The sequence below is a fragment of the Malania oleifera genome, chromosome 11 (assembly GCF_029873635.1).
Source record: "Malania oleifera isolate guangnan ecotype guangnan chromosome 11, ASM2987363v1, whole genome shotgun sequence".
Taxonomy (NCBI): Eukaryota; Viridiplantae; Streptophyta; class Magnoliopsida; order Santalales; family Ximeniaceae; genus Malania; species Malania oleifera.
This window is the reverse complement of record NC_080427.1, coordinates 49,245,740-49,382,489: the sequence shown is the minus strand read 5'-3', so window position 1 is coordinate 49,382,489 and position 136,750 is coordinate 49,245,740. Positions and strand designations below refer to the sequence as shown.

At 35.8% G+C, this 136,750-nt stretch overlaps 4 protein-coding genes across 13 annotated transcripts in view; 3 read left to right on the top strand and 1 right to left on the bottom strand.

Annotated features, from left to right (window-relative positions):
* Positions 1–48,767: 48,767 nt before the first annotated feature.
* Positions 48,768–68,701, bottom strand: LOC131167833 (AUGMIN subunit 6). Of its 3 annotated transcripts, XR_009140163.1 has the most exons (14): positions 68,341–68,695; positions 68,202–68,258; positions 68,000–68,094; positions 66,476–66,626; positions 64,487–64,612; positions 64,217–64,364; positions 62,852–62,912; positions 62,492–62,771; positions 61,587–61,706; positions 50,659–50,820; positions 50,301–50,553; positions 49,694–50,149; positions 48,956–49,049; positions 48,768–48,811 (listed from the first exon to the last, which is right to left on the bottom strand). XR_009140163.1 is itself a non-coding variant. In XM_058126815.1 (13 exons), the coding sequence occupies exons 1-13, from the start codon at positions 68,554–68,556 to the stop codon at positions 49,009–49,011; spliced, it is 2,166 nt and encodes a 721-aa protein (XP_057982798.1). In that variant the 5' UTR covers positions 68,557–68,701; the 3' UTR covers positions 48,768–49,008. The 3 variants fall into 3 exon arrangements, 2 of the variants coding, with proteins under 2 accessions (XP_057982798.1, XP_057982797.1); XM_058126815.1 differs by having other exon boundaries at positions 48,768–49,049; positions 68,341–68,701; XM_058126814.1 differs by having other exon boundaries at positions 48,768–50,149; positions 68,341–68,701.
* Positions 68,702–89,187: 20,486 nt separating this feature from the next.
* On the top strand, positions 89,188–96,147 carry LOC131167832 (plant UBX domain-containing protein 1). The gene is made up of 8 exons (XM_058126813.1): positions 89,188–89,316; positions 90,337–90,433; positions 90,586–90,654; positions 91,205–91,272; positions 91,434–91,563; positions 91,665–91,769; positions 95,516–95,723; positions 95,851–96,147. The coding sequence occupies exons 1-7, from the start codon at positions 89,230–89,232 to the stop codon at positions 95,716–95,718; spliced, it is 759 nt and encodes a 252-aa protein (XP_057982796.1). The 5' UTR covers positions 89,188–89,229; the 3' UTR covers positions 95,719–95,723; positions 95,851–96,147.
* A 9,073-nt stretch (positions 96,148–105,220) lies between these two features.
* On the top strand, positions 105,221–126,682 carry LOC131167831 (glucose-6-phosphate 1-dehydrogenase, cytoplasmic isoform-like). 8 transcript variants are annotated; one of them, XM_058126806.1, is made up of 17 exons: positions 105,250–105,408; positions 106,043–106,291; positions 106,619–106,704; positions 106,856–106,922; positions 107,017–107,203; positions 108,565–108,722; positions 108,826–108,894; positions 109,213–109,271; positions 109,604–109,640; positions 110,478–110,549; positions 110,956–111,103; positions 111,305–111,400; positions 115,202–115,272; positions 116,364–116,479; positions 116,735–116,780; positions 116,856–117,019; positions 126,330–126,682. In XM_058126806.1, the coding sequence occupies exons 2-17, from the start codon at positions 106,121–106,123 to the stop codon at positions 126,337–126,339; spliced, it is 1,557 nt and encodes a 518-aa protein (XP_057982789.1). In that variant the 5' UTR covers positions 105,250–105,408; positions 106,043–106,120; the 3' UTR covers positions 126,340–126,682. The 8 variants fall into 8 exon arrangements, with proteins under 8 accessions (XP_057982794.1, XP_057982789.1, XP_057982787.1 ...); XM_058126804.1 differs by having other exon boundaries at positions 105,272–105,442; XM_058126807.1 differs by lacking the exon at positions 105,250–105,408 and adding an exon at positions 105,447–105,691.
* Positions 126,683–136,066: 9,384 nt separating this feature from the next.
* Positions 136,067–136,750, top strand: part of LOC131167830 (F-box protein SKIP14) — a 4,098-nt gene continuing 3,414 nt past the window's right edge. Inside the window, exon 1 of the mRNA XM_058126803.1 lies at positions 136,067–136,750. This exon is cut by the window's right edge and continues 1,083 nt beyond it. Coding sequence (XP_057982786.1) covers positions 136,691–136,750 — 60 coding nt within the window. The 5' untranslated portion in view covers positions 136,067–136,690.

Sequence of the window (136,750 nt, the reverse complement as noted above, 5' to 3'; positions counted from 1 at the left end):
TATATATTTTTACGTTTCCCGTTGCTTAGGTGACAATGTTGTATTTCAGGTATATCCCTGGTACTCATGGGTCCAAGTTGATTATGATTTGTCAGGGTTATTATATTGATTATTATTATGTAAAAAAATGGTAAAAGAGGCAGGTCGTTACAGTTTAATATCAGAGCCTAGGTTGCTAGGTTCTGTAGACTTTAAAGGAAGCAGAAACGATACCAGAATATAGGAAAAGGATTTGAGGTTTTTTTTCTACAGGTTAGAGACAGGACTTCTGTAGTAACCGGAAAATAATAATAATAATAATAATAATAATAATAATAAAATAATAAAATAAAATTAATTAATTAAATTAATAAGTAAAATGAACAGTATGATAAGGAACAAATATATATATATATATATAAATATAAATATTAAAGCATGTATATATATATATATGTGTGTGTGTGTGTGTGTGTGTGTATATATATATATATATATATATATATATATATAAGTAAGTTATTTTGATATGTATTTAACATAAAGGTTAAAGGTGTATATATATATATATATATATATATATATATATATATATATATAAAGTGGGAAGCTTCTTCAAGAAGCTAAATTGGATATTTGTGGAAGTGCTCTCTCTCTCTCTCTCTCTCTTCGATTCCGGGCTAGTTTTACGCCAGATCGACAAACCGAAGCCACCACGACGCTCCTGGTAAAGTTCTCTACAAGTCTGTCGGAACGGATCGTCAGGGAAACGAAGTTGGATTTCATCCCAAATCCAAGGTAAGGCTTTATATTCAATATTTGGATTTTTGACAGTTGAAGAAAGTGATATACGCATAAAAATATTGAACTTTAATACTGGAAATTTTCAGTTCCAGGGTATTGATTGGGAACGTTGGGAATTATCCCTAAGTTGAGGTAAGACTTTTTAAATCGAATTTGACTTAGTGGTAGTTATAGAAAATGTTGTACGTACGAAAATACTAAACTTTAATTCTACGAATTTTCATTTTCAGAATGTTGAGTTGAGAACCTTATGGGTACAGGGAAGATTTTCTTAGGGGCTTTTCAATTATCAGGTAAGGGGATAAACTAAGCTAGTTTTGTTTTGAGAAAATATATGTATATATATATAGCATCTGGTTTCAGGAAAAATAAATATATTTATATATATGATTTATATTTGGAAAATACTGTTTAAATGATGATATGTTGAATACGTAGAAAATTTGTTTAGTGTGGCATGAGTATAAAAATGTTGTGAAATACTGTTTTTTTTGGAATGGGGACGATATGGATTTCTATGATGGAAAACCGGCGTACGGGCCGAGATATTTTTATATGTATATGTGATTTGCCGGCGTATGGGCCGTGCTATGTGGATGAGATTTGCCGGCGTACGAGCCGTGCTATGTGATTTACCAGCGTACGGGCTGTGCTATGTGATTTGCCAGCATACGGGTTGTGCTATGTGATTTGCCGGCGTACGGGCCGTGCTATGTGGTTTGCCAGCGTACGGGCTGTGCTATGTGATTTGTCGGCGTATGGGCCGTGCTATGTTAAAATGTGTAATACCGGCGTACGGGCCGATGATTTTCATGATACACGTATATATGTAAAATGATATGATTGATGTGAAAATAAATGATATGAGATATTTATGTATCACGGTTTTAGTATATGTATATGATATCAGAACCTGGTTGGCTTGGTCTAGGCTAGCACTTGCACAGTACCGTTGCTATGTGTCCATGGTCTTCGTGATCATGATATCTGTGTTAGCGCCGCTGTACGGAGTGGTGTGAGATTGGATGGTCGATGTGGTTATTTTCAAGAAGTGTGCTGTTATCGCCCCTGGTGTACGGACCAGTCTGGGTAGACCCATCGGACCTACAGACTACTGTTTGACTTGGCAATGGTCGGCCAACCATTGTCAGGTCCCGCCTTCGAGCCACACAACCCAGTCATGTGGGGGTAATACATGACAACAGCCAACTAACCTACCAGGATTGTTTTATATTATTATTAGTGTATGAGATGAGATATGTTTATGAAAATGCAGTATATTCTGCTATGTGTTGATATGCATATGTTTTCTCATATTTGATAAACAGTATTGAATATGTTATGTATGGTATATGTAGAACACAGAATACTCATGTTGCCACACACTGGTATTAGTTTATTTCCCTTACTGAGAGGTGTCTCACCCCTAAATCTTATACATTTTTCAGGAGCCCCTGATAGGAGAGCGGGAAAAGCCCCGCTGATCTAGATCAGTTGTTTGCCCTCTTTGGAAGGGTAAGTTTTTTGTAGGGACAGTTAGGTTTTGTGGGGATTGTCCCTAGATTTCATTTTTGAGATGTATATACTGTGAGATAGTAATTGTAGTGACTCTGGTATGTGTTATGCACTTTATGATGAGATGTATATGATTTTATACTTTCTGCTGCGTAGGCTTCTGCTGTATGTTTTGTTATATCCCTGGTGCCCACTGGCCCAGGTGGATTGTGACCTGCTGAGCTGGGATGTATGATGTGATGATAATTTATTTATATATAAAAAAAAATATATGTGAAAAAGGAGCAGGTCGTTACAACTTCCATAGTGGTTTTTGTATTTTTCTTGGGGTGACGATTTCAGGAAAACCATAGTAAACTATTGTCAGGTTGTGTTTCTATAGTGTAGGACTGAATCTTGAAATAAGATAAGGATGTCAAGATAGGGGATTTTTGTTAGATGTGTAAGTTATAAGGATAGGGTCTCTAAGTCATGTTTATTGTCTTTTCAGGATGGACCCTGGAGGAGGTAGTGCCCATGCGAGCGGTAGTGATGGTGCAGGGCCCTCAAGTGCTGGTGGGGCTGATTCTGATGCGGTACTTAGCAGCGTGGCTTAGCAGGTTATAACTAAGATCGCTAGGAGCTCCAGAAAACAAGGAGGCCCTTCTGCAGGCCATGGGTGCACGATAGAGAAATTTACCAAGATGAATCCTTAGGCATTTTTAAGAGGAGTTGATCCTGCAGCCGCTGAGAATTGGATGCAGGATATCGAGAAAGTTTTGGCAGTATTGCAGTGTACAGAGGAGCAAAGGGTCCTCTTCGCCACCTATAAACTGACAGGGGATGCTGAGAGGTGGTGTACTGCTGTGAGATTTCTGGAGCAGTAGAGGATGATGTCGATAGCTATGACATGAGACCGATTTAAAGAATTATTCTTTGACAGATATTTCCCAGTCACTGTTAGGGAAGTTAAAATGGAAGAGTTCCTGAATTTGAAGCAGGGACAGTAATCGGTCCAAGCAGGTGGTAGTGTTGAAGATATAGGGTTTTGATGAGTTAGTTGACAGAGCAGCTTTGGCCGAGGCTAGTGAGCACATGGATACAGAGGAGCAAGGATAGAAGAAGAGATCTATGCCTTCAGAATTCCAGCAGGGATCTAGGCAAGGAAAGTGGAGGAGAGGAAACTGTGGCAGAGGACAGAGGTAGGAGATTAGAGATTGTGAGCTGCAGGCAGTGCAGAATTTTATTGTCTGTCAAACTTGTGGAAAGAGACATTTGGGTGAGTGTTGAGCGAGGAGAGTTGTCTGCTATCGCTGCGGTAGGCAGGGACATCTGGTGCGAGATTGCCCTCCACCACCTGATACCACACCTGCTCCTAGACCGTACTGAGGAGGCTATTAGGCACCTTGTGGAGGCCAGCAGAGGAATGTAGCTCCAACGAGGGTCTAAACTTTGACGCCTAGAGATGTTGAGATAGTCGGCGATGTGGTGACAGGTATGATTAACATGCTTTCATTTAAAGTTATTGTATTGTTTGATTTAGGGGCCACACACTCATTCGTGTCTATGAAGTGTATTAGATTATGTGGGGCAGAAACACAATTGTTAGACACCTAATTGTTAGTTACTACACCGACAAGGTCAGTAGTAAGGTGTAGTAGAGTGCTCCGAGGCTGTCTAGTTGATATTCAAGAGAAAGTCTTGCCAGTTGACTTGATAGTATTGGACATGCATGGGTTCGATGTAATTTTTGGTATGGACTGGTTGGTAGCCAATTACGCCAGTATAGACTGTCATTTGAAAGAAGTGATATTCAGACCTCCAGGAAGATCAGAATTCAGGTTCATAGGGTCGCATGTGCAATCCCTGCCTCAGTTAGTATCAGCCATACAGGTGGGGAGATTACCCCTAGATGGTTGTTAGGGGTTTATGACTTTTGTAAAGGAGGTGTCAGAAAATGAATTGAAGCTGGACAATACCCCGGTGGTTAAGGAATTTTCAGACGTTTTTTCATAAAATCTACCTGGGTTACCTCCCGACCGCGAGGTAGATTTCGCTATTGATATACTTCCCAGGATGACATTGATCTCTAAAGCTCCTTACAGAATGGCTCCAGCAGAGTTGGGAGAGCTAAAGGATCAGTTGCAAGACTTGTTAAGTAAAGGATTTATTCACCTCAGTGTATCACCGTGGGAGCTCCAGTGTTGTTTGTAAAGAAGAAGGATGGGTATATGCGGATGTGTATAAACTACAGGGAAATTAATAAAGTGACAATCAAGAACAAATATCCTCTACCCCATATAGATGATTTATTTGACCAGCTTCAAGGTATGCAGGTCTATTCTAAGATTGACCTCAGATCCGGCTACCATCAGGTGAAAGCAGAAGACGTCTCGAAGACAGCCTTTAGGACTAGATATGAGCATTATGAATTCCTTGTTATGCCTTTTGGTTTGATGAATGCTCCTACAATATTCATGGTTTTGATTAATAGAATCTTTTATCAATATCTAGACCAGTTTGTTGTGGTTTTCATTGATGATATACTGGTCTACTCGAGGAGTTTTGAGGAGCATGAGATGCTTTACGGCCGGTACTTCATATGTTTAGGGAAAAGAAGTTGGATGCCAAGTTTAGTAAATGTGAATTTTGGCTAGAGAAAATGTCATTTCCGGGGCATGTCATTTCAGGTGATGGAATTTCAGTGGATCCTAATAAGATTGAGACAGTGTTGAATTGGGAAAGGCCAAAGAACGTTCAGAAAATCAGGAGTTTCTTGGGACTGGTGGGTTATTATCGTCAATTTGTTGAGGGGTTTTCAGCTTTATCAAGACCTCTCATGCGGCTAACTAGGAAGAATGTCAGGTTTGAATGGGATAAGGATTGCGAGCAGAGCTTCCAGGAACTGAAATAGAGGCTTGTCACTACACTAGTGTTGATCATTTCGTCAGGGGGTGATGATTATGTTATTTACAGTGACGCGTCTTTAAAAAGGCTCAACTGTGTTTTGATGCAGCATAGTAAGGTTGTTGCTTATGCCTCCTGACAGTTGAAAGAGTATGAAAAGGACTACCCTACTCATGATCTAGAATTGGCTGCAGTGGTGCACATGTTAAAGATTTGGAGGCATTATTTGTATGGTGAAAGATGCGAGATATTCTTCGATCACAAAAGTTTGAAGTACTTCTTCACTCAAAAGGAGCTGAATATGAGACAGAGACGGTGATTGGAACTTATTAAAGATTATGACTGCACTATCAATTGCCATCCAGGGAAGGCAAACGTGGTAGCTGATGCTTTGAGCAAGAAATCAGTGGGACCAGCACTGGCAACTATGGAGGTTCAGCATCCAATTTAGATGGATCTGGAGAGACTCGGTGTAGAGTTGGTAGAGAGTGATCCTCAAAAATTTATTGCCAGTCTGGTACTGCAGCCTACTCTACATGAAAGGATTAAGACAACTCAGAGAGATGACGGGGAATTAGCGGAGGTGATAGTTAAGGTGCAGGATGGATAGGGAGATGGATTCAGTATTTCTGATGACGGGTGAAATTTAGAATAGCTACCAAGAGGGGGGTGAATTGGAAGTTTTTATATTTCAACTAAGATTTTATAAAATTCTTACTTGTTTTAATTCAAACCTATAAGGACAAAATAATCAACCAAATTACACCACAAAACTTAACCAATCATTCAACCAATCATTCAAGAATAATATTTCCCTTTAATAGGAATTCTGTAGCTGATTTGCAATGCCTGTTTTGAATGAACTTTTTATAACTTTATCTCTTAACCAAGATTTCTGAAAATTAATCAATGTACTTCCTTGTGGGTTTCCGCAAACGGTTAATTAAAACGTACTTTCTTAAATCAAGAGTCTTCCTTAAATATAATGTATAAGCCCTGCAACCTACAATTGATATACACAATATATAATATGGAAAGTAAAGAGAGTAAGGGAGAAATGAACACCGAGATTTACGAGGTTCAGCTTATTCCCAGCCTATGTCCTCGCCTTAGGTCAATTCCACCAAAGGATTCCACTAAGTATGCTCTTTTACTGGGCAAAGCAAGCCTTTACAAAATTCCCTCCTTTTAGGTAGAGATGCCTCTCCAAGTGAACAATCCTCACTTGGTACAACGATCCAAACAATCCTTGAATCGTCAATATTACAAAGAAATTGCTATAATGATCTGTGTACAAAAGAAACTCTCAAAATAGAGCAGGGTTGTACAAGTTAGAGCACAATCAATACTTCAATCAAATAATCAATAAAGAAACTATGAAGCTCAAGTGTTTAGAGATCACCAAGAGTTTGTTTTGAATAATCAAACTCAGAATAAAAATCTTGGCTTTTGTATTTCAGCAAAGTTTCAGAACTTTTCTCCCAGATGGAGTTTAAACAATAGAAAACTTTAAGAGATTGAATGCTTTAATTATTAAGAGAGCTGAGTAATATCTTGGATAATAGAATTCTTGAGTTTAAAAGAGTATTTATAGGCATTCTTGGCTTAGTTTCCTTGTTCCCCAAGTATCTTTAAGTGGTCTCCAAGTTTTTACAATGTTCATATTTTGAAAAACCAATTTTTGAAATCTTCCTGTTGGAGTTTAAAATACAAAACCTATGGAGTCAGTCAGCTGGATAGGCGACTGCGTAGTTCAAAAATTACAGGGTCAGTCGGCTGGGCAGTCGACTGGCACAATTCTGTCTCCCAGAATTTAGTTCAAGAAATTGTCAGTCGACTGGCAAAACATAGTTCATTTTGAGTCAGTTGGTTGGGTAATTTTTGCCTTGGTTAAGTCAGTCGACTAAGCAGAAAAAAAACTGGTTTTCTTTTTTATTTTTCATTTTAGCTTTACACTTATAATTTGATTTTTCATAAAATATTTTTAAAGATTTAAAAATGAGTTTCCTAAGTTCATAATGGTCCTTTAAAGAGCTTCATATTTTCTAAATTGTCACTTGATATAAAGTACTTACATCAAGTATTTCTTAAACATGATACTTCAAGTCTTTTGATAAGCCTCTTGACTTCAAGTCTCTTTTTATCTTTGAGCTTTTAAGTACTGAGGCTTCAAGTCTTCTTCTTTACTACTTAAAAAGATTTGTTGAAGCTTTCTCTTGATATTCATAACTTGTTCTTTAAAAATGCGCAGCTTGATCTCTTGACAATACTTTAATTCATAGCTTCTTTTTCTTGTATTGAGATATATATTCCTAAAACAAAAAACACTCAACAAGCAAGTTATACCAGTTTCATTTGTTATCATCAAAATAAGATTTGAAAAAACCTCGTTTGGCCAACAACGGGACCTTGAGGTTCCGTTCCAGGTTGGGCATGCCTGCAGATGCTGATATTAGAAAAACGATTTTAGAAGAGGCTCACAGGTCCTTATACACAGTTCATCCTGATAGTACAAAAATGTATAGGGATCTGTGAGAGTCTTACTAATGGAGCGACATGAAGAGGGAAATTGTTGAGTTCATACAGCAGTGTTTGACGTGCTAGTAGGTAAAAGCTGACTACTAGAGGCCGACGAGCCAGTTACAGCCACTTTACATCCTAGAGTGGAAATGGAATCATGTATCTATGGAATTTGTGATGAGTTTGCCACCGGCACCGCATGGTCAGAACACTATTTGGGTGTTTGTTGACAGATTAATGAAGACCGCTCACTTCATCCCTATTAAAGTCAATTACTCTATGGACAGACTGATAGAGATTTATGTTCAAGAGATAGTCTGTTCTCATAGTGTGCCGTGTCTATAGTATCAGACCGAGACTCACGTTTCATGTCACGATTTTGGAGGAGCTTGTAGGAGGCTCTAGGGTCTCAGTTATCTTTTAGCACAGTGTTTCATCCTCAGACGAACGGCCAGACTGAGAGAGTGATTCAGATATTGGAAGATATGTTGCGGGCGTGCGTGTTGGATTTTGGGGGTAGTTGGACTTAGTTTATATCACTGGTGGAGTTTGCACACAATAACAGCTATTAGGCCAGTATCGGCATGACACCTTATGAAGCGCTTTATGGTAGGAGATGTTGTTCTCCTCTATACTAGGATGATTTAGGGGAGCGGCGAGTTGTGGTGCCAGAGTTAGTGCAACAGGCATATGATAAAGTTTGACTCATCAGAGAAAGAATCAATGCAGCTCAAAGCCGGTAGAAGAGTTACGCCGATACTTGCCGCAAAAAACTGGAGTTTGATGTTGGAGATCACATGTTTTTGAAAATAGCTCCATTAAAGGGAATTATAAGATTTGGAAGGAAGGGTAAGCTTAGCCTTAGGTTTATTGGTCTATTTGAGATTCTTGAGAGAGTGGGGTCAGCTGACTACCGGCTAGCCTTACCACTCGTTTTTTCCAGAATACACAACATATTTCATGTCTCCACGTTGAGGAAATACGTCCCAGATTCCTTTCATGTGATCAGTTATGGTGAAATAGAACTCGGGGATACTCTAGCATATGAGGAGGTACCAGTGCAGATTCTGGACAGGAAAGAACAGAAATTGCGCAATAAGAAGATTCCTTTAGTAAAATTCTTGTGAAGAAATCATGCGATGGATGAAGCTTCATGGGAACTTGAGGAGCAAATACGACAGAAGTACCCGCATCTCTTCAGCGGAGATCAATAGTAATCAGGGAAAGTTACAGATGAATATATAAAATTTCTTTTGTGCTGGTTAGTTAGATGTAATAATTTCTGGTAGTAGATAGTATTTTGGTTGTGGGAGAATTTTTATTTTATGTGCATTGTAATCTCCCAGAATCCTGAATGTAACCACGGTATTCCTTCGCCATAAGTGAGGGCAAGTAATAAAATAAGTAACCCATTTTTCTTCAAGAGATGGTAAATCACTCAGATGGTAAATTTCAAGGACGAAATTTTTATAAGGACGGGAGAATGTAGAGACCCGAAGAATTTTGGTATTTAAAATAAAATAGGGAAAAAAAGAAAATTATAAAGGGGGTCATAGCAAGTCCTTGTCGACGAAGTGAATTATTGGGATCGTCGACGGGGACACGTGTCTCGTCGATGAGGAGTTACCGAAAGGGCTATTTCAAGGCCTGAAATTTGTTGATGAAGGTTATAAGTTTGTCGACGAACTCCCTTCTTGACCTCGTCGATGAGGTGACGTGTCTCGTCGACGAAGGTCAATGTATAAGTATGTCAAATTCGTATTTCAGCGTAGAAATTTCACATGCAGCCCTTTCTCTCTTTAGATTTTCATCCCCTCTACCTTCTCTCTAAGTTTCTGGCTCATGTTTTCGCCGATTTGACGATCTGAAGTCACCATGCTACTCCTAGGAAACCGCCACCCTACTCCTGGCATAATTAGCAACTAACTAGTCCATTCCTAAGATCATATCAAATCCATGCATATCCAGCACTACTAAGTCAACTGGTAATACTCTCCTCTGAATATCTACTGGATAGCCTCTGATTACCTTTCGACACCTCACTATTGACCTTGTCGGTGTAGCTACTACTAATTCGGTGTCTAATATCCGTGTTTCTACCCTATATAACTTAATATATCCCATAGACACAAAATAATGTGTAATCTTTGAATCAAATAAAGCAATACCTTTAATTGAAAGCATATTAATAGTACCTGTCACCACATTGCCAACTGCCTCAACATCTCCTAGTGTCAGCGCATAGACCCGCGCATGCTCGGTATTTCTTTGCTAGCCTCCTCGGGGCGCCTAGATGTTTCCCCGGAATGGTTTGGGAGTGCGAGCATTACTTCACGGTGCATGATAGTCTCGTGCCAAGTGACCCGGTCTACCACACTAGTAACAGACATTTCTCCCTGCTCGACACTCTCCCATGTGTCTCTTACTGCAACTAGGACAAACGGAATAAGTCTGCTCGCCCTACATCTCACGGCTCCCCGTATCCTGCCTCTATACCCCGCGATATCCACCTCTCCTCCATGGGTCTCGGCTAGAACTCGCCTGAGATCTAGGAGGTGTGGGTCTCTTCCTCTAGCCCTACACCTCAACACCCCTCTATCTACTCACCTCTGCCACGGCGGCTCCATCTACCAGCTCGGCGAAATCCTGCACCTTCAAAACTGCTACCTGTTCATAGATTTCTTGCCTCAGACCTCTCTTAAATTTCCTTGCCTTTTTTGCCTCATCTGGGACTATATACGGGGCAAAACGGGATAATACAATAAATTTTGCTGCATATTGTTGAACTGTCAGATGCCCCTGAGTCAAATTCAGGAATTCCTCCACTTTAGCTTCTTTAGTGGTGGCAGGGAAATATCGATCAAAGAATACCTCTTTAAACCGGCTCCAGGTCAGAGTCATGGGTATCGATCTCTGCTCCTCTAGAAGTCTCACAGTCGACCACCAATGCTTAGCCTCCCCTATTAGTCTGAAGGTGGCATATAATACTCTCTGTTCATCGGTGCAGCGCAGTACATTCTGTATCTTTTCTATTTCTTGCACCTAGTTCTCTACCACAATTGGGTCTTTACTCCCTGAAAAATCCGGAGGATTCATTTTGGTGAACTACTCTATAGTGTAGCCCTAGCCTGCTGATGGGTCTTCCTGCTCCCTAGAGCTCCGTGCAATCTCAGCCATAACCTCCTGAGTTACACTATGCAGAACTGCGTCAGAATCACTGCCGCCCATACTAGAGGGCCTTGCACCATCATTACCACTGGCATGAGCACTGCTACCCCCATGGTCCATCCTAAAAAGAAAATAAACATAATTTGAGGACACTATCACCTAGGCTCTGATACCAAACTGTAACGTCCCCAAAATTCTGCTATATATATATATATATTCACAGAATAATAATAATAATAATAATAATAATAATAATAATAATAATAATAATAATAATAATAGCTCTGATACCATAAAACATATACAAACTTAATCCGGACCTCAGGGATACACCTGTTTATAAATACATGTCAACTATGCAGCGAAAACCATAATATACTTAACCTTATATACAATACCATAGTTTTACTGTAACAAAAAATTACACATATACATCCCAAAAAGGAACATAAGTATCCTAGGGTCAGACCCAAAAAATCCATCCCGATCTCAAACTAACTACTTGTAATAACCCGAAAAAAAAATTAATAATTAAAATTATTAATCAATTAATTAGTTAAACATTTTAAATTAATGTATTAAATAAACAAGTAAAAAGAAATAGTATTAAAAAAAACAATGAAAAAAAAATTAAGACTAATTATTAATTAATTAATTATTATTGAAATAATTAATTAAATAAACAAATAAAATGAATAGTGTGGAAAAAAAATTAAAATAAAGATATGTATATTAAATTATATATGTACACACACACACACACACATATATATATAAAGGTTATAAGTTAAAGTATTATATATATATATAAAATATAAAATAATGTAAAGATAGAATTAAATGAATTGGATTTCAATTTGAAATCCAATTCAATTACAAACCTGTTCACGCCTCAGGATTTCAGACGTCTCTTTCTCTCTCAATCTCTCTTTGCAACTCAGTTGTTCTCCGTCGTCTCTCCGTCTCCGCCTCTCTCTCTCCCCTCATTTCTCGACGAATACTCAATCGATCGAGAAACGGAAGGTGCTGTTGGATTCCTAAGTCCACCACCGACATTTCTACTGGAGCGGATTTGTCATGGGAAATGCTTAGGTACTGCTCCTAGGGAAAGGTAATTTTTCCCCAATTTCTCAATTTCTGGTTAAATCTGCTGTTGAATCGACGATCAAACATCACCATGGGGTCCTAATAGTCGTTGTCGTCATTTTGACGTAGGTAATTTTTCAATTGGGATTTTTTAGGCCCTACTCCAAAGCGAGAATGGGATTTGAGAAATTTGGCAATTTGGCTAAATTTAAGGGTATATTTATTTATTTAGGAATTATAGCCCTAGGAAATATTTAAATAATATTTTATTCATGAATAATTTATTAGAGTTAGGAATTTTTTATTCAGGGTTCGGGTGAGCGCCGTAGGTATTTTTCGGAGTCCCTGTTGGCGTAATTCAAGAAACCATGTAAGAGAAAATATATATATTAAATCAGAATTTTTATGAATTTAATGAAAAAATAAACTGTGTTATATGTACATGTATATGTTTCAATATGGGTAAAATGTCAACTGTTTAAATTATATTTTTTTTCAGTTTAGGGCTGTTTATTAGATATGTATGTGTGAAAATGAACTGATGAAAGTGGAAAAATATTTTCAGAATATTTATGTAAGACATGAAAGGTATTTTTAATATATAAACATTAAATATTGGTTGGCTTATTTTACAGGTAATGTATGAATTTTACTATTAAATTGTGTGGCATGAGAAAAATAAAATTTTGTGTGAAATTATGTTATATATACGAGATGCAAGATATACAGAAAATGAACTGAGTATGAAAATTATATATGAATTATCCTGCATGTGAGTGTTAATGCAATTATGGAACCAATCACGGCTGAAAAGATGCCGACCACAGCTGAAAGGATGCCGAAGCTAACGAATCACGACTGAAAAGATGTTGACCACGGCTAAAAGGATGCCGAAACTAACCAACCACAGCTGGAAAGATGCCGAGTATTTATGAATTAAAATAAAAATGATTATGAAATGAAAATGAAATGAAAAGGGAAATGAATGGAATGGAAATGAAATGTGAAATGTGAACAATGTAAAATGGGAAAGAGTCACTTAAAGTGAAATGTAATGCAATGTTAAGCCATGAATATGAACAGATGTGTATGATTGCACTAGTAGTTTCAGATGTGGCAGTAGCTACATAACGCATTAGGGTAGAGGGAACCTACTTGTATGGGCGGGTAGAATTCCCAATCCTTATGGCCTTTGCCGGTAAACTATTGTTGAACGCGTGAGTACGAGATTAGTTTAACACTTGAGGGCTTACTGAGTAAGGTGAGTGCTCTAGTATGCTTAAATTGTGACCTTCATGTTGCTAAATGTATCAGAGCAGAGGGGTGCTACTTGTATGGGCGGGTAATCACCCCTATCCTCAGGTAATCTCGTGGGTTAAATATTTGCATGTGATTGTTTAGGTTCAGAAAACAATTTCAATGTTATATGATGATTTGCAAATGAAATAAAATGATATCTATTTAACTCATATTGGCCACACACTGTTTTAATATATTGTTTCTTCCCTTACTGAGATGTGTCTCACCCGAATATGAATTCATCTTTTTCTGGATTTCTCAGGATCGAGCTTTGAGAGCTCGAGATTTTATAACATTTTTTTGGAAGATATAAGAAAAAAGGGTATATTTTTATGTTAATTTTGATATGTATATTTTATGTTTTATAATTTATGTTTTAAGTTTTATAAGATATGGATGGTTGTGAAACATACTGGTATTAGTGGATAATGTTTTGGAGACATGTATATATTTGAATACTGGTGGATGATTAATTTATTATGGTTGGTAGTTAGAATTAGTAAACTCTGGTATTATGTTATATGGAGATTATGGTTATATTTCCACTGCATATATTATGGATTATGGATTATCAGGGATTTTATCAAGTACAACGCACCGGACCCGGGTTTAAAGGTTCGGGGCGTTACACTACTTACCCTTCAGTTAGGGTAGCACTAACCGCCTCCTTTATCTCGGAGCTCACTCCGCTCGTCCATCTGCTGGGGTAAGACACCTCTCGGTAAGGGAGATAGACTAATATCAGTGTGTGGCAACATGAGTATTATTGTATTATAACATATATCGTACTTGTTAAACTATAATTGATAAGTAAGGAAAATTTGTACATAATTTAACTGCATTTAATAAATCAGGTAAAACTATTCTATATAAATCTGAATAAATCATATTTCCATATAACATATTGTGTCATACTAGATTTCTATATACATATAAATCATCTGCTATATTTTTATAATACTGAAATCATAACATAGATGAATAGTTAGCTAATGTCATGTATTAACCCCATATGACTGGGTTGTGCGGCCCGTAGGCGGGACCTAGCAATGGTTGGCCTACCACGCTAAGCCAAAACTGTTAAGTTTATAACTACGATTGGCCTGCCCAGCCTGGTCCGGATTGCCAGGGGGCACACTACTCTACTCTGGGCTCAATCGACTATACATCTCCTATACTCTATTTGAGACATATGATAGTACTACCTGATCTGATAGCAACGGTATCGTGCTGTGAATCTAAACAAAGGCGTACGAATTCTGCTATCATATAATATATTTCATAATACTGTTATATAACTGTTTCATATTTTTGTATAACATCTGTAATGATAATATTTCCTGAGTAACTGTTATAACATGTCTAGTCACGGCATCTAGGCTAGTTGAAATATCACGACATCTACGTTGACTGAATATCACAGCATCTGTGCCGACTGAATATCACGGCATCTGCGCTGGCTAAATATCACAATATACTAAAAATATGGTTTCTGTTTTGTTTATAGTTTTTCTTAAAATTGTCGTCGAATCATGTTTGTTATGTGAAATCATACATATTCTGACATATCATTATGTGCAGTAAAATTTATACTACTGTCACACATAAGTAGGTACTACACTATGATATATTAACTGGCCGAGAAAACATATTTTACTAACAAAATAATATAAAATATGTTTTCAAGGTTTCCTCAGTTCAATATCAGTATTCCCAAAAACTATACTAAACCATATATAAATTTCTGAATCAAATATTGTATATTCAACAATTAATTTTCTGAAAATACCTAACTTAATCTATCCCCTTACCTATTTCTTGAGAAGCCTGTTGAAAAACCCTAAACCATGCCCGCAGCATTCGGATTTCCAAATCCTGAAATCGCATTATCCTTGGTTCAATCAACTCAACCCCAAAATATTTATCATCTAACACATTCCCTGGGTCCACATATCCCAAATAATCATTTAAACCCTAAAATTACTCACTTACCTTCATCTTGGAGTGGTGTCTAAGGACTTCAAATCAACAATCGACTTCGGACAACTTGCAAAGAATCATCCCTAGATCCTCGTGGTAACTTTTGATCATCAAAACATCCTAATATGGAGCCAGAAATGAAGTGAGAAGGTGGAGGATTGGAAATTTAGAGGGAGAGAGAGAGAGAGAGAGAGAGAGAAGGAAACCTGTTTTCTCTTGCAAAAATATGATTTTTGGCCATATATAGACTTCTAGTTTAGAGACCCGGTGAATTATATTAATTAACTAATAAGAAGAGGAGAGAAAAGGAAATTGTAAATTTGGAATTCAACAAGGTCTCGTGCGTTCGTCGATGAACATGCTTGAAGTCGACGAGAAGTTATTAAGGGGATATTTTCAGTTCTGAATTTCATCGAAGAGAAATGAACGTTCGTCGACAAACTCCCTTCATGACCTTGTCGACAAGGTGACGTGTCTCGTCGATGAGTGCAAGTGTATAAATAGCCTGAACTCGGTTTTCACCGCAAAATTCACGCAAAGAACTTCTCTTTCTCTCTCCTCTTTGGTTCTCTTTCCTTCTCTCTAAGATTTTGGATCCGTTCTTTGCCAGATCAATGATCTAAAGCCGCCACACTACTCCTGGGGAAGTTTTCTTGAAGTCTACTGCAGTAAATCGTTGGTGGGGCTAACTTGGACTTCATCCTAGGTTCAGGTTAAGGCTTTTTATTGAGTATTTGGCATTCCCACTGTAACGACCTCTGTAGCAACCTGCTTAATTTTCACATTTTTTTTAATAATAAAATATCAATATCACATATTTCATATTCCAGCTCAGCAGATCATAAACCACCTAGACCCGTAGGTACCAGGGATACATAAGAACAACCAACGGAAGTCTAGGCAGTAGGAAAGATACAATCATATACATCTCAATACCATGTATCACAATATACCAGAGTCACTACAATCCCTGTATTTCAATATATACATCCCAAAAATCAGATCTAGGGACATTCCCCACAAAATCTAAATGTCCTTACAAAAACTTACCCTTCAGAATGGGCAGATAACAGTACTATATTAGCTGGGCTTTTCCCGCTCTCCTATCTGGGGCTCTTAAAAAGTTAATAAGATTTAGGGGTGAGACACCTCTCAGTAAGGGAAATAAACTAATACCAGTGTGTGGCAATATGAGTATTCCGTGTTCTACATATACCATACATACCATAGTCAGTGACCGTTTTATCAAATCTGGAAAAACATATATATATATATATATATATATATATATATATCATCACAACATGGCAGAACATACTGCATTTTTATAAACATATTTCATCTCATACAGTAATACTAACAAAAACATCCCTGGTAGGTTAGCTGGTTGTTGTCATGTATTACCCCCACATGACTGGGTTGTGTGGTCCGAAAGCGAGACTTGACAATGGTTGGCCGACCACTACCAAGTCAAACATATAGTCTATAAGTCCGATGGGTCTACAAGACCTGGTCCGTACACTAGGGGCGATAACAACACACTTTTTAAAATAACCACATCGACCATCCAATCTCACACCACTCCATACAGCGGCGTTAACACAGATATCACGATCACGAAGGTCATGGACACATAACAACGGTACCGTGCAAGTGCTAGCCTAAACCAAGCCAACCAAGTTCTGATATCATATACATATACTGAAACTGTGATACAGGGATATTTCATATCATTCATTTTCAAATCAATCATATCATTTTACATATATACGTGTATCATAAAATCATCAGCCCGTACGCTGGTATTACATATTTTCATAGCTCATCCTGTACGCCGGCAACACATCATAGCACAGCCCGTACGCTAGCAAATCACAACCATAGCTCGGCACATATACCAGCAAACATATCATAGCACAGCCCGTATACTGGCATACATACCATAGCACAGCCCGTACGCTGGCAATCACAACCATAACTCGGCCCGTACATCGGCAAACATACCATAGCACAGCCCGTACGCTGGCAACACATCAAAATCACGGCCCATACACCGGTTTTCCATATCATAATCACATTTTCAGAATACAGTGTTTCACAACATTTTATACTCATGCCACACTAAATAAGTTTTCATATATTCAACATACCATCATTTTCCACAGTATTTTCCTAAATATAAATCATATATGTAATCATATTTATTTTCCTGAAAACATTGATATAAATATATACATACCACTTTCAAAAAGAACTAGCTTAGTTTATCCCCTTACCTGACTACTGAGAAAGCTCCTAAAATATTTTAGCCTGACCCCCGTAGGATTTCCTGATCAATGCCCTGAAACTTGAAACTCTCAGTATTAAACTTCAGTATTTTCATGCGTACATCATTTCTTATAACTACCACAAGATCAAATTTGACTTAAAAAGTCTTACCTCAACTTAGGGATGATTTCCAACTTCGTTTTCCCAACGATCCGCTCCGACAAACTCATAGAGAACTTCGCTAGGAGCGTCGTGGTAGCCTCAAATCTTTGATCCGGTAACTGGCGGGGCCAAAATAGAAGAGAGAAGTGAGAGAGAGAGAGAGAGAGAGAGATGAGTGTTAAAAGTGAATAAAAATCGGATTTTTAGCTATTTATAGGGCCAGATTCGTCGATGAGATACGTCACCTCATCGACGAGTCCTTCATTAAATTCGTCGACGAGACCTGTATTCATTGACAAAATTAAGAGTACCCCAAACCATATCTTGGTATTTTCTCGTCGACGAAACCTTGTGTTCGTCGACGAAATCCTAAAGACCTTCGTCGATGAAATCTTGTGTTCGTTGATGAAACTTGGCAACTTTCCTAAAATTATTATTATCCCCAAAATGCAATGTCGTTAACGAATGCGTTCCATTTCTCTCCCTTTGTATTATTGAATTACCATTATTCTTCGGGTCGTTACAACCTCAAATTCCTTAACATAAAATGTAACATAATAAATAAGATGGTCAACCCAAACCCATGGGTAACGGGGACACTTATCAATCATAACGGAAACCTAGGCAGCAGTAAGCATAAAATCTCAATCATCCAACCATAAAACATAATATCAGAATTTACTACAATATCTTATAACTATATTTATATACATCCTCACAAACATCAAAATAACTCTAGGATCAAACACAAAATAATTCTGACCCTAGTACAAAATCTTACCCTCCTAACGGGGTAATATCACTAACTCAACGGTGGCCACGACCTGTCAGTCACTCAGGAACTCCTAAAAAATTAATTAATGTTGGGGTGAGACACATCTCAGTAAGGGAAAATAAACTAAATACAGCTGTGTGGCAACATGAATATTTAATGATAATATAGATATACAGTACATTTCATATATATATGTGAACATTCATCATAATATACTGAATCATCATATACTTTCATATATTTGCTAATAAATCATATCGTTCATAAAACATATGTTATAACTGATAATACTAAAAACATACCCAGGATGAATAGCTAGCTAATGTCATGTATTACCCCCCATGACGGGTTATGCAGCCTGAAGGTGGGACCCGACAATGGTTGACTGACCACTGCTGAATCAAATATGTCTGTAAGTATGATGGGCCCGCCATACCCCGGTCCAAAATGCTAGGTGGACATCTACAACTCTATACTGAAAGCTACACCAACTATCCATCTCCCACCCCCTCGTGGGATGGTTAGCACAAGTCTGAACATAGATATCTGATCTATATAGCTACGGTACTGAACTCTTGAACTTAACTAAACTAAACTAACATCCGGGTTCTGGTAACATATAGTATATGATAATATAACATCTTTCATAATTACGACCTTGTGCCGAACGTTTCATAATACGGCCTTGCACTAAACATTTCATTAATTTATGGCCTCGTGCCGAACATATCATAATTACGGTCTTGTGCCTAACATATCATAATTACGGTCTCGTGCTGAACATATCGTACATATCATTCTGAAATTAATCAATTACCATGCATTTTGTAATCATCATAATATACTATACTCTTTCATAATTTCACAAAACATATTTCATTCGCATCATCGTCGTATCATGATATTCTTCCATGGAAAATAATATTCATGCCACACATTTGCTGTATAAAACCATACACTATATTTTAAAAATCATAATTTTTGGCATCTCATACATATATATACATTTCATCACATTAGCAGTATTTTTTCTCAAACGTAAATTTATTCCATAATATTAAAATATAGTAAATATTTTCAAGAAATCAAGTTACTTATAAATAACAATAATTTACGTGAAAAATAACTGCTTTAGTTTATTCCCTTACCTGGCTACTGAGAAAGCCCCTAAAATATCCTGGTCTAACCCCCGTAGGATTTCTTGATCAATACCCTGAAACTGAAAACTCCCAGTATTAAACTTCAGTATTCTCACGCGTACATCATTTCCTCTAACTGTCATAATATCAAATTTGGCTTAAAAAGTCTTACCTCAACTTAGGGATGATTTCCAACTTGCTTTCACCAACGATCCGCTCAGACAGATTTGGAGAGAACTTCCCCTAAAGCATCGTGGTGACTTCAAATCATCGAACCGACGTAAATTTGGCCCAAAAACGAAGAGAGAGAGGAAGAGAGCGAACCGAAGGGGAGAGAGAGAGAGAGAGAGAGCGAGTGTTGCTTAAGTGTGAAGTTAAAATCCAGATTTTTAGTATTTATAGGACTGGATTCGTCGATGAGCCACGTCATCTCGTCGATGAGTCCTTCAATAATTTCGTCAACGAAATCCACTCCTCGTCGATGAAATTCAAATTGCTCAAAAACCTCTCTCGGTATTTTCTCATCGTTGAATTCTGTCTTCATCAACGAATCCTCTTATGCCCTCGTCGATGAATCCCCTATGTTCATCGACGAGGCCCTGATAACTTTTCCGTAGTTTTTCCTTCCAAAATGCAATGTCGTCGATGAACGTGAAGCGTTCGTCGACGAAGTCGACTTCCTCCTTCTATTACTGTTTCCATTTCCCTTCCTCTTTATTATTTAAATACAATTATTATTCGGGTCGTCACACCTACAGTTGTAGAAAAGATAGCATTTGGAGAAATACTGAAGTTTTGTTTTGGGCAATGTTGTTTTCAGGGTGTTGAGCGGGGAACCCTAGCCTAAGTATTGATGGAAGACTTTGTTCATCAAGTCATTAAATAGCGTAGGAGCATTTATCAAACCAAACGGCATAACAAGAAACTCGTAATGCCCATACCTGGTCCTAAAGGCCATCTTTGACACATCCTCTGCTTTCACTTTCACCTAATAATAGCTTGATCTGAGGTCAATTTTAGAATATACTTGTGTACCCTAGAGTTGGTCAAACAAATCATCTATACAAGGTAGAGGATACTTGTTCTTGATTGTCACTTTATTAATCTCCCTATAATCTATGCACATCCTCATAGACCCATCCTTTTTCTTCACAAATAATACTGAAGCTCCCTATGGAGATACACAAGGTCGTATGAAGCCCTTATCGAGCAGATCTTGCAACTTATTCTTCAATTCTGCCAACTCTGCTGGCGTCGTTCGGTAAGGTACTTAAGAAATCGGCGTTGTACTTGGAAGCAGATCAATAGAAAAATCTACCTCACGATCAGGTGGCAAGCTTGGTAATTCATCTGGAAACACATCTATAAACTCCTTTACTATTGGCATACTAGCGAGCTTCAATTCATTCCCTGATATTTCCTTTACAATTTCCACAAATCCCTAGCAACCACTCAGCAGTAGTCTCCTCACCTGAATAACTGAAACTAACTGAGGCGGAGATTGTACTCGCGATCCTACAAATCTGAATTTTGCTTTTCCTAGAGGTCTAAATATCACTTCTCATGCATAGTAATCTATGCTGGCAAAATTAGCTGCTAGCCAATCCATACCAAATATTACATCGAACACATGCATATCTAGCACTATTAAATCAACAGACAAGATTTCCCCTTGAATATCAACTGAAAAGCCCCAGAACACCCTACTACACCTCACTGCTGACCCAGTCGATATAGATACCAACAGTTCAGTGTCTAGCAACTGTGTTTCTGCCCCACATAGTCTAGTGCACTCTAGAGACACAATGAGTGTGTGGTTCCTAAATCAAATAATGCAATAACTTTAAAAGAAAGCATACTAACCATACCTGTCACCACGTCCTCGGTTGTCTCAGCATCACTTTACGTCAAAGTAAAAACTCTGGCTTGAGCCATATTCCTTTGCTGGCCTCCACGTGGTGCCTAATAACCTCCCTGGTACGGTCTGGGAGCTGGAGCAGCATCTGGTGGTGTAGGGCAATCTCGCACCAGATGTCTTTGTCTACCGCAGCGATAGCAGACCCTCTCCCTACTCGACACTCTCCCCAGTGTCTCCTCCCACAAGCCTGACAGACAGGAGGACTCTGCACTATTTGAACCTCACGATCCCCATTCTCCTGCCTCCATCCTTTGCTATAATTTCCTCTCCTCCACTGACCCTACCTATGACTCTGCTAGTAGCCAGAAGATGCAGATCTCTTCTTCTGTCCCTGATCCTCTGCATTCATACACTCACCAACCTCTGCCAAGGCTACTCTGTCGACTAACTCAACAAAATCCTGGATCTTTAACACTAACAACTACTTGAATATGCTTCACCTCAAACCTCTTTCAAGCTGTCTTGCCTTTTTCACCTCATCAGAAACAACATACGAAGCGAAGCGAGAGAGCTCTATAAACCATGCCCCATACTGCTGGACCGACAACTGTGCTTGCTTCAAACTCAGGAACTCTTCCACTTTAGCCTCCCTAACAGTAGCTAGAAAATACCTGTCAAAGAATAACTCTTTAAATCGGTCCCATGTCATCGCTATTAGCGTCGTCCTCTGCTGCTCTAGAAGTCTCACAGCAGTCCACCACCTCTCAGCCTCTCCTATTAGTTTATAGATGGTGAAGAGGACCCTCTGTTCCTCCGTACACTGCAATACAACCATGACTTTCTTAATCTCCTGCATCCTATTCTCAGCGGCTGCAAGATCAACTCCCTCTGAGAATTCTGGAGGATTCATCTTAGTAAACTTCTCTATAGTGCTTCCATGGCCTGCAGACGAACCTCCCTTGTAACGACCCAAAAAATAATGGTATTTAAATAATAAAGAGAGAGGGAAATGGAATCAGTAACAGAAGGAGGCAGCCGACTCGACATTGCATTTCGGAGGTAATAATTCCATAAAATTTCTCCATGCCTCGTCGACGAACACAGGGGTTTCGTTGATGAGGGTTCTTCAGGACCTCGTCGACGAGTTCCCATCTTCATTGACGAGAAGATACCGAGAGGGGTTTTTGAGACAAACTGAAATTCGTCGACGAAGGAGGGAGTTCGTCGATGAAATTATTGAAGGACTCGTCAATGAGGTGACGTGGCTCGTCGACGAATCCCCGCAGTATAAATAGTGCTTAAACTCAGTTTTACGCAAAAATTCAACCCCGCTCTCTTCTCTCTCTCTCTCTCTCTCTCTCTCTCTCTCTCTCTCTCTCTCTCTCTTTCTTTCTTTCTCTCTCCTACGGCCTCTCCCTCTTCTCTCTTCGATTCTGGCCCCATCGGTCGCCAGATCGACGATCTGAGGCTACCACGACGTTCCTGGTGGAGTTCTCTTCAAGTTTGCTAGAGCAAATCATTGGTGGAATGAAGTTGGAATTCATCCTAAATCCAGGGTAAGATCTTTTATTCGGAATTTGAGCTTCCAGCAATTGTAAGAAATGTAATAGACGTAGAAATAGTAATGTTTTGTTCTGAAATTTATGGTTTTCAGGGTGTTGAGTGGAGAACCCTGCAGGTGTTGGACCCGTTATAGTAGGGGATTTTTAGCAGGAAACAGGTAAGGGAAATATGCTATGCTAGGTTATTTGAGTATGATTTTAGTATAAAATTATAAATGTTCTACTAAAGTATTATTCACAGTAGAGATTTATATAGTTTATCAAGTATGATTAATATGTTTTAGAATTACTATGTGGCTTGAGAATATAGATATAGTACAGAAATATGTTTTATAGTATTTTCCTGAGTTATGTTTTATAGAATATACAGACAATGAATATATTTTATAACAATTATAGAAATACCATGATTATACAGTTTTACAGTACCATGACATACAGATTTACAGTTAATTATAGAAACATAGTTGATATAGATATAGTTTTCTACAGTGTCATGATTTATACAGTTATTACAAAATCATGGTAAAACAAATAATTGTATATAGAGATGTATTATATAATATCAGACCCTGTTGGACCATACAGTTTACAGAGCACAGTATCGTAGCTACATATAGTATATAGAGTGTAACCACCTATTCAGACAATACGTGGTATAAAGGTCGATCGCATAGAGCCTACGAGTGGATAGGCTCCCCATCATATATGGGTTGAGGAGGGATGATCAGACTATGGAGTATAGTCATTTATTCCTGGTTGGCCAGCCAGGGTAAATCCCGCCTACGGGCCGTACAAACCTGTCATGAGGGGTTAAATCAAGACACACAGTTATCCACATGGAAGTTTACAGTTTTTACTATATTTATACAGGTTTACAGAAATAGAATATATATATATATATATATATATATATATATATTAGTAGTATTTTGAGTAGAAACCTAAAGTACGGAAATGTTAAGCAACAGGTAAGAGATGAAGATTTATATTACTGGTATTTTTTTTTACAGATTCAGTGATACATGACTATATAGTAATAGATTTTCACAGTATTGTAACTCATTTGCCACACACTAGCAATGGCATATTTCGTCTTACTGAGCGTTGGCTCATCTCAATTACTTTAATATTTTTCAGGTGATCCAGGTAGGCGAGCATATCAGACTTGCAGGTAGACGGGCCTCGGTATTGCCCTGACAATAGTGTGAGTATTTTTGGGAGTCTTTTTGTATAGCCCTAGCCAGTTAAGGGTATTCTGGAAAACAGACATATATGTAAACACTTTAGCACTCTGGTATTGTATATAATTACATATGGTTATGTTTATTTGATTTCTGCTTCTCACTGCTTAGGTTGATGATTGGGTTTAATCCATTGTGGTAGCAGAGCATTTTAAATGTTGTAGTATAAAAAAAAACCCAGTTAAATAGCAAGTCGTCACATCCTTGCTCCCTGGAGTTCCTAGCGATCTCAATCATAACCTGTTAAGCCACGTTATGTAGTACTGCAGCAAAATCGGTCCTGCCTGCACTCGAAGGCCCTACTTCATCACTGCCACTTGCATGGGCACTACCTCCTCCTGGATGCATCCTGAAAGATAGTAACGTAACTTAGAAACCCTATACTTATAACTTACACACCAAACATAGTTCCCCATTTTAACTTCCTCAACTCATTCCTAACTTCAGTCCTACATTCTAGGAACACAACCCAACAACAGTTTACTATGGTTTTCCTGAAATTGTCACGCCAAGAAAAACACAGAAACCACCACAGAAGTCCTGCCTCTATACTGTAGAATAAATCCTCAAATTCTTTTCCTATACTCTGGTATCGTTTCCGCTGCACTCTAAAGTCTACAGAACCTAGAAACCTAAGCTCTGATACCAAACTGTGATGACCTGCTTATTTTACCATTTTTTTCCTCTTAATAATAAAAATTGATATAATAAACCTAGCACATCATAATCAACTTGAACACTTGGGTATCAGAGATACATCAGAGATACAAGAGGGAAGCCTAAGCAGTAGGAAACATAAAATTATATACATTCCATAATATCATAACACAATACCAAAGTTACTATAATCATCATATACATCCCAAAATAGTTAAAAACCATTCCTAGGGTCGTCGCCCAAAATCCATCTGACCCTATCAAAACACTTACCCTTCATTAAGGGTAGATCAACTGTAACTACCTCTGCGGAGCCTTATCCGCTCTCCTATCTGGGGCTCCTAAAATTTTTATATAATTCGGGGTGAGACAACTCTCGGTAAAGGAAATAAACTAATACCAGTGTGTAGCAACATGAGTATTTCCGTGTTATGCATAAAAACATACATAGGCATATTTAGTAAAATTGTCTATATCATTTCTAGGAAATCATATATAATCATAGCATAGCAGAACATACTGGCTTTCCATAAGCATAATTCATCTCATATAATAATAATACAAAACCCACCTTGGAAGGTTAGCTGGCTGGTGTCATGTCTTACCCCCACATGACTAGGTTGTGTAGCCCAAAGGCGAGACCTGACAATGGCTGGCCGACCATTGCCAAGTCAAAGTAAATGTCTGTAAGTACGATGGGTTTGCCAGACTTGGTCCGTACACCAGGGGTGCCAACACTTCAATAAACCACATCGACTATCCATCCGCAAGCTGTCCCATATGACAGCGATAACACAATATCATGATGATCATGAACACATAGCTACGGTACCGTGCAAGTGCAAGCCTAAACCAAGCCAACCATATTCTGATAACATATAGCATATTTCAAATTGTGATACATTGCTATTCCATAATAATAATTGTCAGTTCAATATCATCATATCACATTTCATATATAACGTGAAAATCATCAGCCTGTACGTCGGTATTTCATATTTTATCAATCACGGCCCGTACGTCATATCACATATCATTAAGAGGCTCAACCCGTACGCCGGCATATTATATCAATTGCTTGGCCCGTTCATTGAATTATCATGTAACAAGCTCGGCTCGTACACCAGCATATCATATAAGTACATCCTCAGCCCTTACATCGGTATATCATATAAAACTCTCAGCCCATACGCTAGTATATCATATTAAAACTCTCGGCCCGTACGTCGGTTTTCCATATTAAAACTTTGTATCATTTAGAATTTTCCCAAAAAATAGTAATGCATTATAAATTCTACTCATGCCACAAAAAATGGGTATTACATATATTCATAACATATCGTCATTTACAACAGTATTTCCCAACATAATGCATATATATACATATATTTTCCTGAAATCAAATGCTATAAAATTATACATATATTTTCATAAAACAACTAGCTTAGTTTATCCCCTTTAGGAGGGACAAAGTGAGAAGATAGAGGGAGATTCTCGCAAGTTTTTTGGCCAAAAAATGAAGGTTAGGCCTATTTATACACTAGCCTTCATCACCTCGTTGACAAGGGCAAGAAGGCAATTTGTCGATGAACTCTCACCCCTCGTCGACGAAATTCAAAATCACCAAAAAACCCTCTCGGTATCTTGTCATCGACGAGACCCTCTTGTATTCTCGTTGACGAATACAAGACGAACTCCTTGTATTCGTCAACGAGGTTTTGTTAAATTTTTCCTTTTTTCCCCTTCTTTTATTATTTAAGTACTATAATTTCTCTAGGTCACTACATGTGTCCCCGTCACCCACGGGTTCGGGTCAACTTCGTTATATCATTAGTTATTGGTATCAGGGTACTTAATGTGGTTGATTATATAGTAAATTAAGCAGATCGTTATAGTTTGGTATCAGAGCCTAGGTTGCTAGGTTCTGTAGACTCTAGAATGCAGCGGTAACGATAACGAAGTATAGGATAAGGGAATTTGAGGTTTGGATTTGTAGCCTAGATGTAGGACTTCCGTGATGGTTTGTGTGTCTTTCCTATGGTGACGATTTCAGGAAAGCCACAGTAAACTATTGTCGGGTTGGGTATCTAGGTTGCAGGATTGAATCTTGAATTGAGGTCAGGGATGATAAATCAGTTAAGGGTATAAGATACTAGTTAGATGATTTGTGTGGGGTATGTTATGGTAATAGGATCTTAAGCTAAGTTTATTGTCTTTTCAAGATGGACCCTGGAGGTAGTAGTGCCCATGCTAGTGGTAATGAGGGTGTTGGGCCCTCGGGCACTACTGGTGGTGATTCAGATGTAGTACTGCGCAGCGTGGCTCAGCAAGTCATGGCTAAAATTGCTAGAAACCCTAAAGAGCAGGGTGGTCCATCTGCAGGCCATAGTAGTTCGATTAAGAAGTTTATTAAGATGAATCCTTTAGTTTTCTTAGGAGGAACTGATCCTGCAATCGCTGAAAACTGGATGCAGGAGATTGAAAAAGTATTTGCATTGCTACAGTGTACTGAGGAGTAGAGGGTGTTATTTGCTACGTATAAACTGACAGAAGAGACTGAAAGATGGTGGAAGGTAGTGAAAATATTTGAGCAGCAAAGGACAGTGCCTAAGAGATGACATGGAATCGGTTTAAGTATTTTTCAACAAATACTTTCCAGCCTCGTCTAGAGAGGCCAAGATAGGGGAGTTCCTGAATCTGAAGCAGGGACAGTAGACAATGCAGCAGTACGTAGTGAGGTTTATTGAATTATCTTGCTTCGCCCCATACATTATTCCAAATGCGACGAAGAAGGTAAGACAATTTGAAAGAGGTCCGAGGAGATAATTATATAAGCAAGTGTCGATACTGAAATTGCAAGATTTTACCGAGCTGGTAGACAAGGCAGCTATGGCAGAAGCCGGAGAGCGGTTGGAGACTGAGGAGCAGAGATAGAGAAAGAGATCTATGCCTTCTGGTTCCCAGTAAGGGTCCAGTCGAGGTTCGTGGAAGAGAGGTGGTTACTACTGGGATCGAAGGCAAAAGTCAAGGAATCGTGGGTTTTAGGGTATGTAGTCTTTTCCAGCTTGTCTGACTTGTGCGAAGAGACACTCAGGGAGTGCCGTGCTGGGTGAGGTATCTGCTACCAATGTGGGGAGCTATAGCATATGATGAGGGATTGTCAGGTTCATATTGGAGCTACTCCGGCTTTTAGACTTGCTCGAAGAGGCTATCAGGCGCCTAATCAAGTTTGCTAATCCTTACTAATTATGACAAATTAACAGGTACTTATAGGCAAGGAAAATTTTTTGACCATTGGGGACTCAATGGGGATAATTAAATTTGTTTAAAAAGCCATTAAGAAAATTAACCTAGTTTACCCCATTTAAAAATCAGTAAAAAATATTTTAACCCGCGAGGTTCTGGTGCCCGGCCTGAGGTTCGGGTGCCCGAACAAACTCACTCAGAAAATCAATTTTTAATGGTTTGGGTGCTCGAAGAAAGGGTCGGTCGGCTAAACAAAAGTCAGTAGCATTTTGTTCGTTAGTTCAAGTGCCCAGTTTCAAGTTCGGTTAACCGAACTGACCAATTTGGTTGCTCGAGCCCATTTTGAACGTGATCGTTTGGGCGCCCGAGTAGTTGAAAAGGAACCTGACATAGGCTCGGGTGCCCGAGGGAGGTACGCTCAAATCAAGTGCAGGTGCCCGAACACAAAGTCAACATATTGACTTGTTCGATCGCCCGAGCTGTTTTACATGGCTTGGGTTCGGTCGCCCTAACTCACTCAACCTTTTCAATTTAAGTCCATTTTTTCCTAACTTGATTCCCCTGATATAATAAGTGATGTTGGGGAATTTTTGTGCATTTGTTTAGGGACCTAAGGACTTTCTATCCTACTGAAAAAATTCGGCGTCGGTCGACTGATCCCTAAGGTTTTTCTGAGGTCTGTGTAGGTACCTAAAGTCCAACTAGGGTCGATTTGAGCACCTACCTATCATGCATGATGCAAATTATTACATGTCATAGGAGTGTAAAATCCATAATAATATTACAACCCAGAATGAAGAAAGTGAAAAAGAGATACAAATACAGCACAAACTTCTTCATTCATCTGCACGAGCACCGCACACCATCATGATATGTCTTTCAGTTCGAGTACACACGCAAGGTGAACCTGCATGCAAACCTTAGTACAACCATCAATACCAAGAGTATTTGTCATGATCAAAACTGGGTGTGACCTATCAGGTCAACAATCTCCCCCTTTTTAATGATGACAAATACTTTATGCAAAAGTCGGTACACCCAAGAAAGGCTCCCCCTGACTATATGCATAAAGACAATTAAAACTCGATGTACGCAATTTAAATTTATTGTTGTACCCAAATTTTCCCCTTCTCCCCCTTTTGGCAACTACAAAAAGGGCTAAGAAATATAGCATAGAGGTACAATAAGTCATTTAGATACAAAAGATGTTGTGACCCGAAGAATAATAACATTTTAATAATAAGAGGGAGAGAAAATAGATACTGAAACAGAAGGAGGCCGTAGACGAACACAGGGTTTCGTCGACGAAAGTTTAAAGAATTTCATCGACGAACACAGGGCTTCGTCAACGAGAAAATACCGAGAGACGGATTGGGCTTCTCTGAATTTCGTCGACGAATATAGGGCTTCGTCAACGAATTTACTGAAGGATTCGTCGAAGAAGTGACGTGTCTCGTTGACGAACCTGGCCCTATAAATAGTGGAAACCCGGGATATTTTGTCATTTCTAACACCGCTCTCTCCTCTCTCTCTCTCTCTCTCTCTCTCTCTCTCTCTCTCTCTCTCTCTCTCTCTCTCTCTCTCTCTCTCTCTCTACGTCACTCTCTCCCTTCTCTCTTCGTTTCCGGCCCCGCCAGTCACCGGATCGACAATCTGAAGCTGCCACGACGTTCCTGGTGGAGTTCTCTGCAAATCTGCCGGAGCAGATCGTCAGGAAAACAGAGTTGGATTTCATCCCAAATTTAGGGTAAGGCTTTTTAGTCCCTTTTTGGCCTTATGGCAGTTATAGGAAATAATGTGGGCGAAGAAATACTGATAATATGTTCTGGCATATGTTGGTTTCAAGGTGTCTTGTAGAAGGCCCTGCGGGTGTTAGGCTAGAATTCCGTAGCGGCTTTCTAGTAGTCAGGTAAGGGAAATATGCTATTCTAGAAAATTTCTAAATATTATACAATTTTATTTATTCACGAAAATTATGTATTTTAGTAGGGCGTGGCTTGTGAATATGTATATGGTACAGGGATATGTTTTATGAATTTAGTTTCATGATTTTACAAAATTCAGTATTATGGTTATGCGAACTTTAGTACCATGATTTTATGGATTTCAGTACCATGATTTTATGATATTTCAGTACCATGATTTTATGAATCTCAGTACCATGATTACACGAATATCAGTATTATGATTATGCAGATGATAGTGTTATGATTATACAGTTCTCAGTATTTCGTATGAATTGTAGTTACAGTTTATGCAGCATCATGGTTATCTTAGTACTTCAGAATCATGGTAAATTAGATAGACATATACATAGAAATATATTATACGATATCAGACCCTATTGGACTTGCAGCTACAGAGCACGTTACCGTTGCTACAGATATCATATTATGTTATGAGTGCAACCACCTATTCAAATAATAGGTGATATAGGCCGATCACCTAGGCCCTTGACGTGGACAGGCTCCCCATCCAAATATGGGTTGAGGTGGGCAGATTGACTGACGGAGTACAGTGATTTATTCCTGGTTGACCAGTCAGGGTAAATCCAGCATACGGGCCGCACAACCCTGTCATGAGGAGGCAAGTCATGACACACAGTTATCCACAGGGAACAATTTTCAGTTACTATTACGTACGTACAAATTTACAGTAACAGGGTACATACTTTTGTATGATAAAACTATTTTAAATAGCAACTTACAATACTGTTATGTTAAGTAATATGGAAAGGGGATGAATTTTCTTACTTATACTGTACTTAACACATCCAGTTATACATGTTTATATGAAATCAGATTTTGCATGATATAGTAGCTCATTTGCCACACACTAAAGATAGCATATTTTTTTCTTACTGAGCGTTACTCATCCCAATGTTGAAATATTTTTCAGGTGATCCAAGTAGGTGAGCAAACCAGGCTCGCAGATAGAGGGGCTTCTGTAGTGCCCTGCCAGAGAGTGAGTATCATTTTTGGGGAGTGTTTTTGTATAGCCCTCACCAGTTGAGGTTATTTTGGGAACATGGATATGTGTATATTTTGGGAAACATGTAGTACTCCGGTATTATGTGGTATTGTATATAATGATTTATGGTTATGTTTTCATGATTTATGCTTCTTACTGCTTAGGTTAATGTTGTGGTATCAGAGTATGTTAATTGTTACAATGAAAAGAAAAAAATAATAATATGGTAATTAAGTAGGTCGTTACAAAAGATATATTGGGAGGATTTTTGAAAAATTTGGCAACATGCCGTTTGAAAATAGACCATTCCCAATCATAACTTTGTACCTAAGTGACCTGTGTTGAGTTTCAATCAATAGTATGTTAAGACCTAATGCAACCAACTTAGCCATTCATCTTATCTCTAAGCATATGAAGCCCTAATGGATTTGATTTAATGTTTGAGAGCTTCTGAAGTGAGAAAGAGTAAATACTCTTAACAATCAAATTATCATTTAGTTCAGAAGAGTATTTAGAATAAGTGGAAATTTTCTAAAATATTTTCGTGCTTAATAATGATGTCCAGGTATGTGCAAAGAGCGTCTAGGAGAGTATGAATTTTTAAATACAGCTCTTTGTATAGTGGCATGTATCATTTAGATATAATTATTATTATGAAGCAAGGATACAACTGGTGAGTAGAAGGGATGTCTTACGATAAGCACTCAATATATATTAGTCATTTATGATCAATAGTGCTTTAAGCCTAGAGTAATGACTGCTACTTGTTCAAGGCATTTAAGTTCAAGGATGAGTTTAGGATTTAATGATATATAGTATGAGATAGATCCCCTAAACCACAAACTTGAGCGATGGACAATGTATGCTTAACTTAAGATTTTCATATTTGCGTGAGTTAAGCAATAAGAATTGTTTACTAGGCAAAATGCTTTGTCCATTTTGAAAGCGGATCTTATTCAATTTTTGTATTGGCATGGTTATCTTATGATTCTTAGTATGACAATAGTGTATAGTGAATACATATACTAAGAATTTTCATTTTAAGCACCAACTACTTCTTAAGCCTACAGTCATCACAACCCCTAAACTTAGGAACTAAGGAAGATTAAAAATATTTATGTAATGTTAATTTAGGTCCATTTCACTTTAGGTCCTACGGGGTTTGCTTTCATGATAAGTCATATCATTTTCTTATCCAAGTCACAGGCATCTCCAGATGAACAATTATGTTTAGTGTGCCCTTTCTTTTGCAGTGTAAGCAAGTTATGTATGTGCGTGACAGAGTATGCTTTTTGATTTTATGTTTGCACGAAGAAGCATGATTGTGGGATTTATAATATGAACCCTTTTTGAAAAATTTATTTCTTTTGAATCTTAAGGGTTTAGTATGATTATTCTTTCCATATTTTACTTTGGGTGAAGCTCTAGAATAATCACTTACTTCTTTCCTTAAGCAGATAATTTTCAATATCTTTTTAATTTTTCTCTTATCAAGAATAGCATGATAATCTTTTAAATCTCTCAATTGTATGGCTATCCTTTTGTTTTCATTTTTGAAAGATACCTTCTTCTTGTTCACCCTAATTAGAAACTTATTCATTTTCAATAAAGCATTTTCTAGTTTTTTCACACGAAGGCATGCTTTCAATAGTAAATTCAATACATTATTTATCATAAGATATATCATAATTATTACATGAATCATTGCATGCTTTGTCAACAGGATTATCACAAGGAATATCAAATGATTCATCAAATGAATTAACACAATAATTTTCACATGAATCATTGCATGCAACAACAACAGTATTTTCACAAACATTAACAGATGATTTTCCACATGATATTTTGCAACAATCAACATAAAAATCATCAACTGCATAACAAACTGAAACAGGAGGTGAATCATATACCTCCTCGTTGATTACTAGCTCGTGATTCGCCACTACCAGATCATTTGATCTTGGAGCTTCTAAAGTGGCAATCCCCTTTTCCTGGGTCTCTTCATATCTCTTTTTTTGCCCAACCCAAATCTCCTATTCACTACTACATGCCATAATCTTATGAAGAATATTAGTATCTAAAGCACAGTACAGTAGATCCATGGCATATGAATTTGCATGCATAAAATTAATATCATTTTCTACTGGCAAACAAATTCCCTTATAATCACCTGCCAGGCCCTCAAATTCATAGATTTTACAAATATGCTTATTCTAATTTTCTAATGGGTGTAGTTTACACCACAAAACAATGGAGGACTAGAAGGTGACTGTCCCTCACCGAATGGGGATACACCAATGTGAGTACAATTTTTTTTTTCAATAATAAATAAGTATTCACTCGTCACCAACAACATTCATAAATCGGCCACATCAATAACTCTATTACCATTCATATGACCCGACTCGCATTGGGTACCGAGTAAAAAGTTATTTCATTTATACAACCTAATAGTGGAAAATGGTATATACATAACAGTTAGAATACAATACCTAAAGTATCAACATACACACATATATACATCACCATCACATATCCAAAAATAACTCAACTCTAGGGGAATCACACCTCCCTAGTCCCAGAACTCACCCTGTGTGTCAGGGTCCTAGCTCCCTATGGTCTCAAAGCTCTATCACCTGGCCTATCCCTGTTCTCTGAAAAATTCAGATAATTTGGGTGAGACACATCTCAATAAGAAGGAATAAATTATTTATAGTGTGTGGCAATATGAGTTCAGTTTTAACACACTTAAATTTTCAAATCAACATTTCATCTAAGAAAAATACACTGATAAATATATTCTCATAATCATATAGATATACAACACAAGTTTTTATAAGCTTTAAAATCATTTCTCAAATTCAATTATTTCTAACACGTATCTACTAGCGAAGTTCTTGAGAATAGGGAAGATTATCCGTCCATACAGGTAGCTTCCCTCTGCCTAACATGTTATGCAGTCAGGTATGACCACATTTGATACCTATCAGGGCACTCACCTTACTCGGTAAGCCCTTAGGCGGAGAGTTTCACTTCGCCTCAATTATTTATGTTATTAACTCACACGGATCCATTTCCCAATTTTATCATTCTTTGTTGGAATTGGTGTGATCCTAAGAGGGGGTGAATTAGGTTTTAAAATTTTTTTGACTAATTTAAACAATTCGCCGATTCACCGCAGTGTCATATCCTATTCAACATGTATACGTGTATATAAAGCGAGTTTAACAATGAAAACAAGCATACACTTGTGTAGTATCTTATTTAAATCAAATGTGTGCATGAGAATAATTTCGACATTAAATAAACATTCATTGACATGTTGAAATTAAAGTGCACGAGTTTAAATAAGATAGAAAGAGCAACACCAGATTTGTTATCGAGGTTCGGCCAAACCAGCCTATATCCCCGCCTTGGGCTTACCCCTAAGGATTCCACTATACCTGCTCACTTAGTCGGGTGGAGCAAAAGCCTTTTACATCCTCTCCTTATGGGGCGAGGAAAACCTCAACTCAATTACTAGGCTGAGCCAAACTAGTCTCACTTGCGGGGTTGAAACTCCACAGTTCAATTCCGGGCTGAACCGAACCGGTCTCACTTGCGGGGCTGAGACTCCCTAGTTCAATTAATGGGCTGAACCCAACCGTTACATGAAAACCATTTTTGTACATGAAAATGTTTTTGAAATACAAGCAGAGTTGTACACACTAAGCTCATACAAATACAAACTCCAATGATGTGAAATAATGCTCAGGGGAGTAAGGGTGCTTGACTATATTTAAACCCTAATAAAAATTTTTTCTCCAAAAAGGTATTTCAATAATAGTATAGGAGAACCTAGGGTTTTGCTCTTTTAATGATTTTGCACAAATGCAATGTGTATGAAAAATGTGTATTATGTTCTCCTACAAAGATTTATGCAAGTTAGAAATATTTGGTGAATGTAGGAGTTAAGCTCAATAAAATGTTTGTGCAATAAATAACTTCCCCCAAAATATATTTATCAAGGAAACAATCCGGGAGAACACCTAAGCAATATTCTCAGAACTGTTTTTCAAATATTTGATGCCTAGTGAGAATATGTGCAAATGAAATGCCCTAAATAAAATACTCTCCTCAAAGAAGATTTTGAAATAAATACATGAAAGAGAGTTGGAGAGATTTGAATAAAAAATATTTGACCCCAAAAGAGTGATTTAAACAATAAAAAACATTTTGGGGGAACTTTGATTAACCAAGGATTAGAGAGAAATTTAGAATTAATCATAGTTACTAATCTGGAGTAATGAGGGGGTATTTATAGAGTTTGTGAGAAATATGATCGTTAGGGACACGGAGGTCATTTTATAAAAATTTTAATGATGTTTAATTAAATTAACCTCATTTTAAAAAGTTAACCGCGGTAAAAATTTGGACCAACCCGAGAGCACCGATCAATTAGAAGACTTTCGGTCGACCGAAGTTCATATGGCTTTGTCAATCGGGCCAATTTTGAATTTCAAGGTCGATCGACCAGAAAGGGTGATTTTTCCAAATTAACGCGATTCGGTCGACCAGGGTGAAAATGAACTAACGGGTCGGTCGATCGGAAGAGGCGATTTTTCAAAACAGTGAGGTTCGGTCGATTGGGACATTTTGAAATAAAAAGTTCGGTTGACCAGGTTGTTGGAGCATCTCCTGAGGACCCTCGGTCGACTAGAGCGTTAGAGTACATTTTGGGCTCGGTCGACCAGGTGGTCAATATGTTGACTCCAAGGGGGTTTGGTCGACCGGGTGTAAATGAACTGTCAAGTTCAGTCGACCAAGCCATGGTCAAACTATTGACTTGGACCGGGTTCGGTCGACCGAGTGTAAATGAACTGTTTAGTTCGGTCGATCGGGCTGTGGTGAACTTGTTGACGTGAACCGGGTTTGTCAACCGGGGCATTTTATACCTAAAATTTTGGTCAACTGAATGTGCACATTTTGTGCATTTCGGTCATGTTTAAGTCACAGTCACCCTATTTCAAATGACCAAGTATAGGTATGCCTGAGTGAGTCTCCTAAGGTCATTTCTAGGTCCTTTTTTAAGACATTGAAAAAATCCAGTGTCGGTCGACCTTTGTAAACTTCGTTTTAGCCCTGATTTTGACCCTAAAGCTATTCCAAAAACTTTGTATGATTTTGGTTTATTTAGAAAAAAGCTTTTAGTGAGATGTGCTGGTCCCTAGGATCTATCTACGATCGTTCTGAGCATTCAAACACATCATGCAGATGCATGCAATATTACAGACCAAAGATAAAAAATAAATGTTATACAAATTAAAAAAAAATGTCTTCGTCTTTTTGCTCTTCCGACTTCATGGAATGCGCTTGATCGTATAGTCTTTAAGTCCTGCAAGCTTCCATCGTCATTGCCTTATGTGTGTGTTAAATTAATGGACCTGTTCACATACTAAATACACACATAAGAAACATTTGCTTTGTCAGCATCAAAACAGGGATTGGACTCAAAAAGTCAACATTCTCTATTTCTCAATTACCATTATTTCTTTTCATTTCTCATTTTTGCCAATTTTATCATTTTTTCACTTTCCATTTTCATTTCACTATCCAGCTCATGAGTATCATTGGTACCTAGTACTAACATCGCGTCTGTAACTCATGGCTACCCTAAGGATCTTTCTTTTCACGCCATGCTTTCCCCCATGGTCAAGGTTGTGCGGTCCGAAGACTGGATCTAACCACAGTTGGTTGATCCGGTTAGATCAAAATATCATATCACATATCACATCTGTAGTATGACTGACCAACCTATAACCCTGATCCAGACTCAGGGGGCACAACAACTCTACAAATAGCACAGTCAACTGTCACGCCCCACACTCCAAGAGTCTGTGTGGTTGCATTACACCACTAGCAACGGTACCGTGCTCAATATCACAACCATCCATTAGGGTTTACTACCACATACCCACAATTATTATGCGGTATTGGCATTTCATCAATCATATTTCAATTCCATATTGCAGTATTCATATTTCCCATTTTTACATTTCAGTATTTCTATACAAATATACATCATTATTCTCATATCAGTATATCTCAATTCATCTTAATATAAATGTTTTCATTGTTTTATGTGCACATTTCATCATCTCATAATAGTATATATTGTGTTTCACGTATTTCAATATTTCTCAAAATACCCATTCTAGTAATTCGCAAAATCTCATTTTTCATGCAAATCATTTTTACTCACATATAAATATCATATTTCATTATTTTTCATTCATCACATCAACAATTCTCATTTTAATATTTTCTCAGAAATTACTCATCGTTATATTTCACATTTTTCAATATACGTCATATGCCACATAATTTTCATTTAATATTCATAATATATTAATTTTACATTCCAAAATATTACAATTAAATATTACTCAAATACCACACAATTTATCTGATATTTATATCATAATAATTTCCAGACAAAATGTCATATGCTCATTTTCACATATTAATTCAAATATTAGTTCTAAAAAAAATACTGTTATAATTTATTCCCCTTACCTGGTTTACTGAGAGTCTCGTTAGAACCCAAATCCTACGCCCTTGGCGCCCGAAACTCAAATCCAGCAATTTGCATTTTTCCCAAATTAATTAACTCATTTCCCCTAAATAATACTCATCTAACCTTCCCTAGACTCCATATACTTCAAATTAACATTTAAACTAACATTTAACACCCTCACTTAATTTTCTAAACTATGCATGCGGGTCCCAAAATTACACCCGCGGCGCTCACTTGGATCCTAAATTTCGAAAATCCTACTTTAACCGCAAATGCTTTATATTCTAGCATTTCTAAATCAACATTATTTAAATAACAATTAGCCCCTTAATAACCCCCTTATCCCAAATTTGGTGTTATGTCTACGAAGACCCCACGAGAATTTCACTCCGCTAGACTTGTAGAGAATTATCCCTAGATTCTCATGGTGGTATCCGATCGTCGATTGGGCTTATAATTTGCAAGAAATTGTGGTAAAATGGGAGATTTGGCTTATCCCGGGAGATACGCCTACGCCGCTCCTACCACCAATCTGCTCCGGTAGAAATGACGGCGGCGGAGAATGGAGTCCAGCAATATTTTCCAATTTCCAATTAGGCGAGAATCCGTCACGAAACTGAGTAGAGAGGGAGAGAGAACGAGGAGTGAAACTGGAGGGTGGGGGGCTGCTCCTGCGTGGCTCTCTGCTTCTCAAATTAATCCTGAAGCTCTTGTAGCTTCAGGAATGATATATAATAATAATAATAATAATAATAATAATAATATTTAATTAATATTAATAATAATATATTTTATTAATAAAAATAAAAATAACTTTTAATTATTTTTTTTACTTTTTATAAATTTAATTAATTTTATTATTATTATTATTATTATTATTATTTTATTTTATTTTTTGGAATCACCCCACTAATCTTGTATAGTTATTTTTTGGGTTATTACAGCTACGAAGCTCTGATACCAATTGTTAGCTTTCATGCAACCCCAAGAGGGGGAGTGAATTGGGAATTTAAAAATTATCACCTAGGTCAATCGGTTTAACAGCAGTATTACACAACCTAGGGTCAGTCTATGCGATCAATAAATAAACATACACGTGCAATAAAAGTAAAGTGCGGAAAAGTAAACAATACATGCAATATGTTATCAAGGTTCGACTAAATTGCTTACGTCCCCACCTTGGCCACACCAGCATAAGGATTCCACTACTGCTCACTTAATGGGTGGAGCGACACCGATTACAACTAGGTCAATTCAAGGGGTTGATTTCAACTAACACGCTTTACTAGGATGGCGCACCTAACTTTCCTAACCAGATGTAAGGCAGACCGGGACTATTCAACAGGGCTAGTCTCCCTCTTCAGGCCCGCGCCTAGAATACAACAGATATGAAATTTTATGTACACGGAAATGCGCTTCTTCACAAGCAAATATGTACATCAGTATAGCTCAAGCAATATTGCAAGCACGTATGATATGTAAATATGTTCAGTGTTCTAATGTATGCTAAAGACTCAAATAAGTATAGATTATTAGTTTAGATCTAGAGTGTATATCAAAGTAAGATTTGAAACACAATATGTGAATAACACAAGATCAGATCAAGGTTTCAAATATGCTAAGCAAGATGATTCAAACAAACTCAACAAGATATTTTAATATACAAAGCACAATGGAGTGTTTGAAAACTAGCTTTTGAAAAGGATTTTGCACACAAAAATATAGGCTTTGGTATCTTACAATGACAATGCAATACCATAACCCTCAAAGTCTTCCCACACACGATTTATCAAATGAAATCGGTTGAAGAACTTTAATGTTAAACTCTCAAATAAAATCAATCAAGCAATAATAGAAGTGAGAGTTCTAACTAATAAGATTAAGCACAATAACCTTAGAGATACTCACAACACTTAAAAAGATCAAAGAGAGTGGAGTATGTGAGTGTTTGGAAGTAGTATTGGCTAATATATGGTTTTGGGTGTTGAGAGAATTTTGCCCTAATCAAGTTTGCTAATCCTTATTAATTATGACAAATGAACAGGTATTTTTAGGCAAAGAAAAATTTTTGACCTTTGGGGACTCAATGGGGATAATTAAATTTGTTTAAAAAGTCATTAAGAAAATTAACCTAGTGTACCCCATTTAAAAATCAGTAAAAAATATTTTAACTCGCGAGGTTCGGGTGCCCGAACAGACTCACTTAGAAAATCAATTTTTAATGGTTCGGGTGCCTAAAGAAAGGGTCGGTCGGTTAAACAAAAGTCAGTAGCATTTTGTTCGTTAGTTCGAGTGCTCAGTTCCAAGTTCGGTTAACCAAACTGACCAATTCAGTCGCTCGAGCCTATTTTGAACGTGATTATTCGGGCGCTCGAGTAGTTGAAAAGGAACCTGACACAAGTTCGGGTGCCTGAGGGAGATACGCTCAAATCAAGTTCGGGTGCCCGAACACAAAGTCAACATATTGACTTTTTCGGTCGCCCGAGCCGTTTTACACGGCTTGGGTTTGGTCGCCCGAACTCACTCAACCTTTTTAATTTAAGTCCATTTTTCTTGAATTGATTCCCCTGATATAAAAAGCGATGTTGGGAACTTTTTGTACATTTGTTTAGGGACCTAAGGGCTTTCTATCCTACCAAAAAAATCTGGCGTCGGTCGACTGATCCCTAAGGTCTTTCTAAAGTCTATGTAGGTACCTAAAGTCCAACTAGGGTCGATTTGAGCATACCTACCTATCATGCATGATGCAAATTATTACAAGTCATAAAAGTGTACAGTCCATAATAATATTACATCCTAGAATGAAGAAAGTGAAAAAGAGATACAAATACAACATAAACTTCTTCATTCATCGGCACGAACACCGCACACCATCATGATATGTCTTTCAATTTGAGTATGCGCACAAGGTGAACCTGCATGCAAACTTTAGTACAACCATCAGTACCAAGAGTATTTGTCATGATCAAAACTGCGTGTGACCTATTAGGTCAACAGGTATGTCATCTCAAGGGATGGAATTTCTCTGGATCTCAGCAAGATTGATGTAGTGGTGAATATGGCTAGATCGAGGAACATCCATGAAATCAAGAGTTTCTTGGAGCTGGCTGGTTATTACCATCATTTTGTTGAGGGATTCTTAACGTTATCAGGGCCTCTAATGCAACTGACTAGGAAGAACGTCATATTTGAATGGGATGACAGCTGTGAGCAAAGCTTCCAAGAATTGAAGCAAAGGCATGTCATGACACCAATGTTGATCATTCCATCAGGGGATATGGGTTATGTTATCTACAATGATGCCTCCTTTAAAGGACTTGGCTGTGCATTGATGCAACATGGTAGGGTGGTAGTGTATGCTTCCAAGCGGTTGAAAGAGTATGAAAAGAACTATCCTACCCACGATCTTAAATTGGCTGCAGTAGTACATGTATTGAAGATTTGGAGGCATTACATGTATGGCGAGCGATGAAAAATCTTCTTTAACCATAAGAGTTTAAAGTACTTTTTCACTCAGAAGGAACTGAACATGACGTAGAGAAGGTGGTTGGAGCTTATTAAAGATTTTGACTGTACTATGAGTTACCACCCAAGAAAAGCAAACGTGGTAGCTGATGCGCTAAGAAGGAAGTCTATGAGACCAGCGCTAGTAGCTATGGAGATTCAGTATTTGATCATGATGGATCTGGAGAGACTCGACATAGAGTTGGTCAAGAGTGATCCTCAAGCATGTATTACCAGCTTAGTGGTGCAGCCTATTTTGCAGGGAAGGATTAAAGCTTCTCAAAAAGAGGATCCAAAATTAGCAGAGGTAATGGTTAGAGTACAAGATGGTCAGGGAGAGGATTTTTGTATTATAGATTATGAGGTTTTGCGGTTTCGTTCTAGATTATGTGTTCTTGCTGAAGCTGATATCAGAAGGACCATCCTAGAAGAGGCTCATAGATCTTTATACACAGTTCATCCCAACAGCACAAAAATGTATAGGAATCTACGAGAATATTATTGGTGGAGTGGTATGAAGAAGGAGATTGCCGAGTATGTAGCACAGTGTTTGACGTGCCAGCAGGTAGAGGCTGAGCACCAGAGACCGGCAGGCCAATTGCAGCCACTTTTTATTCTAGAGTGGAAATGGGATCACATATCTATGAATTTTATTTGAGGGCTGCCTCGGCATTGCATGGCCAAAATGCAATCTGGGTGATTGTAGATCGTTTAATCAAGACCGCCCATTTCCTTCCCATCAAGATCATCTACTCCATTAACAAACTAGAAAAGATTTATATTCAGGAGATAGTCCGTTCTCACGGTGTGTCAGAGTCTATAGTGTCAGATTGAGACTCGTGTTTCACGTCACGATTTTGGAGGAGCTTGTAGGAGGTTCTAGGGTCTTAGTTATCTTTCAGCACAGCGTTCCATCCTCAATCATACGGGCATACTGAGAGGACGATTCAGATATTAGAAGATATGCTTCGAGCATGCGTGCTGGATTTTGGGGGTAGTTGGACCCAATTTATGCCGCTGGTGGAATTTGCATACAATAATGGTTATCAGGCTAGCACTGGCATGACACCATTTGAGGCGCTCTACGGTAGAATGTGTTGTTCTCCTCTATACTGGAATGAAATGGGAGAACGACGATTTGTGGGACCGAAGTTAGTACAGCAAGCGTATAATAAGGTTCGGCTCATCAGAGATAGAATCAATGCAGCTCAGAGCCGACAAAAGAGTTACGCCGATACCCGCCACAAGAAATTGGAGTTTGATATCGATGATCATGTGTTTGTGAAAATAGCTCCGTTAAAAGGGGTTATGAGATTTGGAAAGAAAGGTAAACTTAACCCTAGGTTCATTGGCCCATTCGAGATTTTAGAGAAAGTGGAGCCGGTTGCCTATAGACTAGCTTTACCACCTGTGTTGTCCAAGATACACGACGTATTCCATGTCTCCATGTTGAGGAAATACGTCCCCGACCCCTCCCACGTAATTAGTTATGGTGAATTAAAGCTTAGTAATTCACTATCTTATGAGGAAATACCATTTTAGATTTTGGATAAGAAAGAACAAGAATTGCACAATAAAAAGATTTCTTTAGTAAAAGTCCTGTGGAGAAACCATGCAATAGAAGAAGCTTCTTGGGAGTTCGAGGAACAGACAAGATAGAAATATCCGCATTTGTTCAATAGGGTTTATTTATAATCAAGAAAGTGTGAGTGGTTATGTAATATTTCTTTTGCAGGTTAGTCAATACGTGTAGTAGTTCATTAGTAGGTAGTATTTTGGTTTTGGGAGAATTTTATTTTATATATGTAATCTTCCAGAACTTTAAATGTAACCACGGTATTCCTCCGCCATAAGTGAGGGTACATTATAAAATAAGTAGATTGTTTTTCTTTAGGGGATGGTGAATCATATGGATAGTAAATTTCGATGATGAAATTTTTATAAGGAGGGGAGAATGTAGAGACCCGGTGAATTATATTAATTAAATAATAAGAAGAGGAAAGAAAAGGAAATTTTAAATTTGGAATTCAACGGGGTCTCGTGCGTTGGTCGACGAACACGCTTTAAGGGATCGTCAACGTGGACACATGTCTCATCGACGAGAAGTTACCGAGGGGCTATTTTCAGTTCTGAATTTTGTCGACGTGGAATGAACATTCGTCGACAAACTCCCTTCGTGGCCTCGTCGACGAGGTGACGTGTCTCATTGACGAGTGCAGGTGTATAAATAGCCTGAACTCAATTTTCGTCGTAGAATTCACGTGAAGAACTTCTCTCTCTCTCTCTCTCTCTCTCTCTCCCTCTCTCTCTCTCTCCCCTCTTCGGTTATATTTCTCCTCTCTAAGATTTTGGGTCCGTTCTTTGCCAGATCGACAATCTAAAGCCACCACACTACTCGTGGGAAAGTTCTTTTCAAGTCTGCTGGAGTAAATCGTTGGTAGGGATAACTTGGACTTCATCCCAAGTTCAGGGTAAGGCTTTTTATTGAGTATTTGACATTCCTAAAGTTATAGAAAATGTAGCATTTGGAGAAATACTGAAATTTTGTTTAGGGCAATGTTGTTTTCAGGGTATTGAGCGGGGAACCCTGCGGGTGTAGGACTAGTCGTTTTAGGGGATTTTCAGTAGTCAGGTAAGGGAGTAAACTAAAGCAGCAATTTTTTATGAAAATTATTATTAATTATTTTCAGAAAGCACGTATTATGTATGAGTATATTTGGGAAAATATATATATTTGAGAAAATACTGTTGTTACTCAAGAATATGTTTTTAGTGTATCATGTCAGAAAATGTAATTCTATAACAGATTTCATGTTTTATTCAGTTTATGTTGCATGAATATTATTTCACGTATATTATATTATGATCAGTCAAATTTATAGAAAAGACATGTTTACAGTTATTTTCAAAAATAACATGGATAATATAGGAAATTATGGTTTCAGAATATATGATAAACAGTGCATATGCTCAATTCAATATTTATGATATGTTCGGCACAAGGCCGTGATTGATAGTCGACACAAGGCCGCAGTTATGTATGTTATCTAGCGCAAGACCGCAGTTACGTATGTTATCTGGCACAAAGCCGTGATTATTTATGTTATGACAGAATTCAGAAAATGCTATCAATATATTTACGTTAAAATAGTATATGATTATGTACTATATGTTATCAGAACCCGAATGATAGTTCAGATCAATTTTTAGGAGCCCGGTACCGTAGCTATACAATTTAGTTCAGTTCAGACTTGTGCTAACCACCCCTGCCAGTAGAGGGGGTGGGAGATGAATAGTCGATGTGGCTTTCAGTTTAGAGTTGTAGACGTCCACCTGGCAGTCTAGACCAGGGTGTGGCGGGCCCATTGTACTTACAAATATTTTTTATTTGGCAGTGGTCGGCCAGCCATTGTCGAGTCCTGCCTTCGGGTTGCACAACCCATGAGGGGTAACACATGACATCAGTTAGTTATTCATTCTGGGTATATTTCAGTACTAATAGTTATAGTAGATGATTTTATGAACATTGAGATATAGTATGATTTAGTATAACTATGAAAATGTACGTTTATTCAGTTATGATGTTATCAGTGTTTTCAGGCATGTAATATGTACTGTATATTTATCTTAGCACGCAAATATTCATGTTGTCACACAACTGTATTCCCTTACCGAGAGGTGTCTCACCCAATCTTAAAAATATTTCAGGGAACCCAGAAAGACAGGCAGACCAAGCTCTGCAACGTTAAGGTAGTTGTTTTACCCTGCTAGAAGGGTGAGTTTTGAACGAGGGTTAGTAGGTTTTTGATGCAAGATTCTAGTTTTATCTTTTGATGTTTTTGGGGATTGTATATATACATCTACAGAACTACGGTGGAATGTAAGTAACTCTGGTATTGTATTTTATGGTTTGGTGGATGAAATTTATATTTACTGCTGCTTAGGTGTCCATTGTGTATGACAGGTGTGTCCCCGTCATCCACGAGTTCGAGTCAACTTCGCAATATCATTAGTTATTGGTATCAGGGTACTTAATGTGATTGATTATATAGTAAATTAAGTAGGTTGTTACAGCTGGCCACGTATCTTCGTAGATAAGACATGTGTACTCGTCGACAAACCACAGAAGGGCATTCGTCGACGAAGATAATGGGTTTGTTGATGAAACCTTAATGGCCTGAAATTCTATACTCTCAGTATCTCCTCATTGACGGGACAGGTGTACTCGTCAATGAAACCAAGAAGAACGTTCATCAACAAAGATAATGAGTTCGATGACAAGTCCCTACTGATGCCCCTTTTAAATTTCTTTCCTTTTATTTTTCCTTTTTTTCCTTTATCATTTTCATTTATTAAATTTTCGGGTCTCTATTGAACAAATCAAAGGTGGGTACATAAAAGGTGATAGAATTAAACATATTTCACCAAATTTTTTTTACACTCATGAACTTCTGAAAAAAGCAGATGTTGACATTTGAAAAATTCGTTCAAGTGACACTCAGCAGATCTATTCACAAAAGTATTGTCAACTTCAATTTTCAAAAAACATGTACATAACATTAGAATACGACAACTTAAGGACATTTCTTAATTGATTGTATTTTTTAGGAGAAGTATGAATATTGTACTCTTTTTCTTTCGTTAAGGCTTTGTCCCACTAGGTTTTCCTTAACGAAGGTTTTAACGAGGCGTATTCATAGTGTATAGTCATCCAAAAAAAAGTGTTATAAAACGTGTATATTATACATATGGATGACTATCTTGAGAATAAGTTATAACTTTTGGTATGCCCACATAATGGTTAATTATAAAATTGACCTTTGGGATGCCAATATAATATTTGCCTATATAAGGACATGTTTTACAAGCAAAATGAAGATAAAAAAATAAAAAAGATGATTAGCAACATTTAGTTCCCGAAGAATTAGACAGTTGAATTTCTATAGTTTCAAATTTCTTTACTTTATTTTTTCTATAATTCTCTCTTTATTTCATTTACAACACTCTTATAATTTTATTTATTTATTTATTTATATACGGGACCATCGTTATTTATTCAACGGTTAAATTTGTGTAAATATATTTAAAAATTCTCTGCTTATCATAAATCCAAACAGCTACATCTTACTCATTTTATAAGTATTTATAATCAATACTTATTTTTTAGCACATCGAAGCAGTATATATGACTTCCAAAGTTTACTCAACATAAAATTTATTATCGATAACAATAACATCATTCAAAAGATATCAAACACCATTATTTAAAAAAAAAAAAAAATAATAATAATAATAATAATAATAATAACATCGTCCCTAAGTTGCTTTCTTTTCACAGTGCCTTTTTATTTTTTCATCTATTTAAAATCAATGGTGAAGAATGCATGCTGGAAATTTACACAAAGGCACACTGAAATAAAAATTTACAAATAACAGTTGTTGGAGAATGATTCTCTTTAAAAAGATGAGTGCAGAAGAGGGTATAATTAATATAGGTCATGGAATTTTGTACTGATCCATCCCAATCACCACTGACTTGCCTTGTACAAGCAGATAGCCCTAATGGTCAATGTCTTTTTCAAAATTATTTTATCCCTTCAATTAGTATTTTTATTATTTGATATAGCTAGTGCTACTTATAAGGCATTAATTGAATTTATCGAATCTCAAATCTTAAATTTGAAGTTGTATGATTTGGATAATTGGATTAGATGTAGTTTATAATTGTATTGAGTTTCATTTATGTTTGTACAAAGTTAAATTCAATGTTCAAAATTTATACTCAATAGAATTTTACCATCAGTAATGTTTAAGTTCTATCATTTATGTTTGGAATTTAATAAAATCATAAAAATTATTTTTAAAAAATAGCAAACGGTAAAAGGAATAGTGCAAAGTATAAATTGGTCTGATAGCATCAAACCCAACCGATTCTTTAGATTTACCAAAATTAATCGATCTTGGCAAAAAATGCAGTAAGTTTTAAGCTTAGATCAGCACCTATTCAGTCAAGAAAAAGGGCAACTTGTGCGTGAAGATCTCACATTTGCGAGTTAGGAGAATGAGCGAACCACAGTGGATATATAGTACCCAACCTTATTTTCTATTTTTACATAAGGTAGCAAACCATAATGGATCTATAGTATCTAACCTTATTTTACAATTTTACAGAAGGTTGTTTTTATGCCTCGAATCAATTATCTATAGGTCATTCGGTGACAACCCTACCATTGTACCAAAACACCTCACGAGTCGAGAGAATTAAATTAATAAACAACATTCAATGCCCAAAATTCCCGCTAAAGAATTTACGAAAAAAACAAGATACACACAACCTTACTTTCACATTTTAAGAAAATGTTTATATGACTTGGGCATACCCTTTACATTTAAAGAGAACGTAATAACTGTAAAGATGGAATAAGACTCCCTTGCAAGAGTTTAAAAAGCAAAACGAGTAATGAAAAAGGACAAGACAGGTCGTTCTTAAGTAAAAACAATAATACAAAAACTCGCTTTCACGACCTTAACTAAACTTGTACTTCATTTTTGAAGTCATTTTTTTCTTCCACCCTAAAACACCTCAAAGAAAATCTAAACAAGGGAACCAATTGAGAACAGATCCGCAGCAAGCGTCGCTGTTAACCAACCACTGAAAAACCAAAACATATTGATTTCTACTTTATTAGAGATCCTTCCATTGATTTTTTCAATAGAATGCTTTTGAAATTGCATTGCTTCGAGTTTAATTTGGCCAACCATTTTCCCTCCAGACCTTGAAGCCATAAAGCCAAACATCTATAAATATCTATTTAAAGACGTTTCGGAAAGAAATTACAGAAAGGATCCACCCGCTAAGAAACTTGGGTAGTCAAAAAAGTTGTTGCGAATTAAAAACCAAAACTCACTAGCCATGTAAATAACACATGAAACCAAATACCCCTTCTGATTAATTTCTCTAATATTGCCAAGAGATGAGGAAATGTACCCTAAATTATTGGCATGATGACTTAAAACTATCGATGCAATGGGTACACAAAGATAGAATCCAACAACTCAAATCCATGAGAAGATAAAGTCTATCTTCAATTTAAAATTTAAGGAAATGGCTCATACGATCCATGAACAGTGGAAATCAAATCAAACCCTTGGCTGCATATAGAGTACCTTGAAAAAAAAAATAGCAATAAAATACATCACAAGAAAAGTATACTCAAAAAATTGGAATAAGAATTTCCAATCCTGATCTATCTGCAACAAACAACAATCACAACCCATGAAATACATGGGTCATGTGCATATAAATTAGCTCAAAACCAATAAATCTCGGCTGTTGACCAAAACCAATGCAGTTTCACCGCCTGACGCATGGGCAAAACGCGAACCATTGCAAGGTTCAGCACATTTTTCGCTTTTAGCAATTGGAGCATAACACTTTTTCATTTTGGATATAGCATTTATCAACACACAGACCTGAAGGTCGGGTACCGGACCGTAATGTTTCCTGGTTGGATATAATTTTCATTGTTTAGGATCAGCTGCGGACTTGGCTATGCTATATGATCATTTCGGGCTTAAGGCAACAGTTGAGCAAATACAGTGATGTTGCCAATTAGTTCATAGTTTCCCTCTGAAAATAGTAATATTATGACCATAGGAGGGAAAAATAAGGAACAGGATGACACAACAATAGAAATCATACAAGCAATTTGTCATACAAAAAATAATGGTGGGGGTAATACCCCATCTGAAGAATGAAAACAAAAACCATTACAGGCATAGTACATCCTGGAGAACATAGCAGCGAGGCTGTGCAGAAGTTGATTATTAATGCTCCAACATTGCAGTTTCGGTTTCCGTGAGTGGAGCTGCAAGAGAGCAAGGTAAAGTATAGTGAACAAGCTCAGCAATGTAAGAGAATGAACAAACTCAGCAGTTAAAAAGCACTCATAGTTGGTAATCCCAGACTACTCAATAAGCACTCGTAGAAAAGTATTTTTCGATAGATGGTTCCAAACGATCCTCAAGTAAAGAGGGTAGGCTGCTTAAAATAAAGGGACTTGGCAATACTGCTTAGATCCGTGACTGTTTGTTTTTTACCCCCTTATTTTTCTTTTCCTCCTGCAGTGCTTAGATCTTCTTATGCACAACCTTCAGCTTAACAGCAACTATGGTATGTGGCCCAGGGCCCCAGCAGGATCTACAAGATGGATGATATTTTACCATCTTACCATACCATAATTTTCTACATTGCAGAAATTGTATTTCTTAAGGAATCTAGGGGCAAGCGCTACAGCAGTAAATGTGCTACAGATACAGGTAAAGGCAATCATTCTTTTCTAAAAATATGTCGAGGAAAACCCAAACATCTTATGCTTTTCAAAGAAGATCCCGAACATTTTATGTTTCTTACAGGAATTAAAGGAGTTTGAAGAGGAACTTATCAAAGGTACAAAGCAAAAAACCACCAAAGAATAAAAAATAGGAATAGCTTGTGACCAGAGCAACTTACCAAGTAAGTCCTCGTATGGATCTGCCAGAAGTGATGAATCTATTAGCAAAGGAGGTGAGAAGGCCTGACCTTCCTCCATGTCATAAAACAACCTCCGAGTATCAGAAGCATTGTAATTTGCACCAGCTTCGGAGAGAAACCCATTTACTCCGTCATACTCATGAAGTGAATTCAAATCATTCAACACATCTGGTAGTTCATCAATAACATCAGGAGCACGATTCTCAAGGAAGGAAGTGTCAGCTTGGGACATAAATGACAGTTTACTCTTTATTGCAACTGCTTTCTTCTCTGGGCTCAAATGAGAAAACCCAGAAGCTGAAAGGGGCACAAAGAAATGCTCAGAACTAACATCAGAGTGACTCTCTCGTGATGATTCCAAATTGCAGGATTGCATTGAAAGAGCGGCTTCTCTAACAGATCTCTTTAAGTTTTGAACATAAGAATTGTCAGTATCTGTGGAAACACAAACTAAGAATTAAAATCTCCACATAAAGCTGTTTAAAGAACAGGTTCGCCTCAACTGAAAAAGATGAAATGCCTTGGCAAATCTAAAATAAGTAGAGGCAAAGAATATAAAAGTGGTTACTAAGTAGAATCTGCATACCTTGTGTAGGATTATCCACATGATTGTTTGACAGACACTGATCCATAGACTTTCGTTCTGACAAAATTTCTACTTGGCTGGTTTGACAAGCTACAGTTTGCCGCTTTTGCATGTTTCCTCCTTTCCCAGAAGAATTTGGCGTCAAACTAAATAAATGCGGTAGTTTCAAAGTAGGAGGACTGGCTGCAGCCTTATCAAGCTGCACAGTTGAAAATTTTGATGTCACCTCAGCAGCTTCATCAGTGCTACTTTCCTGAATGGTATCAAAAGAAAAAACCAAATTACAAAAGCAGTAATTGAAGGCCAAACTACAAAATATCCACATTTTTGTCCCATATAAAATTCACAGAAGGATTACCAATGTCCTTCCACTGCTCTGAGCTTGGATAGGTGAGGTAGATCTCCCATGATGTTTGGTCATCAGAGGGAGACTAGAGGAAACACTATTCACTTCCTCTGTAAGCTCTGCTATCGACTTTTCTATTGATGGAGCAACCACCTTCAGTTGGTTTATAAGCACCTGCAATTCGGAAGATTTTTTTTTTACAAGATTCCTATAAATGGTTATGGGTAAAAAAGCAAATCTTTCAATCTGAAATCAATTTTGCAGGTGCCAGAAAAACAGTGTTTTGCAATCAAACCACAGCTTCAACACAATTTGGATGGAAAAATTAAATGGAAAAGAATCATGGAGAAATGAACTTCAAAGTACTCTGGAGCATCGGTCTCCTAAAAGTGAAAGCTTTTTAGGCAATGATGCAGAGCTAAAGAAATGAAACTTGTGTACAAATATTACAATGAATTTCAGAGTGATTTTTTTTTAGAACTGCCTAGAACAACTTGAAAACAAAAATGCAAATATATATATATATATCAGAATAAAATGCATGTACCCCACCCCCTACCAGGACAACCAGATCACCACACCCCTCTCTTCACCCAAAGAAAATAAAAGGACAAAAAGATAGTATTAACAATGAAAAACATTCATGTAAGAGCTGGGATACTGGGACACCTAAAACCATTCATGTAAGTGCTAAAGTATTGTGTAAGTAGCAAGATCAAATCACAGTGATATATCTCTACCTATATTGATAATATAAACCACATACATAACAATGACCAAAATACCCTAACTAAGCCAACTAATAGAGCAAAAAGACACAGCAACAATGCTAAATAACCAAGCAACACTCCCCCCTCAACCTGGACCATAGATATCATATGCTCCAAGCTTGTAACAAATGGACTTAACACAAGCACCCCTAGGGCTTTAGTGAGTGAATCAGCAAGTTAGAAATCAAACTTCACATGAGTGGTTGCCATGAGCTTCAGCACAAGTTTCTCCTAGACAACTGACAATCAACTTCAATGTATTTGGAGGCAATATGGATAGCAGCTTGACTCTCACACATCAACCCCATGGATGTATTGGTTTCCATCCCAACAGCCAAATCTCATGTAAAAGGTCTATAAAATGCTTCCTCTGCGACAATGGTTCTAATACAAAATCTGGGTATTTCTATACCAAGAAGTATCTCATAGGCAATGTCTTTGATCTAAAATGTAGTCTATAGAAAATGCTTCAGACACCTTGGTCATCACCACCAATAATCAAAATATCATCCACATACACAACAAACAGAATATAGAGTGATCTACTGCACATTGCCGAAGACCGAACTCAAGTATCATAGCTTTGAATCAACCAAATCATGCTTTGAGAGATTGCTTCAGAACATACAAGGATTTCTTGAGCCAACACGCTAATTCTAATTTTCTTGAGCAAAAAACCCATTAGGTTACTCCGTATAGACCTCATTTTGAAGATCATCATGTAGGAAGGCATTCTCCACATCTAACAAATGCAGAAGCCAATAATGGCTAAGGAGATGAATAAGCAAGCCGAGCCAAGTTTGGCAATAGTGGAGAATGTGTTAGAATAATCCAAACCATACATCAAAGTATATCCTTTAGCAACAAGTAGGGCCTCATAACAAGGCACATGGCCATCATGATTGATTTTCACACTATAAGCATGGTTATTAAAATCGCGATCTGGATTGTAGGATCGTATGAGACTAAGATCCAGATTCACCCTAGCGATCCAAGTTGCAACACAAATCAGAATCAAGTAGAATCGTGGTAGAATCATAAAAGAATCGGTAGAATTGTAGAATTGGAATCGTAGAATCGTACAGATCCTGCTCTGTTACCTGGGTTGGGACTTTTTTTCCCTTTTTCGTTTTTATTTGCCCAAAGGCCCCAAAAGGTTTATGTTTGGTCCCAAGTATTCTAAATCTGGGGGAAAATGGCTCCCAGCCTCCCCATCAGTGAACAGATTCAGCAGAATCTGCACCTCACTTCCCTGGAGTTCGACACCTCAATCCTCTACTCTTCAACTCTGCACCTGAATTTCTCTCCAGTTCAACAACCAGAGAGGCCCCCATCTGGTGACTGGTGTTTGAACAGCAGCAGCTAGCAGTCTTGCCATTTGATCAACAGTACTTTGGCATTCAACAACCAGAGTTCCCGGGGTTCAACAAAAACTCAGTCCTCTTCCTTCTTTGGTGTTTAACAAGAGCACATCAGTCCTCTTCAACACAGAGTTCTTGTTTGATCAGCAGCAGCAAAGAAAAGAGCCAACCCAACTGGCCCAGCAGAGCTGCAGAGGTATGCTTCGAAACAAATTTTTTGCTTCTTGAAAAGACTCAATAGCGAGCACTGTTTTTCTCCTTCTTCTTCTCCTTTTCTTGCTCTTCTTCTTTTTCTTTTCTTTTTTATTGTTTAAACTTTTTATTGTATTTTTAACTTCTTATACTTACTAAGTTACTGACCAAGTTTTTAGTCTTAAGACTTGTCATAAAGTTCCACATATATAATTTTTAATATTTGTTTTACATTGAAAGTAGAATCTTCCAATTCTTGATCCAATACTACGATTTGATCCTGCAGACCCCTCCAACGATCCCACCCAGAATCCCGATTCTAACAACCTTGACTATAAGCCCAAGAAAAATCATCCACAAACTTATCAGGAGGAAGAGTTACAAGTTCCCAAGTGTCTTTTCCATGCAATGCACACATCTCTTGATTCTCTCCAACCATTTCAGTCTTCCACCCACAATGGGATAAGGCATTAGAAACAGATTTAGGAAGAGAATCAAAAGATAAAGCACAAACAAAATAGTAATGAGGGTGATGAGAAATCATAGAAAACAAAATTAGATATTGAATGATGGATACAGCTGCATTTACCTTTTCGGACAGCAATAGGATGATCAACATCGAGGGGAATGAGAATTAGAACCTAAAGGAGGCTCTCCTCCAATAGATTCTCAAGGAAGCAGTCCTCCCTTGAGTCGCTGTCATGTATACTTTAACAATTAGGATGACTGAGAAAACAAGGACTCAAACTAGCTGAAGAAGCACAGGTAGATGACTGAGATAACATGCCAGAATCTAGAAGGTTAGGCATAAGAAGGCACACATTGAGGTCAGAAGGCACAAGGAAAAAGAATAGTACAGTTTAGACTCAAAGAGAGTAACATAAAAAACGACACAAGGTAGGACTATATCGCCGATATCACTTTTAAGAGTAAGTTAGAAAAATGAATTTATAATGTGAGGATCCAACTTATACACCAAAGAAGTTAACTGATGAACAAAGGAAACACCCGAATATAGACGAGGTAAAGAGAATAAAGAAGCATAGGGAAGAGAAGTAGATAACAGAGTAGGGTATTTTACCACCAAGAACAGATGATAAAATTTTGTTGATGAGTGCACAGGCAGTGAGCACAACATCACTCCTAAACACTTTATGGGCATTCATCTGATACAGTAGGGTAAGAGTGACTTCAAAGATATGTCTATTTTGCAACTATGCAACAACATTTTGTTGAGTGTGGACACAAAATGATTGATGAGTTCTACTAGACTTAGACATAAAGGTAGCAAATTGTCTATTGAATTACTCTTTAGCATTACATCTATTAAGTATCTAAACCAGCAAACCAATTCGAGTCTTTATTAGAGAACAAAACACACAAAAGACATGAAATAACTACGACCCTTTATTAGATAAAGCCAAGTCATCCTTGAATAGTCATCTACGAAAGTGAAACAATTTTGAAACCCCAACTCTGACACGTCCCAAACATCAAAAAGGCCTGAATATTGCCCATTTATTGACTCGAGAAGCAAATAGAACACTATGGTGCTTTCTGAGACAAGACTCACTCAAAACTAGAGAAAAACTCGAAGTAGGGACCAGTCGTTTTTAACTTGTTCAATGAAGGATGATGAAGGCAACAATGGGTTTGGAGTGGTGAAGCAGCAGCATTGCAGACCATAGAAGGACATAGCAACTCAAGGTAGTAAAGTCCACGAGGCACATGTCCTCTGCCAATTGTCTTCCTCATCTTTAAAATTTAAATCCTAAATGACAACAGGAGGATGAGAAAAGAATGTAACTAGACAATTCATGGAATTTTTAATCTTGCTTACACGAGATTAAAGGAAAACCTAGGAATATATAAAACAGAAGAAAATGAGGCACAAGTGAGATTTACTGTCTTAATTCCCTTAACGGTTGTAGGGGACCCATCAGTAAGGGTAACGGAAGGTAAACTTTCACAATACTAGAGGGTGGAAAAAAAAATTGGTTAAACCCGTCATATGGTCAGTAGCAGCTAAATCTATAACCTTATGACTAGTAAGAGAAATACTAGATGACAAGCAAGCTGTTGCATTACTAAGTAAAAGATGCAGTGGAAACATGAGCTTGATGGGATTCTTGACACTATAGGAACTTTGATACTCTTGTCTCTCAAATAAATATATTTCTTTGTTCCCCACTTGCTGAACCCAAAAAGCAGTGGAATCTATGGTGGCTACATTAGCAATGGGTGGTGGTATAATGTGAAAATCCCAACACTTCTCAATCATATGACCTCCTCATCCACAATAAGTGCACTTGCATGAGGGGCATCTACCATGTCCATTCATTCCACCACAACCATTCAAACCATCTCAGGAACTTCCACAACTACTTGGTTACAAACCAAAATCACCATGCGTAACAAAAGCAGCCATTGGTTGAAACACTGGAATCAAGGGTTGAGGAATGTGTGATAGACGAAGCAAGAAGATATCAGAATTAACGTCAGCGAAGGGTGGCAATTTTGCACTACCAAGAATCTGGGACCAAACTGCTTTGAACTCGGGTTTCACACAAGCTAGGACCCAAAGGACTATCATCTACTCATCTGCTCCCTCTGCTTTTGCAGCTCAACAACAACAACAATAACAAAACTAAGCCTTAAGTCCCACTAGGTGGGGTCGGCTATATGAATTATTTTCCGCCAATTTATGCGATCATGGACCATTTCCATTGACAAATTCAGAGATATTAAAACCTTACTCACTATCTCCTCCCAAATTATTTTAGGTCTACCCCTACAGGCCCTACCCCTTCTACTGCCCATCACAATAACTAACTCACTTTTCCTCACTGGCGCACTATGTAGCCTGCGTTGCAAGTGTCCATACCATCTGAGTCGTCGCTCCCTTTTCTTATCTTCTATAGGAGTTACACCTAACTTACCACGAATATGCTCATTCCTTAATTTATCCTTCAATGTTATATCACTCATCCATCTAAGCATTCTCATCTCAGCAACTTTTACTTTTTGGATATTCTGTTTCTTCGTCGCCCAACATTCTGATCCATATAGCATAGCTGGTCTTATAACTGTCCTATAAAACTTTCCTTTAATTTTAAGGGTATTCTAAGATCACAGAGCACACTTGAAGCACTTCTTCATTTTACCCAACTTGCTTTAATTCTATGCATTACATCATCTTCAATTTCTCCTTCAACTTGCATAACAGATCCAAGGTATCGAAATCTACAAGTGCTATTTATTTCTTCATCATCAAGTTTAACTTCGTCTCCAATATTCCTCCTACCATTACTAAAATTATATTTCATATATTTTGTCTTATTTCTACTTATCCTTAAGCCTCTAGATTCCAAAACTTCTCTCCATAATTCTAGTTCAGCCTCTACTCCATCCTTAGTTTCATCAATTAATACAATATCATCTGCAAACAACATACACCATGGAACCTCCTTTTGAATACTCTTAGTCAGTTGGTCCATCACTTAAGAAAAAAGATAAGGGCTCAAAGCAGATCCTTGATATACACCTATGGTGATTGAAAATTCTCTAGTTTCTCCACTTATAGTCCTTACACTAGTCATTACTCCATCATACATATCCTTAATGACATCAATATACCTACTACATACACCTTTTTTTTCTAAAACCCACCATAGAACTTCCCTAGGTATCCTATCTTATGCTTTTTCTAGGTCAATAAATATCATATGCAAGTCCCTATTCTTTTCCCTAAACTTTTCCAGTAATCTTCTTAAAAGATATATAGCTTCTATGGTAGATCTCCCAAGCATAAAACCAAATCAATTTTCCGAGACCTTTGTTTCTAACCTTAATCTTTGTTCAACTACCCTTTCCCATAGTTTCATCGTATGACTCATAAGTTTAATTCCACAATAGTTATTACAATTTTGAATATCTCCTTTATTTTTGTATATAGGTATTAAAGTGTTTTTCCTCAATTCATCTGGCATTTTATTAGTTTTTATAATTGTATTAAATAAATTAGTTAACCATATCATTCTGTTATCACCTAAGCATTTCCAAACTTCAATGGCAACAAAGAAGGAAACACAATTTGGGATTCATGGACTCCATGCCAACACACAACAGCACCTTCAATAAAAATCAAAAAACACAAAGAACAAGATAGACAACCAGGACAAATCAAAAACTCAGCAGCACAGCTCTGTTTCAGTCCCCAATGGACTCATTTAGCACTCACAAACAGCTTCCAGCGGAACCACACAACCATTACCAAGAGTTCTGCGCATGAACAACTAAAAAGGTGGGATATTTAAACAAAATCCATCACCAATGGATTCAAATAATATAAGAGCAGTTCAGGCCAAATGAATGGGTGAATGGAGCCTCATGCACCGGCAGTGAAATGTACTGCCAGGCCTCGACTAGCTTGTGAGGGCATGTGCAGGAGTCTCCACAGATTGGCAGTGTCTGTGGGTGGCTATGAGGTTGATTTCGCAAAATCAACAGGGATTCTCAGGGTTATAAACCGGAACTTCCAGGATCTTTCCAGCCAATGCCGTGTTTTCCAGAGACTGCTAGAGTTGTTTCAGGTCTTCGGTGGTGTTAACGGCCCCCCTATAGTGGCAGACAAGCATAGGGCTATGACGTTTAGGGTTTAGTTTGGTGGCTGCAGCACTTGGGTTTTGAGTCCAATCATGCTCTGACAATTTGATACCATGCTAAAGTATTGTGCAAATTGGAGGACCTAATCATAATGATAACTCTCTCCCTTTATTTATAATAAACACCAAACATAACAATGACCAACATAGCCTTACTCACGCTTACCAACAATGCTAAATAACGCAATAACTTTTATGATGATGCAAATATCTAACTTTTTTTTTTCCTGCTAAGTGATGCAATTATCTAACTTACTAAGAAGATATAGTGTCTCAGGAAGCCAAAAAGGGCTAGCATAGTTTGGTCAACTTAGATACCAAAAGGAAAAAGAAACAAAAGGAAAGTTCACGCTTCTCTATTTAGTTTATATATATATATATATTCAAAGACTGTATTTTATGACAAAAACATCGTAGTATCTTTTTTATTGCCTTGAGTAACTTTTATTCTAGCATTCTCTTTCTTCAAGATGCCTCAACCTAAAGCAAGTGACTAATAGTCCAGCGAACTTGTCTTTACTAGACACAACCAATTAATCTTAGCTGCTTCAACTTATCCTACCACTACATCTAACTTCTCGTAAATGCACTGACTGTTGCTTCTATCCTTTTATTATCATCCTACTAATCCATCTCAACCTCCTCATTTTTTTGCTACATTTTATGGACAACACATTTCTTGATTGCCAAGTATTCCACGCCATAAAGGCTTGCTGCACTGCAGCAATATTAAGTCGCACTGTAAATTGATAAAAACACAGTATTCTGGAATGGCCACTCCAAGCTTAAGTCAGCTTCCAACATCAGGCCACTTCAGAGAATATTCTTGCCCAATTAGTTAAAGGGGTAATTTCTGAAGTAGCAGAAAAATCCTTTTTGCAAAAATCTCTCAATGGGATCCACATACACTAGAAACTCGCCCTCAAAGAAACAAAGAAAAAGAAATAAAAGAAAAATAAAAAAAGGAAAGGCCCCATATACAACCTCTCTCCACTTCTCTCCAGCCTATCATGAAAACAATACACACAAGAAAAAAGGAAATACTCTAATGATCCAAACAGATCATAACAAGCAGCTTATGAATTTTCTCCAAAATGAAGTATGCATGCTGCTTGCAGTTTATTGCTGAAAAAATTGACAGCAGCTGTGAATTTACGTGGCTTTGCAAATCAATTAAAGGCAGCAACTACTCCAATACTGATGGGTTATACAACAACAAAACCAAGCCTCAAGTCCCACTAGCTGGAATCAGTTACATGAATCCTTTTCTGCAAGTTTACACGATCTTGGATAATCTCCTCCGACAATTTGAGGCCGTTAATTATTCATTATCTCAAATCACATCATTTTAGGTCTACCCCATCCCCTTCTAGCACCACCACCAGTAACTAGGCTCACTCCTTCTGTGCACTATTTCACCTATGTTGCAGACGCCCAAACGATCTGCCGCTTTCTTATCTTATCTTCTACAAATGTAATGCTTATATTACTGCAAATATGTTCATTTCTTAATTCATTTTTTAAAATTATACCACTCATCCACCTTAGCATCTCATTTTTCACTAACTTTTACTTTTTAGACACATTGTTTATTACTAAGCCCAAAATTTTGATCTGTAAATCATAGCTGGGTTATAGCCGTCGTATAAAAATTTCATTTTTATTTTAAGAGTATTCTACAGTCGCACAACAAGCTCAAAGAACTTCTCCATTTTACCTTACCTACTTTAACTCTATGTATTACATCTTCTTTGACTTCTCCTTCAGCTTGCATAATATCAAAATCTACTAGCGACATTGATTTCTTGACCATCAAATTTTATCCTTTCTCCAATATTTCCCCCTACCATGACTAAAATCACATTTCATAAATTCTATATTATTTCTACTTACCGTAAAATCTTTACATTCTAAAACTTCTCTCCATAATTCTAACTTAGATTCTACTCTACCCCTAGTTTCATCAATCAAGACAATATCATCTGCAAACAACATTCACCATGAAACTACATTGTGGATACTCCTAGTAAGTTCATCATCACTAATGTAGAAAGATAGAGATGATCCTTATGTACACCTATTGTGATTGGAATTCCCTAGACTCTCCACCTAAAGTCCTAACACTAGTCATTACTCTCGTACATATCTTTAGTGGCATTGATATACCTACTATACAAACCCCCTTTTTTCCAGAACCCAACAAAGAACTTCCCTAAGTACCCCATGATAGGCTTTCTTCTAGAAAACCGTCATACCAACACAAGACATGGATGTGAGACAACGATGACCAAAAAAACGGGGATACAACACGGCAGGTATACACTAATTAATTAATACAAAAATATAATTTTAGGCATGCTTTTCCTTTTAGATGAAAAATATTGTGGTAATTTTGATTTGCAATGAAATAGGAGTACCATTCATACAAAATTGTCAATCATACAATTTACAAACTACAATTATACAGTCATCGACTACATTCATATTCTAGAATATTGGTCCAACAACAAGAAAACAACTCAAGGACATGGTTGATGGTGGGCAACAGCCATGGCTCATCAAGAAATTTTAGAGAGAGAGAAAGAGAGAGATTAATAGTGAAAATTTGGGGATAATTTTAGAGAGAGGGGGGATTCTGTAAGTTGGAAGGTCCAATGGTGCAATACAAGGCGGGTGCAACGGCACTAGGGCTCCAATATAATGTCAAAGAATCTCTCGACTCTCAATGTCTCGACTTCTCCTAAAAAAGGAATAAGGTTTTGTTACCAGAATTAAAGGAGGCAACAAGACGCCACGTTCCAACGCAAGAAGTGTCCTTTAGGTATCCTCATAATGTCAAGAAGTGTCTCAGTCATGTCCATAAATGAAAATAAATTAATAAATTTCCTATGTATTTCGAGGAGTGTTGGGCAAATATTTGTGTCCAACAACACATGTCAAACACCAACACTTTAGGCTTCCAAAAGTGTCAATGTTTCCTAGGTTTACCAAGTAATAAAAACCAAGCACACTTCCCTCTTCCTTTCCCTAAACTTTTCCATTAATCTTCACAAAAGATATATAGCTTCTATAGTCAATCTCCAAGCTTAAAACCAAACTGATTTTATGAAATTACTAGCCTTCACTTTTTTCAATTATCCTTTCCCATAGTTTCATGAAATGACTCGTAAGTTTAATTCCACGATAATTATTACAATTTTCAATATCTCCTTTATTTTTGTATATAAGTATTAAAGTTCTTTTCCTCGATTTCTAATTCCTATAGCATTTCTTAGTTCTTATAATTATGCTAATTAAGTTAGCTAACCAAATATTTCCATTATCACCAAGGCATTTCAAAACTTCAATTGGGATGTCATCTGATCCTACAGCTTTTCCATTATTTCCAGTCCTATATGTCCAATATAGAAGGATTGTAAATAGAAAATATATATGTTAAATTAATTGAAATATTATCGAGACATTCATCTTCTTCAACCATGGCAATTGGTGCCACTTTGCATTCCAAAATCTCTCTCCACGATTATAAGAAGCTTGCAAAGATCCAAACCAATCAGATGTGCATAAGCCAATCAATGTCATGTTTTTCATGACTAACTTGCACACTTCCAAAACTTCAACTATGTTAAAAGACACAACTAAAATATTGTTGAATAGAAACCAACTAGAGTTAGTTTCTTATTAAACAAGATAGCATGAGGCTAGATGATTAAATTTATATATCACCCAAAAGTCCATAGAAGATCAAATAATTAAAAATTACTATCATTGAGAATACATGCCCACTAATTAAATAAAAGTAGAGAATTTGTGAGTAAATGCCCTAGTTGTGAAGAAAGATTTTATTCCAATGTCAAAAGGGGAACAGAAAAAGGGGGGGAAAATTAGAGTTCAATAAATAGTATCTCTGAAGCGAAAGCTGCATCCATAACATACCAAGATCATTAAATTACCTCTATACTGGTCAGGTGTTGTCGATGCTCAGCAAGAGTAGCAGCTAAAGATTCAGCATGGCCATTTCCATCATGTGAACTACGTAGAAGCTCTGGACCCTCACCATCATTAGCTTTTGCCTACAATATTGCAATATTAGGATATTACGGCTTTGGAGATATAATTGAACTTATTATTGCAAGAAATGAATGTTATCCCATATCAACAATATATTGCATCTTCTGCACAGTTGTTATCTGCTTTCTAAGCAAGAGAATCTCCTTTCCCATCAACCCATAAGACGAAATCCCATTTACTGCAGCTGAGAAAATCTCAATCTTAAAATGAGGGACACTTATCACATTCTAGATTTAAAACCAAGTTCACATGTGACTTGACACATCTTTCAATGAACTGTACATTATGAAGCCACTATCTTCCACCCAATCATGTCTTCCATACCACCAAAATCTCATGCTTCAAATTGAACCGGTTAACTCAGTCTCATTATTAGAAAATAGCTAGAGACTGATATAAGTGGTAAAGCATGTACATTCAATTATAACATTTCAGTTTGAAGATAAGTGACAAAAATAGAGCTGGCAATTTATATAATTCAAGGAAGGCATGACAGTTTTTCAATCTGCATTTTTTGCTCTCATGTTCCAAAAAAAATGTCCTATTATTTCACTTAAAAATAAAATTTTCACTTAACAAGAAAGTTTAGTAGATATAAATCCCACCTTAACTGCCATTACTACCAATAATTATACTTTAATTCTTGCACACACACTGTACATGCTTATTACCATTCATGACTACCAAAAGCCAAGAAGCATATTCATTGTGCATGCCCCTGGCTAGAAAGAGAGTGTGTGTAGTAAATGAAAACAGACAAATAGCATACCCAAAAAAAATAGCATACCAGATGAAGCGACTGTTTATGAATACGTTGTAATGCATGTGTCCAGCGCCTAAGAATTTCTGCAATATCAACAGTGGGGTGGGCTCTTCCACTTCTATCATCCACTCGAGAAAGCATCTCATCATTTACCTGTAGATGAGATGATTCTGAATTGCTTTTCTGCTTTTCTCTATTTAAATTAACAGTCTGTTCTCTGTCATCTAAATGTGCAGAAGCCAGATCACCAGGCTGAGAACTTTGATCCATTGCTGCAAGCAAAGAAGATCCGGAAATGCGGTACCTGAATATGAACATAACCATGTGCATGTAATGAGTAAATGCCATCCACATAACCCAGACTACAATGAGATGTAAGCCTACCTATGCTCACGATGAGCTATCAAGTCCTCAATTGGGCCTGAAGCAAGAACTTCATGTTGACCTGTAGGAACATGTACAATTAAACAAAACATCTGAGAAACAACAATTGTTTAATACCACATATGAAGGAGGCAAGAAGCATTCTCATTATGATAGTTTGTCAGAGAAGTTGACTAAAATCTTGATTCCTTTTTTTGATATACAATTGTTTACTGCTCAATTAGCAACTGAAAACTAGTAAAAATGAAAACTGACGGAACAGGAACAAGGAACCATCTCAGTTTTTGAAGCTCTCAACCCAATGCAAGCAATTGAAACATAAAATTAAGCTGCCCCTTCAAATATCGATATTTGAAATAATCATGGAATATCTTTCAAAAACCATAAGCATAGCTATGAAGAGACAAGATGAAATCAACACCTCAACTCTGCACCATTTATTGGAATCAAAAAAAAATATGGTCATGTTTCCTCCATTCCAATCAATTATTAGGACAAGAAAGCCCATATCAGAAGTCAAAAGCATCAGGCATGCCACACTATGGTTTAGTTTGGCCCCCAATAGCTATTGAAAAGGAACTGTGAAAAAGGAGCTAATTGAGATTGTTGTAAAAATTGTTTGGGCCCCTGCGCGAAAGGTGTTAGAAAGAAAAAGTTAATTCTTAGTGTTTGATAAAAAAGTCGTAAGTTGAACTTAAAATGACTAAAATGAATAGGTATTTTTAGGAAATGTAATAAAGACATTAATAATTTTGTACCACTCGAAAAAATTAAAGAATTAATGGAATATAATAAGTTTCTGTGAAAAATGCCAGCGTTTAGCTTCTAAAAGCTTCAAATCATAGCTTTTAGAAGTTTCTTGAAAAAACTAGTTACCAAATACATTATACTCAGCTTTTACTTTTAAAATTGAAAAGTTGACTCCCCCCCCCCTCCCCAGGTGCAGCAGAGGGGGGGGTAAAGGGCGAACTCATTCCAAAAGATCTAAATGATCAATCTTAGAAATAAATCAATTGCGGAGAATGAAACCATATCACGAGACCCAATTCTGACCTAGGATCAACAGCATGAGCCCCACAAAAGTAGAAGATTTACCATCACTACAGTCTGCGCTTTCAAAAAGTCAAAATAATAATAATAAAGAAGGCTTTTTTGTGTTTGAATTGAACTGCAAATGCACAGAACTCAGAAGAGAATGACTTGATATTTCAGTCTCAGAAATAAAAAACATCATAAACAGCATACAGTTTTGAAAATTAGGGCTTTGATTTTTCTTAAGTCATTCGGAATCCCTGATGTGCCAGTTCCAGCAATCAAGTAATAGAATAACTTAAAGATTTGAAAGAATTATAACTCTGTACTTACTCTTACGAGCCAATAAGGACTCCCACAAGCGAGTAGCCTTCGCAACATTCTGATTAGAACTGGAAATACGGTCATCCAACATTTCACCTTCCAATTTTGCATTGTTCCTCAAGTCATGCAATTTTTCTAGCTCTTGTTGAAGGTAGGCCTGAGTTCCAAGAGTTCCAGAGGAGAACATAAGAATAATAAACATAAAAACCCTACACAGCAAAAGTGAAATCTATACAAACAAGTCCCTCAATGTGTCAGTGAATGGGTTACCACTCCTACCTCTTCAGCACAAAGACCACGAAACTCTGCAGTCATTTCATGAGCCAAATTTGACCACATAGCCTGCCTACGGACTGCTGTCTCCGCATTTTTTAGAAACCTCCTACGTTCAAGAGCAATTCTAGCCTGTTTAGCAAAATAGGCTCAAGTTAGAGCTACTAAAAACCCAACTTTGTTTGAAAAAGTAAATTTTTGAACAAAAATAAAATGAGACTACCACATTCGCTTGAATTATTCAATTATGTAGCTGACCCAAAGAATTAATTTTGATGATAACAAAACCATGTGTTACGTGCTATGTTGAATTATTTCATGTAGATGTTTTGATGATTCCAAAATTATAATTGTGATGATTTATATGTGTACCTGCCCCTAACACATAAGATTGATGTGACTTGAAATTAGTTTGAGACTGGAGCTCTGACTAGTTTTCTGGCATAGCATATACATGAGCGACCATGAGCATGATCTGGCATGTGATACAGAAAAATAAAAACTGCTATGCAATAAAATATTTCTTTATTAACTTGGATAGTCATTTTGTGCTAAACTTGTTATGACTGTCACATATATCATTGCATACAGGGATTTTCATTTGTCCACAATTTTTAAATGATAAAAATGTTGTTTTTATTATATATTGCCTATGGCCAGACTTGGAGCATCAAATATGCTGCTCAACATATGGGATTTAAATCTCAATATTTGTGCCTTACCTTGCGTATTTGCAAGAGGCTATTTCCATGCCTCGAACCCGTGACCTCCAGGTCACATAGCGACAACTTTACCATTGCGCCTAAGCTCCCCTTCCAGTCTCAAAATTTGTTTGTTATCAAAATATATATGTACTACAAATTCGTATATGAACCTTATCTTTTGGGCAACATCTGATCATACTTTCCTGTAACAAAAGGAACACATACTTTATGGGCGTTTCTTGTAGATTCAAGGAAACTATATCTTCTGAGATTTGGAAACTATAAAACGAATGCAATGTTAAGTGGCATGCTAAAACCTAGCCCTTTGTCTATTTATTCTTCTCTATCGTAGCATAAACAGTACGTTCCAAACACAAACATGAGAATTTACAAGACAGACCCAAAATACAGAGCATGTTGTGCATGCCTTCAACGATGAAGCTTCAAGCCCGCCTTCATGTGATTAGTAGCATTAATGTTCTAATATTCTTTTTCCTGAAGTTCATACATACCGTATCTATTGTGGGATTTATTGTCTTCTCTTATTCACTACTTGTGTTGTCATTTTGGATTGAGCATCCATTGGACCATATATCCATGGGAGTTCGGAGTTAGGAGTTTGGACAAGCTGTCATTTGGTAGTATAACCATTTCTATTGGATCGAGGATCTGTGTCAAGTTGGCATGTAGTAATTGATGTTAAGGCCTGTTATGTAATGTTGGACCACAACCTAATAGCTTAAGCTTTTAGGTAAAGTGGTATTCTACCATGGTATCACAACAAGGTTGCCAGGAGGTCTTGGCTTCTAGTCTTGTCACCCACGTTTGTTGTTTGTTTGTTCAAAATCATTTATTCCCCTTAATGGGTGTTATTCATCATTTATGTATCTCTCCGCATGCAATCAAGCTGCAGGTGCAGGGAGTGTTATGGCCTAATATATAGTGTTGGTCCACAACTTAATAGTTTAAGCTTTTAGATAAAGTGGTAATTTAACAGTCGATTTACTAGTTGAATACTCAGGTAAGTTTCTTATTAAATGGACGTAGGTCACATGAGACAAAACCACAAGAAACCTAGTGTGTTTGATTGTGATTGTTATTCAGTTACGCACTTTGAGAAATTGCATCCGCACTTAGTTCTTAAAGTTAGAACTGTCTGTGTTTTTAATCACGCCCAATGCCAACACATGTGTATCATCGTACGCTTATGTTGAAGTCAAAAACATGAAGCAAAACATTTTAAGTTACTTTCCAAATAGTAAAAGCAATGTAAAAAGTACATGAGTACTACCTTTGTTACAGGAAGTAGAGTAGCTGCATGCGAAAAAGCTACATCTGTCAATGAAGCAGGCAGTGGGTTAGAAGCTACATCAGCTGGAAACATTCGTCTATGAACCTCTCGCAAAGCATGCAACGAAAGTTGCCATAAAAGTTCAACAAATCTGCAGTCAACATAAAAGGCTTGTCATCCCACCCAAATATATCTATGTTTACAGTCAATAAAGTACTTACTTGCAGTTACAGTCCCAATAGATTTTAATTATGACATATACATGCAAATATACCCATAAGTTTTGGAAATATAGAAAACTGTGAAAATGCAATGACACATGAAATTCAAAATGTAAACCTTGAGTGCTGATTCTAGTTACAGTAAAGAAAAATATTTGAAAGCAGAAAACTTCTAAAGCCAGTTTTTCCTCAACCATGCCAATAACAATGCGATACCCGATTTTTAAAAGCATCAAGGCCTTTATTAACTGCCTTGCACTTGGACAAGTCTTGAATAGGTTTTTTCAAGACCATGATATAAATTATGCTACAGTGTTGTACAATTTTATGACAGATAGCTAGGCATTTTGACCCCATATAATCAGTTCCATATCTTGTGCATACATCAATCAAGGCAGATGATGCATAACTACAGTAGAACCACGGTGTCTGATAATAAAACAGCTCTGCATGCTCAATATTTTTGCCTACATGTTTCCAAAACAGCAAGGGAAGATGCCATATTACCAAGTCAAGACCCTTGTACATATCTCCTAACCCAAGGATGCAAAGGATAACTGAGATCTAGAAGAGGATGCCACAAACTTAAATTTCAACGAAACATGCAAAGCATGCAAAAAAAACTAATTGAGTAGATGGCATGTCTTTTACTTACTGGGAGTAATTATGGCATCGGTCACTAGAACCACTAATTTAGGAACAAAAATGCATGCTGCAAAATACCATTATCATGAAATATGAAATGAAGCATTCAATTTCCACTGGAAAATTGAACACAAAGCAAGTTCATTTTGGCTTTCAAAGAAACGAAATGTTTAAAGAAGAGCTATTGGCTATGGAGCTATAAAAACAAGCTCATTAATAAACTTCAATGTGCATTTATCTTCTATGCACCTCAGCTCCCAAAGTAATCAATTTACCCTTTCAAACTAGCCTCAATGCTGATGCACACATGGCAGATACAAACCGTTTTCCAATGGATAAAAAAATCTTAAATTAGAGAAAATAATAGAGCACTGCTGCATCATTCGGTTCTTAGAAATGCCACAAAAGAAAACGATTACAACCTGAATTTTACAATTTTCGTTATTTAGGACCCAAGAAAGCCAATTTCCACTGAACAGACCATGATTTAAGTCTCAGCTTAATAGAGTTGAGTTTGATAATTTTTAACACAGAAAACAGTCTCCCAATTTTCCATTTTCATTCTCTTCTCCAATTTCTTATCAACCAATCACAGAGTAGATTAAATATAATCAATTCAAATTTGATATGCAAATCTACCAAATCCACCAAATCCAACCTTGGTCCGCAACAAGTAGCAAGGGACGAAACCCTCGAATTGCTCCTCGGCAGCGCTCCTTGCGATTCTAGCTCACTGATTATACCTTGCACGGCCTGAAAAGTAAAATCAAAAACCACAATTAAAAATATCAGCATAATGTAAAAGCAAAAAAGCACGAATCTGTGAAAACGATCAAACGATAAAATTCAAACACAATTACCTTTCGGAAATCGCGAGATTGCGTGGAATCAAAAATTGGCCAAACCTTGTCGAAATCCTGCAAGATCTCGGCGCTCGTTAACCGAAACAGTAATAGATCAAAAAGAATAAAACAGAAACCGTTGCGAAATCTGGAGTACCTTAGCGGATTGAACAGGACCTCGGAGAGAAGACAGGATGAAGTAGAGAAGCTGCTCGCCCAACTTAGGGTTGGAGTGGCGGAAGAGGCCTACGCGAGGAGCGCCGTTGTTACCTCCGACGCCGATGATGGACGGATCGAGCCCTAACAACAAACAGTTAGTGTACATTGCACTCTCGAGCTCAATTTCCCTCTCCTTCTCTCTGTCCATCGTCATCACCAGTCTCTCTCTCTCCTCTCTTTCTCTAGATTGCTCTGTCTCTCTCTTGATTCCACTGTTTCTCTCCCTAGGAATCTTCGCTTCTGCTCTCGCACTGTTTTGCTCACCATTTCATTTTCGCTTCTCTCTCTCTCTCTCTCTCGTTGGTTTATTCTAATTTAGTTAAAATGTTTTTTAAAATATTGGTCCTCGGATAAGATAATAATTCTGAAAACGGCCCTGGATGGCGAGGCAAATTGGGCAATGCACGAGGAAATGGGGCGAATGTGGAGTTGTTATAACATCTGGGGTCTTTCTGAAATTTTGAATTAGCTTCTACAGTGAGACCTGGAGGCGTAAAGGAGTCACGTTACGGCCGATCGAAGAATTTGAATTGCGGAGAGGGAGGGATGCGGCTAACGTGCGCCGCTGACCCTCTGCGCGAACTTTTGTCGTCGCCAGGGGCCTTGTTTGGTAACAGAAATTCCTACCATTCTCAATTGGCACTTTGCGCAAGTTATTTTTAAATTTTAAGAATGACTTATAGTGTGATACATAAATTTTTGCATTTTAATTTGCCACAATACCTTTTCTTTGTATACAAGCTATCAATGATATTACAAAAACTTATTCATTAGAAATGAATTGATTTTTATAATATTTCCTATTTACCATATAATTTTTTTTTTTATCCTATTTTAATTTCGTTTCACTCAGTATATTAGATGTTGAGTTAGGTCTAACAATCTAACACTTTAATAATAAAAATTTGAGTTTAACTATGTAATTCACTTAAATGATTTTTGACATGCATGTATTAGGCATTAAATTTATATTCATTGCAAGTATTATTTATTTTTATAGCTCGAATAGTCCACCCATCATTGTGCCACTATGATACGGCACTAAATCGGGAGGGTGAAAGTCATCCGCTTATTGATACACCCCTAATGATTCACCGGGATAAACTCTCAAAGGAGGATCAAACTCATGACCTTGGGGTTAACAAAGTCACAAGTCGCTCTTACTACTTGAGTCCACCCGATTATACTTCATTGTAAGTATATTCCTGTATAACAAACATGACCTTGAAGCATAAAAAAAATTGGAAAAAAAAGAAGTGGGGGCAAGAATCATGTTGAGTTTTTTTTTCTATATGTTCTAATTTTTACATTTGTTCAAAAACCCTTTTTAAACATTTTTTTCTAGTTCTTCAAATTCTTTACATAAAGAATAAAAAAAAATGCTTTAAAGATAAAAAATTGAAATAATAAATCCCTATTCACGTGTAAAACAATTTCACTTCTATTTTTAAAAAATTTTAAATAATTACCAAAATTTTTGCCTCGTTTTTAGTTCTCCAAATTTGTATGAGAAAGTATATATCAAGAATTAAATGCTTATATTTTTTTTAAATAATTATAATAATCTCAAAAATAGTTATAAAAGATTAATGGAGTGAGTTCAAAAAATAATTAATTAATTAATTAATTAAAATAATTTATTTTTTATTTTTTTATTTATTATATTATTATTAATTAAGTAATATAATATAATAATATATTGATATAGTATAATATATATATATATATATATATATATATATATATATATATATATATATATATCTATACTAACGTTCCTGAAGCCTCTACTTCAGGAAGGAACTTAATGTTTTTAAAAAGAAGAAGCAGAATCCAGCGCCCCCCCCCCCCCCCCGAAAACAACTCCGTCTCTTTCTTCATCCTCTTTTCCACTCTTCTCAATTTCTCGACTGATATTTAACCGATCAGAAATCAAAAAATACCGTTGGGCTTCATTCTTCACCATCGACATTTCTATCGGAGCGGATTTATCATAGGAGCGACGTAAGTATATCTCTTGAGGTAAGGTAAATTCTCACTCTTACCTCAATTTTTATTAAATCTTAAACTGAATTAACAATCGGACACCACCACGAGAATCTAGGGATGATTTTTTACAAGTCTAGTGGAACGAATTTTTCGTGGGATCGTCATAGGCATAGCCCCAAAATTATGACAAGGGGGTTATTTAAGAATTAACTGTTATTTAATTAATGTAGATATAGAATGTTAAAATATTTGGCATTCTGAGGTTGAAGTAGGGTTTTTGGAATTCAAAACTCGGGTGAGCGCCGCAAGTATAATTTCGGGATCCCTGCAAGCGTAATTCAGGAAATCAAGTAAAGGGATTAAATTATAACAATATTTTTTATATTATTGATTGAATGAATATGTGAAAAATGAAGTTATGATATTTTCCTATGTGAAATTAGTATATTATGAATATTAGATGAAAATTGTGTGGCATGCTGAAAAATGTGAAATATGATGATGAGTATGAAAAAATGATGAAATAAGAACTATCGATATGTTTGCTGGAAATGATGAAAATGATACATAAATACGTGTATAGAAACAATTTTTTATGAAAATAGGAAGGTATGAATACTGATTTGAGTATGTTGAGAAGTATTGAAAAACATGAAATGAGTTGTATAGTAGCATGAGAATGAAATGAATGTGAAATGAGATATATATGTATTATTATGAAATGAATTTTGAAATGTGAATTTTGAAATATGTATATTAGAAAATGAATATGAAAATGGGAATATCGCAATGTAAATTCTGTAATATGAATATTGAAATATGGAAATTGAATTGAAAATGATAATTGTATATACTGGGAAATGTGAACATTGTAAAGTACGAAAGCTGCAATGGGATCATTGAAATATCATTGATGAAATGTCAATACCGCATAATGATTGCGGGTATGTAATAATGATAACCCTGATTGATGGATATAGAAACCTTAATGATGGGTTGTGATATTGAGCACAATATTGTTGCTAGTGGTGATAGTGTAACGATACGGTCTCATGGAGAGTGTGGTGTGGGCAGTCGACTGAGTTGTTTAGTAGAGTTGTTGTGCCTCCTGAGTCCGAATCAGGGCTATCGGTCGGCCAGTCATACTACAAACGCATTGATAGATTTCTATTTTGAACTAACCGGGTAGGCCAACTGTGGTTAGATCCAGTGTTAACTTTGGTGTATTCCCAAGAGGGTGGTGAATTGGGTATTTAAAATTTTGTCCTAGGTTTAGCTAATCAACCAACAGTATTTCACAACCTAAGGTCTTTCTATATACACATAAACTCAAATGCGGAAATTAAATCATGTGCAACATTCATAAAATAATATATACGTGCAGAAAATAAATTACGAAAAAGTAAAGTGCACACACGATATGTTATCGGGGTTCGACCAACTGTGCCTACGTCCCTGCCTCTAACTTGCAAACTCGAGGATTCCACTAATACTTACTTAACGGGTGGAACGGCACCGGTTGCAATTAGGTCAATTCACGAGACTAACCTCAACCTACACCTTATCAGGATGGTATACTTAACTTTCTTAACCAGGTCTAAGCCAATCCGAGACTATTCAACAGGGCTAGTCTCCCTTTTCAGGCCCACGCCTAGAATACAACAAACAATATAATTTTTGCATACAAATAAATGCTTCTTAACTAAGCAGACTATGTACCACAATTCAGTACAGTATAATCAATGCACACTAAACATGTAAGAATGATAAGTTCAGTGGTGTATATGTGCAATCCACACTCAGTACAATGATAATCTCAAGTATGCACAAGAGTGTTCAAAAAAACTAAACTTTGAAAGTAAAGTATATCAAATCTCAATATCATATTAGTGTTTTAAAGATGCTAGCAATAATATTCAAACGAACTCAAAAATATTTTCTCAAATTGTATCAACCACAAGAGTTATTTGAAATCAAGTTTTATAAAATATTTTGCACACAAAAGAAAATACAGGCTAAGGTGTAATGACCCAAAAAATAATAATAATAATAATAATTTTAAAAAATTAATAATAAAAATTATTATTATTAATTAATTATTATTATTAAAAATTTTAATTAAATTAAGAAATTTGAGAATTTTGGATATATATATATATATATATAAGTATATATAAGTAAGTATATATATAAAAGTTCAAAGTATGGATAAAGGAAAGAAAAAAATAAAAATAAAAAAGAAAACTTAAAGGCTAAGTTTCTGAAGAAGCAGAAGAGAAGAAGAAAGAAGAAGAAGAAAAAAGATTCACGTGCAAAACAGCAGGGAAAGAAAGAATGAGGAAAAAAAAAAATCTCTTAGCTCACGTTCTCCACTCTTCTTCTCTTTACAATTTTACAGCGAATTTTCGCCCAATTGAAAATTCAAAAATACCACCGAACTCCATTCTCTGCCACCGACACATCTACCGAAATGAATTTGTCGTAGGAGTAACATGGGCATATCTCCTAGGATAAGCCAAATTATCATTCTTGTCTCAATTTTTCTTAAATTTTAAGTCAAATTGATGATCAGACATCACCACGAGAATCTAAGAATGATTCTCTATAAATCTAGCGGAGCAAATTTCTCGTGGGGTCGTTGTGGAAATAGCCCCAAAACTAGGATAAATTGGTTATTTAGAATTAATTGTTATTTAATTATTGTAAATTAGGAAATGTTAAAATAATAATTTATTGGGATTGATTTGATTGAATCAGGGTTCAGGTAAGCGTCGCGAGTATAATTTTGGGAGCCCTGCAGACGTGATTCAAGGAATCAGGTAAGGGGGAATAAAATTATATCAGTATTTTATTAAGGTGAACCAATTATTTACGAGCATATGAAATTTATTATTTATCTATATGATTTTCAGAATAGTCTGATTACTTGAAAAATGATGATATTTATTTAAGATTTATATTTTGGATAATTGCATATGATATTAAATTCGTGTGACATGGGAGTAATTTTTCCTAATAAATTAAATATGAATTACTGTGGTATTTGGGTTTGCATGTAGGAGTTTTTGGAATGATTATGACATGATGAATGAATTGTTATGTTTGACTCCTGTGTGGAAATATATTGATCTGTTGGGATACTGTGTGGGAAATGAATTGATCTGTTGGATTCCTATGTGGAAATGCATTGATGCGTCTGTGTGAACTAACTGGTTTGGTTATTCGTATGCATCTCAATATAATATTGGCACGAGGAGGTTGTTATGTTGCCTAAATATAAATCATGATATGGCGTTAGCAGGTCGAAGAACTTGTCATATTGTCATTTATATGGGGTAGGACATTGGCAGGTTGAGGAGCTTGTTCTACTGATGTATGACGGGTAGGTAATGGGGATTGGATACTGGTGAATAGTTGTGCCATGTGGGTCACGTGTTGCGGAAACTAGAGTGGTACCTGTGTGGGCCACGTTATATCCTGTGTGGATAATGGCGCCTGTGTAGGCCATGTTATGTACCCTGTATAGGTAGTGGTGCCTGTGTGGGCCACGTTACATCCTGTGTGGATGGTGGTACCAATGCGGGTCATGTTATGTACCTTGTGTGGGTAGTGGTGCCTATGTGGGCCACGTGTAGATAAGAAGTACGTAGGTGTTTATGTGGGCCACGTACTGACATGTACGCAGTTGTTCTGTGTGGGCCACGTACTGAGGACATTGGAAGATGAAGTATGAGATGCATGATTCCTGTGTGGATGTGTTGTGCGATGTGAATTTAATTATAGCATAAAAATAATGGTATAACACATTGTGAATGCATATGTGTGCACGCGGCGAGGTAAAAATACCATCGGGGGCTTGCTAAGAAAGGCGAGTGCTTTGCTAGGTAGTTTCTTGGTATCAGTGCAAAGGGATGCTACTTGTATGGGCGGGTAGACATCCCAATCTTTGGAAACCTTCGCCTTTAAAATAATAAAGTTATGTGTACTGGCGGTGAGGTAATACTTCACCGGAGGGCTTACTGAGTAAGGTGAGTGCTTTAGTAGGTAGTTTTTAGTACCAGAGCAGAGGGAAGCTACTTGTATGGGCGGGTAATCATCCCTATCCTTGGGGACTTTCGCCTGCATAAAAATTATGTACTTGTGCATATTGGATGTCGGGGATGTTATTAATGGTACATTTTCTCAATTGTCATTAATATTATGTGAGAAATAGTTTATTTTGATATGTAGATATTAAAACTCATTTGTTACACACTGTTTTTAGAACCAGCGGGATCTCTCTCTCTCTCTCTCTCTCTCTCTCTTTTCGATTCTTCGTTCTTCGTCGCCTGATTTGACGATCCGACGTTACTACATAGATTAGGGGAGGAATCTCTTCGAGAATAGTGGATCAAAAAGTCATTTCGAGGATTTTTGGGTTTTGACCCAAAATCGAGCTAAGGATTCGATTTCAATTTCATTTTGGAATATATGTAGTAATACGAATTGTAATGAAGTATAGTTCTTGGATGTTTAGGTTTTGGTGTCTCAGTTCATAGTTTTAGAGCCGTAGAGTTCCTATTTTGGTATTCGGGAAAAGGTACGAGGATTATGTTTATATCAACTTATTTTTTAAATCGGGATCGGTAAACCTGTAGTTTACGATCGTATGTATATTTTGGTTACTTATTTAGTGAAATCTATCAGGTGAAAATGTAGGATTTTTGGGTTATAGTTTTCGGGAAAATTTGGGGGTTTCGAGTATCATCTATATTTTTTTGGAGAAATCGTATGTTATATTAAAATTGTAGTTTTGAGATGACCATACCCATATTTGTATTAAACTGTATTCTTGAACTGAAAAACGATATGATTTGTTGTATACTCAAATAAGCGTGGAATGAAATGTTGTATGTAATATGTTCTGGGGTTTTATAAAAACAGCTAGGGGCGGCTAATTACCATACACTGATTAGTATAGGGACATGAATTCCAAAATTGTTCTAGGTTTTGTAAATCAGCTAGGGGTGGCTAATTATCGTATGCTGAATCAGTTAGGGGTGGCTAATTACCATATGCTGATGCCATGTCTCAACTAATTACTATGGGCGAGAGTGTCCGGCTCTATATCCGAGGGTGTAAAATATCGCATGTTCTTTTCGGCTGGTCACCGATGGGTGTGAGCTACACCGTACAGGCAACGATATCGCTATGAGGCTTCGGTTATTGTAGGGTATCGGGTGCTTGAGTGTGACGACACTAACCGTATGTTTGGTATCGTATATACTGGAATTGATTTATGAAAAATATTGAAACTGTATTAAACTGTATCGTATTATACTATATTGTATTGAGTTATGTTTAACGTTGAAATAATACTCGTATGCCACACACTGATATAACCTGGTTTCTTCCTTACTGAGAGGTGCCTCACCCCGAATATTCAAATGTTTTCCAGGTCCTCTGGGTAACCGAAACTAGCATCCTAGTATTCGGAAGCGGGGGTGTCAGTTAGCTGTGTTTAGTACTTGTGTAGGTATGAGTTTTGTAACCGGGTTGTTAGTGTTGGGTTTTGTGGACACTCGGAGCATGTATTGTATTTTGGGATGTATATTTCCAATTATGTATAGACTCTGGTATGATATGATGAATGTATGGAAAGAACATTTTCGTTGCGTATTTGATGAGTATGGATATGTATGTGAATGTGTATAGGGTGTACGTGTACCCCACGAGATCAAACCCTCATTTAGTGTAGACTTGGTTAGGCATAGTTATGTGTACATACTAGAGTATAGGATGTAGGAAATGGGTAGAGTAGGTTGAGGGTTGTTTTGTTGCTAGACGGGGACTCATTGGCGGTGTTCTGTGTTTTTTCTTGAAAATGACGATTTCAGTAAAACCACGCAATGGTTTCGTGTCGGTGTGGTAGGACAGACTTGAACCCGTGAGAGTAGTAGTGTAGTGACCCGAAGAATAAGGATATTTAAATAATAAAGAGGAAGTAAAATAAACAGTAACAGAAGGAGGTAGCCGATTTTGTCGAAGAACGCTTCACGTTCGTCGACGACATTACATTTTGGAGGTGATAATTTCAGGCCTCGTCGACGAACACAGGGGTTCGTCAACGAGAAGATACCGAGAGAGGATTTTTGGGATGTCTGAAATTCGTCGACGAGGGTGTAGGTTCATCGATGAACTTTCTACAGGACTCGTCGATGAGGTGACGTGGCTCGGTGACGAATCCCGTAGTATAAATAGTGCTTAAACTCAGTTTAACGCAGAAATTTCAGCATAAATTCTCTCCTCTCTCCTCTCTCCTCTACGGCCCTTCCCCTTTCTCTCTTTGATTTCGGCCCCATCAGTTGCCGAATCGACGATCTGAGGCCATCACGATGCTTCTGGTGGAATTCTCTTCAAGTCTGTTGGGGCAACTGGGGCGGATCGTCAATGAGATCGAGTCGAATTTCTTCCCTGAATTAGGGTAAGGCCTTTTAGTCAATTTTTGGCCTTCTAGCAGTTGTAGGAAATGATGTAGGCAAAGAAATATTGACATTCTGTTCTTATGAATTTTTTTTTTAAGGTGTTGAGTGAAGAGCCCTGCGGGTGTACGACCTGTCTCAGTAAGGGCATTTTAGCATAAATTAGGTAAGAAAAATATGCTATGCTAGGTAGTTCTAAAATGATTTCCAGTATGAAATGTATATTTTTACCAGGTTATTATTCACGGCAGGATTTTATACAGTTTATTAATTATGAATATTCTATATCAAATTACTGTGTGGCTTGAGCATATAAATGTAGTACAAAAGCATGTTTTATAGTATTTTTAGGGTATGTTTTATAGAATATACAGCTAGTGGATATGTTTTATAGTAATTACATAATACCATGATTATACAGTTTTCAGTACCATGACTTACAGATTACAATTCAATTCAAAAATACGGTTGATGCATTTACAGTTTATTTCAATGTCATGGTTAATATAGTTATTTCAGAATCATGGTAAATCAGATAGTTGTGTATAGAAATATATTATATAGTATCAGACCCTGTTGGACCATATAGTTTACATAGCACGATACCATAGCTACAGATATTCAGTTTCATAGTGCAACCACCTATTCAAATAATACGTGGTAGTAGATCGATCATGCCCAGACGCAGACAAACTCCCCATCAAATATGGGTTGAGGAGTGACCGATCTGACTGAGGGAGTATAGTGATTTATCCTAATAGGCCTAACAGGATAGATCCCGCCAACAAGACACACAACCCTTTCATGAGGGGTTAAATCATGAAATACAGTTATCCACAGGAAAGCTTTCAGTTACTACTATGTTTATACAAATTTATAGAGACAGGAAATATATATATATTAGAAGTATTTTGAGTAGAAACCTAACGTATAGATATGTTAAGCAACAGGGAAGGGATGGTGGTTTATCTTACTTGTATTGTAATTACAAAATTCAATTATACATGATTATATAGCAACGGATTTTCATAACATTGTAACTCATTTGCCACACACTAGCAATAACATATTTTGTCTTACTGAGCGTTGGCTCATCCCGTTACCTTAACATTTTTCAGGTGATCCAGGTAGGCGAGCAAACCAGACTTGCAGATAGAGGAGCCTTAGTACAGCCCTGTTAGTAGAGAGTGAGTATATTTTTTGGAGTATTTTTGTATAGCCCTCACCAGTTGAGGATATTTGGGGGATTAGCCATATATGTATATTTTGGGAAACATGTTAGCACTATGGTATTGTATATAATTATCTACGGTTATGTTTATTTGATTTCTGCTTCTCACTGCTTAGGTTGATGGTTGGATTTAATTCAATTTGGTATCAGAGCATTGTAAATCTTATAGTATAAAAAAAAAACCCAAGATAAATAGCAGGTTGTTACAAGTAGTTGACATGATTAGCTTTCAATGATTGTGTTAATCGTGTAGGATATAGGAATTCTAACTGATTCCTATCTTCCTTTCAAAATGAAGTCCAAGGATAACAACTTGGATAGTGGCTCCAAGGGGACTGCGAGTGACAAGTCTCCTTTTATGCCTCAGGATTTGACGAGGCAGGTTATGCAAGAGATCGGGTGGAGTGTTAGGAGATGTGAGCACTCTCCTACGGATGCGAGTTGTACTATAGAGATGTTCACCCATATGCAACCTCTGACGTTTACAGGAGGACTCGATCTGATAGTGGCAGTGAATTGGGTGTAGAAGCCCGAGAAGATATTGGAAGTTCTGCACTGCACCGACTAGCATAAGGTTCTCTATTCCACCTTTCAGTTGGCAAGAGAAGTAGAAAGATGGTGGACGACTGTAAGTTTGCTTGAGAAGCAGAAAGCTAGTCCATCTGGTATGACTTGGAGCCATTTCAAGGAGGTATTCTTTGAGAGATACTTCCCAGCTTCTAGTTGTGACGCGAAGGCTGATAAGTTCTCAAGCCTGATGCAGGGAACCTTGACGGTGCAAAGATATGCCGCTAGATATATTGAATTATCTTGTTTCACACCATATTTGGTCTCAAATGAGTATAAGAAGGCTTGGAGATTCGAGAAGGGTATGAGGAAGGACATCCGCAGACTTGTGGGGATGCTGCAGATACGAGAGTTTTTTGTTCTGGTGGATAAAGCCACCATAGTCGAGGCTGACTTTCAGGGAGATGAGGTGGTACAGGAACAGAGGAAGAGGCCAGTATCTTCTGGTTCTCAGACTAGTCCTCAACAGGGACAATTGAAGAAGAAGAAGAACTATAGTTCGGGTTATTGCCAGGATACCGAGAGGTAGAGTTCTTAAGAGGATCCATCCTCTGCACTGTGCGCCAAGTGCCGTAAATGGCACAATGCTGAATGCCAGCCGTTTTGTGGTAACTGCTACAACTGTGGCAAACTAGGCCATATGTCTCGAAACTGTCAGGCACAAAGGAGTGATATGCCTGCATAGAGTCGGAACTGTGGGAGTAATTAGATGCCTCGAGAGAACTATCAGGCAAATACGGCTCCAACGAGCATGTAGTCTCTTACTCCAGCAGATGCGAAACACGCTGGGGACGTGGTGACAGGTACCATGTTATTGCTTTCAAATAGATCTGTTGCCTTATTTGATTCGAGAGCAACCCATTCTTTTATATCTGCTAGTTTTATGAAACTGCATGGGGTTAAAGCCCAAGTAATGGATGAGTGGTTGTCCGTGACTACACCTACTAGGGGTATAATGATCTATAGTAAAATGTTAGGAAACTATCCAGTGGTTATTCAGGGAAGGCTGCTACCGGGGAATCTAGTAATGTACAACATGCGTGGATTTTAAATCATATTGGGGATGGATTGATTATTCTCTTGTTATGCAGTGATTGATTATTGTAGGAAGGTAGTAGTGTTTAGACCTTCTGAGGAACAGGAGTATGAGTTCATGGGATCGTGTGTACGATCGACGCCACAGATTATGTTGGCTATGCAGGCAAGAAGGTTACTCTTTGATGGATGTTAGGGGTACCTAGCTTATATGAAGGAACCACCATGAGATGATTTGAACTTTGAAGATATCCGTGTGATCAAAGAATTTTCGGATGTATTCCCGGAGGACTTACCCGGTTTACCTCCTAATCGTGAGGTGGAGTTCGTTATTGAGTTGCTGCCAAGTAAGGCACCGATCTCTTAAGCTCCATACCGAATGACTCTAGCTGAACTTAGAGAGTTGAAGGAGCAGTTGCAGAAACTACTGGATAAGGGCTTTATCTAACCTAGTGTTTCGCCTTAGGGAGCTCCAGTATTGTTCATAAAGAAGAAGGACGGATCAATGTCAATGTGCATTGATTACTATGAGATCAACAAGGTAACAGTAAAGAATCGATACCCATTGCCTCGTATAGATGATCTATTTGACTAGCTGTAGGGAACGCAGGTCTTTTCGAAGATCAATTTACGGTCAGGGTATCATCAGGTGAAAGTTAGAATGGAGGATGTTGCGAAAACTACTTTCTGAACTAGATACGGTTATTACAAGTTTTTGGTCATGCCGTTTGGGTTGATTAATGTTCCGGCGGTATTTATGGACTTGATGAACAGGGTTTTCCATGAATATCTGGATCAGTTTGTAGTGGTGTTCATCGACGATATTCTAGTATATTCTAAGAGTTCGGAAGAGCACAAAAACCATCTAAGGTTTGTACTTCAAGTTCTACGGGAGAAGAAGTTGTGTGCTAAGCTGAAGAAATGTGAGTTATGGCTGAATAAAGTTGCGTTTCTAGGCCATGTTATGTCAAAGGATGGTATCTCAGTTGATCCTGACAAGATAGAAGTAGTGGTTGACTGGGTGAAACAGAAGAGCGTGCAGGATGTTCGGAATTTCTTAGGAATGGCTGGGTACTATGAGTGATTCGTGGACGGATTCTCTAAGTTATCTAGCCCCCTGACATGGTTGACGAGGAAAGGTGTGAGATTTGACTGGATCGACGAGTGTGAGCAGAGTTTCATGGAGTTGAAACACAGACTAGTCACTGCTCTGGTTTTAACCATCCCATCTGGGGACGGTGGTTTTGTGATTTTTAGAGACGCATCGCTGAAGGGATTAGGATGTGTGCTGATGCAACAGGGGAAGCTAATTGCTTATGTTTCTTGGAAACTCAAGGAGTACGAGAAGAATTACCCCACGCACGATCTAGAGTTGGCGGTAGTAGTATATGCGTTGAAGATCTGGAGACACTACTTGTATGGTGTATGGTGTGAGATCTTCATGGACCACAAGAGCCTCAGATACTTTTACACACATAAGGAGTTGAACATGAGGCAGAAGAGGTGGCTTGAACTGATCAAGGACTGCAATTGTACGATTAGCTATCACCTGGGAACAGCTGATGCATTAAGTCGGAAGTTGGAGCATGCATTAGTATCTGCAGTAGTAGGTCAGCATCATATCAGACGGGATCTAAAAAGTCTTGGTGTAGAGTTGGTGGATGGTAATCATCAGGCTTTCATTGCTAGCTTGGTGATCCAGCCGACATTATTTGAGAGGATTAAAGCTGTGCAGGCTAATGATGTGGAGTTAGTCGAGGTTGTAAAAAAAGTGTAGGAAGGGCTGACTGCAGATTTTAACATCACTGAGGGAGGTGTGCTGAGGTTTGGGACCAGGCTCTGATACCAAAACTTGTAACAACTCCAAATCATTACCATTTGTTTTTATCTATATCCTGTAACAAAATGACAGTGTTCTGATACCTATAACAATATCCATTATAACGTCTTGGACCTCAAGTGGTTTCGAGGATACCCATTCACAAAACATGCCACCTATGCAGCGAAAAGCATAAAAATACATTAACTTTATTTACAATACCAGAGCTTCAGTATTTCCCAAAATTTACATATACACCTCCCAAAAAGAAACACAATGCCCTAGGGCATACCCAAAAATACAACTCCCCACTCAAAAACTTACCCTGTAGCTAGGGTAGTACTAAAGCCCCTCTATCTTGGAGCTCGCTCCACATGCCTATCTGGATCACTTGAAATGTTTGGAATTCTGGGGTAAGACACCTCTCAATAAGACAGAATAAATTACATCCAGTATGCAGCAAATGAGTTTTGCTTGAATAACATAATTATTAAATCTACTATATCTGTGATAACATTTCAACATAAATCATGTCATAACTCACGCCTATGTCTTTTAAAATAAACTTTATATTTGAACATACTTTTAACTATAATAAATAGTTCATGTTCTCTATAAAACTATATACATTTATTTATATAACTGTGAAAACTTATCTGGATGGATAACTGTATGCATGAATTAACCCCGCATGCTCGGGTTGTGCGGCCTGTGGACGAGACTTAACTCTAGTTGGCTAACCAGGTTAAGTCAAACTATAAACCTTTATAGTACGATTGACCTCCTCAACCTGGACCTGACTGCCAGGAAGCATGCGTCTCTCCTTTAGGCACAATCGACTGTTCCATTCCACACTCTATCTAAAATGTGTGGTTGTACTCTATATTGTGTTAGCTACGGTATCGTGCTCTGTAATCTGTACTAGTCCATCAGGGATCTGATACTATATAATATTATGTTTGTATATTACTGTTTTATTATAATTCTGTATAAATTGTATTACCATGATTCTGTATAAACTGTATTATCATGATTTTGTATAAATTGTAAATTATTGCTCTGTAATAACTGTGTATCATGGTTCTGTAAAAGCTGTATATAATCATGGTTTTGTCAAAAACTGTATAATCATGGTGTTGGAATTGGTTTATTCCCAAAAGAGGGGGTGAATTGAAAATTTAAACTTTCTTCCTAGGTTAAATCGGATAATAATATAACACAACCTAAGGTATTTCTAATCATATACCAATTGCACAGATAATGATAAGTGGAAATTAAATCATGCACATCATTCACAATATATTAAATATAAAATTCATATGTAGAAAATACATTATGAAAATATAAAGTGCACACACGATATGTTATTAGAGTTCGGCCAATACTGTCTACGTTCCCACCTCAGCTCGCAAGCCAGAGGATTACCATTATTGCTCACTTGACGGGTGGAGCGACATTGTTTACAACCACGTCAAATTTTCAGGGCTGACCTCAACCTTTCCTTTATACTCTCCTTATGGGGTGGAGAAGACCTTATCGATCCTTACGGGCTGGACCAACGCCCCCACAGGCCACTCCTGGAATACAATCAGTAGGCGCAAATTTTGTGTATAAAAAAAGATGTTTCTAATACAAGCAGATTTGTACTAATACGCACAAACAATAATTAATGCACATCAACAATATAAGAACTATAAACTCCGTGCAAATACGTGTGTAATAACACTCAAGTTAATGTCACTAAGCAATAAAGTGCAAGAGTGTATTATCAATCAATCTTTGAAACAAAATATATAAATATATCTCAATCACAAATAGGATTTGAAAGATTTTCAATAGAATGATCAAATATCTCAAAAATGTTTTTCGAAAATATTAAGTATAAGAGATATTTGTAAAAGCAAGCTTGTCAAAAATATTTTTCTTCACAACACAAGACAAGCTTTTGAGCTTTGCAATGAGAGTGCAAAGACTCACAAGCTTAAGAAGGTTTCCCCACAAATGAATTTATGAATTAAATCACTAGGGAAGACCTCTAGGCTTACTCTCACTAAAATAAAAAATCAATACACTTATATAAGAGTATAAACACGTAAGAACTAAATGGAATAACTCAAGATACTCTCACCAAGGTTGATTTTTCAAAGGAATAAAAAGGGTGGAGTATATAGACTTGTATGCTCAAGGAATTTTAGAGAGAAAAACAAATTTAATCTAATCTCTAATCTCTTCTTAATTTTTGCAAATGAGGACCTATATATAAAGATGGGAAAAATTATAGAAGTTGGGGACATGCTAGGTATTTTGAAAAAAGATTAATTGAGTTTAATTAAAAATAACCTAATTTAACCTCGGTAATAATTGAGCAACCAGAGAGGTTCGGTCGACCAGGTTACTCAGTTCGGTCGACTAGGGAGTTTTTTGAACTAAAGTGTTGGTCGACCAAACTTGAGGCGATTTTTGAACCTCCGAGGTTTGGTTAATCAGGTCATTTTACAACTAGGAGTTCTGTTGACCAGGGCATTGAGGTTTCCCATGTGCCAGTTCGGTCGACCAGGGCGTTGATGCTCATTTTAAGGACGGTCGACCAACTGGTCAAACTTTTGACCCTGGGGAGGTTTGGTTGACCAAAGTGCTTAGTATATTTTGGTTCGGTGGATCGACCATATAAAATTTTTGCATTCAAGTACTAAATCCATTTTGAAGTCGCCCCTATTCACATAGTTATTACTTCTAAGACATGGGAGACTTTTTTCATTGCGATATTTTTGGACCTATGGTCAGTCTAAGGTCTTTGAGAGTTAACTCCAAAAATTCGGTGTCAATCGACCGATCCCTAAGGTCCATCTATGGTCTTGAGTTTATAGTTCCTACCATTCATGACATGCATCAATTATTACAGACCATTCCTACTTTACTATTACAGACCTCAATTAAACATAATATAAATTACAATAAATGACTATTCTGGGTCTTTATTCTTCAAGTCACCTCATGCAATCATATGATCTTGCTAATATGAACCTGCACACAAACTCAAGGCATAAGTTAGATACTTTGTATTTGTCATAATCAAAAAGTCAACACATGGTACTGTAAAAGCTGTATAAAATTCGGTATTAAATCTCTGTACTACATTTGATATTTCTCATGCCACACAATTTTAATGAAACTCTTATACTATAATCTGTATGGGAAAAACTGTATTTTTTTGCTATATGAAAATAACACATATCATTTGTAAAACTTCCTTCTAACCCAAATTTCTGAATTTTCACAAATATACCACAACTGTAGAATTCAAATCCCATAAACACATATTATACTTTAACTAATAAAATTTCTGAAATTAACTGACGTAACTTATTCTCCTTACTTGATTATTAAGAAGCCTGCTAAAAATACTATACTTACACCCGCGACATTCGAAATTCTAAAATTCTAAAATCATATAATCCTAGAATAATATCACATTCATATTTTCCTCAGACCCACATACTCCATTTAACTAAAGAAACATCAAATAATTTACTATTTATTACCCTTACCTCATTCCCTAAGGACACGCTCGCGGGAACCCTAAACTCGTGCCTGCGGCGTTCACACCAAAATCCTGTATTCCACAAATACCAATTTATCAATTCACCCTAGAATTATGCTCATATTCACATTCCTAGACCTATATACTCATTAACCTAATTTAAAACACCAATCAACCTTATAAACAACTTCCTCAACTTAGTTTGGGATGGCGCCTAGGATCCTCAGAACAATAATTATGCTCCAGTTAAATTAAAGAGAATCGCCGGTAGGCTGTAGATACGGAGTCTGATCGTCAATTGGGCAAGTCTAGAGTGAGAAAATGAAGAGAGAGAGGTTTGCAGCAGAGAGAGAGAGAGAGGGTTTTAAAATTTTAAAAGAAAAAATGACTTGCAGCTCTTATAAGCATTCTGTCCCTGGCAAAAATGGTCGACGATTTTCTCCTCACCAACCCATTTTCCATCATTTTATTATTTATTCTTAATATTATATTTTCCTCTACACTCTCCCCCTATTTTCTCTTTGAAGCTCTGTGTCTTGCACTGTGCGAGACTCCCTATTTATAGGGAGTCTGAGTAGGGTTTTGGTGCCAAATTGGTTCCCAGCGGGAGAATTTTGTTCCAACAACTTGCCCTATTATTCCTGTGATTTAGTTAGTGGGGAATATGGCAGGGAATATTTTAACAGCTTGCACACATGTGAATTTGCATTTATTTTTGTCTGAATTTCATTTAATAACTGACTTGCTAATTTTTTTCCTTTTTTTTTTGTGCGCAAGACCTTCGAATGCTGCAAGCGAGCTTCTGAAGATTCTGGATTTGATTTTTGTTATGTCCCTGTATTTCTGTAATTTTCTGTATGTATTTTCCTGTGATATTTCCTTGTATTTTTCTTTTTTATCTCGTATTTTTTTTCAGTTGTAATGTATGTGCACATTTTCTTATGTTTTCTTTTTCTGTATGTATCTGCAATGCTTTTTACAACCTCCCTCTTGTACGTCAATACCTTGGGCATGTGCCCCTTTTCTAATGAGATGTATTATTTCAAGTATGTCCAAGTTGGAGAGGGCCTCATTGATAATTAATTTGACAATCTTTACCCTAGTTCATGACTTTGCACCAATGAATGAACGACCCAATCAACTAATTTAATTCAACAATCCCCAACCTTCTTTAAACTTCTAGTGGTATGATTTTAACAATAACTCGGTTAGGTATACTTTGTAAATTCGGTTAGGTAAACCTTTTGCAATCTATCCACTCAAGAACTTAGGAACAATTAATCAATTGGCACAAACCCGACTTTAAAAATTTTGACTTAGGATCTCCGAAATGACTTGGTAAAAATTAGGGTGTCTACAAATATTTTACAAACTTTGTCCTGGTTGGGTTTAAAACCTCAGTTATGCACCTATCAAAATTTCTGAACACCTTTTGGTATTTGGGGCATAACTTTTACTGAAAAAGTCCAAAAAATAAAATCTTGGTGTCTATGGAAAGTTAAGAAAAAATTTCACCACTTTTATGTTGTTGACTTTTTATGATTCGGGGCACTCGTTGACGATTGGGTGCAACTCGTCGATGATTCCAGGCAGAATGTTGACGATTGCTGGCAGAGTGTTACTAGTTGATGAATGGGGGCCACTAGTCAACGATGCACACCGTGAACATCGCACCAATGGCTAGAAAAAGACTAATTTCTTTTGGGGTTTGCTCCTAATAGTCTAGTAACGACTAGCAAGGGTTTTTGGCTATAAATACAAGTCCATAGACTTGTTTAGCATGGTTTTGATTGCTTTTACACAAGTTTAGTCATAAACAGATTTTCAACACAAACCCTAGCACTTTGCATTGTACTTATTAATCCAAAAGTGTTCAATCTTTTTTATTCATTTATCTTGTTTGAATCATTCCTTAAGAGAGTAGTGTGAGATTGGTTTGTAATTGATATTAGCTCATTTTAGGAGCATTGTATTGTATTATCCATCTTTTTGCAAGGTTCTTTGTGAACCATTTGGTAAAGGTTCTTGGTGAACCAAACGTGTAAGGTATCTTGGTGATCCTCGTGGCTTTTGGTGAGCGTGGTAGGGATTTGTTCTCGAGTGTAGGGGTTTATACTCGAGTTGTAAGGTTTTTCTCCATCGGTGAAGGAGATTATAGTGAATTGTGAAATTCTTGACTTAGTGCTAAGGCGTAGATATAGGCATGGTGTCGAACCACGTAAAAATACCGGTATTGATCTTTCTCTACCATTCTCTTTATTGTAATTGTCTTGTGCATGATTTATTATGATATAATTGCTTGAATATTGTCAAGAGTTTTATTTTGTAGAGAAAATTAAAATACGCGAAAATAGTCCATTCACCCCTCTTGATTTATACTCCCAAATGGGACACTTGACATGATATCTTAGCGATAGCATTTGCTAGTCTTCTTTTTGTGAGGAATCTACTATTTTTTAACCTAATTTTCTTCACCATATTTATTTGCTTTGTGATTGTTAATTGTCACTATATTTTTGCCTTCTAAGTTTATCACAACAAAAATCCAAAAATTCATCATTGCCATGAAATCTTATTTAACACCTATTAAACTATTTGAACAAACTCAACTCCTTTTATTTCCTATTTAATATTTTATAACCTAATGTATGAATAATATGTCCTTTGTGCACTAGTTGACCAACTTGACTATGTGACCTATTTTCTAAATGTGGACTAAACTTTGTCTATGTATTTGATTTGTTGTACGATTAAAGGGAGGAAATGAAGGCATTTTGGAAAACGAGATTGTTGTGAAATGGACCGGTGAGAAAATAGACCATTGCTTTTTTTAACATCACTCATGTATACATATTGTTAGATCATATAATTTCCTTACAACTTTGGCAAATTATATTTGTTATTATTGTTAGATTTTTGCTCGTGCAAAATTATTCTTTTTGCATTTCTCATGTCTTAGGCTTAGATTTTCAAATCCGATTAAACAATTTCTTTATTAATACTATAATTTAGTGATGTAGTCTAATGCAAGCTCTCCTATTGTTTTCAAAGTCTAGCAAAGTTATTTGATAGTTTTCTTTTTTGGGATGTAACATGTTTGACGTCTTTTAAACACTTAACTAATTTATCAGAATGAATATTCTTTTATCTTTTTTTTTTTCAATTAAAAAACAATATTTATATCAATTTAAAAGTTTTATCAATAAAAAAAAATCCCGAATTTACACATTTTGATGACACTTTTGAATAAAAGTTTACACTTATTTCATTATTTGATAAATTGTGGTGATATGATGCAAAAAGCGGGCAAAATGGGTCGGAACTCGGCGAGTGACCTGTAATCCGTCCATTTAAATCGGGTTTATGTTTAGTAGAAGGTGACCTATTTATAAACGGGTCAACTCAAACCCGACCTATTTAATAAACAGGTTAGGTGGGTTTAGGTTAGGTACCCACCAGATGACCCGTTTATATATATATATATATATATATATATGTATATTATATTCAAAATACTTATTAATTAAAGAGATGTACTATTTTCTATATTTTATATTTATTTATTAAGATATTAATAAATAAATAAAATAGTGCTATTTTTTTTAAAAAAATATGTCACTTTATATGAAATATTTTAAAAAATTAAAAATAAATAAATTATATTTTTAAACGGCTCTTAACGAGTACCTGTTTATGACTCGTTTATTAAACAGGTGGATTTGGATTTATATATTAGTTCCCCGATAGTAAACGGGCCAACTTGAATCCGAATCCGTTTAACCCCTATCCATTTACAATCCGCCCAAACCCAACCCACAAACATATTTTGACACCCCTAGATGCAAACATACAAATAAATAAATAAAAACTATAAGAGATTACACTTAATTGCATATTTATTTTATTTTATAAAAATTTTCATAAATGCATTATTAATTTCACCAAAAAATATGAATTATATTAAAATTATTAACACAGAATTATAATTATTACTATTTAATAAAGATACCTGCTCTCACAAGCAGAGTTACAAACGATTTAAAAATTTTGAATTCTAAGTTTTTTCAAACTATCTCACGTGCAACGCACGTGACTTCGCACGAGCACGAAGCCTATAATAGGAATCGAAGGAACCCGTAGTCGTCATGATCCAGCGTGTTTGCTTTATAGTTTTTACTTAGCTAATGAGAGTTCATTCTCCACCGCCACCACTTTTCAAGAGAAGGCGATTCTCCGGCGTTCGTCATCCCATGGATGCAGACGCAGCCAAGGTCCTCTTCCTCTTCCTCCTCCTCCTCCTCCTCCTACCCCCGTTCTTCTTCTTCTTCTTTTTCTTCTTCTACTGTTGAACTTCTCTTTCATCTGTTTGAATTTTTGTTTTCTATCCTTCCTTTTTTTTGGTTTGGGAGAGGGGATTTTGGGAGAGGAGAGGTGGGGGGGATGTTGAATATCTAATTGTTTCGATAGAATGATAGATGGGTTGATTTGGGTTTCTGATTATGTTGGGTTTGTTCAATATATTGCTGGTGTTTTTTTTCCGTGCATTAATTGTTGATTGCTCGAATTTTTGTGGGATTTTACCCTGATCGTACTACTGCTGGTTTGGAGAAAGTTAGGACAGTTGCGTTTTGAATTTCATCTATGAATCGTGTTCTTTTCTGCTTTTTTTCGTAGTTTTTTTCAGAATTTTTTAGGGAGATGAAGCGAAGAGCAAATTTAAAGTGAAATTAATGGGGTTTATTGTTTGATCGTTGTTTGGTTATGTGAAATAGAAGAAAGCGTATCTTATACTGGGTGTATTTTGCTTACTTTCCAGAGGTAGAAACCAGAAAGTGGTTGATTTGGATACCCAAACAAACAGATTTCGTGGAATCTGATCTGGTAGTGTAGGCTTGATTATTTGGCTTGTCTCTGATATAGAGCCATGATTGCTTGTTCTGATAAGCTGGAGCTGTTCATCTCAGATTTATGTTGAATTAAATTCAATTTAATGTTATAAGGAAGTTCTACAAAGGCCAATGATCACGATTTAACTCGGTGACATTTATAGAGCATATGCAAAATTCCAATTTTTGCCCTTCTAAAAATGTTTGCTTTCCCCTTTGTCATCTAGCCAATTGTAGTGGATGTATCAATATAGTCCTTTTAAATTGTGGCTGCTTCAATTTTCAATCATTGGACAAGGTGTACTTTCTTCGTTTGTCACCCTGTTGTGATGTAATCTTGATGACACTGTTCCTGGTGTATTTTGGTGTCGTCCTGTTTTGTTGATTTTTCTTGGATGATTTCAGGCCAAGCTTGAAGCTGCAAAACAAAAATTCGGACGAGAAATCCATGTTTTTGAAACATCAACAGCTTCTGTAAAGCCTAAGGAAGAGTCTGGTGGCGGTATGAATTGCTTCATGTGTTTCATTATTGCATTAGGATTACACACAGACACTCATTATTTCACAATCAAAATTACGTTAAATATTGCGATTAAATTTGTGAGTTGTTTAAGATAAATTGTTAAAATTCTTGAATCCTCATTGTCTTAGCAGATGAGACAGATGACTTCTATGAGTTCACTGCAGAGGACTATTATAGAATTTTGGCAACCAGAAAAGAAGGTATACAAATGCTGATATTTGTGATTACTAATAAACATGTCACACAAGGTATAAAGATGCTTTTCTGTTTGTGCTGCATACCTGACACACATGCCCTTGGTTTTTGGGAAGAACTGAGTATCTCAATTGACCATATTAATGCATAAACAGGATCCATTGATGAGAGCTGGGCTTTTGTAATTGATTTTGGATTTTCTTTTGAGGTCTTGTTCTCCAAAGTGCAGTTCTGTATTTCTCTCATTAATGAAGAATGCCAATGCATTGTGGAAAAGTGATTGATCTTGATCAATAGGCCCTCCAAAAATCCAAACCATAAAGTACTTTCTTTTTCTATATAAAATAGAATCCTTTAATGATCTTTTTTACCCATTGATTTGGTTGGTTTTCGGCTTGAGATTGTTGTCCATGGAAATGGAAGCCATAGTTTTTCCTAATTCATATTAGGTTGAAGCCATAGTAGGGTGGGAATTTAATCATGAATATGCTCGTCCAAACATGTTTTTTGACACTGGATAGTTCTTTTAATGATATTATTTGGAATGACTAATAGATAAATACTTAAAGACAAGGAAAATTCGAGAAGCAGAAGAGGCTGCTCGCAGGTCAAGAGTAACAAAGGTACTTGTTAGACTTTCCTCCTACTCGTTTTTTATTCAAAATGCTTTATATTTGATATAACTGGCAAAGATATGCAGGCATATCGAAAATCTTAGACAAGTTTAGTGTGATTTTGTCCAAACATATTAATTTCGTCTGCTTATTTTTTTTTTGTTATGCAGGCTGTCATTAGGGTACGCTTTCCTGATAATTATACATTAGAGGCCACTTTTCATCCGTCAGAGAAAATTCAGAGCTTAGTTGATCTTCTTGTGAGAGTGGTTGCTCGGCCAGAACTACCATTCTATATCTGTATGCAAATTTAAATCTTCTCAGTTAATGAATCAGACCATAGCTCTATAAGGCATTATATTTGTAAAGCCAAGCACTAAAGCTTAACATGTTTGTTTCAGATACAACTCCTCCTAAGAAGCAAATAAGGGACATGACACAAGATTTTTTTTCTGCTGGCTTTGTTCCTGGTGCAATTGTATATTTTTCATATGATTTACCAAAAGGTTTGTACATTTCACTGTGTCATTATTTAATTATGATATTACTAGTTGAACCTCGGATTTTCCACCCCCAATTTTAATTTCATTGAGGCGATTCCTTTGTTCTATTTGAGTACTAGACTCAGGATTGCTTAACATTTGAGTTCCCTTAGCTTCGTTTTGGAAATACTGCCATTTGTTTAGTGTGGCAGTAGTGTAGTACCCTTAACACATTGACCATGCATGGTTTAATACTTTAATATCTGTACGGCTATATGAGGTAGGTGGGGCTGGTGAGTAGTGACTACTCCTCAATTTCTATGCCTGGTGCTTTCTTGTTTTCCATGATTTTTCCTTGTAAATTTCTCAAAATTTGCTGCAACACAATTTATTGTGGCATTTTTTGAGAATTTAACTCTCTTAATTGATTGCTTTTTAATAGGTTTGGATATGCAGCCTGACAATTTTCCAGTTCAAGCTTTATGTTTATGCGTGCGTGTGCGTGCGTTGAGGAGTGGGCATGGGGGAGGTTGATACTACAGTGTTATGATTATATGGCTCACAAACCTAAAAATGCTTCCTTGTTATGATTTGAGGCAAGGCTGAGGACTGAGCACAAGTGAGCATGCTAGTGTTGCAACTGCTATTATATCTCAAGTTCTTAAAAAATCATAAAATGTTTGCTCTCCGCACTAAAAGAAGTTGCATGATGTTCAACTGCCTAAAGGATTTAGAGCTTAATTAAATTATACTTAATCTGAATGATTTGATGGAGTACTAAATTAAGCTAAGGAAAAGAAATATCTGCTGTAAGATCAAAATAAAGTTGAAGCCTGCACAATGCTTACATGCTTCTTGGAGGACATGGATGCTCCACAGTATGACATGGGATCACCCTGGGATGGTGATCCTCTCACTTCTTGTGAAAGTTTGGGAAATTTTTTGTAAACTAACCAAACTCTTTTGGTAAACTAAGGAGGAGTTGGATCCCATAAAATTTGTTATTTGAAATTCTAGAAATACAGCTAGGACCAAGGGATTTGGGGCTGGGCAGAAGAACTCTATTGAATTCATGAATCAAGAACCATGATTGTGGCAGGAAATGCGATGAACTTTTTATTTCTGAATATATTTTATTTGGATCGTGTAGATTGCATTTCGAATGCTCTGAAATCCCCTACTATATTCGTTGGGCTGAGTCAGTAGATCACGAAGTGTAATGAAGAGACAAGTAGAAATGACCCATTAGCTGAACCCCTACTGTATACAAATGGTATGGTGAGTGTTGTATATTTCTGATTTAGCAACTTGCCAAACCTTTGCCTTGATGTTACCGCGGGAAATTATTTCATAGACTGGTCCTTTCATCCTCACAATGTTGTGGCTTCCCACTCCTGTGAGAGAGAGGGGCTATAGGCCTGCCCTATGAATTTTCTTTACCCCTTTTAAGGCGTCCCACTAGAAGTACCTGTCTGCAGTTTTGAAATTCCAACTTCTAGTTGGAAGTGATACTGTGTACAAATTAATCATGAGGAAACCAATTTTTTTATTGTGTGCATTTCATTTTTTCTTTCCTAAGCTTGTATTCCTTGTTGGGGGAGATGCCAGGTTCTCCTTGGGACTTCTAATTGTACAATGATTCAGTTTCTGGTGAATATTTGATTGATGTGTACCGGATACCTATTGAATTTCTGTTGGGTGTTCTAGAAAAGGAAAAAGTAGATAGTATATACCTAGATGTCATTGAGGATTTGTATGATGAGGTAATGACTAGTGTCTGAACCACAAGAAGAGAATCTAGAGAATTTACTAGCACAATTAAGTGTACATCGAATGTTTTCTTTGAATCCGTGCTTTTCTTTTTTCCAATTGGATGTGCTTACTATGCATATCCAAAATGATGTACATTGTTTGCAGATGACATTTTCTTGGCTCTTAATTGACACAGCTAGAGGTGAATAGAATCCAAGTTGGAATTGTGGAGGGTAGCTTAAGAATCTAGAGGCTTCAAGATAAGTAAAAGTGAGACAATAGTTAAAGTGCAATTTTTACTAAGTTTTGGGGGGAAAGAGTGATAGAATATTAAACTTGATGGGCAACAAATTTCTAGCAGCAGTATCTTTCAATACCTTGGATTTATTTTGCAAGTTAAAGACAATGTGACTCATTGAGTTAAATGTAGATTAGGTAAAATGGAGAAATGCTTCAAGCACATTGTGTGATTGTAGAACACTTTTAAGTTAAATGGAAATTTCTATAGGGCGACCATAAAGCCATGATATATGGATTGGAATATTAGAAAACAACATATTCAAAAGGTGAATGCAACATAAATGAGAATGTTAAGATAGATGAACTGTATAATTCTAAAATATAAAGTAAAAAAGAAAATATCTGCAGTAAGTTATTGTAGCACGTGTATAAGAGAAGGGCAGTTCTTTACGATGGTTTGAGCACTTGTAATATAGACCAAATAACATTCCAATGAGAGAAGTTATCTAGTTGATCTCACTGGCTGTAGTATGGGGAGGAGTACATCTAGAATAACTTGGACGGCAAGGAGATGTGAACATCGCCATTTTTCATAGTTTTATAGATTGGATCATGGAGGATGACTGGCTTAGGGATCTGGTGGATCGGACGTAATAAATAATGAGTTGACATCATCCTAATTCTCTGACCTCATTGCCCTTGTTCAAGGTGAATGATAAGTGGCTTGATATGCATTGTTGGCGCACAACCTACCTTAAGCTTTAAGGTAAAGTGGTGTTCTAACATGGTATCAAAACTTGTTACCAGGAGCTCTTGGATTCTAGTCTTGTTGCCCATGTTTATTGTGTTGTGTTTAAAAAAATTATTGTATTCCCTTTAACGAGTGTTATCTATCATGTGTTCATCTCCCTACTTGCTGTCTGGCTGCACGTGCGAGGGAGTGCCAGGGCTTGATATGCATTGTTGGACCACAACCGAATAGCTTAAACTTTTAGGTAAAGTGATATTCTAACAATGAGGAAGAATTTATTAAAGCTGACTCTACTTGGTGGGACTTCAGCTCGCTGCTGTTGATGGTGGTTGTATCTCAGTCTGAATTAGTGCAGCTAGTTTTGCATTCAACTAATTTCTTTTGTTCATTCATTATTTATACTATCATAGCGACTTGTATATTAGTTATAGAAAGGGGATTTTTCCATTCTACAGTTTTGCTGGTACGGTGTTCTGATTTTAGATCTGCCTAACAATTTTTAATTATATGCCTGAAAAAACATTAGTATCCTAGAGCCATTACACTTGGATGCTGGAGTTGCCCCCAACTAGTTGCTAGTAATTTCCTTTTAGTCATAGCTTGTGTTGATTGAGCAGTTGGCGACGATCTGGACCATGTTTGTTCTTATTTCTTAGTGCAAATGTTTTTGCTTGTATAAAACATTTTGGGGAACTCCAAAGGCTAGTCATCTTAGGAAAAACAGGTTTAACTTTATTGTGTTTGGTTTAAAGTGTTCAAGTTGCAGTGATTTCGTCCTATCTGACAAAGACATTCTCTTAAGAAACCAATTTTATGTTTGTTAATTTAGTGGATAATCTGAGCGGCATAGACAAGGTGTGGTCCAAGTCTTGTTTTATGCATTTGGTTATGATAATGACACGTAGCCTAATAATAATAATAGTGATAATAATAATGATGGTAATAGTGGTTGTGAAAAGATGATGATAATGACGGTGATTACGACTAATGCTGTACATTTAACATCATCATTTTACAACATCTTCAGGTGACGATAGTACATTTGCTAATTCTGGTCTGTTCCTTCAAGAGGAGATCTTGTCTTTGAAAGGCTTGGAACTTGTTCCTGATCACCCAGAGCCTAAGCAACCTTCACCAGAACCCGCGACTCCAGACTCACAACCCCATGTTGTCCAAGAGCGCAAGCCTGCTGACAAAAAACTCGTTAAGCCGAAGTGGCTGAAAATGTGACAAAGGTGAGGCCATGTTTCCTTTTTTTCAAAAAAAAAAAAAAAAAATCATTTTGCTTCCCTCTCCCTCTGGACCCTCTCCCTCTACACACACACATTTGTGCTGATTCTGATGCATACCTGGTTGTTGTAGGCAGGGTTTCAACATGTGATCTTTATTCAGTTGCAGGAGTGGCTAAAAATTTAGGAGATGGCACATAAAAATGGCAGCTTCTGCTGATTAGTGAAATGGTCCCTTCCTTGTGAGAAACCTTGTGTGGTGTTAAAGTTTCTACTTTCTTTTCAACATTATTGGGCTGTGGTTGAATATATTTGTAATGCCATCGGTTCTTCTCCTAGCAGTAAAGTGTTTGGCTCGTCTTTGTTTAGTTGCTTTGGATCTTGATAACCAAGTTCTATTTCCTCTTGAAATTACATTATCTTCATTCAACTGCATTGGATTTAAGAACCAGTCGAGTTTTATAGATTTAAGTTCAAAACTCAAACTCAATCAATCTTATGATTGTGAATTAAAATTCTACATAACTGAAAGTTGTTAATATTTGAGGTCAACTCAAGGACCTCAATTTAATTATATAACAAAATAAATATGAATTGTAACAAAATGTACATGTACAAAACATAATAGTTTGATTCCGCTAGATTATGCGTATGAGTACTATTGTGCCGATTGAACTTGATTCATTATATTGCTCAAGTAATTTAAACTCGATTTGAATTCAAGTAGAGTCAGATTCATCATATATTGCTCAAGTAATTTAAATTTGATTTGAATTCGAAAGGAATTGAAACGTAAGAAGAGTCGAACTCAAGTACCTTCCAATCTTGACTCATCAAAACTCTTACCTCCAACTACCATCCAACATTCCATGATGTAGAAAGGAATTGGTTAATGCCGTTATCGAAATAAGATTGTAAAATTTTACGAAGTAGAAAAATAGTGTTCAAATCTAAAACATAAAGGATTGTCTAAATAGGATTAGAAAAATAAAATTACTTCTTTGTATAAAAATAAAGCTTAAAATTTAGTTGTGAAAAATAGTTTTCATTTTTTTTTGTTTTTCAAAGATTTATAAAAAAAAAAAAAAAAAAGCTTAAATTTTAATTTTGCAACATTTCTATAAAAGTCCAAAAAACAATTAAAAAAAGTTTAGCACTATTCAATACTTATGATAATAGTATTATTTTTTATTTCTAATTTTCAAATAATTACAAAAAAGTCTTTTTATTTTTTTATTTTTAAAATTCCATAAGAACATTGCAAAATATCTTTTCATTATTTTCACAATTTTGAATTTCTTATATAATTTTTGAAAAAATAGAAAATAAGTCTTTAATTTCCTACCATTTTAATACAAATTTTGAAAAATTTAAAAATAAGATGGAACTTTACAGTTCTTTGAACAATTAAAAACAGAAAATGAAAATTGTTCACCGAAATTGAATGGGCTCGTATGATTTTCATTATAATTTCTTTCTGCATCAAATACTATTAAAATAAAAAGGTGTTCTAATATAACTAAAAAATAAGAAAAATCTTGTCTAAAATAATTTAAGTTGGACTCATTTCCTAACTTATTTTGCTTTGACTCTATTTCAGTTCGAGTTAAGTTATTTTGTTACTAAATTTTTACTTAAATTTCTATAAGGATTTCGATACGTTGAAATTTTGGTTTGTGAAACTAGCATATTTTAAGAATTATAATTTTTAATGTAACGACCCCGACCCGCCACGTGAGCCTGGGGTGATACTTTAGTGTCGTTTGTGTACCTAATACCTTGTTCATCATATATAAAACACATATATGCAGTCAAAATAAAATACAAAATCCTCAAATTACATTACTAGAGTTCTAACTATCTTTATACACAAATATATCCATTTTCATATAATTACATCTCATAAAACTAGACAAAAATAAAATTTCTATCTATACACTACCAATATAAAATTTGTACCACTAGTCCGACTTCTCTTACTAAACCCAATCTCTAGGATTTCTTGAAAATACAGTTTGTAAAGTAGGGGCAAAGCACCACTCAGTAAGGGAAAGACTAAGTTAATGTCAGTGTGTGACCAGCATGCATTTAGTGTACAGAAAATAACCAGTTCACTAAGTAGATAAACACATTTATGAAAACATTCTTATTTTACACTCACACACACAATTAGCCGAGAATAGGGAAGATTACCTGCTCATACAAGTAACTTCCCTCTCCTCTAATACCATTACTGCTACGAGGGCACTCCCCTTTCTTAGCAAGCCCTCAAAATTATCTTATTAATTATTTGTATTCACATAAATTAACAGATATGCATATAAGACACTCCTTGTGACAAACACGTCATTTACTTCCCCCATGACATGGGTTGTGCGGCCCGAAGGCTGGACTATTGTCCTGGGGGATCCACCCAGACAATAGTCATCTGTACTCTCTGCTAACATACTTCGTGGGTATACGCAGCTCCAACTGTTGGTCCGATTGCCCTTGCCCAGGGGGTGCATTCACCTCACGTACGCAAATCGGATAAGGCCACTCTACACTTCTCACAATACACTGCTCCTCAGAGTTCTTAAAGCATATCATGCAATTTAGATAATAGAAAATACTATTTAAAACATCATTTCACATATTTTTCTTGTTATTTCAAAAAACTTGACCCCCGGCCACAAAATACAACTCGGCGTATAGTCGTTAATAGAAACTCGGCCCTCGGCCGTTATACCAAATTCTTGCATTATTCACAAGCAATTCTAGTATTTTCGCAACAATGCCAGTATTTTCCAAACAGTTCCAGTATTTCGTAAATAATCTCAAATCCAATTAAACAATAAATCCTACCAAATAATCATCGACCACACGATTTTAACATTCAAATATAACTTACAAACAACCAAACTTTCCACTATTCGTTTCTATTCAAAATATCATACCATATATCCTAGGTTTATAAAATTCATTTCGAACGGTTGGTTTTCGAAATAACCTTCAAACTCTTAAATAAATAAATAAATTTAATCGATTCAAATTAAATAAAATTCCTGACTTAACTTAATCCCCTTATCCGATTCCTGAAAAAGCCCACTAACACCTCGACCCATGCCCCACGGCATTCAAAATCCTTGAAACCCTTAAATTCAAATTTCACTACATTACTCATCACAATTCTTAGAGTAACTTTTCCTAAAATTCTCCTAAACTCTAAATACCCTAAATAGCTTAATAAAACCTAAATTATTAAACTTACCCCCAATTTAGGATTGGTACCCTAGATCTCCAATTCGAAAACCCGCTCAAACTAGATTATAGATAATCTCCCCACGAATCTTTTGACAATTTCCGTTCGTTAATTGAACTTAAGATTTAAGAAAAATTAAGGTAAGAGTGAAAATTGGCCTTATCCTATGAGATATGCCCACGCCGCTCCTACAACAAATCCGCTCTAGTTAGGGGTGAGCAAACGGTCGGTTCGGCCAAATTCGGGTAATTAACCGAATTAACCGAAAATTTCGGTTAATAAATGCTGTTAACCGAACCGACCGAACTGTCGAACCTCACCGAACCAAACCCGACCGAATTACCTTTTTGGATAATTCGGTTAACCGAATTTAATCGAAATTATTTATAATTAATTGCTAAAAATAGTATATAATTATAATTAATTGCGGAAAAAAAGAGGGTGAACATGTTGAGGAACAGAACTGATTTCCTTTTAGGCTTTTTGCTCCAAAATCCAGTAACTCTACGAGACTATGACCATCAGAAATCTTTCTTCCAACTCACCTCATTGCTGCTGCCTGCTGAACCAAATCCCATTGTCGGACCTCCGTCATGGCGTCACCAGCCAAAAGCATTTCTTGATATCGAAACACCGGTGGCCGTTCCAGTGATTTAGTGAACCCAAAACGCCTCGAACATCTTCCTTTGGCGATCCCATTTGACGGTGCATGAGAATTGGACAGTTCCCCAGAAGTCGATCCGAAGTCCCCAACTGAACTTTTCCCCCTCCTGCAGTGCTCCCCCCCAAGATCATCCTCCTCCGACGAACACCATTGTACCATATCACCAGACACTAGCGGAGTTGAAAAGTTGGTCCTGAACCCGTTCGTCACGTGCATCTCGTACTCCATGCCTTGGGAATACTCCGGACCTCCGGTCTTCGGCTGCCTCAGCGCCATGAAAATGATGCACAGCGCCAGGCAAAGACCCTAGCCCTCCACTCCGCCTTTTTTCCCCACCAAGCCGAGCCCCATCCCTTAAAGGCTTTAACATATAATAATTTATATTTAAAATTAGTTAATTAATAATTCGGTTAATCGGTTAACCGAATTAATATGTTTTGTTAACCAACCCGAAACCCAATTCACCGAATTTTGGTGAAGCCCAACCGAACCGACCGAACTGGTTTTTTTACCCGAACCGAACTGACCAATTTCGGTCAGTTAAATCGGTTAATTCGGTTTTCCCCGAATTATGCTCACCCCTAGCTCCAGTAGGATTGTCAGTGCCAATGATAGGAAACCAACGGTATCTTCGAATTTCCAATCAGCCGAATATTGGAGACGAAATTGATGTTGATGAGAGTGGGATAAAGGGGACGGAGGAGACGCGCTGCTCCTCTGTGTTTTCTTCTTGAGGATATATAACATATATATATATATATATATATATATATATCATTATAATATTATATTATTATATTATAATATTTAATTAATATTAATTAATTAATTAATTTTTCTTAAATTTTAATTTTAATTTTAATTTATTTTTTTAGGATCACTACATTTAATACATATATATAGACATACATACATAAAATATATATGGACTTAAAATTTATAATAAACTAATCTAATTGAAATATGCAGCAATCATCTCTTGTTATTAATTAAATGCTACATCAACATCTCAATTATTTATTCCAATAACCTCTTGTGCTCCCCTCAGAGATATTTACGATTTTATTAGACAAGCTCTTGCATCCTACTTACAAACATCTACGACTTCACTACTCTATTATAAAGGTTAAGAGGGTTTAGGTTTTGGTGAGTTACACTATGAATTTTCTTATATTTTATGACCATAAGTGCTAATGGATGAGATGATTGACAAAGATAATAATAGAGTATTCATTATTGTGAATAAATGTTGAGCAAAGTTTAGCGCGTAGAATATTGCAAATCGAAACTCAATAACCCAAACTTTTAAAATATTACGACAGTTCAATGATTGCCTATTTATCCAAAGTGGGAAGTGGGTTCTTCATGTTGACACGTGGCGTCCTCCTTTTGCATTTTATTTTTTTTTACACCTTGGTCAGGTTTAAACCATATTGGTCCATTGATGGGTGAGTACCCAATCTTTGTTTTTATACGGGTAAGATTGGGTTAAAATTTTGGTTACGTTTGGTTTGCGGAATGCCTATTCTAAAAAATATATTAGTTTTAGTTGATTAGTTGTAATTAGTTATATAAAAAAGCTTATTGTTACTATAAAGTAAATAATAATGTGAAATATTTTATGAGTCAAAGATAAGGAATAACTATTTCAAAATTTCATCGTTGAGATATCTATTCCTTTCTTATTATATAAATAAAATAATTAAGAATATATCAGGAATAACTATTCCCTTAATTCTTAAAATTTAGTCTATATTTTATCTTATTTTAAGGAATAATAACTCCGTCAAACCAAACGAGTCATTAAATTTGGACCTTTTTTTTTTTTAATTTATGAAATGCTTTTGTAACTATTTTTTAAATTTTAAAAAGAAATCACAAAGGTAAAGTAATGAATATAAAATTAAAAGGCTTGGAAATATGAAAACACATTAATGAAAGAAATAGAAAAATTAGAATGAAGGAAGCATGAAGTGTGTCAAAATCATGAAATTCTATTACTGTAAGGAGAGCAAATTCTTTTTTAGTAATTATTTTCAACAACAAAAAGTAATTCCATTGACTACGAAATGGAAAAAGCTCATAATAGAAGACTTTAGTCGCGTATGATTCAAGTTTCTCCGTAATGGCAAATACACGTGATCATGTATTGACAAAATTTTTTTCTTATATAAATATTATTGTTGGTCTTTGCTAGTATCATTGTGATTTTTTTTTATCGAAGAAGACTAAGAGAAAGGAGAGGGGACGAATGAATGAGTAGCTGCTTTTCATTTATACTTGCTTTTCTGTAGTTTGGGTAGGGGCGTGCAATCGGCCGATTCGGCCAATTAATCGAATTAATTTAAAAAATTTGATTAATTATTCATCTTAACCGGACCGACATAACTATCTTTCTTACCCAAACCTTACCTGATCGAACCGAATTTTCGGTTAATTGGGTTAACCGAATCAAATTATAATTAATTATTGGAAAAAAAAATATGATTGTATGCTTTCAATATTTAATTTATATTCAATTATTAATTATATAATAATTATGGAACCCTAATTGTAAATTATATTAATTGTATTTAATTATTAATTAAGTATATAAATCGGTTAAAATGGTTAACCAAACTGCAATTTCTCCATAGAAAACCGAATAATCAATTTTACCAAGATATAAAACCGAATCGAACCGACCTAATTTGGTCAGTTATTTTGGTTAATTTGATTTTCACTGAATTATACACACCCCTAGTTTTGGGTCTAATTTTGGTGAGATATTGTCTACTTTGACTCATTGGTCTCGCGAGTTTATTTTATAAAAATTGTCTCATGTAATTGGAGCTCAAATTATCTTTATAAGCCTATGATCTTTCTAATACACATATCATGTTAGACCCTGACATTATGAGACATCACATGATTAGCCCTAATTAGTTGACTCATAATCATGGATTATTATTTCAGGCCTTCTTCCTTAGAGAATCTATACTTAGCTAACCATTTTGCAGTGCCTTCTCGTTTTTTTTTTATTAAAGGATCGAGCCACTTGGATTGTTCTGCCTCCTGCTTGGATAGATTTTCCAATCACATGGCAAGTAGATGGTAGTCCTAATGTGCGATATATCTAGGAAATGAATCTATTGGTCACGTAATTAGCACATGATAAACTTGATTTATCTTACGTGATCAACAAATGACTAACTAAACCAACCAAATCAATTAGACCATCCTAATCATATTATCAATTTGGTATAAGTGCTTCAAAAAATTTTGGGAATCTGATATAAATGTTTTTGGAAATTGAGTCAAAAATTTTTTCTCCTACTTAGTAAGCAATTTTAGGCTTTTTTTTTGGGTCAAGGGAGACCAAATTAAGTCAAAATTGGGAAAGTATTTAGACTTTATGCTATTTTTTTTTTTTAATTGCTGAAATATGTTATGGTGGAATAACATAAGTGCTGGCGTCTTTTTCTATTGGACTTTATCATGATTTCGTCACCGCCCGTCTGACCAGCCCTACCTTCCATTCTCATTGACCTGGGCACCTAGCATTCTTGATATTCAACCCACGGCCCTGAACTTTACATTAAATGCAACGAATCACCAAAATTTTAACCAAATTTCAGATTTGCCCCCTCACAGCAGATTTTTAACCTATCATAGTTTTGTTTTTTAAAAATTTATTTAATAATAAAAATTCCATCATAATAAAAAAAATTTAATTTTATACAACCATGCAATTAATAATAATAATTATAATAATAATCTATACTACTTAATGAGGGAAACTTCATTAAGGTTGGATGCATAAGTACCAAAATGCCCTACCTAATTACTAAACAAAACTTGGGTTATTTTAGGAATTTAATTTATTATCTAATGATAAATTATTTGAGTATACTAATTAGCAACTTTATTATTAAGAAATTGTCATACGCTCTCTTAATAAAATACAGATTCAAACAACTTACAAGATAATTTCTCTTTATTCGGAGAAGTTATTATCTATCATACAAGTTCAAATATACTGTAACTCATTTAAAAGAAATTAGTATATACTAATATACTCTCACTTATCATCAAATAACAAATACTCTTGCCGCCACGGGCATGGCGCGATGGAAAGACATTAGCACGAAAAAAGGAGTATCGGAGGTTCAATTTCAAGTAGATACACTCACGGAACCAATGGTACCTGTGGAGTGTGGATGGTGAGAATTTACTCTATGAGCCAGCAGAGACCGTGGATGGTGAGAGTTTGTTCTGTGAGCCAGTAGGGATCGTGGATGGTGAGAGTTTTCTGTGAGCCAGTGGGGACCGTAGATGGTAATGGAGATGTGTCCCAGGGATCGAGTTGACAGAACATCCAACTGATGCACGGAAGCCGTATACGCATTCCGGACTTTACTTGATCAGTGAAACCTAGGGGGAAGACGCTGATTCGTAAGATGATTCCGTACCAGGTAGTCCGAAGGACTTGTTGGTAGCTGGAGTTCCTATGTAATTCAAAAAAAAAAAAAATAACAAATACTCTTTACTAAAGAAAGTTAGAAATTTAGAGTAAACACAAAAGTACATGCTATTGTTGCCACTACAGTAACTACTAATAAATGTAATAGCTCCAAGCAATAGTCCAACCAAGATCGCTTGCAGTGGCATTTTTCACTCGCTCTTTAAAATTTTTGTATAATATTAGCTCTAATACTTAAGTAATGAAAATTAAAAAAACTTTAGAATAAAATTATTCAAAGGTAGACATATATCTTAATTATTTTTACTGCAAAGAACTCATATCAAAATAGTTTAATTATAGTATTTAACTAGAGGGAGTAAAGGGATGAATTTGTTATCACATCGGATTAGTTGCATGGCGGGAAAAAAAAAATCTTCATACACCAGTACATAAAATAACAACAACGGTAACAACACCACCCATGTGAAAAAGGAAACGAAACAACTATTATCTTTAATAGTACTAAACTAGAAGACGTTTAATTCTTCCAAAAAAATATTAGTAGGCTGTTTGATATTGTTTATGTTGATGGTTTTTGTTTCTTTTGTTAATTTTTGCAAGTATTATAAATTAAATTTACAATTATCAGTTGGCTATGACAACTTATTGTTAGAATTTTTAATATTTATAATTAATTTTTATGGATTATCATTCTTTCTATATAATTTTAATAAAAAAATAAAATGCATAACCATGCTCATTTAAAATAAAAATAAAATTCATAAAATTCTTAAATTTTTTTGAAAAATAAAAAAATATCCAAAATATAATTTTTACCGCTTTCATTTGTTTTAGAAACATTAAAAACAAGCTTACAAATATAATGATTAAATAAATTAACTATAATCACTCTTTATTTTTTTGCTATACATTTCCTAATTTATATTATTTAGTCATATATATATATTTAAATATATGTGAAAAAAATAAAAATAAATATAAGTTCAGTTAAAATTTTAATTTATTTAATATTTTAATTTTTAATATCTACTTTTAATTTAAATTTTAAATTTTTTTTCCATTTTTGTAATTCTTGACAAATCACAACAATACCAAGCAACCAATAATCACAACAATACCAAGTGTGAAAAGTGTTGTGAGTTGTGGGCGCGAGTGGAAATTCATGAAAAATTTGGGGAGGAAAGTGTGAAAATGGCACCTACTCCGTGATGCGTGGGGCGGCTGGTGAACTGAGAAATAATGGGAGGGAGCAGAGTTGGTGAACTACGGGACCATTTTAAATCTTCGCTTCGTCTCTGAACGCAAAAATTGCACTTGAAAGGTACTCTTCCTCCGATTCTGTACTCTCCTTCTAGGTCAGTAAAATATCTTCTTTGTCCACTGCTTCACTTCTTTTGGAAATTTTCTGGTTTGTATTTTTCTGGTGATTCGTACTCCCTTTTTACCGTTTAATTTCTTTTATTATTGTGTTTGTGGGTTTTGTTTAATTTCGTTTAATTTGTGGGTAATTTGTTGTTTGAGTTCGATTTTGGGGCTGCGGGTTCATTATAATTCTGGGTATTCAGATCCACGTCGGGCGCGTGCTTCTTCGGTTCTATGATCATGTTGGTTTGCTTACTTGTTTTTCTGTAGTGTTGATGATGAGTGTTCAATTATTGAGTTTTGCTCGAATTTTTTAGCAAGATGGATTCGAGTGATCTGGTATTACCGAGCTATGTCTGATTGCTTGTCTTATTTCGTAGCGGATCAAAGAGTTCATCTTAGTTTTCTTGTCAAGTCTTGGATTTTAGCACAAAACTGTGTTATGTTTTATTGTACTTTACGCATTTTCAAAGCTGGGAGTCGAACTCCTTGCTCAGAAATGCAGTGTTAGAGTATTTAAGTTCTAGTATTCTGGATTGAGAAGGGAATTTGCTTATTACCTCCTGTTTGTTGGTCGGTTGCTTTCTATGCAGATTAAAGGACAAAAGGTTTCATTAATTGTGCTTCCACTGTTTTGAGGTTGCTGTTTCTGGGTTTGTTCACTTTTGGAGATGGGATCAGGTGGGTGGTGCATTGAGAAAAGATCCAGTTTTAGACATGAGCCAATGAAGGACTTTGAGAGTGTATCTGAAATTGGGTGTCTCTCCGTTATTGTGCTCGGCGCTTCGGGTGATCTTGCAAAGAAAAAGACTTTTCCAGCACTTTTCCACCTTTATCGACAGGTTCGATGATGGGAACTGAACTGCTGCTGTTTTTGCGAACAAAAATGTTGTGATTGCATGCTGGCTTTTCTCATTTACATCTATACTTGACATAGAAATTAATCTAGGAACCTGTCTATTGCTGAATAAGAGAGAGAATGCTGTTTTATGGATGGGGAGACATTTACCCAGTGTTCTGTTTCCAAGGAAATACCGAAAAGTGAAAGATATTTAGTTATTTTCTTTTTGTTTCTTGATTTCCTAAGTATGGAGAAACTTTCCTTAATTGTGTTCTTTAAGAACCCCACTGCAGTTTGCTAAATTAGGGTGGGTATGGTGTGTGGGCAGGGATTCCTACCATCTAGTGAAGTTCACATTTTTGGCTATGCAAGGACCAAGATTTCAGACGAAGAGTTGAGAAAACGCATACGCGGGTGAGATTTCCCATCTGTGTTTATTTATTTATTTATTTTTCATGCGGCCCCACAATGGCAATATGCATAATATGTGCAAGAACACAAATTACACAAATGCATGAGATAACTTATGTTTATTCTTTTGATTGCTTTTGAATTTTAACTGCAGATATCTTGTTCATGGCAATAGCGCTTCACCTGAGCTGTCAGAAGATGTATCTAAGTTTTTGCAACTGGTTGGTTCCATTGTTATTGAAATATTTTTGGTTCCTTACTTTCTTCTTTTGGTTAAGCTGACTACTGACTTGGCTTTGATTGTTCATTTTCTAGATCAAATATGTTAGTGGTTCTTATGATTCTGAGGAAGGATTTCGTTTATTGGATAAGGAGATTTCTGCACATGAATTTTCAAAAGGCAGTGCAGAAGGCTCATCTCGTAGACTCTTTTATCTTGCACTTCCTCCTTCAGTATATCCATCTGTCTGCAAAATGATTAGGCACTGTTGTATGAGCAAATGTAAGTATCCTCCATAAAATTGGTTTTGTGGCCATCAATACGGATTGATTCCATTGGGATTCATATCATTGAGTTGTTTCCTTGTGAACGTCACTTATTTCTGTACCAGGCCTTGAGTTGGTTTTCAGAATCAAAGTAAGCTGCATCGAATCCAATGAAGGCATCTTTAGGGTTTAAAAGCTATGACAGCAAATGTGTTTGTTACCTTGCTTTTGGGCGAGGTGCTAAGTAATTTATGTTACCTGCAGTAATGGAATCCTTATTTATTATTATTTTTTTTAAAAAGTTTGTTTTATTCATTTGCTGTTTAGAGGAGATGCATAATGATTAAAAAATTATTTAAGAATTGTCTTATGTTTACAAGTGGTGCTGTTTTGTCAAAGAGTAGGCAGTGATAATTGTTCACTATTTGAGTTCTAGTGTTGCCCAATTTATGAGGGAGGACTTGAGAAGTATATATTAAGAAGGATAGAATATATATTGAACTTGATTATCAAGAAATTCTTAAGAATGTTGGTTGGTTTCATTTATTGCTTGCTTGCAGAAGGAGAAATTGAAGGCGACATGACACGAATAATTGAAACTGCTTGGGTGAAATGGAGAAATGCATTAGGTCTGCTGTGTAATTATAAGATGCTTATAAAATAAAAAAGAATACTTATAAAAAAATAGAATAAAATGAAAAAAAAAATTGTTGTAGGACTATAAAACCAAATGTTGGGCAACTAAGAAACAACTTATTAGAAAAGTAAAAGGGTAAATGCATTAGAAATGGGGATGTTAAGATGGATGAGTGGTATAATTGTAAAATGGAATAAACACATGCATGTTAATTTAGGCATGGCAAAGTGCAGCTAAGATGGTGTGGGCACTTGCCAGGCTGGTCAAATAGTGCTCCCTAAGAAAGAGTGATTTGGTTGATTTTAGTGACTATAAGGGGGGAATGATAGAGACCGACCTAAAATTATTTAAGCCAAGGTAGTTAATAAGGATTTGACAAGAAACTAATTTTGAGGATATTTCCTTGATACATAATGACCTAAAGAGAGTCATATTAACCAACCACACCTAATGGGACTCAAGGCTTGGTAAGGGCAGTTGTTGTGCATGATTTTGTCAATTAAATGTCATATTTATTGGGTGATTGGTTGTATATAATTTGGCCAATTGGGCATGAATAGGAGAATCATCAAATGTTCAAGTTTCCACATTTGTATTTAAATTGCTGCCTGCATATAGATGCTGGCATCTTAAAATTTCTGGATAAAATGAACAATGGAGCAAATGGAACTTACTGTGGTTTAGTTTTGTATCACCCAAATATATGTGCTTTATTGATGCCTTAATATAATCTTTTTCAGCTGATGTTGGTGGATGGACTAGAATTGTTGTTGAGAAACCTTTTGGGAGAGATTTGGATACTGCGGAGCAACTTAGCACCCAGATTGGAGAGTTATTTGATGAGACTCAGATTTATCGTATCGATCACTATTTGGGAAAGGAGTTAGTGCAGAACTTGGTAAGTTATGGGTGAAAAGGGTGTAGTCTTTGTTTGTATGTATGTATGTATATATACATATCGTGATTCTACTAATTTATTTATGTAAAATTTAAATTTTCAGTTGGTACTTCGTTTTGCAAATCGCTTGTTTTTGCCCCTATGGAATCGTGACAACATTGACAATGTTCAGGTGAGAATCCTTATTTCAGTGAATACGTCTGAAAGTTATTCATAAGGGTGCAGAAGTGAAATTGTTATTATTGTTGGGATGGGAATTTGCTTGTGCATTGATTGAGCTCAATGGTCAAATAACCATGATCTGAAATTCATTATCATTTAATTTATAAGCACATAAACATATCCTGTTTCAAACATTGTGACAGTCTTTTATAAACCCAGCAGCTTTTTGCAGCTGTCAATGTGGCTCAAGCCGCTCAACCTAAGTATATATCTTTTTATTTTATATTATATATTATATTGTATTTTATTTTTTGTGTTTCTTTGGCAGATTGTGTTCAGGGAGGATTTTGGAACTGATGGTCGTGGTGGATATTTTGATGAATATGGGTATGTTTTATCCTTGCTGGCAATCTTTTCATGTGTGAAATTGGTTCAATGAATGGTTCTTGCAGACTTGGAAAATCAAAAGTCATGTTTTGAACATCTATAGGCTGTTGTTCCATTATTATAATATCACATATGATTTGAAGGTTATTGATTATTTTCTTTTAAAATTGACTTAAAATGTATTTCCCTTGATAAACCATGAAGCTTCTTGAATGATATTGGAAATAGCAGAATCTTTGGAGGATCTTATGCTATATTTTTACCATATATTTAATATTTCTGACAGTGGACAAGAATGCATATTTCAATTTCTGTATCTTATTTTTTTGCAGAATTATCCGTGATATTATCCAAAACCATTTATTACAGGTGAGGCCACAATTTAAGCTAGCAAAGACATATTTTGCAGTGTCTTGTTCACTTGCAAGATATCTTTCTTCATTGGAATACTGTTCTGTTAGAGCACTCAGATTTCAATATGGAACCCTTTTTTTTGTATAATCATGTTTTTTCCTGAGTCTTTTTTTTTTTGTAACTTAATAGTTGAAGAGATCTATCTGCTTTATGTTACTGATTTTTTAGCTGGTTTGATCTTCTTCTTTTCGGGAAAAAAAAGTCTTCTTTTGCACAAAATGTGTTGTCTATGACATGTGGGGTAGCTCCACTGCGCACAAGCAGTGTGTTGGATGGCATAACACCTTTTCCTGCGGGTAATATAAGCGAGGTTGGTTATGGGAGAGATCAACCTTCTGTTTACTTCCATAATGTGCAGAATATTTCGCCTGTTTTGTGCTCTTGTTAGAATATTTTAAAATTCACTATTTAGTTGAGTCCCCATATCTGCATTTTATTTACTTTGACTTTTCCATGTGTTTCGGTTGTTTCATTCTTGTCCATGATCATGACAATGCATAATCGTGTTCCTAAGGCCTTATATTAATTGTTTACATATTACCTTTACTTGTTGGATATAATTAAGTGCATGCAACCCATTAAATATTTTGAGTTTTGTTTGCTCTTTGATTCTGTTCCCACAAAATTAATTGATCTTTTTCAAATACGCTTGAAAGAGTAGTTTTTCTCTCATGCAGCTTTATAGATGCCTAAGTTGCACTTCAGAACTTCAGATTTTGTCTCTCACCCCAATTTATTCTTCTCTAAGTTGTATTGAAAAATTTCTCTGCATTCTATGTACACCAACTGCAGGTTTTTTGTCTTGTTGCAATGGAAAAGCCTGTTTCTCTCAAACCTGAACACATCCGTGATGAAAAAGTTAAGGTACACACATTGAAAACTTCATATAGAACTCCTTGTGAGCTATTTATTTCTGTCAACTACTAAATTCGATTCCCTTCAATTCAGTATTTTCATCTTACTCGTAATAAATACGAAACATGAACATATGAGATAAATGAGATTTTGTATTACATTCAGTTTAGAAGGGGAATTTTGCCAATCTTTTCAGAAAATCTACCTAAATGAATATCAACTTTGTCTGCTAGTCTCATCATAAAATCTTATTTATTTATTGTTTATTGTTTTTTTGTTTTTTTTTGGGGGGGGGGGGGGGTGGATGGATATGCTCAAATCTAACATGAAAAGTTTTTCTAGTAGGATCTTCTATGTTATCTCTATTTATATGTTATGACTCCCTAAAATGTGTTATGCTTTACGTAAATGTCAGGTTCTTCAATCAGTACTGCCAATCAAAGATGAAGAGGTAGTTCTTGGACAGTATGAAGGCTACAGAGATGACCCAACAGTTCCTGATCACTCTAACACTCCTACTTTTGCCACTGCAATTCTGAGAATACACAATGAAAGATGGGAAGGTCTGTTAGGATAATCTAACTCCCTCGAACTTTACAAAGTGTCTAGACAGTTCATGGATTATGAACATTTCGCATAGACTTTCATTACATATCATACATTTCCTACTCATTTGATTTAACTTGAGGGTGTAATATTAACCAAAGAACTTTCTCAGATTCCAAATCATTCTCATTATTGATAGAAGAAATGATTTTCTGCAGGTGTTCCATTTATACTCAAAGCAGGAAAAGCATTAAATTCAAGGAAGGCAGAAATACGAGTTCAATTTAAAGATGTTCCTGGTGATATATATAAATGTATGCCACCAAATCTCATCCTATATTCTATTAACAACTTCTATTTGACATTTTGTTCATCTTTATGGCCATATTTTTTTGTGTTTAAACTAAAAACCAGCCTTTTAGTTTTGATGTCCGCACAGCACAACCACCATAATTGCATGGGCCCAGAAAAGCCTAATCTGGCCCTCTACCTCTCAGCTTGATGCCAAAGGTTGATCATATACCTATTTTTCTTAGCTGAATGCATTGAACTAAAATAATTTGCTTCACCAGCTTGTACTAGCCTGATCATTGAATTAAACAACACGCCAGCCTTGAAGCCCATGCATTTCACAAACACCATAAAGATGAATTCTTTTGAGGCCTATGTGTTGCACAGCCACCATAAATGCATGAACTCAGAAAAGCTTATACAAATCCTCTTCCTTTTATTTCAATGCATGCTTTTAACTTTTTCATGAAATTGTCAAAATTTCTGCTTTCTGAACATTTGAAATCGAAATGGAGGTGAATTTTGTTTTACAATTGTTAGAGCAGTTTACGTAAAAGCTTAAGCTGTCAGGTTGTGGGCCAATAATGTATATCAAGCTTTAACACTCCACTACACGTGCAGTCTGACAGCACGTGGAGAGATGAACACATGATAAATAATACCCATAATAATGAACATAATAATTTTTTAAACATCACACAATAAACACAGGTAGCAAGACTAGAACTCAAGATCTTTTGGTAACTAGGTCTGATAGCATGTTAGAATGCTACTTTGCCTAAAAGTTTAAGCTGTTAGGTTATGGGCCAACAATGTATATCAAACTTTAACAACATTTCCATTAAAATTTCCATGAATCATTTGACTTTTTATCAATTTTTAAATCTCAAAATTCAATGTGAACAGATTTTCTATGAAACACCATTGCCTTGGAATTGAATCTTTGATTTCTAAGACTTTCAATATTAAAACTCAATATAGTACTGTTTTCGTACAGATTTGATGAAATTTTTTGGAATTTATTAATTCTTTTACAGTTATTCAGTAAATTTGAAGAATTTCAGTAAATAAATATCTCGCTCTCTCTCTCTCTCTCTCTCTCTGTTTTTTTTTTGGGATAAAGGAGGACATAAGATTAGGAAAAAATATGATTAAGAAGAAATAGATTAAGAAGAAATATTTCGAGCAAAAAATGATGAGCTTTTCTCTTGAAGCAAAAGAAAAGCAACAATAAAAATACTAACACAGCAATCCTTCCAATCTCCTTGCAAAATCAATCAGTTGTACTCCTCTAAACAAATTAAAGCAGGGCACCAAAGAGGTGCCAAAAAGAATCTGTCTCCACATTAAATCAGCGGACAGCACCCTTCCATTGAAAATTCTAGAATTTTGTTCTGGCCAAACACGCTAAAAACACATTCTTTCTCTGATCAAAACCCCTAGACTTCTAAAGAGAGTGAGAGAGAGAAAAAAAAAACACTCTAAAGATGAAGGGCATACCCATGCTCCCCCAAAACCCCAAATAGCCTACCCAAAAGAATAGGAGCAATGTTGAAACAAATGTGGATTTGACTCACAAGTTGGGAAACAAAGGACACACATACGCTTATAAAGCAAATCATTAGTATTAATCATGATAAGAATTGTGAACCAGGTAAAGGCCTTGACTTTGGAAGGTGTCTTCACTTTCCAAATAAGGCAGGGCAAAGAAAAATGAGCACCATTAGAATCATGTGTAAGATTATCAAATTTTTTTTTTTAAAAAAAAAGATCTACGAGAAAACTCCCTGTAGTATTCAAGGTCCAGATTCTAGTATCTCGTCTTTAAGACGGACAAAAACCCCAGCTTCCCAAACTACTGAACAAGATCAAGGAATGTTTCTTTCTGATTCAGGTTCTTAGGAAATAAAATTCCCAAGAGACTGCAACCCATAAGAGGAGAAGAAATGAGAAATGGGAGAATTATGACAACTGAATAGGTGGTAAAGCTGAGGAAAAGAAATAAATCTAGAGCTCCTCCCAGAACCGAACTCTCCCCCTTATACCAATATGAAACCTCACAGAAGGAAGGAAAGTATGGGAAATCGGAGAAATAAAAAATATTCGCAAGGACTCACAAACACTGGCATTAACACACCCCAACCATTCTGCTGGACTCCATGTTTACTATTGATCACCTTTTCAGATTCTCCGGCTCTAAAAGAAAGTGCCATAACTATTTGCCTACTATGGTAATGTTCTTGGACACATGTTTCCCAGGCCTAACCCACACTCCATTTAAGCCTACAGATGTAACTATCTAAATCCTTTTTTTAGATGGAATTTTAAGTGTTTGAACTTTGAACAAATCATTAAGAATTTGACAAAACTCAATTGCATTGTAACTTGTAAAACATCTTGAACAAATGAAGCCCCACCGTTTCTTTGGAAATTTTTATTCACTTAACACCTTGCCCATGTTAAGTTATAATTTCACCTTTTATTTAATATTTTTTGCATACATATATTTTCAAATTTTCTCATAGTTCTTTTCAAGCACTAATCTTTATTTTGGTTATTCATGTTAATATTTATAATACTAGCAACTAAAATTTTTGTTTATTAAATTATTTGATTTTTTTTTATCTTGTTGATGAAATTGTGTCATAATAAATGAACATGTACATCAGAAAAGATAAATATATTAATTACATGAATTTTATTATAAATTGGAATTTAGCATTTGGTATGTTTATTGCCAAGTGACATCTTTCTCTTACTACATGCTTTTTATTATCATAAACTAATATTATTCCAATGTAGTGATAGCAGTGATAGCTTCTTAAGCCCTTTGAAATTTTATTTGATATTTTTTGACTAAATTAGTTGCATTTGCACAAGAAATCTTACTTAGTTAATTCATGAAGATCTTTTATATCTTATTGTTTTATGGTTATTGAAATCTGTACACCACACTAATCATTTATACATTTTGGTTACAGCATTTTGGTTCTATATTATGCACTGTTATGTCCATTAACGGTTAAAATTCCATAGAAGTTTTCCATGCTTTGCAACTAATTTATGTCATTTTAGAAAATTGAAATAGAAATATCCATAAAAATTCCTTATTTTTTGAAGGCCCAATTTTTTAGCCAAAATTGAAATTTAAAACCTCAGTCAAGTTCATTGAATTAATATGAAATGAGGGCTCAAGGCCTGCTTGTTGTACACCTACCATAAAAACATTTGTATTCTTCTTTCCCATCCTGTGACCTGTCTCCACTATATTAGTCGAGGCCAAATAGCCCCTCCTTTAATAGATTTCGTATCAAATTGCATGAAGTGGTAACACGATGATGGGACATGAGTTTACCTGAGGCAACTCTTTGAAATGTATGTACATGCCAATGCGCATCACCTAGTGTGTGCAAGCCTGCAATAATGTATGCTATAAACAAGTGAAAACAAGAAGCGTGTTTTTTATGCGTGTTAATACTAGAAAGATAAAGTGTTTCTCTTATTATATGACTTAGAACCAAATTATTGCATTTAAGTACTCAAGCTGACTACAGTTAAGTCCCAGGTTGAACTGAAACCATTTGCCTATCAGCTAATTGAACCACTCTCTTAAATGAAAATGATATTGGGTAAACAATAGAATAGAAAGTGATCTACACAAATAGCACATTGTCTCTGAGCACAAGATATTTTTTGTTTATTGGGTTGTTTATGTCTATATAATCCCACATACTCTGGCCTCAGCATTCCTTTTATACTCTAAATGATAATTTCACTGGAAATTGTAGCTTGAGTAATATCTTATTAGATTGTTCACTGTTTAGGTCAAAGACAAGGAAGGAATGAATTTGTAATACGCCTGCAACCTTCAGAAGCCATTTACATGAAGCTTACGGTATGATAGTGGTTCCAATGATGTCATTGTGAAGGCTACTGTTTGCATAATGTTTTGGCTTGTATATTTTTTCCCCTCTGTGGTAATTGTTGAAATATTTGGAGGGGGAATACTCTTTATATAAAGACTGGATATTTGCTGCTGCTTCATTTTTTGCACATGTTGCAGAATTTTTAGTCATGATCTAGAGATCAATTCAACCCCACCTAGTTGGATTCACATCTTCGTGGTGATCATCGTTTTATCTAAAAATCAGTTTTGAATGATTTATCTTCCCTTTTTGGTGCCTACTTCACTTTTTTTCAAGAAAACTCCACTCATGTTCTTATATACAAGACTACACAACCTGTCTGGATTTCTTTTTAACCTGGTAGAATATACTCGTATGACCTATGTAACTCAATTCAAGGATTCAGTAGCTTCAAATAAGCATTGACGCAATCAAAACATTGATCTATATGGGTGTTTTGACTTGCAAATTATTTTTAGCATCAAGGCGATGTTTTATGACGTACCTGAATGGGATAATGTTCTGATTACAACAATTCAGTAATTGAACTAATTTTATTTAGCATTGGTGTCTAAATGCAAAATCCAGTCCAAAGGCTTCCTTGCCATGTGATTTTTGCATTATTTTCTATGAAGTGAATACAGTTGTCAGCATCTCTTTAATATATTTTCGACTGTTGTGATCTCCTTCCTCTGACATTCTTAGGAACAGCTGAAATCCCTATAATATCTTCAGGGTGGTTGTTTTTGGATTAGCTTTCATGATGTTCTACACACAGACACACACACATGCACACTTACACACATCTGGTGTGGGTGGACTTGTGTTCAAGAGGGAAGTAGATAAAGCACCTGCCGCTAAGCAACATTGTATTCTAAATGAGAAATATCTGTGAAGGATCCAACTCCTTCATACTTCTCTCTCTCTCATGTGCACATACACACAAAATTTTGCTTTACTGAGCTTTTCTTTGTTTGGATATGTGAAAAATATTTGTAAACGGAGTTCTCATGAATGCTCTTGGTATAAGAAACCCAAATTTTTCGTGTGTCTGCTGACTGATTTGGTCTCTTTGATGCAGGTCAAGCAGCCTGGGCTGGAAATGTCTACTGTGCAAAGTGAACTAGACTTATCATATAGGCAACGATATCAAGATGTTACAATTCCAGAGGCCTATGAACGTCTAATTCTTGACACGTATGATCCATGTGCTTATGTATTCAAAATATGCTTGCATCTGTCATAGATTGCATGTCTTGTGTGGGGGTCAACCATGCTTACAACGGCTAGCTGGCACTAAAAAAAGGATTAATTTAATAGCTGTACCTTCTATCGAAATAATAATAGTAGTAATAATTGTACCGTCAATATTAGTAATAGAGTGAAATAAAGTTGATCTCTTAACTGTGTACATGTGCTAATGATTAATTAGTTTGGTATTTGGTTCTACAGAATACGAGGTGATCAGCAGCATTTCGTTCGCAGAGATGAGTTGAAGGTAAATATTATGCTTTTTTTGACTGGTCATTGAAAGACATTGCCAAATTGACGCATGTTTCATTTCTATTATCAGGCTGCCTGGGAGATTTTTACACCTCTTTTGCACAGAATTGATGATGGTAAACTGAAACCAATCCCATACAAGCCAGGCAGTCGAGGTCCAGCTGAAGCAGATGAGCTGCTGGAAAAATCTGGTTACGTTCAAACACATGGCTACATATGGATACCTCCGACATTGTAAGAACTTGGCATTTCCCCGCCCGAATAAATCTCCTTCAAGTTTCTGCATAAGCTGGAGTTTTGTTTAGGATCAATGTGTATCAACACATCAATAATGTACCATAAGCTGGAGTTTTGCTTAAGGTCCATGTGTAACTATTAATAATGTGCTATAGTCCAACCTCATAGTTTATCCACCTGAGCCTGTATCTCTGTTGTTGACACAACTAGATTCACAGCTGTTAGCAGATGCAAAGAATCATGAATATGAATGTGTGTTGTGTATTAAAATACCATGTAATAAATTTTATACACAAGCTCTTGACAAAGACTATACATGTATAACAGATGTGGTGTTAACACAGCCATTATGGCCTCATTTTGAAACATTATGTTTGTTTGTTGTTTGTTGTTGTTGTGCTCATGTTGCTTCTGTTTTTTCTCCTTTCTTTGAAGAATGTTAGGTGGGGATGTGGTTGGTTGTATGGAAAATCCTTTGCAGATATTCCATGCATTTGGAACGGGCTATCATATTGGATTTTTCTTTTTGTTTTAGAAAGATCAAATGAGTAGGCCTATTAATCATGTGCGACTCTAGGTTGGTTCCTAGAGTCAATTGTTGAAGTTTGTTTTTTAAGATTTTTTTGACACTCTTGTTTCTTGAAGTTAGGGTGAGGGGTCTAGTGGTTTGCATCCGTGTATGGTCCTGCAAGAACTACTTTCTGTTTTCACTTTTGGGAGGAACTATATGCTGTGTTTGAGTTTTTCTTTTCCTGCAAGGATTTTTTTTAGAAGGGGGAATAGGTTTCCCGCTGAGAAAGGGGGTGTTGTTACCTTCCTTTGGAGAATGCTTTATTCTCCCTGTTAGTCAGTTAGATAGGTTTTTGTTCATTGATGAGTGGCAGGATGAATGTCTTGATCTCACACAAGAACTGTTATATGTAGATTAGCCTTGATCATTTTTCTATTATGTTGAACTCTAGGAAGTTAAGAGGGAACCTTATCCTGTTTCAGTCTGAGAACTTGTAGATGGGCCATCATTCTTTTTATTTTTTTGTTAGTGAGATCTAAATTGTCCATAATTGTAAATTGGCAAAAAATATTCATGTATTCAATCTCACTTGATAGGACTCAAGGCTTGGTTTGTTATTGTAGTTAGGGAAATTTAGAATATGTGTTTTCTAGTGGACTCAAGGGCTTTTAGGATTATGAAAAAACTTAGGGGGAGTGAAAGAGGTTTTAAAGAAGTGGAATTTGAAGGTGTTTGGGGATCTTAATTGTAGAAGGCTAATATCTTGAGCGCTTTGGATGTGTTGATATAAAAGAGGAGAAAAATAGGTCTTTTTTGTGCCCGTGCTGGCCGTCGCCCCCCCCCCCCCCAAATGCTTAAGGTGTTTGGAGATGTAAGATTGAGGAAGGTTAATATCTTGAGTGATTTGGATGTGTTGGTAGAAAAGAGGAGAAAAGAGGATTTTTTTTTTTTTTTGGGGGGGGGGGGGTGTCGGGGGTGCGATTGCTTTTTAGATTGGGCGATCGCTAAGGTGTTTTTTTGAAGCGTGAGCTTGAAAGGTAATTTTAGAGGAGGTTAATGGTTTGTGTTTAAGAACAAAATTTTAATTGAGTTAGGAAGAGTGATAGTGATTTTATGTTTATTGGTGTAATATGTGACTCATATGTTGAGTGGAACGCATGTACAAATGAGAAAACATGGTAGAAAACAGCAATTGTGGTTTGTAGGAGCAAATCGTCGATGGTTTCCCTAAAATTGTCAATAGTTTTGTCAAGATGTAGTGAAACAGTCGACGGTTCTAGTTTTGTTACTTATGCTGTTTGGTCTCGGTAATAAACCTTCAACGATATGTCTGAAACCGTCAATGGTTTGCCTCGATTTGTCAGCGTTGATTTTCAAATTTTGAATTGGGAAGTTACATAGGTTGGGTTTCGGGGGAAAAACCTCCGAGAGGGTAAATATGTATGTTATATGTTGTAACTCTTATGTCTTTCGACGGAAGATAGTGAAAAACATTGCCATTTTCTCCCATGGTTGTAAGCATTGCCGAACCACGTAATTCTTTGTATTATTGTTTTATTGCTTTCATATAATCTGCGTGATTGTGTTTTCTGTATATTTCACCGTTGAGTGTTGCCTTGTGAGATCGTTTGTTTCTGCTGTGCATTGATTTGCACAATAAATTGGTATCAGAGCATTGTTGTAATGGTTTCTAGAATTTCTTCTGTAAAGTTTGATGTTGTTAAGTTCAATGGAACGGGAAACTTCAGACTATGGCAAAGAAGGGTTAAAGATTTGCTAGTGCAGTAAGGTATGGTGAGGGCTTTATACGGAGGTCAATTGGAAGGCATGGATGAAACAAGTTGGAAGCAATTAGAAGCGAAGGCTATGGCGACTATTAGACTTTGTCTTGCCGATGGCGTACTCTATCACGTCATGGATGAGGAATCTCCTACGGCTGTTTGACAGAAACTTGAAAACTGGTATATGTCTAAGTCTCTAACGAACAAATTATATTCTAAGCATAAGGTGTATTGACTTAAGATGGCGAAGGGTTCATATTTGAACTAACACATCAATGCATTCAATCATATTGTAAGTGATTTGATGTAGGTTAATGTGAAGTTCGAGGAAGAAAACAAGACGTTGATGCTATTGAATTCCCTACCCGCGTCTCACATGTATGAAAATCTGGTTATGACTCTAACATGGGGCAAACAAACCTTGAATTTGGAAGAACAAGCGCATTGTTGGGTTTTCAACAAAGAAAGAAGGCCAGCTATGAAATTTCACAAGGTGAAGTGCTTGTGGTGAAGGGTAACCAGGAACGTGGGAGAAGTAAGTTTCAAAGCTAATCGAGTGGTAATAAATTTCGATTGCAGTTCAGAAAGAAGAAGGACATAAGGTGTTTTAAGTGCGGGAAAATTGGACATGTAAAATCGGAGTGTTCAGACTGGAAGAAGGGGAATGCAGAAAATCAAGAGGGTTCGTCAAAATCTACAAATGTAGTGGAAGGAGACTCAAGGAGCAGTGATGGTGATATGCTTTCCATTTCATCAGGTTCAAATGCCTCATGGATTCTTGGATCCTAGATTCAGGATGTTCTTATCACGTGACACCAAATAAAGAATGGTTCAGCACCTATAGGCTAGTTAATTTTGGTTCTATTCTGATGGGAAATGATGCTTCATGTAAAATTGTTGGAATATGAAACATAAGAATTAAAATGTATGATGGTGTTGTGAGAACATTATATGATGTAAGGTATGTACCAGATTTACGGAAGAATGTGATTTTATTAGGCACTTTAGATTGTAATGTGTATAGTTATAAGTCTAAAATTCGGATAATGAAGGTGTGTAAAGACGTCTTGATGTTGATGAAGGGACAAAAGTTAGCGGGAAATATCTATGCACTGTTGGATACCAGAATTGTGGTGGAGTTGTAGATGTAGATTCTGAGTCAAGTAATACTATCTTGTGTAAAATAACCACACACAAGACAAGGGGTATTCTTAACTACATTTATTCAAGTTTTTTAGGGCCCGGTGAGGGTAGCATCACGGGTTGGACATATGTACTTTGTGAGTTTATCATGAAAGGTCTTGGTGTACTTCATGCGGCACAAGTCAGAGATGTTTGCTAGGTTTAACTTGTGGTTGAGGTGCAAAACCAAACCGGGAGAGAGATTCTCAGGTCAAACATTGGAATTGACTATGCTGATGTTCAATGAGTTTTGTGAGCAGCATGCCAGGTTGTATGCACAACTTGTAAGGAACTTCTTGGTAAAGTCAGTGAGTATGATGTGTTTTTCGATTAACCAATCGCCAAGGGTATCACTAGATAGGAAAGTTGCAGGAGAGGTGTGGACAAGTAATGCGGTAGACTACTCTAGTTTGAGAGTGTTTGAATGTTCAGCTGTGCACGTTTCTAGTGAGGTGAGATCTAAGTTTGGTGAAATGTCTAGACGTTACATCTTTTCTGGGGTTATAAGAAAGGTGAGTTCAAGTTGTGTATTTTTAATGACAAATAAGGTGATGATCAGTACATATATTGTTTTTGGTGAGAAAGCCATGGTGCAATGTATTCAAGTAAACGAAGAAAAATAGGTACCAAAAAATTGCAGCAACAATGAGCATGTGATGTAGGTGGAGTTGAAAACTCAGGGAAGAGATGACATTGTTCATAATGCAGGGAGTTCTAACTCGGGAGACCAGAAATATCACAGTATAAATTACAACAAAAATAAGATTGTGATACAGGTGAAGTTACAAACTTAAGGCAGAGATGACATTGTTCATAATGCAGGGAGTTATAGCTCGAGAAAGTAGCAAGATCACAGCGTGTCCAGATGCACCATCAAGCCACCACTCAGGTATGAATTTGATGATCTGGTGTCTTATATGCATTCATTACTACCAGCAAAGTGCCTACTATTTTACCCAATTGATCAATATATTTACCCAATTGATCAAAAAAAAAAAAAGGTGCCTACTATTTTTCAAGATGCGGTGCATAGCAAAGAAAAAAATAGATGGATGAGTGTTATGGTGGATATGATGGATTTATTGCAAAAAAATCAGATGTAGGGTTTGGTGGAGCTTCTAAAAGGGAAGAGGGATAGGATGCAAGTGGATAATTTTTCTATTGTTTTATGTTGATGACATGTTAGTTGCTAGGAAGACTTTGATTGAGGTTAATCAGTTGAAACTCTGTTGAGAAAAGAATTTGACATGAAAGTTTTGGGTACGACCAAGAAGATTCTTGGGTTGGAGATTCGTTAGGTTAGAGCTATTGGGAGATTGAGGTTATCTCAGGGTGGCTTTATGGATAGAATTGCGGGGAGATTGTGGTTGTCTTAGGGTGGTTTTGTGGAGAAGGTATTGAAGAGGTTTTGCATGGTTAAACCGATGATCGGTACACTGTTGGCGAATTATTTTTATTTGTTTATCGCTTAATGCCCAAGGATGGATAATGATGTTCAGGATATGTCAAAGGTCCCTTATGCTAGTGCAGTGGGGTTTTCGGTAGACAATAGAGTGATCCGTTAGTTGTGAGATTTGTAGATGCAAACTATGCAAGAGACTTGGATGATAGGAGGTCTATAACAGGGTATGTGTTTACTGGTGTGGGAAATCCTATTTGTTGGAAGTCCAGGGTATAGTCTCTGGTTGTACTATCTATAACTGAGTCGGGATTTTGATAGGTGTTGAAGCTATCACGGACAAGTTCAAGCATTGCTTGGACTTGGTTTTTGTCTCTAGTGACTAGACGGGAGGCGATCCCAACCTATTGTCCTAGGTGGAGCAGCGAGTTATGTTTTTGGGTTTTTCCGAAGGGGTGTATATTCATCAAGGTGGAGATTGTTGTAATATGTGGTTCATATGTTGAGTGGAACGCATGTACAAATGAGAAAACATGGTAGAAAACAGCAGCTATGGTTTGTAGGAGCAAACTGTCGACGATTTTGTTAGGATGCAGTGAAACAGTCGACGATTCTGGTTCTGTTACTTCAACTGTTTGGTCTCGGTATTAAATTGTTAACGATTTGGCTCGATTTTTTAGCGCTAGTTTTCGAATTTTGAATTGGGAAGTTACATAGGTTGGGTTTCAGGGGAAAACCTCCGGAAGGGTTATATATATATGTTATATGTTATAACTCTTATGTCTTTCGATAGTAAAAAACACTGCCGTTTGCTCCCGTGGATGTAGGCATTGCCGAACCACGTAATTCTTCGTGTCATTGTTTTATTGCTTTCATATAATCTGTGTGATTGTTTTTCCTGTATATTTTACTATTGATTGCTGCATTATGAGATCGTTTGTTTCCGCTACACATTAATTTGCACAACATTTATTTATGGAATAGTTTATGTGAAACAAGAGGCAATATATAAGAAAATTAAAGTGAAGTTAGGTGGTGGTGTTTTGTTTAAAGGGAGATAATGCTCCAGGTTTGGATAGGTTTAATATAGAGTATTGGTCTGTGTTGAGGGAGGACTTGCTAAGAATTTTTTATGTGTTTTGTGAAGATAGGGTCTTAGGGGGAAAAATGTTAATCTGACTTTGTCAACTTGATGCCTAAGAAGAGTAGATCCACTAAGGTGTCGAATTCTCGACTTATTTAGCTCAATAACTAGTTTAGGCAAGACTTTTCTAGGGTTGTTACAAATATGTTAAGCTTAGTGGAAGCTATAGTAGCAAATGAGGTAAGTGGAGGAAGGTTACTATTTTTATGTTGGATTTTGAAAAGGTTGTTAGGACTAGGAGTCTTCATTAGTGGTCTTGATATCTATGATTAAGCACTGATTTGATAGAAAAATTTAAGTCATTATGTCTATCATTCTTGATCAATGTTGTGTAACCAACTAAGAGTCATTATTCAATCATAAAATATTCTTGAAACCATGAGAGTTCACTAATCTGCATGATTAGCATCAATCCAATTTTGCAACAGAAGTCAATCATACTTCTCACATTTTGATCCTATTCAAATCCATTTACTCGACCTGCATGTAGCTTTACACCCTGACTTTACAAATATCACCCGCTTAAAATTACAAACCATTGGCTCAATACCAATTGGAAGCCCTTGTGGGCGAGTTTGATATACATGAGTGAGTATTAACTTGACCTAAAAACTGAAGTCATTATATCTTGTGCCCGACTATTTATATAAGCACCCTTCATTTTTTTTTTGTAATGTGAAACAAATTCATAAGTGGAATTTGCATCAATGACCTATAATGGAGGTTATTGGGAGTTTTTTAGATAGAGTTTGTTTGGAACTTGGAAAATATAAGGGAAAATAAGAAAATATGAATAAATTTACTTTTTTAGTATTTAGTTATCAAAGAAATTGAGAAAGAAAGTCAAATGTTTGATAAATAAGTTTAAATATTTTGATATTACATGTCATATTATTTGATTTTCTTAACTTTTAATCATTCTAATTCAAATTTTCATTCTCAATAGTTTTTAACATAGGAAATACAAAAATTCTTTCTTTCTTATTTTCTTTCTCTTCTTTTCTCAAACTAAATGGAACTATAGTCGGTAGCAAAATTGGATATTAGTGAGGAGCCAACATCATGGTTACATCTTCTAAGGTGGTTAGGTAAAGGGATTGATTATCTCCTTTTTTGTTTGTTCTCACAATGGATCGAGAGAGTATATAATAGATAGGGCAGTAGGCGTTGGGTTTTTAAGAGGCATCTAGGTGGGGAGGAATAGGGTGGTATGTCTCATTTATAGTTTATTGATGATGTTATTTTCTTAGATGACAATATTGAGCTTTAGTTCTTAATGAATTCCATAGCCATTTATGAGTGGTGTGTTTAGTTGTAGTACATACTTGATGGTTTCACCTATACGAGTGTGGAGTAAGGCCACTCCTATGTAATATTAGGTAGGATTGGTAGAGCACTCATAAAATTCAGACAGTGGCTTATTCATGTCAATCTGTATTGAACAATTAAGCTTATGACTGCAATGTAGGTGGTAAGCTTATGTGACTAATAATAGAAATTATGGTTTACAAAGACTTAATGCTTCACCACACTTTTGTGGATTATAGCTTATTTTCTTAGGTATGTTGATAACCCAAAAGGCACCAAGGTCAATCCATATAGGGATTATAGATATTTCATGTAAAGGTATTTTAAAAGCCTTTATTGCTTCTTACCTTTAATGATTGTTTAAGAATTTACTCAATTTTGTTGCTATTTTAAAATGGTTACATGACCATTTTTTTGATCGTTTTATGACCATTTTGTAATAATTATTTGAGTGGATATATATGTCTTGAGACTAGATATATTTTCATTAAGTGGCTATACGATTTTCTTCTTCTTCCTTACAAATTATTTTCTATCTAAAAGGTTTTTTGTTGTTGATCTAATTATGGTTTTTTTTTTTTCGTGATTATTTATATTTGTTTGGGTTAACCAAACTGTATTGTTTCTATCTTCCAATTGGTGAGCACACGCCAATCTAAAGGGTTGTTGCATCTTGGGGGTAAATTCCTGTGAGATTTCTACACCATGTTGGAGGGGCGGATTATTTCCTAAGGATAGTGCTATGCATGCCTCAACCGATAAATTCCATTGATTTTATTTTTTGCATCTTGTTTTTATTTTCATTTTTCCAACAAATTATATAGGATTTTCTTTGGTCAGATAGGAGAGACTTTCTCGTTAGGTGGGAGGTAGAGTGTAGGTCCAAGGAGGAAGGGGGTTTGGATCTTTGCAATTTGGTGTTTAAAAACATTGCTTTAATTGCTTTTCGAGGACTATCACGAGATCTTCCAACATTCTCAACAATATGATGCCTATGACATCCCATTCCTATGTTTTTTTGGGCATTGAAATTTGACATGTTGGGAATTTTAACATTTCTGAAAATGAAGGATTTGGTAAGATTGATTATTTTTGCTCGACTTTATCATCTTTCTTTGGTCCACAATATTGTTATTATTTCTTTTCTAATTTTGGATGGATGGTAATTCTTTCTCTTAAAATTTTCATTTTAGGAGGGACTTGAATGATAGGGAAAAGGAGGAGCTTTTAGTTTTCTTGATGTGTTTAATGATATCCAAATTGCTAACAACAAGGGTGTTAGGATGTGTATTTTGAATTTTTTGGGTGATTACTCTTGTAAATACTTTTTTTGTCACCTTACTAGGTTTAAAGTGTCTTTTCCGCTTCATTATTAGAGAGGCCAAAAATCCCTTCTAAGATTAAAGTGTTTGTTTAATTGGTCGCCTTAATAGAGTTAGCACCAACAACCCTTCAAAAATATTGTCCATTAATGTGCATGTATTGTGTTGTAACGATTTGGAGACTATTTGTTATTTATTTTTACATTGTTCATTCAACTTATTTGGTCAGATTTGAGTGTGTCTAAAAATACTGGAAGAACTATGAACCTTTCTTTTACGAGAGTAAGGATATTAATGGTTTGTGAAGAAGATGTTTTATTAGGAATTTGGTTAGAAATCAAATGCATTCTTTGAAAAGGAATTATCTTTATTTATATTTTGGGATAGGACACAATATTTGATATCTCTTTAGGCTTTTAGTGCTTGTTGTTTTAAGGATGCACCTATTTCGAACATGTCAAGCACTTAAACGGAATTAGAAGACTTTATTGAGTTGATTGTAATTTGTTTTTATCTTTTGCCTTTTTATAAGAGAATTTTGTCTTCTTCGTTGTAGATTCTAATTCTTCTTCTAATATCCATCCTTTTTCTTTAATAATAATAATAATAATAATAATATTAACTCTGCCCTAATCTCCTCTTCTTTTTTTTTGGATTCAGGTTATTTTAAAATGACTAAGTTATTGTGGTGGTGTTTGGAAGCTGAGGATATGGTCTACTTGATGAATGTGAAACCATATCTATTGAGCAATTTGCTTGTGGGTTAAGTTACATGTGATTTGTTGAAAGTGCAGGGGGGGCTCCTTGTCTCTTCAGGTCAAAGTATTTGCTAGAAAGCATGCCTAGGGAATAGGTTGGTACTGTTTCATTTACTTTACCTTGTCTTTTGGAAAAGAAGATCCCTAAGCATTTCTTCCACACTAAAATCCAAATAAGATTGCATCTATACTGCAAACAAAAAAGAAAGTGAAAAAGAAAACAAGCTTGGTTTGTGCAAGAATTTTCCAAGAAAATGGAAGTTATCTGTAATTACAAGTAGAAAATTTTAGATTGTGCTTAGTGCTCTTGGGTTTGAATTTGTATAATTTAAGAAAATTTCAATATAAATTTGTATTGTTTTTTGTTAAAAATCACATAGACGTAAGCGCCAAGATAGTTTTTTTTTTTTTTTTTTTATCCTTAAAATAGTAAAAATTATATGATTATATTTTGAATTATGGCAATCAATACTTAGATTTGGCATTATAAAATTGGATAAAATTTAATATACCTTTCACAAATTTAAATTCAAAACTTGAATTCTATAATTCCAAATACAATGTAATTGATTCGAAAATTTGATAATAAGATTTTGACAATATTTTGTCCTCTAATCGGCAGGAAGAAAGAGGATCTTTATTTTAGTTTTATTTTTTAGTAGGAAAAGAAAATGAGAGGAGTTTTTTAGGAAACACGAAAATAAACTTAATAATTTCCTTCTTGTTTCTTTCTCTAATTTAATAAAAATTTAAACTATTAGGTAAAGTAGTAATCTAACATGAAATGAGAGCTGGTTATCAAGAGGTTCTGGGTTCTAGTCTTGTTGCCTACGTTTATGTGATGTTTAAAAATTATTATACTCCCTATAATGGGTGTTATTCATCGTTTATTTATCTCTCAGCATGCAAGCAAGTACTAAAGGTTGGATATACATTGTTGACCCCTTGATTACTATTCAAAAATCAGCATTAGGCACAGAGACCTAAATCGTGTGCTTACTATTGAAACCCACGGGGCACAAGGTCCCATGATCCCAAACCATCCCTTGCATATCCATCTAACCTTCAACTCCAAGTGCCCTTTGAAGCCCTAACAAACAAGAACAACAAACAAACAGCCCCTGGTGTTGTGGGCCTTTGGGACAATGACAAGTGGCCACCTATGATTGGAGAGCACAGCTGAAAATCTCACATGCCTGTGGGACTATCTTTCCCCATCAATTGTTAAAGTATCATTCCAATTTCCATCAAGCCAATGTGTGTGAAAGAAACAAAAAGAGAAAAAAAAAAAAAGGGTTGTGGGTAGGGAAAAGAATGCTTTATGGTGTGGGTTTTCCCCAAGGAAGACGTTCACTTTTGCCCTAACTTTTTTTGGGGAAGGCATGGTACTTTTCTCACTTTTTTTTTTTTTTTTTTATGTCACCAAGTTTGCAGAGTTCTCATATATCAACCATACATTCATCTCTTCTTCCTCACAACTTCCCTCTTCCCCCAACCTCCCTTCTTCCCACTTGCCAAACCATGTTCCATTGTTTTATAATAAAACCCTAATTAAAAAGTGAGGTATTTGTACAAGTAATGCACATGATTTGAAAAAAAAAGAAAAAACTTAGGTAATGAGTTATATCAGTAGTATCATATCCTATAATTCGTGTTTGGATAAGGACATATATTTTATTATTAATGCAATGTTTAGAAGTATGGATTTGAGGTTACAGGTGAATAAGAATTAAAAAAACTTTCTTTAATGAAAATAAGTATGGACGAATAATGTGTTCATCCATTACAAAACTTCTTAAAAAACTTCTGAGAGTTTCAAGTAGAGAGCCCAGAGCTCGGACCTCAATAATATTATTGTATGAGGGTATTTGAAACTCCTTACATTAGGACTATATGTATATTTTGTAATCGAGATTTGAACTTTGGTACAATGACGATTTTGTAGACACTTCATTGATGTGAGGATAGACAAATCACGTGAATTATTGTGTTGTTTTTTTTTCTTTTTCTTTTTTTTTTTCTCTAATTTTTATTTTAATCACTACATGTTTGTGCATAATTTTTAGGGCTTATCATAGAATAGAAATCAACACAATCCCAAATCTATATTGCAAACACGGCTTAAAGGCTTGATTAACACCATAAACCCCATCAAACATTACTAGTTGCTTGTGGGTATGCAGCAAGGCCGACCAACCAATCTCATTTCCTCTCACAATGGGCAATAGCCTAGCAAATAGTTTTGCAGGTCATCTACTATAATAAACTCTTATAATAATAATTTTATCTAATCTAAACTTTCCTTTAATCAAATGAAATGTGGACGCATTAAATTAAAAAAGATGCTTGGCCTAGATATTAATTTAGGTAGGTTGGACTTTATGAGAAGAGGATGGTGCTGGTTGATGGTACAAGATATTTTAATTAATATTAGTCATGGGTTTAAGTCACTGTCAACCAATTAATTAAACCACATTTTAGGAACTTTTCTTTATGTAATTGTCAATCATATTAATTACAGCAAAGAAATTGTTTAATGCCAACGTAATGGTGGCACGAAAACACAAAATTAATTTAAAATTTAGGGTTGGAGAGTGGGGGTTTTCAAAAGGTAAAAAGTTAAAAGAAAAAAAATTTAGAACAACTTTAATGAATTTAACTCTTTTTTGATAGATAGAATGATTCTATTTATTATCGGTCTCTAACTTTTATGATTCATATGGCAAATGTAGAGAAGAGTAAGTGAGCTCGCTATCGGCTCCTCTCTTTGCTCTTGCCACATGATGTTCAATGTTTCCTTTCAAGTAATGTGAAATTAATGCAACTTGTTTGGATTGTGCCCAAAAATTTTTCTAAAGGAAAAGATTAATGCTATTAATGCTAGTGAATTATATTTCATTTATTATACATATAAAAAAGAGACTTTTTGAGTACAATATTAGTTAGGTAAAAAAAAAGTTATAATATAATAAAATATTATGTATTATATAATAAATATATAATTCCTTATGTCTAACAGATAGATATCCATCATTAGTTTATAATTAATTCATGTCTATCTGAGCATCGATTGTAGAGACCCGAACCAAGAAAATAAAGGACAATAAATAAAGGAAAAAGGAATTAAATAAAAGGGAAGGAAAAAAAAGAAAGAAATGGAGATCGTTTGGTACAGGATCAAACCATCGACGGTTACAACAACTGAGAGCGTTTTAGGTACCAAACCGTCGACGGTTTCGTCAAGCCCAGAAAAATCGTCGACGGTTTCCCACGGGGTAGCACACTTATAAATAGGTTTCAGCTCATTTCTTTTTATAAAAACTCAAATCCTCTCTCTCTAAACGCTAGGGTTCCTCTCCCCCCCTCTCTCTCTCTCCTCCACGTCTCTCTCTTCTGAGGCTTCTTGGGATCTGCTCTCACCCTCCGAACGCCTTTCTCTTCTCTCTCGGCTGGCCAACTTATTTCCCGCGGCAAGTTAAGGAATCTAGGGTTTCCATCTCCCGATCGTTTTAGGCATATTTTGGGATCAGGTAAAGGGAAAAGATTATGTTAGGATTTTTATAAATTAACCGATTAAATTGTAATATGAGATTACAAGAATTATATACATGTTTTTCTGAATATTCTGACATATGAAAATTGAATTTTGGATTATTATTATTATTAGTAGTAGTAGATTAAACTGGCGTTTGTGAGCTTAGGAATTTTATAATAGATGTTTTTCAAAGTTTAACTGATTGAATTAAAGTATTTGATTTCTTAATTATTATAGTAGATTTTCTGAATGATTTGACGGATTAAAATTATTGGTTTGGTTTATTATGCATATTTTGTAAAGAATTAAAGTGAGTTGGGTTGGTTATTTCTGTTTTTCCTTTAAATACATATTTTGAGTTAGATAAATTGTGGAGATGATTAAACATGTATTTTCAATAAAACAAATTTCGAGTATAGAATGACTGGTTTTCTAGTAGTTTATATAATTATGAGAAACACTCAAATCATGTGGCATGAGGAAGAATATTATTGTTTAATTAAAATTATTAGTTTATAATTTGATATAACGGTATACTGGAATTGTGTTGGTGTTATATTATTTTCTGGAATGGTTGAAAACAATGCATGTATAGTAACTATTTATAGTGGTATATAGACCACGGGTAGTTTTATTAAATTGCAAAATGGACCATAGAACGCTCAGTATTGCAGCTACAATAATGAAAAACTTAGTGCAACCACACGTCTCTGAAAGAGAGTGTTGGTATTGAATAGTCGATTGGGTCAGTGAAGTGTAGAGTTCCCACCTGGAGTTAAGACCAGTTATGGGATGACCATTCAGACATACAATATAGTTGACTTAGCCTAGTGGCAGGCCGGCTAGAGCTAAGTCCAGCTTTTGGACCGCATAACCTGTTATGGGGGGAAACACGTCGTTTATCAATTCGGGGGTGAGTTCTTATATTCATATTTGTAGATTTAACCTGAGTATAATAGAATAGAATATATGAAAGCAGAGCATATGAAAACAAAATATAACATAGCAGAATATTCTATAGGTTACAGTTCACAAAATATAGTTGCAAAGTATTTACAATACACAACTTTTAGTTGTAAAAGTATTAACAACTTATAATTTATAGTATTTATGTAGGTATGAGTTATAAATTTCATGTGAAAGTTATTTATAGTAAAGTATTAAATGTATTTTATATTATGACATTACATGTGATTGAGACGAAGTAAACTCTCTGTTCAAGGGCTTGCTGAGTAAGGCTAGTATCCTGATAGGTATCAGTTGTAGTCATGTCCAAGTTAACTGGGCAAGGTTATATAAGGTATCAGGACAAATGGGCATTACATGTTATGAGCTTGTAATCTCCCCAATTCTCGGGAACTCTCACTTATAAATAATGATGTGTGTGTGAGTATAGTCTATATATGTATTACCAGTTGTTGTTATTGATTAATAAATGGTTATATTTTGTATACACTAAACTCATGATAGCCACACACTGATAATAATCTATTCCGTCTTACTGAGAAGTGTCTCACCCTAATATACAACTCATCTTTTTCAGGACCTTCTGGTGATCGATCTTAGAAAACTCTAGAGCAGGGTTGATAGTATATCATAGCGTGAGTAGTTGTAGAAACTTAAATGTATTTTGGTTATGTTTTATAGTTCTGATTATGTAATATGGTGGAATGGATATACCTTTTTTGGTTGTATAGTATAGTACTCTGGTATTTTAATTGAGGATGTATTATTAATTTCGCTGCGTGCATGATGATTGTGGTATTAGAGATAGGTGGAAGGAACATATAACACCTCGGGCCCCACTTCTGGGTTCGGGGCATTACATCGATAACTCTTTTTTATTCACTTTTCATAACTTAAAATAATGTTATTGAGATAAAAAGTAATTAAATTATAAAATCGATAAATGAAATATCACTAATTGCCTACTTTTTTACATTTAAAATATCACTAATTGACATACAAAATAAATTAATTTTTTTAATGAATTAAGTGAAGATATATTAATTATGTTTATCTAATGCCTGATTTACATTAAGGTCTCATTGGAAACCTGAAAAGTTTTACAGAAAGTAAAGGAAAATTTAAAAGAATCAATTCTTTATGTTTGGTTATAGAGAAAAGTGGAAAATAGAATAATATATATGAATCTATTAAACAAAATTTGATTTTCACATATCATTAGCACTTATTTTTTTAATTTTAAATTATATTAGAATAAATATTGTTTTTTGTGAAAGTGTGTAATAGAAAATAAATTTTCTACGTATTATCTTTTTACTTTGCTTTCCCAAAACAAAACCCTTAATACAAACCTAAACTCTTTGATATATTGTGTGTGTGTGTGTGTGTTTGAGAGAGGGAGAGAGAGAGAGAGAGAGAGAGAAGGAAATCAAAGAGAGTGCCCATAAAACCCATAATAAATTTAAATAAGAATTTTTGGAAAGAAAATCATTTTCTCCTTTGAGTTAAATATAGGTACCTAGCTTCGTACGTTTTGTTATAAAACACAATTATGTTATATTTGGGAACATGAAATTAAGAACACTAGCCCGAATTTATTAATTTGAATTGAATAAAAGATACTTATTACAAGGTATAATATGATAAAATAACATATATACATTACAAGTGTAATATGATAAAATAAAAGGTATACATTACAAGGTGTAATATCATTATAGCATGCAAATATACAATTTCTTATTAATTTTTAAAAAGAGATAGATCATTCGAACAAAGTTATAATTACTCTATCTCATTTAATATCGTTCTTAATCTCCTCTAATTGTGTTTTAAGACAATATTAATAGAAATTTTAGATTGAAACTAAATAATATAAAAATAAAGAAATTTGTAATATTTTGATTTCTTTTATTATAAAGCTGACGTTTGGCCCGAGTTATCTAAAATGATATATAATAATATTATTACATAGTGTTATTCAATGAGATTATTAGAATATCCCTAAGCATGCAATGATAATAACATTATTATTAAGTGCATGCTTGTAATAATAATAATAATAATAATAATAATAATAATAATAATAAGGCTTGACAATTTTGTTTTTGAACAAGGTATTTTTGTTCCATAAAATTGGATTCTAATGGGAATTTAAGAGGGAGGTGGATTTTACGTACCCATATTCTCGAATGCATATTTATAAAAATCCTTCAAGATAACTCGAGCCAACATTAATACGGGAATTATCATCTTATAATTATTTAAACTTGCCTTTTTGAATTTTTGAAATCTCTTTACATTTTTTCGTCTTATTCATTATAAAGTGTCGACATAATAATAAAAGATTAAAAGTTCTGGGAAATATTCGAAGTTTGTGCGATTTGATTGATAGTCAAATCGTGATTATAAAAAAATTACTTCTTAAATCTTTACCAAAATATATATATATATATATATTTTTCCCAAAATGCTAATGAATAATTTAACACTTAAAATAAAGCTAATACATCAAATTATGCTTCTTATTTTCTCATAAAACTAATAAAATTTTATCATGCTACCCTGCAAAATGCCTCAGGTTAACACTTTGTTCAAGAAAAATTTTTGGAAACTTAGTGCGATTTTCGAGCAATTGAAAATTATAAATTTACAAGCTTTGTGAATTTGGAATGATTTTCCATTCACGCCACTAATGTACCTTATAGCTTAATATATCACTACAATTAGGGGTGAACATAATTCGGTTAAATCAAACTAACCAAATTAACTGAGTAAATTCGGTCGATTTGGTTTAGTTAAAAATTTATTCAATTTGATTTGGTTTCCATTTTCGTTAAATTTTGATTTTCAATTTTCAATTCGGTTAATTTGTTTAGACGAATAGTATCAATTAATAATAAATATATATTATATATTTAATCGTTAACCGATTTGACCGAAATTTGGTTCAGTCAATTTTGAGTTCGGTTGAATATAGAATTTTGGTCGATTCGGTTAATGAGATTTTTTAGCTGAAATTTTTCAGTTAATTTGATTAATTAACCGAATTTACCAAACCGACCAAATGCTCACCCTTACCTACGATTGTAACATTTTATATTGAGTGAAACGATATTTTTTCTAATTCGCAACCTATCACATTCTTCGGAATTGAAAAACTAATGTGAAATGCTCAAATTCAATATTGAGACTCAAGTCCCATTCAAATGTAAGAGTTTGTTTTATATGCTAAAATGTGTTTTTACGTCGTGGATGAATATTACAAATTACATGTGCTTTTATCAAAGTGGATAAATATTATAGATGAGAGTTACTTTTATTATCGAACGTTATATAAAAAAATAATATTTGAAAAAGATATGTTTTTAATACAAAGATTTTCAAAACAAATATATATATATATATATATATATATGTATATATAAAACTTAAAACTATAAAGGATTTTTTATGTAATAAATAGCTCGATTATAAATTCGTCAGTTACATCAATGATGCTTAGTACATAATTTTCTTTCCAAGTTTTGTTTGAACGTAAGTTTAATGTCCTGAGAAATTAAATTAAAAATGTTTCAGTTGATGACTCGCTTTTCTATAATATTTCTAATTTTTAAAAATTAATATTATAATGTGTGTGTGTGTCTATATATATATATTTTTAAGGAGAGATGTCTTTAGTACAAAGATTTAAAAAAAATGAAAAAGTGAATCTAAATTCTTAAAAGAGAAGTTAATATGGCATAAAATAAATGTAGCATCTCATAAATTTTGTTATTTAATTTGATTTCACGTGCCATGTAATAAACCTTTACAGCTCCAAGGCTGAAGCTTGGGGGTCACCATCTAATATCCCAAAGGGAGGTAGGGCCAATAAGGTACCCTAAACTCTCTTAATCTCCCAAAATGGTGTTGTGATTGGCCTAGGACTTGGGATTAGGGTTGCCCATATAGGAGCCCAAAATAGAAGTAGGTCCAAATCTTCAACTTAGGGTACCTTAAATTTAAAAGCTTCTAATATTTGAGACGGTATTCTAATTAGTTTAAAGTATTTTTTCGAAATGCTCTGTCTAGTTGTAATGGTCTCAACTTAACTTTAGTGATTTATTATTTGTTTTGACCTACTAGCTTCACGGTTTTGTCCTATGAAATCGTCTCACATAGTGTATATCGTGCCACCACTACTTTCATAGGAGCAATCACAAAAACTACCCGCTATACTCTTCTTTCTCTTTCTTACCCCTACTTTTATACTGGCTCCACAGTGCAGCACCCCAACTTCTTCTAAAAGTTGAGGAAATTTCCCCTTTTAAAAGGAATTAAACGCTTCTTTACTCATTTTGATAGGAAAAACTTTTTAGCAATTGAAAGTGAAATAAATTTAAATTTTAATTAAAGAAAAAGAATTCACTCTCCCTTGAGGTTTGACAAAAAGGCAAAGACCTTTCTTAAGATTTCAAAAATGTCATAGATTTCTTTTAAAATTTTAAAAATATCACAGACCTCTTTTGAGGTTTATTAAAAAGACATATGTTCCATTAATAAGTTATCTTTCACAAAATATAAGGGAAAATCCCTAAAAAATTTTAATAAGTATTAACAACAAGTGTTAAACTGGATAGAACTGATTAAAATCACAAGTATTATGTGAAGAGAACTATGGGGTGATCGATTATGCTCTCCTTACATTTGATATATTATCTTGAAAGTCTAAAGGACTTATTTGGATTGAAATTATGAGCGATAGAAGAAAAATAACTAAGATTATTTAACTTACAATTTATATGTTATAATATACAATAAAATAATAATATTGATAATATCATTATATCTATAATTTTATAAAAAGAACTTTTCGATTTGATGTCATCTTTTAAAAATATCAAATTTATCATTCTTTCAAAATATTCTTTTAACTATTCAAAACTTTTTCAAACTATCCTTATAATTTTCTCAACTATCTGGTTATTTTTTTATTTTTATTTTTTATAATTTTTAAAAAAATTGAAAGAGTAGAAAGCGGTAGAACATGCACTTAGCACGTGCCCAATGCTATTTATTAATTAAATTTATATTTTTTAAAATTAACGCCTCTCTCTCTCTCTCTCCCCCTATTTATGGCAATTTCAGTTCCTTCTCTCTCCTCTCTCTGGGCTACCTTCTCCTCGAGTCCTCGTGTTTGGGTTTATTATGCTCTTCCTAATTTGTCTGAAATAATAGGTCAAAGTTGTTTTTTTTTTAAATATATAATTTTTGTGTGTCGTCTGCACTCTGGATTTGATTCGTTATAGAGTACCATTCTGTTTTTACTTTCCAAATCTGATCATTAAATCTTCCCCAATTCTTTTTTAGGGTTACACCATCTCTGCACCTGCATATATACCATTCTAACCCCCTTTTTCCTGGAGATTTTCCTTTTCACACTCATTAGGGTTTTCCCTAATCTTCTTCCAATCATCGTCTTCAGGACTTTATCATCTCATTAACTCTTTCTCTCAAATCTTGGTGCATTCAGGTTCGATTACTGTGAATATATGGCTGTTTAGTTTCTTGATTTTCTCTGAAGCTTGAGAGTTACCTGTTTATAGGGGGTTTTTGCAAGGAACTCTGTGAAATCTTTGGTGGGTCGTTTTTGTTTGCCACCTAAAAATTGAGGGTTTTCTTGTATCCTGTTTTATATGGTGTAGATTTGGTTCTGCTTTGATTTCATTGTTGTTTACACGTCGTCTCAGTGTGGGAGTTGCGGTAATAGGTTTGATAGGATGGCATTGAACTTCTCGCGCCAGTCGATCTTCCCCACTCGTTCCTCGGAAGAGGGTTTG

Excerpts from the sequence above, each read along its gene's own strand:
- LOC131167833 (XM_058126814.1), bottom strand. The coding sequence starts at position 68,556 with ATGACGATGGACAGAGAGAAGGAGAGGGAAATTGAGCTCGAGAGTGCA. Across the intron at positions 66,627-67,999 it reads GCTACTTGTTGCGGACCAAG|ATTTGTTGAACTTTTATGGC; the intron begins GTTGGATTTGGT and ends TGTTGACTGCAG. Across the intron at positions 61,707-62,491 it reads ATAAACAGTCGCTTCATCTG|GCAAAAGCTAATGATGGTGA; the intron begins GTATGCTATTTT and ends GCAATATTGTAG.
- LOC131167832 (XM_058126813.1), top strand. The coding sequence starts at position 89,230 with ATGAGAGTTCATTCTCCACCGCCACCACTTTTCAAGAGAAGGCGATTC. Across the intron at positions 90,434-90,585 it reads TAAGGAAGAGTCTGGTGGCG|ATGAGACAGATGACTTCTAT; the intron begins GTATGAATTGCT and ends TTGTCTTAGCAG. Across the intron at positions 91,273-91,433 it reads GCAGGTCAAGAGTAACAAAG|GCTGTCATTAGGGTACGCTT; the intron begins GTACTTGTTAGA and ends TTTGTTATGCAG.
- LOC131167831 (XM_058126806.1), top strand. The coding sequence starts at position 106,121 with ATGGGATCAGGTGGGTGGTGCATTGAGAAAAGATCCAGTTTTAGACAT. Across the intron at positions 106,705-106,855 it reads TTGAGAAAACGCATACGCGG|ATATCTTGTTCATGGCAATA; the intron begins GTGAGATTTCCC and ends TTTTAACTGCAG. Across the intron at positions 115,273-116,363 it reads CCATTTACATGAAGCTTACG|GTCAAGCAGCCTGGGCTGGA; the intron begins GTATGATAGTGG and ends TCTTTGATGCAG.